Source organism: Petromyzon marinus, chromosome 6 (genome assembly GCF_048934315.1).
Source record: "Petromyzon marinus isolate PM22_M1 ecotype Great Lakes invasive population chromosome 6, UKy_Petmar_22M1.pri1.0, whole genome shotgun sequence".
NCBI classification, from domain to species: Eukaryota; Metazoa; Chordata; class Hyperoartia; order Petromyzontiformes; family Petromyzontidae; genus Petromyzon; species Petromyzon marinus.
Window position 1 is genome coordinate 7,781,540 of NC_133672.1, and position 112,478 is coordinate 7,894,017.

A 112,478-nucleotide genomic window follows, 5' to 3' on the forward strand; every position below is an offset into this window, starting at 1 on the left:
TAGTGGCCACGGGAAGTAATGACAGGGGAGTCAGTTGTGAGTGCGAAGGGACTAGTGGCTACGAGAACCATCGAGAAGGGAGCGCGGTCAGGTGACGGAAGAGGACGATGGAGTCTGCCGGTGGAGCAGGCGTCCAGAGTCAGCGAGAATGCTCGAGAAGGGGGCCGTGGCCTCGGTCCGTATATGAGGGAGATGCGCGGGAGACTCGGGGCTGTTGCGGTGGAGGGTCTCCGCCTGTCTGTCAAGTGTCAACGTGTCTTCAATAAAAGTGCCAACTCAAGACAAGTGTGCCAAGTCGCCATGACACCTGCAACGGTATGCGCACGCGCGAGGACAGCCAGCTCCGCCCTCTTTTTTTTAACAGCTCCTCCCCCCGCCCCCTCTCTCTTGGCCCCGCCCACGGCCCCGGGCAGCCCCGCCCTTCACCGGCACCTTGAGTCGAACACGTGGAGGCTCAAATCTTGACTTAAAGCTTTCGTGACTGCAGGAATTCATATTCTTTGGGTCTTTCGGTAAAGTCACGTAGATAGGTTCAAATATAATGACCAAAACATTTATTTGAACCTATCGACGTGACTTTACCGAAAGACCCAAAGAATACGTGAAGGCTCAGATAATAATCATTTTGTACCTGAGACAACCCCCCGCCCCCCCCCCCCATCTTTCCAAATGCTTTGGGGCACAGGGGGACTGCCGCCACTAAACCCTGCCAACCTTGAAGAGATCGGTGCTTCTTGCGTCTCAAGATGGCTGTAAAGTTGGTGATTGGCAATGGTTAATGGGTGAGTGGCTGATGCACCCCCGCGAATTTCGTTAATGAGTGAGCGATATGGCCGTGACGCTTGTTAATGGGTGAGTGTGGCTCACGCGCGCGCATGACCGGGCGGGGCGAAGTGGCGACGTTTATGGTCCTCGGTTCTGCTAAAGTGCAGCAGCAGCAGCAGGGCCACTGCGGCTCAAGAGAGAAGACCCCCAGGCGCAAGACCACGGGCCTTCTGGCCACGCCGAAGGAGCTACCACCAGCAGCAGAAGGCACCAGCAGCCACCAGCAGCCAGAAGGCACCAGGAGCCACCAGCAATCACCAGGAGCCACCAGCCGCCACCAGGAGCCACCAGCAATCACCAGGAGCCACCAGCCGCCACCAGGAGCCACCATCAATCACCAGGAGCCACCATCAATCACCAGGAGCCACCAGCAATCACCAGGAGCCACGAGATTCCCAGGAGCTGAGCCGGCACCAGCTCACTCCCGCCTTCGTTACCTGACCCGGAGTCATAATGCGACTCGCGTTGGTGCTCTGCGCTCTGCTGGGTAGGTTTGTTTGTGTTTTACACGCGTGCGCGTGTGTGTGTGTAGTGTGTGTGCGTGTGTGTAGTGTGTGTGTGCAGTGTGTGTGTAGTGTGTGTGTGTAGTGTGTGTGTGCGTGGATTGGGGAGCGATAGTGCAGCGGTTAGCACGCTGCGCTATGAACCTGGCGACCCGGGTTCGATTCCCGCTCACGGCCAACACAAGTGACGATTATCTGAACCGGTCATGGGCCTCCCCTAGATAGACTCAGCCTAAAATGAATATCTGGTGCGGTGTGTAAACATCGCCAATGGGGAGACAAAGGCGGTCCGGAGTGGTGTTGGCCACCCAACCCCTCGTGTGCCGTACCGGCCTTCATAGGTGCTCGCTAACAGCACTTGCCCCTACAGTTTGTCAAGTCTATAAGGGGGATCTTTGTCTTTGTGGATTGGAGAGCGGTGGCGCATCGGTTAGCACAAACGTACGCACCGGTCATCCCCGAGTTTGATCTCCGCACATGGCTAACGTCAGTGGGCGGCGCCGGTTATTTTTTGTTACTTTTAATTAAAATATTTAATCTGGATGGTCATCCTCCCCTTGGGTCGACGCCGCCTGAAGAGTGAGCGCCCGATGCGCTTGGGTAAACGTCAGCGCTGGGGAGACAAAGGCGGCCGGACGTGGAGTTAGCAAAACACGTCCCTCGCGTGTCCTGCCGGCCCTTCATGAGCTTGGCAGCACTTGGCCCACCAGCCGAAAAGAGGCCACGTGGGGCGTCGTCGTCTTCTACGTAATGACGCGTGCGTGTGTGTGTACTTGTGTGTGTGTACTTGTGTGTGTGTACTTGTGCACACACGCCAGGCGTGACTCACGGCTACTTCAGGCAATGGACACGTGACACCAACTTCGGGAACGGCTCCAACTGGGAGGGCGGTCGCCCCCCCTGTGCCGCAGAGCGAGCCATCTTCCCCGCGGACGAGGTGTCCTACATCGGTGGTTGGGCAGGGCTAGTGGGTGGTGGTAGTGGGTGGTGAGTCGTAGTGGGTGGTGGTAGTGGGTGGTGGGTGGTGGTGGTGAGTGGTGGTGGGTGGTGGTGGTGGGTGGTGGTGGTGAGTGACGGTGGTGGGTGGCGGTAGTGGGTGGTGGTGAGTGGTGGTAGTGGGTGGTGGTGGCGGTGGGTGGTATTGGGTGGTGGTGGGTGGTGGTGGTGGTGAGTGACGGTGGTGGGTGGTGGTGGGTGGTATTGGGTGGTGGTGGGTGGTGGTGGTGGTGGGACTACTGCCCCCCCCCCCCGACGGAGCGTGTTTGAGAGGCGCATTGCACAGCAGCCCACCGTGGGGTGCGTGGCCCCGGGGACAAATTCCACTGTGCCCCCCCCCAATCACGCCATCGCGCAACGCCTTAAAATTAAACTGCGAAGTACGGGGTGCTTCAAAAAAATGTTTTTTTTAACTTCTCTGAGAATTTGTAACAACACCACGAAGATAGTCACTCTCTGGGCTCTGGTGACCACCTAGAGAAGGTTCCAGAGGCGCGCGTTGACAACGATGGAGACTCTTTGACCTTTTTGAAGCTATTAACGTACAATTTGTTACCATGTTACGGTGCATTATCCGTTCGGTTTCCATTAACGATATACCCATGTAAGTGTTAACATTTTTTTGAAGCACCCTGTACTACATCAAACACCGTGACGTCGAAGCGCGCTCCCCCACCACCACCAAATCGCGGGGCCCGAGGCGGTCGCCACCGATTCGCCATGCACCTAGGGACACGGCTCTGGGGTTGTGGGTGGTGATGATGATGATGGTTGTTGGTTGGTCGGTAGAGCAGGGCGCGCGGCATGAGACATGTAAACCTGATGTTAACAACGCACACGCAATGTTAACCGTGCGAAATGCGTAGCATTGTCCATCATCACCATCATCAACGTTACTAACAATTGATCAATTATGTAATGCCCGGACGCGCGCGTTTACAACAGGAACGCGCCTGCGAGCGCGTCTCGGTTGACGGTGACGCCGTTGCGGTCTCGAGACCCCCCCCCCCCCACAAGTGGGGGAGCCGCCGAGAGGCGAAGCGCCAGGGGGTTCCGTGAGCGGCCCGCGTCCCTGTGATGAGCTTGGTCAACACGTGTGAATTAATCCGTTGGTATTCATTACAAGCTTAAAATGTCAGTTTAACACGTAGGTTTTCGCGACCAATATCCATAATAGGGGTGGGGTTTACGCGATCTAACCCCAATTACTAGTGCTCTGTTTGGTTATCAATAGTTGCCAATGTCCCCTTGGCTGCAGCGTCTGTTGTTCTAAGACACTGTGTCTGGTCACAAGGTCTATTTCCAGGGCAGTTGCTCATCCCGGAACGATTGTGTAAACCAAAGTATTGACATGTTTAAAGTGTTTAAAGCGACCTCAGCTCAAGACCCTGTAGAGAGACAGTGGGGCGCCGCAGTGGCGAGATGTTAACCACCTCGCCTGGTACGCAGGAGGTCGTGGGTTCGATCCTGACCATGACGCCTGCTGCTGTATATTTGGGGTTTGCGTGTCTCAATCTCCCCTTGGTCGTGTGGATTTTTCTCCGGGTCATCCGGGTTTTTCCCTCCACATTTAGAAACATGCGTTTTAGAGTATTTGGCTGCTATAAAATTTCGCGTGATAAGCCACTTCGTTCAGCTATTATTTGTGGCCAGGTCACTTCTGCAAAAGAGCTGTATAGCTCAGTGGGCCTTACCTGGAAAAATAAATCAATAATCGTGTTAGCCTCACCAGCTGGTACCCATCTTGCATGTTGATGATAATGAAGTTTCACGGTGGTGATGATTGATAGAGCTTAACGATAACGATGATTGGGGTTATAATCGTAACTGTTTTATTTACCAGGTAAAGCCCACTGAGCTATGAACTATTTTTCAGAGGTGACCTGGCCACACACGATGGTAGCTCACCGAAGTGGCTGATGAATTGATCGTCACAGCGAAATGATCTCAACGTGCGTCGATTCTAAACATGGAACCTGGAGAAAAATACACGCGACCACCACGAAGAGAGAGGAAACGTGCCGATTCCAAATATACAACCACAGGCATTGCCAGGGTCCCGGATCGAACCCGCGACCTACTGCGTATCAGGCGAGGGAGATCTGGCTGCGGTGGCGAGATGTGATGATGATCTATGCCGTTAGGTACACTTTATGGAATTGCCTCTGTTGTTGGGAGATGATTGGGTCCATCTCTGCCTCTAACCCACGTGTCATGCTCTATCCACAGTCGGTCTCGGTGTACGTGGATGGCAGCTTCTCCATACTAGACATGGTAACGCTGCCCACCTCCTCATCCTCCTCTTTTCCTACCCCACATACTCGCCGAACACACACAGACGCACGGAACAAAGACAAAGTCGCCATGTAAACGTGTATAGCCTACATAGACTGCTGGCGAGTAGCTATTAAATGCCAGCATGGCGCGTATGTTGAGGCCAGCCCTACTTCTGACTGCCTTATTTGAACCGGCCCAGGACCGGTTCAAATAATCGTCACCGGTGTTGGTGGCCGTGAATGGGAATCGAACTCAGGCTAGCCGGGTTTGTAGCACATGGCGCTAAGCTATAAAGGCCGGCACGGCACACGAGGGGGTGGGTGCCCAACACCACGCCCGGCCGCCTTTGTCTCCCCCAGTGGCGATGTTTACTACACATTGCACCACGAACTCATTTGAGGCTACGTCATCCTCGGGGAGGCCCAGGACCGATTCAGATCATCATCCCTGGTGTTGGTGGCCGTGAACGGGAATCGAACTCGGGTCGCCGGGTTCGTAGCGCAGTGCGCTAACTGCTGTGCTACTGTTCCCACGTCTGCATACACAACACACACACACAGCACACACTGCATACACAACACACGCACACAGCACACACTGCATACACAACGCACGCAGCACACACTGCATACACAACGCACGCACACAGCACACACTGCATACACAACAGACGCACACAGCACACACTGCATACACAACACACACACAGCACACACTGCATACACAACACACGCACACAGCACACACTGCATACACAACGCACGCACACACTGCATACACAGCACACGCACACAGCACACACTGCATACACAACGCACGCACACAGCACACACTGCATACACAACACACGCACACAGCACACACTGCATACACAACACACACAGCACGCAGAGGCACTGGCCCACCCACTCGTCGCGCTGCCCTGATTATTCTCTTTCAAATGTCAAGTGTCTGCCCCGTTTAGAAACGCTCGTCTCCGTTCAGTTCACGGACCCATCGAGGAGTTTCCACGTTACGACTCCGCGCGACCCCTGCCTGCTTCCCCCTCCCCCCGCCTGCTCCCGAAACCCGGTCAATGATTGAGCCTCATCGCGTGCCGCGCCACCACCACCACTGCCCCCCGTCACGTGCGTGCTTTAATGTGCACTCGCAAACACAGCGCGTGGCGCCACGGTGCCGATGAGTGAACCCTGCGAGCCACGGGAGGTGGAGGCGAGACCGCTGACGCGCGCATAACCGGAGCCAACGATCACCATTTTCAGCTGAGTCAACCTAGGGGAGGGCCCTAACACAAACGACAAAGATCCCCCCGAAAGCCTTAACAGACTGTAGGGGCAAGTGCCGTTAGCGAGCACCGATGAAGACCGGCGCGGCACACGACGGGGTGGGTGGCCAGCACCACGCCCGACCGCCTTTGTCTCCCCAGTGGCGATGTTTACTACACACCGCACCGGCTACCCGCTTGAGGCTGAGTCGACCTACAATACACACACAGAAACACATATGCAAGCCGACACACATCCTCACTCCAACCCGACCTTTACCCATTATGATGACCTCACCTGCCCCCCCCCACCACCAACAGTACCTGCCGCTGAACTCGGAGCTGATCCTGCAGGAGGGTGCCACCCTGAGTGCCAGTGACGGCCGCAGCGACCCGCAGACGGGATGCGTCGCGGGTACGGGACCTGAATCCCTCTCACAGCCGCCGCGGTCTCCTCCACAACCATCCTCACTGCCGAGTCCTTGGTCCATGTCGAATGGATCACTCACACGGCCTCCGCGTGCTGTCATCACGCTGTCTCTCTCTCTGAGTGCCACTGAGTCGTGCTGTCTCCGCGTTGCCTTCCACGTAGACCCGGCACCGCTGTTGTCTCATGAGTGCTGTCTCTCCATCGCCCATTTTCTCTCCACGCCGTCTCCGTGTCACAGCCGTGCTGCCCCCGAGCTGTCCCCGTGCTGTCGCCATGCCACACACTGCTCTCCCCGTGCTATTCCCATGCTGCCTCCGTGTCACAGCCCTGCTGTCTCCACGCTGTCCCCACGCTGTCTCCACGCTGTCCCCGTGCCACCCCCGTTCCGTCCAGGCGACGCGCACTTCGTGCCGCAGGCCGGGTGGTCGTGGCTGGACGCGCGCCTCTGGGCGACGGCGCGCTCTCGCGACGAGCTGCTGGCCGGGCGGCCGCTGCCCGCTGTGGACGTGGAGCGCGTCCCCTGCGCCGCCGACGACGTCGAATTCCGACCGCTCACCTCCTTCCGCGTGGGCCTCCAGGGGGGACCCTTCCACGCCCGCTCGCTCTCCGTCATGGGACAGGTGCTCGCGAAACGTCGCGCAGTTGGCGGCGGTGGCGGTTCGCGACGGTGAAACCACGACGGGGCTCACCGGTTCGGCGCTTAACTGTTTTCACTTGTTTTTTTTTTGTTTGCATTGTGGTTCATGCAGACATGATTCTTTGTAAAAGGTTTGAGTTTGGTGTTTTAACATCTTAACACAACTGTTTTGTTGCCAGAAAAAAAGGGGGAAAACCTATTGTTATATTTTCACTTAACTATTTTAACTTTTAATCTTGACTTAAAGCTTTCGTGACTGCAGGAGTTCATATTCGTTGGGTCTTTCGGTAAAAGTCACGTGGATGGGTAAAAATAAAAACGTACTGCGACGTTTTGATCGCAAACACAAGCGATGGTCATGTTTTTTTCTTTCTTTCTCCACCTGACGACGATCGCTTGCGTTGCGATCGAAACGTCGTTGTTTTCTTGTAAAGAAAATGTTGAACCCATCTACATGACTTCATTGAAAGACCCCACTTCATTGAAAGACCTCACCTCGTGGAGTTGCAATGATCATGAGAACGGTGACGAATCAGCCCAGAACTACATGGGAGGATCTTGTCAATGATCTCAAGGCAGCTGGGACCATAGTCACCAAGAACACAATTGGTAACAGGTAACGCCCACTGAGCTATATAGTTCTTTATTAGAAACCTGAACACAAATGACAGCTCAACGAAGTGGCTGATCGCACACTCCGACCCGCGCGGCCCCTCGCTCTCGCCGCAGAACTTCTCGACGGAGGCGTCTCTGCGGAGCTATTTGCAGAGCCGCTCGGGGAGGCTGCAGTTCCACGGCGGCTCTGTCTCCGTGCAGCCCGACGGGACGTGCCTGGATCCCAGCGGCTGCCTGTGCGGGAACGACCGGGTGAGGGAATCTTGACCTGGCCCGGCTCCCTCCCAACGTTGACACCGACCCCTGCGGGAGCGTTCACCTCCCTTCCCCGTCGACCACTTTACCTCCTCAACTCGGTCGCCTACCCAGCGGGTCCGCTGATCGTCGCAATTCCAGTTCACGGTTCGATTTGAAAATCGAACATTCTGTTTCGTCTCGATCCGTGACTCGTTTGTTCTGTGTTTCGATTGTTCTGTGTCTCGTTTGTCCCATGTCTCGTTTGTCCCATGTCTCGTTTGTCCCATGTCTTGTTTGTCCCGTGTCTCGTTTGTTCCATGTCTCGTTTTCCCCATATCTCGTTTTCCCCATGTCTAGTTTGTCCCATGTCTCGTTTGTCCCATGTCTCGTTTGTCCCATGTCTCGTTTGTCCCATGTCTCGTTTGTCCCATGTCTCGTTTGTCCTATATCTCGTTTGTCCCATGTCTCGTTTGTCCCATGTCTCGTTTGTCCCATGTCTCGTTTGTCCCATGTCTCGTTTGTTCCATGTCTCGTTTGTTCCATGTCTCGTTTGTCCCATGTCTCCTTTGTCCCATGTCTCGTTTGTCCCATGTCTCGTTTGTCCCATGTCTCGTTTGTCCCATGTCTCGTTTGTCCCATGTCTCGTTTGTCCCATGTCTCCTTTGTCCCATGTCTCGTTTGTTCCATGTCTCGTTTGTCCCATGTCTCGTTTGTCCTATATCTCGTTTGTCCCATATCATTGATGCAGTCTTGTCTGCTCCGTTAGCATTATCTGGACGGAGCTTTGAGCGTTATCCTACCTTAAGATTATCTGGGTTCCGCCCACACAAAGCCAAACACTTACTTGAAATTGGCCTAACAACACAATGTAGCAGGACCCTCCTGAAAGTCTGGAGATCCCTAACTATAACACCTATCTCCAGCACGTGTTGGGCATCCAGCCTCTTAAAATTCCTTGCACCACATCTCAGCTCAAATAATTTCAATGCCCAACTGTAGTTTCGAGCCGAAGGGACCCCTTAATCACAGCTGTCCCTGACTGCACAAGTTGACTCGGCACCGGTCTGCAAGTTGGCATTAGTCCGTCAGTATGGGGTGATCAAATCATTTCCGAGCAATTTTTCACTCTTGCCGAATTTGGACCACGACGTCGGCACGCAATGGCTCACCCTCCTTCGAATCACGTCACGGGATCTTGGAATGGCCACGGCGATGCAGACAGCGCATAGTATGTTACGTTTTATACACTCGCGGTGTTAACCAGGGCGGTCGCAGACCCGAACCTCACAAACACTTACAGGCGGCGGCAAACCCGGCCACCGCCCGGCCACCGCCCGGCCACCGCCCGGCCACCACCGCCGCCCCTCGTGCGCCGGAAACTGACCGGCGGCTCTGCCCCAATGTCCTCCCCTCCAGCACAGAGACCACATCTGCTCGCGGCTCTACGGCACAGTCGAGGGGGGAGGCTGGCCGTGCCCCGAGCTCACTTGCCCCACGGGGCTCCTGGCCGAAGGGAACTGCTGCCCTGAGTGCGGTACGTACTCGCGAGGGTCTCGCTCCAGGCCAAACTGTCGCAGAGCAACTCTGTGCTTTGCCCTGCATGGATGTATGACATCGGTTGATGTGTGCACGTGAATTAAATGTGCGTGCGTGCATGTACTTAAAATATATATATTTTACCAGGTAAGGCCCACTGAGCTATATAGCTGTTTTCAGAAGCGACCTGGCCACAAATGATAGCTCAACGAAGTGGCTTATCACGTGGAAATTTTATAGCAGCCAAATACTCTAAACGCGTTTCTAAATGTGGAAAAAAATTGGAGGACCCGGAGAAAAATCCACATGACCACGGGGAGAACATGCAAACTCGAAATATACAGGCGTCAGGATCGGAATCGAATCCACGACTTTCTATATACTGTACCAGGCGAGGTAGTTAACATCTCGCCACCGCAAGCCTATGTAATAATACTAATTAACAGCCATTCGTCGATCTACTGCCTGATTTAAGCCACATGCTGGCAATTATTACGAGGCCATAAGAGTGGTCCTTAAAGGCAAAGTCGACCGCGTAACATTGGCGAGGACCTCGCGCCAGCTGGTGCTGGTGGTGATGATACTGAGAGGCCTATGGAGGTTGTGTATTGATGATGATGCTGCTGCTACAGATGCGGGGTTTGAATCCTAGTGAAGGCTTGCCGATGGTGATGCGTTGGTGGCATCGCTGGTATCCGACCTCTTGACCTCGTGATCTCCTCTAAATCTCACAGGTGCATTGATGCGCTTGGAGTACAATGCCAAGTTCGACCTGGAGAATTATCGCAGCCGAATCATTCACAGCTTCCTGGGACTGGTGAGACGAGATCTGATGTTTCAGCTCCATCATCATCATCGTTATTGTCACCACCATCATGATCACCACCATCCTCAACAATAAAATTATTGATTGTTGAATCAAATCTCCATCCTGAATCGTAATAATCGAATCACTGCATGTAGTCATCGTTGTGTTTAACACACGGTCTGCTGTAGTTTCACAGTAAGGCAGACATCTTTGACGTCCAATGTGAAGCAAATTCGAGTTCCAAGTTTCAAATTTGTTTTTACTCAAGAGACCACAATAACCTCGCTTGCAAGAGTGATCTGAGTCACATGACAAAAGCAATACAAACAAAGGAAGCAGATGGCACCCAGTACTTAACGGTTTACGTTCCCGCAGTGTTAATCCGGGACGGCCTAACGGATTCGAACCTTCGCCCCGTGTCTTTTTTTCGATGCTGGCAGGACGAGTTCAGGTTTGTGTGGATGGCCATGTCCAAGGTGCGGGGGGGCGCCGCCGCCGCCGCCGCCGCGATGGCGTCCGGGGGCGGCGGCTGGGCGCGACTCCTGGGCCTGTTCGGCGAGGGCGCCGCGGCGGAGGAGCCGCACGTGCAGCTGCTGCTCACCGGCACAGACGGCGTGTCCGGCTCCACGGACGCCGCCTTCGCCCTCGCCAGGGCCATCGTGGCCGACGTCGACCGCTACGGCACGTGGCGCGCCAACGCGGAACCACACGGCATCGCCGTCGTTAAAACCGCCCCTCTTTGTCGACCGCCGCTGCTCGATGAAAGAGGGGCCTCTCCTCCTCCTTACGCCACCGCCTTGCGGGCCGTGGGGGTTGTTGTTCGGCCGTAACGCGGCCACGCGGGCTCAGTGCGGGGTTCGTGAAGGCGGGGAGCGTGGACGTGGAAGCGCACGGAACGTACAGAACAACAGCCGGATTTCGCCGCAACGCTCTGCTGCTGTGATGTCGATGAAGTCCTTGCCCGGTCATCCGATGGCTGCACAAAAACTTCCATAGAATATCGCGTTTGGTCAGCCCTTCAGAATCCAGCTTATTCCCGGAATGAGCGCTTATTTAAATGTTGGTTTGATTGCGATCACCGCGACAGCAGAGCGTGCGGTGCAAAGGTGCAGCACCTCCTGGAGACGCAATTTTCAGGACCTCCAGACGTAGTTCTGTGGGGTCAACTTTCGCTGGTACAGACGTTGATGGTCCTCGCATTACCCTCGACTCGTTTCACCGTTGTGACGGCGCGACGTGGGTACCGCGTGTTCGATGCCATCGAGAGAACCACGTGGTTCCCTTCCGCTACTCCACGTGAGAAGGGGTGAAGTCCCCCAGACGGTGACCGAGAAAGCCCCCGTTAGAGTGTACTTTGGCCTACTCTTCTCCACTGACGAGACGTCTTGGATAGAGGTGGGGAGTACCCACACTTATCTTACAACGATGGAAGAGTAGGCCAACGTGTTGTGGGTGTACAAAATACACGGCAAGATACAGCGGACGTTTTTCAATGAGGAGTTAGCCATTGTGTGCCAGGCATCATGGTCCAAATTTGCCAAATTTTAAAAGCACTTAACTGGGAAACACCGCAGTAATCGCACCTTACTACAAAAACTTGGCAGGGACCCTCCTGAAAAAAAAACCTTGGGTAAACGAGGCGAATAAAAAAATAACCAATAAGCTGGCAACAAAAAGCATTTGGAGAGAACAAAACAAAAACCTACTTGTCGCGTTTGGAGCTCGCCTCACGCGCGCCCTTCCTCCCTCCGTCCCCGCTCCCCCCCCCCCCCACCCCGTGCCGCAGGAGAGAGCTACGGCGTGACGCACGTCACCTTGCGCACCTCGGAGGCCGAGCCCGCTGAGCACGGGGGCTCCCCGGTGGTGCTGGGCATCGTGCTGGGCGCCCTGGCCCTCTTCATCGTCCTCGTGGGCCTCTCCTACGCCGCGTTCACCCGCCGCAAGCGCAGGTCCCGTGGCGCATTCCCACCGCTCTCGACGCCCCGTCGGTGCGCCGTGCTCGCCGGGTTTCTCGCGCTCGCAAGCCGCTCGAGCACCCAAGCCCACGGACGGCACGGAGCGAACGAGGAACGATGTTAGCGGGGAATGGAACGATATAAACGAGGCGGCGACATTTCCTAGGGAGCCACGCACTTTTAAATCTGGATTGAAAACTCATTTCTTTAGAACTGCTTTCCCTCGCACCTCCGATTAGCACAGTCGGCTAGGTATGGTGCGAAAGAAGCTCAACATACATCTCGTCAAACGGCACCCATGTGCGTGCCGACTGAGAGACACTGAACCCTCCCAGAGGTGCTGATTGCGCTATCGCTCTTATACCAACTTCTGTGATGCACCAAAGGTGGATCTCAATGGGCTCCACCGTGATCCACCACCAGAAAGTTGCTACTCAACAATTACCCGGGTGTATTGAGCCCCCTAATACAGTGTCCTTCATTGTGTGAAGAAGACCTGACGCACTTCTCTTGAGATATCTCTTTATTGAAGACACGTACACCCTCCACTGCAACAGCCCCGAGTCACCCGTGCATCTCCCTCATATACGGACCGAGGCCACGCCGCCCTTCTTGATCATTCTCGCTGACTCTGGACGCCTGCTCTACCGGCAGACTCCATCGTCCTCTTCCGTCACCTGACTGTGCTCCCTTCTCAATCATTCCCGTAGCCACCAGTCCCTTCGCACTCACAGGATGATACCCCTGTCATTACCTCCCGTGGCCACTACTGCATTCGCACTGTAGGCTGACACCCCTGTCATTACCTCCCGTGGCCACTAGTGCATTCGTACTGTAGGCTGACTCCCCTGTCATTACCTCCCGTGGCCACTAGTGCATTCGTACTGTAGGCTGACTCCCCTGTCATTACCTCCCGTGGCCACTAATGCATTCGCACTGTAGGCTGACACCCCTGTCATTACTTCCCGTGGCCACTAGTGCATTCGTACTGTAGGCTGACTCCCCTGTCATTACCTCCCATGGCCACTAGTCCATTCGCACTCTAGGCTGACTCCCCTGTAAATACCTCCCGTGGCCACTACTGCATTCACACTGTAGGCTGACTCCCCTGTCATTACCTCCCGTGGCCACTAGTCCATTCCCACTATAGGCTGACTCCCCTGTCATTACCTCCCGTTGCCACTAGTGCATTCGCACTGTAGGCTGACACCCCTGTCATTACCTCCCGTGGCCGCTAATGCATTCGTACTGTAGGCTGACTCCCCTGTCATTACCTCCCGTGGCCACTAGTCCATTCACACTGTAGGCTGACTCCCCTGTCATTACCTCCCGTAGCCACTAGTCCATTCGCACTGTAGGCTGACTCCCCTGTCATTACCTCCCGTGGCCACTACTGCATTCGCACTGTAGGCTGACTCCCCTGTCATTACCTCCCGTGGCCACTAGTCCATTCACACGGTAGGCTGACTCCCCTGTCATTACCTCCCGTGGCCACTAGTCCATTCGCACTGTAGGCTGACTCCCCTGTCATTACCTCCCGTGGCCACTAGTTCATTCCCACTATAGGCTGACTCCCCTGTCATTACCTCCCGTGGCCACTACTGCATTCGCACTGTAGGCTGACACCCCTGTCATACCTCCCGTGGCTACTAGTGCATTCGTACTGTAGGCTGACTCCCCTGTCATCACCTCCCATGGCCACTAGTCCATTCACACTGTAGGCTGACTCCCCTGTCATTACCTCCCGTGGCCACTAGTCCATTCGCACTGTAGGCTGACTCCCCTGTCATTACCTCCCGTGGCCACTAGTTCATTCCCACTATAGGCTGACTCCCCTGTCATTACCTCCCGTGGCCACTAGTCCATTCGCACTATAGGCTGACTCCCCTGTCATTACCTCCCGTGGCCGCTAGTCCACTCACACCGCATGGCGACTCTGCTGTCATTGCAATTGCAAGGCCCGTGGGCCACTGGCAGCCCCTGGTAGCCTTTCGTGCGGCACCCTGACGAGTGGCTCCCGACAATACACGAATGTGAAAACCCCCATCGTGCTGTCAAACCCAATTATTTCCAATGTGTGGCGGCCCTCTTATCGGTGAAAGTGCCCTGCCCCCCCCCCACCTCCTCTGAAAATGAGTACTAGCAACCACCTATTGGTAGAAGTTGTTACATTTTAGCATGATTTCTTGGGGATTTTTATTTGCCGTCAGCTCTGACGGAAAGTGTCGTGTGGTTATGATGCTAAGAGTTTGTCTTAATTTGTCGTGAGATGGATCCGAAAATATTTTGCGATCCACCCGTGGGTCACCTGTGGATCGCGATCCACGTTATGAGACGAAAGCATTTCCACTCGGAGCTATCGATGCTTCACCCTGTGTCGGGGAAGGGCCCTGGAAGATCACGTCGCGGAACTAATTCTGAGGCCGCTTCAACAGCAGTCCTCTTTACATTCACACGAGGGGCGCACCAATAACGCCCGACAGCGAGTGCGCGTTGCGTGGCTGTCGAGCCAAGAAGTTTGAACTCTCAAGTGCTGGAATTCCGACAAATTGAAATCCATTTGGCTGAGACCATCAGCTCACTAGGCTCGAGAACCCCGTTTAATCACGGGTAGTTGCCTGGATTTGAACTCTGGTTCTTGACCTTGCCAGCTCAGCGCTCTGACTGGGTTCAGGGGCTTCTACACCAGCCCCTGGACTCAATTTCCTCGCACGCATTCCTCTCGCTCTCTCACCCCCCTCTCTCACCCCCCCCTCTCCCACCCCAGGTCGCAGCAGGCGGAGCTGAGTGAGGGTGAGGTCAGCCAGGGGGCGGGTGAGGCCCCCGGGGGGCAGCTCGGGCTCTGGGCGAGACTCTCGGCCGCCCTGGGCAGGAGTCCACAGCCGGGGGCTGGGGACGGATTCGAAAACCCCATGTTTGATACCCCCATGCAGAAGGTACCATCCCTCCCACAACCCCCACACCACCCACACCCCCCCACACCTCCAAGACCCCCCACACACCCCCACACCCCACCACACTCCCCAAATCCCCCACACCCCCCACACACCCCCCATGCAGAAGAACAAATTCAGCTTCATCATTGCCTACATTATAATCAGTTCCATCATTATCATCAGCGCTGCCAGCGATGCAACATCAAGATCGTCATCACAAGCAGCGGCGGTAGCGTCTTGCCTGCAAGACTGGTAGAGTGTAATCGATGTCTGTCGTAACCGACTGCAATAGTCTGCCATGCTGTAGTCTTTGTCCGAGTTGTGGTTTAAATCACAGTGCTGCCCTCTGCAGTGTGAACACTCAAAGTGACTCCCATCATACAACGGTCTCCCATCTCCACGCGCTGCCAATGTCCCATGTTCTAGTTTCCCCGTGTCCCCATGTCCCATGTTCTAGTTTCCCCGTGTCCCTGTGTCCCCATGTTCTAGTTTCCCCGTGTCCCTGTGTCTCACGTCCCCACGTGCCATGTCCCCGCAGGGTCTGTACGGCCTCTACTCCGAAGAGAACGTGGAGCCCACGGCTCCCCGTGTCAGCGGGACGTGCTTCACCAACCCCGTGTACGCGGAGAGTGAGGCGCATTAGGCCGATCTGTCCCGACCCGACCTCACCCCACCGGACCTGACCATGCTCAGCTTTTTTGCCGATCAGTCCCAACCTGCACGACGCAACCCAATCTGACCCTGATCTGACCCCCTACCCAGTCCGAACTGACCCTACCCAGTCCAATCTGACCCTATCCAGTCCGAACTGACTCTACCCAGTCCGATCTGACCCCACCCAGTCCGAACTGACCCTACCCAGTCCGAACTGACCCTACCCAGTCCGAACTGACCCTATCCAGTCCGATCTGACCCTACCCAGTCCGAACTGACCCTACCCAGTCCGAACTGACCCCCTACCCAGTCTGAACTGACCCTACCCAGTCCGATCTGACCCTACCCAGTCCGATCTGACCCTACCCAGTCCGAACTGACCCCCTACCCAGTCCGAACTGACCCTACCCAGTCCGAACTGACCCCCTACCCAGTCTGATCTGACCCCCTACCCAGTCCGATCTGACCCCCTACCCAGTCCGATCTGACCCCCTACCCAGTCCGATCTGACCCTACCCAGTCCGAACTGACCCTACCCAGTCCGATCTGACCCTACCCAGTCCGAACTGACCCTACCCAGTCCGAATTGACCCTACCCAGTCCAAACTGACCCCCTACCCAGTCTGATCTGACCCCCTACCCAGTCCGATCTGACCCTACCCAGTCCGATCTGACCCTACCCAGTCCGATCTGACCCTACCCAGTCCGAACTGACCCTACCCAGTCCGATCTGACCCTACCCAGTCCGAACTGACCCCCTACCCAGTCCGAACTGACCCTACCCAGTCCGAACTGACCCTACCCAGTCCGAACTGACCCTACCCAGTCCGAACTGACCCTACCCAGTCCGAACTGACCCCCTACACAGTCCGAACTGACCCCCTACCCAGTCCGAACTGACCCCCTACCCAGTCCGAACTGACCCCCTACACAGTCCGAACTGACCCCCTACCCAGTCCGAACTGACCCTACCCAAGAAAAGCCGCAGTGTGGTCTCCGAGCCCAAACCATGGATCCTACCGTATGTACGACTCTGCCCATTTCCATCGTTCACCGGAGGACCTGGGATGTGTTCGCTACGTGGCTGCTCCTGGAGCCGTCCACTGGCTCACTCACCAAACCTCCGTATGAACATAGAGACACCGCCCATCAACGACCCCACACCGTGCGAGAGAAAAATTTCAACCCATCCCTTACCCGACCCTGTCCAGTGTGACCTGACCGGTGCCGTAGCCACGCGTTCGGCACGGGCCCTGGTGCAAGAGATGAATCTGCGCCTTCCCATTCAATTTCGCTCCCTCGTCGTAGCCCGGCGCCTGGGCTCCCTGCAGCCTGTGGGCTCTGACACCGGCACACTCGATGGCTCCGCTACTGGACCCGACCCAATCCAGCTCGACCCAGCTCGCGTGCGATTCAGCGCAAGGGACCGAAGAAGTTTACACGCCACGAGTGATGATTGCAGCACCAGTATTTACCTGATCGTGCTAGGGAGCACACCACACTTGTGCGCAGTAACACGTGATATATCCTTGATCCCGTGCGTGTGTCTTTCAAGAGATATTTTACCGACGCTCATTCATATTTTAATTTATCGGTGGGATTACCTCGATTGCAACGTTAGTCTCCAACACCGGTCTTTGATGAAGGAAACATTTGTTTGCAAAATGTATTTTTTTCTACACGTTTCATCTCCAAATGAGAAAGTGAAATCAAGTCCTAACTAAACCACTGAGATGGCTTGCTGTACCTTTCCAAGTGCCTCGTTGGTGTGGTTATATTTTTAAAGCCAGGAAATTTTGGTGATGGCTCATGCGATATCGAAGGCATATAGGATCCAGTGCCGGATTAAGCTAGTGCGGGGCCTGTAACACATGTTATAAAGGGGCCCTAAATTTATTTTTTTAAAACACACAAATATTAAAACACAAATGTTTTACCTGCATAGTAAAATAATTGTATTTTTTCATTTGCTATACAGCCAGATAATAAAACAAATGGCTAACCTTAAACACCCAGTCGTTCATAAAAGTTGAAGGTGGTATAGTACTATAGTAATAGAGCAAGTGCAGAATCACTGAACCGGAATTGATAGCTTGAAAGCATTTAGCGCGGGGCCCTTGAAAGTGCGGGGCCCGTAGCATTATGTAGCTACTTTTGCTATGAGGATAATCCGGCACTGATAGAATCTGGGTTATTTCCATGTAATGGCTGAGTGGGTGAGGCTTAGTCGGCCAAACTTAAATGGAGGGTTTGGCCTAGTGTAATTTAATTCAAGGATTGGGGTCAATGTTAAAGCGATTGACTATGAATGTCGTTAACCCAAGAAAGCCTCAAGATATCCCAGGAGGAGGCACTTGCACTGGGACGTTTGGCTCATTTCATTCTCAGGATTATTTGGCATCTCTGCTTACCCGGTATCCGTGCTGTCGAGATGAGGCCTGGAGCAGCGGTCACCCAACATTTTTTCTGAGACACGCGCACCGTCATTGTCACCTTCGCCCACCACCTTCCACCAAAATCACAGGTTCCAAAATGAAAACGACTGAAAAAGCGCTGCGGAAATGTCGATTAAAAAATCCCATTGAAAACAATGAACTTCCTTTTGTATTGCCGGAGCAGTGAAAATGTTTATTATTAAAATCTGGTGTCCTGTGATGATCATGGGGACTGCGACAGTTGCCACGGCCGTGCGGAGCACCCCCCGGTTACGTCCCCCTCGCGCCCAGGCCGCGTGCGGGCCTCGTGTCCAACCGAGAACGAAGATTTCCCGGCAGCGGCGGCGTCCTCTGTAATTTGCAGGACGGTTTGGGCGGCGGTGGCGGGGAGGGGGGCAAGTCTGGTTGTGTGGGGGAGGGGGCGGGGTGCACGGGGGAGGGAAATGGGGGGGGAAGAGGAAGTCACGCGAGCAGTGGCCGAGCCATTTCCTGATGTCAATCGGATCCCTGCCGGGCGCGTTCTGCGTTATAACGGGCGCGTTCTGTGTTATAACGGGCGCGTCGTGTGTTATAACGGGCGCGTCGTGCGTTATAACGGGCGCGTTCTGCGTTATAATGGGCGCGTTCTGCGTTATAACGGGCGCGTCGTGTGTTATAACGGGCGCGTTCTGCGTTATAACGGGCGCGTCGTGTGTTATAACGGGCGCGTCGTGTGTTATAACGGGCGCGTCGTGTGTTATAACGGGCGCGTCGTGTGTTATAACGGGCGCGTCGTGTGTTATAACGGGCGCGTCGTGTGTTATAACGGGCGCGTCGTGTGTTATAACGGGCGCGTTCTGCGTTATAACAGGCGCATCGTGTGTTATAACGGGCGCGTTCTGCGTTATAACGGGCGCGTCGTGTGTTATAACGGGCGCGTCGTGTGTTATAACGGGCGCGTTCTGCGTTATAACGGGCGCGTCGTGCGTTATGTGAAAGGTGTTCCCGAATGGAAGTACCGCGTTATAACACGTGTTAAGCGATGACTTACTGTGTTTGTGGCAACGAAATCTGGGTTTGTCTTTTAGCACTCGCCATAGGAATGTGGAATGTCCACCACTGGCTCACGTGCCTAGACAGGAGACGAATGCCGCACATACTCCTTGAATAGATCACATTCCTCCTGAGAACACATCATGAGTTAATCGTCAGCATGGACAAGTAAAACATTTTCAACCTCGTGTAAATCCACTGCTGGATGAAGGCCTCTCCGAGCCCTGACCATTTCCAATACCACTCGCCACTGATGGTAGCCGTGACCCCGGCATCAAACCCATGTTGCCAGGTTCATAGTGCAGTGCGCTAACCACTGCTCCACCGCTCCATCCCCAGCGTGGAACACGCTCGGCCCACCATGCCACGCACACATTTTTTTTTTACCCAACCTCGGTCTCTCCACGTGGGAATTCAACATCTTAAAGTCCATCAGCATCTGGGCTTTCCAGCTCAATGATACCCACGAGTATTTGTTTCAACAGCGAATGCTGGCGGTCGAGAAGTGGCCCCAAAGGGCCAAACAGCAACAATGTGGACTCCACCTGCTCCGTCTGTAATGGCTCAAGTGCGGCGGCAGCGGCGGCGGCGGGGCAATGTAACAAGTTGACATTGTTTTAGCGCAACAGTTGCTGGATCGGTTTCTATCTTTTGGGGACTCATCAGCATAGTTAGGCATGTTTAAATAAAAAAAAAGTGTTTACTTTCCGGATGGTAGTGGCGGGAGTGTTCCACACACGGTGAGACCTGTTTGGTATAACAACAACAAAAACATCACGGAGGCGATCTCTCTGCCTCTAAACAGATTAATCGAATCGCCTGGAATAGCGACAATTAGTATAGTTTACGCACATTGTTCACCTAAGAAAGGTAACGAGTGCAGGACGTTTGGTTATATAATTGCTGTCAAAGCGGAATTACGGAGTTTCCAACACGGGGCGGTGACGATGACGGACGCGCTTTGCTACGTCAATAGCTGCGCGATGATCGCAGAGGAAATGTGTTGAAATGGGCCATCATCCTTCAGAGGTCTCCACCAATCAGAAACAATCATTCTCGTGCCACGAAGAAGGGCCATCGCCTGAGAGGCAGTGTTGTTGATACGCGTGGGTCCGCTCCTCCAGATCAACAACACACAACAAACACCACGTGGCAGTGTGGAGGCGCTGCTGCTGTTCGTGTTGCTCAGCCGTGTTCTGCGCTCGATGTTTTTGCTTCTTGGGGTTTCTCAGTGCAACGAGAAAACCGAGTATCTCTCGTCGCGAATGAGCAACTTCCTCCTTGCCTCCACCGCTCCCTCCATCCCTTCCCTGCACCTTCCCCTACCTCCCTCCAGCATCCCCTCCCTCCCGAACAGCCGCCGCCGCCGCCAACACTAATCCGGCACAGCTCGCTGCTCCCGATCGTGGCTGGGGATTCCCCCATCATGACGGGTAGTGGCTGGGAATTCCCCCATCATGACGGGTCGTGGCTAGGGATTCCCCCATCATGACGGGTCGTGGCTGGGAATTCCCCCATCATGACGGGTCGTGGCTGGGGATTCCCCCATCATGACGGGTCGTGGCTAGGGATTCCCCCATCATGACGGGTCGTGGCTAGGGATTCCCCCATCATGACGGGTCGTGGCTGGGAATTCCCCCATCATGACGGGTCGTGGCTAGGGATTCTCCCATCATGACGGGTCGTGGCTGGGAATTCCCCCATCATGACGGGTCGTGGCTGGGAATTCCTCGATCATGACGGGTCGTGGCTGGGAATTTCCCCATCACGACACACCGCGCGCAACCGCGTGCTTTCCCGTTCCGCCGATTGACGATGCCCGGTCCCGCTATAAAACCGCGGCGTTCGCGCTCAGAGGGAACAGACAAACGCAAGCGAGACACTCGGCACGGGCGCGCAAGAGCCCCACGCCGCACCAGCCGCGCCACGCCCTCATCCCCGAGCTGCAGGGCGAAGCCATCGACGACCATGGGAACGCTGAACGGGAGGCGGCACCGTGGAGCCGACGCGTTCCTCATGGCGCTCATTGGGTGCCTGTTGGGGTTCGGGCTGAGCGAGGGACCGGGGGCCGCGCGTGTGCGTCCAAGTGCTGGCCCTGGCAATGGGCCGATTGTCGGTCCAGGCGATGGCCCGGATACCGACCTCTCAAGCGCGGCGCTCAACCTCATGGGTCGGGGCCTGACGCGCTTCCCTTCGGATCTGCCCTTGGGCACCGTCGACGTTCTGCTCTCCTTCAACAGCATCTCTCGCCTCTCCGCCGCATCCTCGCCACCGGCACCCGCGCCCCGCCTGCGCACGCTTCTGCTGGGCTCTCAGACGGGACCTCGGGGCCTCTCTGTGGAGCGCAGCGCGTTCCTCAACGCGCCCGGCCTGCGCGCCCTGGACCTGGGCGGTAACTCGGGCCTGCGTCTCGAGGAAGAAGCTCTCGAGGGGCTGACGGAGCTGCGCTCGCTCAGCCTCGACCACTGCAACCTCGGGGACGATGTCCTAGCGGGGCCTCTGCTCGGCCCAGCCGCGTCTCTGGAGAGACTCGACCTGAGCGGGAACCTCCTCCGCCACGTGCGCGTGGGCGCGTGGGCGCTGCGCCACTTCGCCTCCTCGCTGCGCCACCTCAACCTGAAGCGCAACCACCTCGAGCAGATCTGCGCGGGGGACCTGGACAACCTGAGCGGCGCCAGGCTCCAGGTCCTCGATCTCTCGTCCAACCGGCGTCTGTACGACGCGGCCGGCTTCGACTGGGCTTCCTGCGGGAACCCCCTGGCCAACGTGAGCGTGGAGACCCTGGACATCTCCTCCACGGGGATGGGCAGCGGCCGGGGGGATCAGCTCGGGGGCCTCGTCGCGTTCTTCGGCGCTGTGCGCGGCGCGGCGATCCGCGCGCTCGTCATGAGGAGGATGAGCGGATTCGGTCGCTCCCTGGGCTTCAGGAACTTCCACGACCCGGGCCCCGGATTCTTCAAGCCACTCGGCCAGTCGGGCCTCCTGAGTCTGGACGCGTCCCACAACCGCGTGGTCACACTGAGGGCCTCGCTCTTCGCGGGCCTCCGCGACCTCCGCGTGCTGGACCTGAGCTTCAACATGATCCAGGAGATCGAGGCGGGCGCTTTCACGGGCCTCCAGAGCCTACAGGAGCTGCGCCTGTCGCACAACGCCCTCGGCTTCCTCTCCACCGATGCCCTCTCCAGCCTGGAGGGCAGCCGTCACTCCTTGCGTTCACTCGACCTGAGCCGAAACTTCCTGGGCGCCGTGCAGGGCGGCGCGCTGTCCCTGTTGGGCGCGCTCACGGCGCTCAACCTCAGCGACAACGCCCTCTCCGAGGTGCCCGTCGCCTCCCTGCCGCGCCTCGCGTCGCTGGCGCTCGACAGGAACCGGCTGCGAAACGCGTGGGGAGTGGAGCGCATCTCGGCCGAGCTGGCGCTGCTGAACTTGTCCTCCAACAGGGTGGAGAACGTGGGCGAGCTGTGGAGGGTGGCGCGCCTACCCAGGCTGCGCGTGCTGTCGCTGGCGCGCAACCCGATGTCTCAATGTCATCCCCAGGGCAGCGCCGCCACCACCACCACCACCACGTCCGTCAGCAGCAGCAGCAACAGCAGCCTGCGTATCCTGGACCTGTCCCACACGCCGGGGCTGGGTGTCGCGCTCAGCAGCAGCCGCGGTGCCTGCGACTTCCCTTTCCGCGCGATGAGCTCCCTGCGCGTTTTGTTGCTGGGCCACAGCGGGCTCAGCTCCCTGCCAAATGGCTTCCTGGAGGGACTCGGCGCCCTGTCTCACCTGAATCTGGCCGGCAACCGACTCCAGCGCCTGTCCCCCGGCGCCCTGCAGCAACTGGGCTCTTTGGAGACGTTGGACGTGTCCGATAACCGGCTGAGCGCCATCGGAGTCGCCACGGAGCCGCAGGCGGCGTCTGCCCTGCCGGCGCGTACAAAGATACGGCTGGGAGATAACCCCTTCCACTGCGACTGCGAGCTCCTGCAGGATGCCCTGGGGGTAGGGGGCGACGCCCTGCAAGCGCTGCTGCAGGGACGCGGGGAGGGCGCCCCGCGCTGCGCCTCCCCGCGCCGATACGAGGGACAAACTGTGCGCACCGCTATGCGCCACGGGAATTGCACCGTGGCTCACCACGACGCCCTACAGTGATTCTTATAGACAGGGATCTCAGTGACACCACGAGGCCCTGCAGTGATTCTTAGAGACAGAGATCTCAGTGACACCACGACGCCCTGCAGTAATTCTTAGAGACAGGGATCTCAGTGGCACCACGACGCCCTGCAGTGATTCTTAGAGACAGGGATCTCAGTGGCACCACGACGCCCTGCAGTGATTCTTAGAGACAGGGATCTCAGTGGCAACACGACGCCCTGCAGTGATTCTTAGAGACAGAGATCTCAGTGGCACCACGACGCCCTGCAGTGATCCTTAGAGACAGGGATCTCAGTGGCACCACGACGTCCTGCAGTGATTCTTAGAGACAGGGATCTCAGTGGCACCACGACGCCCTGCAGTGATTCTTAGAGACAGGGATCTCAGTTGCACCAAGACGCCCTGCAGTGATTCTTAGAGACAGGGATCTCGCGTAGAGAAGGAGAGACGATGGTAACACAGTGAGAGCCCCTATCTGGGTTGTTTTTGTTGTATTTTAATGATTTGTAGAACGCATGCTGATTTCAGACGACCGCATGGGTGTGTGCTGCACAGCTCTCACGTGAATGCCGCGTGTTGTTTCTGAGGCAGCTTCCAGCACGGGCGAGAGTTAGGGCTAGAGTTAGTGTTAGAGCTAGGGCTAGAGTTAGTGTTAGGGCTAGGGCTAGAGTTAGTGTTAGGGCTAGGGCTAGAGTTAGTGTTAGGGCTAGAGTTAGTGTTAGGGCTAGAGTTAGTGTTAGGGCTAGGGCTATTGTTAGGGCTAGAGTTAGTGTTAGAGCTAGAGTTAGTGTTAGAGTTAGGGCTAGAGCTAGTGTTCGGGCTAGAGTTAGTGTTAGAGCTAGAGTTAGTGTTAGAGTTAGGGCTAGAGTTAGTGTTAGGGCTAGAGTTAGTGTTAGGGCTAGAGTTAGTGTTAGGGCTAGAGTTAATGTTAGGGCTAGAGTTAGTGTTAGGGCTCGAGCTAGTGTTAGGGCTAGAGTTAGTGTTAGAGCTAGAGTTAGTGTTAGAGTTAGGGCTAGAGCTAGTGTTAGGGCTAGAGTTAGTGTTAGAGCTAGAGTTAGTGTTAGAGTTAGGGCTAGAGTTAGTGTTAGAGCTAGGGCTAGAGTTAGTGTTAGGGCTAGGGCTAGAGTTAGTGTTAGGGCTAGGGCTAGAGTTAGTGTTAGGGCTAGAGTTAGTGTTAGGGCTAGGGCTAGAGTTAGTGTTAGGGCTAGAGTTAGTGTTAGGGCTAGGGCTATTGTTAGGGCTAGAGTTAGTGTTAGAGCTAGAGTTAGTGTTAGAGTTAGGGCTAGAGCTAGTGTTAGGGCTAGAGTTAGTGTTAGAGCTAGAGTTAGTGTTAGAGTTAGGGCTAGAGTTAGTGTTAGGGCTAGAGTTAGTGTTAGGGCTATAGTTAGTGTTAGGGCTAGAGTTAATGTTAGGGCTAGAGTTAGTGTTAGGGCTAGAGCTAGTGTTAGGGCTAGAGTTAGTGTTAGAGCTAGAGTTAGTGTTAGAGTTAGGGCTAGAGCTAGTGTTAGGGCTAGAGTTAGTGTTAGAGCTAGTGTTAGAGTTAGGGCTAGAGTTAGGGCTAGAGTTAGTGTTAGGGCTAGAGTTAGTGTTAGAGTTAGGGCTAGAGTTAGTGTTAGGGCTAGAGCTAGTGTTAGGGCTAGAGTTAGTGTTAGGGCTAGGGCTAGAGTTAGTGTTAGGCCTAGGGCTAGAGTTAGTGTTAGGGCTAGAGCTAGTGTTAGGGCTAGAGTTAGTGTTAGGGCTAGAATTCGTGTTAGGGCTAGAGTTCGTGTTAGGGCTAGAGTTAGTGTTAGGGCTAGAGTTAGTGTTAGGGCTAGAGTTAGTGTTACGGCTAGAGTTAGTGTTAGGGCTAGAGCTAGTGTTAGTGCTAGAGTTAGTGTTAGAGCTAGAGTTTGTGTTAGAGTTAGGGCTAGAGCTAGTGTTAGGGCTAGAGTTAGTGTTAGAGCTAGAGTTAGTGTTAGGGCTAGAGCTAGTGTTAGGGCTAGAGCTAGTGTTAGGGCTAGAGTTAGTGTTAGGGCTAGAGCTAGTGTTAGGGCTAGAGTTAGTGTTAGAGCTAGAGTTAGTGTTAGAGTTAGGGCTAGAGTTAGTGTTAGGGCTAGAGCTAGTGTTAGGGCTAGAGTTAGTGTTAGAGCTAGAGTCAGTGTTAGAGCTAGGGCTAGAGCTAGAGTTAGAGCTAGTGTTAGAGCTAGAGCTCGGGATAGAGTTAGTGTTAGAGCTAGGGATAGAGTTAGTGTTAGAGCTAGGGCTAGCGTTAGTGTTAGAGCTCGGGCTAGAGTTAGTGTTAGAGCTCGGGTTAGAGTTAGGGCTAGAGTTAGTGTTAGAGCTAGGGCTAGAGTTAGAGCTATGGCTAGAGTTAGTGTTAGAGCTAGGCTAGAGTTAGTGTTAGAGTTAGGGCTAGAGTTAGTGTTAGAGCTAGGGCTAGTGTTAGTGCTAGAGTTAGTGTTAGAGCTAGAGTTTGTGTTAGAGTTAGGGCTAGAGCTAGTGTTAGGGCTAGAGTTAGTGTTAGAGCTAGAGTTAGTGTTAGGGCTAGAGCTAGTGTTAGGGCTAGAGCTAGTGTTAGGGCTAGAGTTAGTGTTAGGGCTAGAGCTAGTGTTAGGGCTAGAGTTAGTGTTAGAGCTAGAGTTAGTGTTAGAGTTAGGGCTAGAGTTAGTGTTAGGGCTAGAGCTAGTGTTAGGGCTAGAGTTAGTGTTAGAGCTAGAGTCAGTGTTAGAGCTAGGGCTAGAGCTAGAGTTAGAGCTAGTGTTAGAGCTAGAGCTCGGGATAGAGTTAGTGTTAGAGCTAGGGATAGAGTTAGTGTTAGAGCTAGGGCTAGCGTTAGTGTTAGAGCTCGGGCTAGAGTTAGTGTTAGAGCTCGGGTTAGAGTTAGGGCTAGAGTTAGTGTTAGAGCTAGGGCTAGAGTTAGAGCTATGGCTAGAGTTAGTGTTAGAGCTAGGCTAGAGTTAGTGTTAGAGTTAGGGCTAGAGTTAGTGTTAGAGCTAGGGCTAGAGTTAGGGCTAGAGTTAGTGTTAGAGCTCGGGTTAGAGTTAGTGTTAGAATTAGGGCTAGAGTTAGGGCTAGAGTTAGTGTTAGAATTAGGGCTAGAGTTAGAGCTATGGCTAGAGTTAGTGTTAGGGCTAGGGCTAGAGTTAGTGTTAGGGCTAGAGTTAGTGTTAGGGCTAGAGTTAGTGTTAGGGCTAGAATTCGTGTTAGGGCTAGAGTTCGTGTTAGGGCTAGAGTTAGTGTTAGGGCTAGAGTTAGTGTTACGGCTAGAGTTAGTGTTAGGGCTAGATCTAGTGTTAGTGCTAGAGTTAGTGTTAGAGCTAGAGTTAGTGTTAGAGTTAGGGCTAGAGCTAGTGTTAGGGCTAGAGTTAGTGTTAGAGCTAGAGTTAGTGTTAGAGTTAGGGCTAGAGTTAGTGTTAGGGCTAGAGTTAGTGTTAGGGCTAGAGTTAGTGTTAGGGCTAGAGCTAGTGTTAGGGCTAGAGTTAGTGTTAGGGCTAGAGTTAGTGTTAGGGCTAGAGCTAGTGTTAGGGCTAGAGTTAGTGTTAGAGCTAGAGTTAGTGTTAGAGTTAGGGCTAGAGTTAGTGTTAGGGCTAGAGCTAGTGTTAGGGCTAGAGTTAGTGTTAGAGCTAGAGTCAGTGTTAGAGCTAGGGCTAGAGCTAGAGTTAGAGCTAGGGCTAGCGTTAGTATTAGAGCTCGGGCTAGAGTTAGTGTTAGAGCTCGGGTTAGAGTTAGGGCTAGAGTTAGTGTTAGAGATAGGGCTAGAGTTAGTGTTAGAGCTAGAGCTCGGGTTAGAGTTAGTGTTAGAGCTAGGGATAGAGTTAGTGTTAGAGCTAGGGCTAGCGTTAGTGTTAGAGCTCGGGCTAGAATTAGTGTTAGAGCTCGGGTTAGAGTTAGGGCTAGAGTTAGTGATAGAGATAGGGCTAGAGTTAGTGTTAGCGCTAGGGCTAGAGTTAGTGTTAGAGCTCGGGCTTAAGTTATAGGGCTAGGGCTAGAGTTAGGGCTAGAGTTAGTGTTAGAGCTAGGGCTAGAGTTAGAGCTATGGCTAGAGTTAGTGTTAGAGCTAGGCTAGAGTTAGTGTTAGAGTTAGGGCTAGAGTTAGTGTTAGAGCTAGGGCTAGAGTTAGGGCTAGAGTTAGTGTTAGAGCTCGGGTTAGAGTTAGTGTTAGAATTAGGGCTAGAGTTAGTGTTAGAGCTAGAGTTAGTGTTAGAATTAGGGCTAGAGTTAGTGTTAGAGCTAGGGCTAGAGTTAGTGTTATAATTAGGGCTAGAGTTAGTGTTAGAGCTAGGGCTAGAGTTAGTGTTAGAGCTAGGGCTAGAGTTAGAGCTAGGGCTAGAGTTAGTGTTAGATTTAGGGCTAGAGTTAGTGTTAGAGCTGGTGCTAGAGTTAGTGTTAGAGCTAGAGGTCTTCGACCTCTCCACCCCAGGTTTTTCTCCCCAGGCAGCAAAGTCAGACGTGCGGGTGGGAGGCGGAGGGGGTGTGCCCAGTCCCTTTGTTATACTTCGGGGTAAGCCAGTGCCGGATTATCCCAGTAGCAAAAGTATTATATGCTACGGGCCCCCCACTTTCAAGAGTCCCGCGCTAAATGCTTTCAAGCTATCAAATCCAGTTCAGTGATTATGCACTTGCTCTATTACTACAGTACTATACTGCCTTCAACTTGTATGAACGGCTGGGTGTTTAAGGTAAGCAATTTACTCGTAATATCTGGCTGTATAGCAAATGAAAAAATACAATTACTTTACTATGCAAGTAAAGACAATTACGTGTTTTAATATTGACGTTTTTTTTGTTATTGAGGGCCCCTTTATCAATTATCCTTCAGGCCCCGCACTAGCTTAATCCGACACTGGGGTGAGCCCATTGTGGGGCAATGCCCATGCCATCAGGGAAGCTGCATACGGTATAGGGCGTAATGCAGTGGCTTTAACCGGGGATGCACGCACCCCCTGGGAGTACGAGATACCCTTTCTGAGAACCAAAGGCGTGCAGGCTGCAGTAAATATTAAGAACCACGTGTGTTAATGCATGAGGGGAGAAGACGCCGGGAACAAGCAACGGTCTAAAGAGGCCCAGCCAATCCCAGATCGTGGGACAGCTGAAGTTGATTGCGTCTCCAAATGCGTACGGCTCTCCCAAATTAAAGGGTACATTAACGGACAGATGTTGGGGCGAAACAAAGGATGAGAAACCTGAATGCCCCCCCCTCCCTACCCCACGAGGGGAAATTCCCCCTCGTGCTTCCAGGGCTAAGTATGTTTCGTGTCTCCCCTTGTCCCCGCGGGGCCCCGTCGCGTCTGTGATGCGACGTTACGGCGTCCAGCAGGGAGACACTGGCGCGTCGAGGTTTCGAGTGAGCCAGCGCTAGGAGCAGAGGTCCGAGGGGTGGAGTTCACATCCCGACACCGCGACGCCGCCGTCTGTCTGGCTGTCTGTCCGTGGTCACGCGTTCCCTGGTGCAGGGAGATATGTGCCGAGTTCGAGTACATTGCCGCACTTTCCTGTCGACAAGTATATTTTTTTGCGTGGAAATAATTTCCCAAATCCCAGTCCCCCGTGTGCTCATTTTGCTGCCGAACCGTAACAAGGCGCCCACAGAGGCCCGGTGTGCTTTGTCCTCCAAGGCGCGAGTCCCGGTAAACGGCGAGAATTATACAATAAACGTCCTTTGTTGTTAACTTTGAGCGAATTGTGTGTGGTCTCTCCAGTGCCGGATTAAGCTAGTGCGGGGCCTGTAGCATATGCTAATAAAGGGGCCCTACATTTTTTAAAAAATGAATTTTTTTTTACACTTGTGCCGTGGCATCGAGTAGGAGCAGAGCGCTGGTTGCTGGCAGGATTGGGGATCTGCGGCGTGCGGCAGCCCTGGCGCCAGCAGGCCACGTGACACTCCAGAGGGGAGTCTGGGGGAAGGGGTACAGAAGGGGCACACCAAGAACCCGCTGGTAGGTTCCAGAACGGGTGGCTTTGGGGCCGTCCATAAATGACGTCACGCACGTACGTAGGGGGAGAGGGGGGGTCAAACATTTGTGATGATGTGTGACGATGGGGGGGGGGGGGAGGTTTGAGAAATGTGACGTCACATCAAAATGCGCAACTTTAAATAAATATAGACAACACGTTCTACTTAATTAAATAGACTTTTCAATAAATGTTTTCTCTTACAACATAAGAGTGCAGCGCCACATTAAATACGCACTACAATGACACTAGTTTAAAGCGATTTGAAGCATGTTTTATATATTGGGGGGGGGGGGGCAGAGCTTTGTGACGTCATATTTCCCTTTTTGTGACGCCGTGTGACGATGGGGGGGGGTCAAAAATCGTCCAAAATCGCGTGACGTCATTTATGGGCGGCCCCTTTGTCTGGGAAACCTGTGGGGTAATCGCACCCACGCGGCGCTCGACGCGTTCATGTGTGGCGGCGACGGTGCCCCGCGCAACCTCCGCGCGTTCGCGAGAAACAAACGGAAAATTCCGCGGCTGGATGCGGTCGACGCGACAGAAATGAATTGTCCTCGCTGCAGTTGTCACTCGCAATCATCGACACCACCAGCGTCCTCGGAATTGTAACGTCATTCGGCACCTCGCGCGTCATCGCGAGCGATCGCCGCGAAGATGATGATGATCATGATGATGGCGATGTTGGTGATGATGCGCGTCTTTAACATCATTAATCACCAACATCACCGTCGTCATCATCCAAATGATCACATCACCATTATCATCGACGCTATAAACACTGCCATCGCGATGAAAAAAAGAGCAATCGGCTTTACCCTTTCCGGCAATAATGCGGGAGATGTTAAGATGTTCAAGGACCAAATATTGCAAGGCGTCAAAGTCTACATTAACCATGCGCGCTTGTGGCAAAACGTGCAACAAAACAAGCATGCTTTGATAATTATAATTTACGCGTATATCTTTGAAACTGGCTGGCCTCCACCAGAGACGGCCTCCTTTAAGGCCCTGTCTCACCTGTGTTAGACCAGACGACGCCGAAAGACGACTGCGCAAAGGCCATGCAGATACTATATATATTTAAAAAAAACATTAAGAGCTCGGTTATATATCTATCGGACTCTTGTGGGGCCGTCCATAAATTACGTCACGCGATTTTGGACGATTTTTGACTCCACCCCCCCCTTCGTCACACGGCGTCACAAAAAGTCAGACCCCCCCCCCTCAAATATGACGTAACAAAGCTCTGCCCCCACCCCCAAAAAAATATATAACATTCTTCAAATCGCTTTAAGCTATTGTCATTGTATGGCGCTGCACTCTGATGTTGTAGGAGAAAACATTTATCAAAAAGTCTATTTAATTAAGTAGAACGTGCTGTCTGTATTTATTTAAAGTTGCGCATTTTGAGGTGACGTCACATTTCTCAAACCCCCCCCCCCCATCGTCACACATCGCCACAAATGTCTGCCCCTCCCCCCCTAGGTGCGTGACGTCATTTATGGACGGCCCCTGTCGGACAAAAAACGGGGTCCCATAGACACTCCACAATACTTATTAGACAATTGGGACTACACGGCGATCATCGCCCTCTACTGCCAACACGTGGCAGGGCCTTGATGTAGGGGAAGCCGTGAGGCTCCGTGAGGCTCTCCTGGGTATACGAGCGGAATAATAAGTATGACCAATAACCACCGTCACCGTGATCACAACAACATGCGTATGGTTAAATAAATTACTTCCTTATCTGTCAAGGAAAGCCACAGAGACCAACGGGCTCTCTTTCAGCAGGGTCCCTGCATTTGTCTATAATGTGTTTTCAGCCAATTATTGAGTATTTATGCAAGTGGGAGGCAACCGGAGAAAATCCCACGCGTGCGAGGGGGTAACACGCTATCCCCGTACATGGAGATTGATCCACACTTGCTGTACCGCTTTCTCCTACTAAACCAGGGTGATGCCACCTCGACGTCCACGGGAAGGGCGTTTCGCAACATTGGTGCGGCGATCCACTAACACGCGGCCTCCACATTGATGGATCACAGGCTACGCGCATAGCCATCACAGCGTTGCAACCTCATCACTATCACCACCAACCACCACCACGATAATTTAGATTATCATCGTCGACGTCACGAACACCACACCACCATCAACAGCCACAGCGCTGCTGAAAATAATACTGATATGATCCTGATTATGGTCATCATTGAAGCCATTCATTGTCACACGTGGTACGTACACGGCCTTCTTGCTAATCCACTGCTGGATGAGAACCTTCCCATCATCGGCACCATAATTAAGATGCCATCATCATAAGATCACCGTAATCTTCATGGCCATAATTAACGTCGACGTCATTAAAAACCCACAGCCATTACCACGACCATCATGACGAAAACATCATCATCAATCGTAAATAGCATCAGCATTGCCCATGTGACTCACTCTTAAACATCACCACGAACAAAATTATGACTTCATAATCATTCAAATATGACATCACAATGAGTGATGTCATTATAACTGTAATGCGATGATAGTGATGATGATGATGACAATGATCATCAGCCCAGCCATCAAGCCCAGCCATCTCCTAAGCTGGGTGATACCAACCCATTATTCGCAAACACCCCCCCCCACACCCCCTTCGTTGTAAATGAATGGTACAGTCCTGGCCAGTCCAAGTCAGGGGGTCAGCTCCACAACGAGATAGACTATGGGAGGGGGGGGGTGCGAGGGGAGGGGGGATTTAACGATCGGGGATGGTTGGAGGAGGAGGAGGGGGGGGGGCGGAGCTTTTCGACTGTCTGGTTCCCATAGAAACCGCCGCCCGTCTCCGATGCGAGTGGCGTCACGTCGCAATGACGTCATGTCGCGTTTAACATGTAGCGGTGACGTCACGCGCGAGCGTGTGATGCACGCGGGCGGTGGTGGCTTGCCGCAAATTTGCAAGCGACGACAAACAGCTCGGCCCTCCCCCACCCCGTGTGGCCTTGAACAGACTGTTGGGGCAAGTGCTCTGTAGCGAGCAACCTGTATGACAGCCCAGGCGGCACACGAGAGGGTGAGTCCCGCAAACACGCCCGGCCGCCTTTGTCTCTCCCAGCGCTGACGTTTGCACGACCGCACCGGGTTAATGGTTTCATGCTGAGTCGACCTAGGGGAGACCCAGGACCGGGCAAATTTCCACGACACGCGAACGCATCATGAGGCAGTTTCTGACCTTAAATTTATAAATAAAAAAAGACATTGTATTGAGTTTCTTTATATTTTTATTCAAAACAAAAATGAGTGATTAAACACAGTCCAATTTCGTGATGATTGCGATGATAGTAAGCCGAATGGTTCTGTCTCTTCGTAGAAGATGATGATGATGATAATAATGGGGGTAAGGATGATTATGGTGAGGATAATAGCAACGATGATATTTATGATGAAGATGATGGTGATGATGATTATGGTGATAACGGTGGTGGTGATAAGTGGTGAAGCTGTGGGTGGTGCAGTAGGCACTGCACAACTTTTGGCTCCCCCAAAGTTTCCTTGAGGACCCGCAAATTGCGTGTGTTTTTATTGTCATTTTAACCGGACAAATGTAATTGAATGCTTTATTCATTTAAAGAGCTTCACGTGTTGGGGGAAACTGGACATCTCCTACCGGTGACGGGAGGACTGAAGTTTGGTAACATTGCCGGAATAAGTTTTGTATTCAAATTGGACGCAGTGAATATTCGAATTGATCATTAAGAGTCAGCATTGGCATAGTGGCGTCGGGATTGTACATGCATCGGCGTAACTATTTTATGAATTGTCACCATTCAGGGTGGCGATGCGATTCAACGGTCTATTTTTTGGTGGGTTTAGCAATTGTTGAGACTGTAGCGGAATTTCGTGACTGTAAGCGTCACGTGAACCCATTGCATACAACAACACAGTAGAGTTTACCAAGTGTCAATGATCGAAGTCTAAACACGCGTGATTCGGTTGCACGTGTTGCGAGTTTGTTCTCGATTTTAGTCGAATGAGCGATGTCGAAAATGCTGGCCAAGTGGCTCAGCGGTAAAGCGAGCGGTTCACATCCTGGTTAGGGGTTGACTCAGCCCATCACCACCCCTCCGGGGTCGATACAAAACAAATATACAAGTACCAAGTTGTGGGGAAGTCAACAGTGCGTGTCTTATGGAGAGGCTTACCCCCTGTCAAAGGAACGTGGAATTCCCACCGCTGACTCAGTGTTTGTAAACGGCAGATGATCACCGACACAGGATCGGTTCAGACATCAATCTCGGCTGTCAGCCTTGGCCGGGAATCCAACTCAGGTTGGTCAAGTCCACGTAGCGCATTGCGCTAACCACTGCGCCACCGCTCCCCGCATGTGACCTATGCTCGTGATGGTTGGATCTCCGGCTAGGGGGCGCTGTCTGTGGGCTTAGCACGCGGGGGCTCACAAACATCAGCGGACGGCTTCAATTCCCGGTCGGGCTCAGGTCAATGTTACATTCACATGGCCGGAACAAGTCGGTCCATAGGAAAGCCACTTCTGATTTGATACAAATAAGTGCGGTCCCACAGGCTGGTGCCAACTTTAGCGGTCCTGGAGAGATAATGCTGGTGATGATGATTACGGTGGTCGTGATGATTTTAATGGTGATTATGGTGGTTGGTAATGCTGGTCATATTGGTTATAATTATGAATGTCGTCATGATTATTGGTGGTGATAATCGCGTTGATGGTGGTGGTAGTGAAGATGCTTCTAGTGGTGACTAGCAGCACTGCCCACTCATTTGCACTGAGATGTAACATGGATTGCACGCTCTGTGGATTTACCGATATTCGTTTCCCAATAACACTCCCTGGCCTAACTTTTAATATCAAAATGTACAAAATAACATATCAACACCAACAATTTTACATATCAGCAACACATTTATAAATATTACTTAGTTGTACAATTATTTTACAAATGAGGCAATATAATAACAAGTATAACCACAATTAAAACGGCATTATAACCACTAACCATAACAGCCACATCACCACAACTAAAACTACATGCTTAACCATAATAGCTGGAACGTAACCACAGCAATTGCATTATAACTACAACCATAACCGCGTTGTCATCACAATACCCAGAACGATGACCACTTTATAAGGGGCCGTCCATAAATGACGTCACGCACCTAGGGGGGGGTCAGACATTTGTGACGATGTGTGACAAGGGGGGGGGTGGGGTTGAGAAATGTGACGTCACATCAAAATGCGCAACTTTAAATAAATACAGACAACACGTTCTACTTAATTAAATATACTTTTTAAATAAATGTTTTCTCTTACAACATCAGCGCAGCGGCACATTAAATACGCACTACAATGACAATAGATTAACGCGATTTGAAGCATGTTTTATATATTTGGGGGGGGGGGGGGGGGCAGAGCTTTGTGACGTCATATTTGAGGGGGGGTCTGACTTTTTGTGACGGGGGGGGGTCAAAAATCGTCCAAAATCGCGTGACGTCATTTATGGACGGCCCCTAACTACAACCACATAACCACAATAGCACCACAACAGCCACATTATAACCACAACCATGGGCACTAAATTACAACCACCACCGTAACCACAACGGCCACGCAACCAAATTAAAACCACAACCCCATTATAATCGCATTATCACCACACCTCAGCAAGAGCGTTTGTAGGTGTTGTGCGCGTGTTTCCCTCCCCCAGAGCCGTTTGCGAGATCCAGAGCGTGAGTGACGGACGGAAGGGACATTTGTGAATGCCGTGCAGACAGATGGGGCAGATTTGACCGTGCCGCATTAAGTTTTTTTTTCTACACAACGGAGTCCATCCCAGAATCTGATATCAGAAATGGCTGGGTCGACAGCGACGGGAGTGGGGGGGTGGAGAGGTTCGGGGGGTGAGGGCAGAGGGGGGAGGGGGCGTGCTGGGACCGCGGGGCGGATGTTGGCAAGAGTTGGCGGAACATGATGCACATCCGGAGCCTCGGGCTCCAGGGGGAGAAGCTGGGGGGATGGGGGATGGGCGTTGAGTTGGGGTCGTGGGGTGGTCCTGGGTGGGGGTTGAGTTGGGGTAGTGGGGTGGTCCGGGATGAAGGGGGGGGGGTTAAGGGGCGGGAGACAGAGATGGATAGGGGTGTAGGGGACTACAAAAAGGGAGGCTGAGAAAGGCGGAGTTATTGGTGGCTGATGTGAAGATTGTGAGCGGCTGGGAGAGGATGAGGTTTTCTTCAAGGGGGGCAAGAGATGTGGTGTGGGGGGCTGCCAAGGGGGAGTTGGTGCTCGTGGTAACCGTAATGTCCGAGAACCCCATGCCCCCACGCGTTATCCTCACCTTGCCACCCCCCAATGCGTGCTGTTTTGTGTACCTGAGCGAAACAGTTCCGTTGTCTTTACTTTTGGTATATAATCCACAAAGCTCCGTTCCATCGCAAGGGTGACTGTCCTTCATCGCGGGTTTTGTAACGCACCAAGCGTGCTCTTAGGAGCAGCAGTATCATCATCATCATCACATTTGCTCTGTTTATGATGATTGACGTCCACGCTTTTAGAATAATTGTGTGTCATGCATGGTTTTACCCCGGAAAGCCTGACTTGAGTATCAAGACGATTAAGGAGGATCCTGCTGCATTCGGATGTTTGGCCAATTCCTTGAATCACTGCCGGCTTCATGTGACATAGAAGCCGGAGAAAACCGGCGCACTCAAGGGGATAACAGCACTGCCAATCTCTTGGCCACACCTCGCCGCTCCCGCTGACAACACCTGGCAAGCTCTGGTGGTCACATATCTAAACACTTTCCAGAATAAACCCTGCTTCGCTTCAGATATCTGACTATCGGACACATTTGGGGTAATTTTTGTCGGAGTGTGATGTGACATTTTTCAGTCTCATGATCGATTGCAATTTGTGGCCAACACACTTTCTTTTCTCCATGAGTACTTTCCCAGTTGTATCCCGCGTGTGCTATCAACATCATGTCATGGGTGTGTTCAGAGAAAGGTCCACCGAAGGATGTATAACAACATTAGTGACATCTCAAGCGGAATCTTATCCACATTTCGCGATCGGGCTGAGACTCTTGCGAACTGGGTTTCATCCCAGGTGGTGGAAAATCTCAGGGGTGCCAGCTGAGAGCCCTGACATCTGAGCCAGATGACCATCTCAAAGGGATTTATTGCTCAAATGAGCATTGAGGCGATCCTCATCTCCATTTGACAGTCCTGAGCCAATGGTTGGGATTTATAGAATGTCATGGTGAGGGCAAGTATCTCCATATGTCGATCCCTGTAAAGTATTCATTATATTACCATGTACAATTTATGGGACACAGGGGTGATTCGATAAATTTTCGCAATTTAAGGTAAATATTCAATTGCAGAATAACAAAGAAACTCAATACATTCGTCAAGAACGGTATGTGGCTTTATGATGAAAAGATATAATAGGCGATGTTTTGTATTGTTTTTGTTTTGTATTTTTAGTTTAAACAGTTTTAGACAGAAATAAAAACACAATTAGAGCAGATAACGTAGTGCTGTGAAAATGTTAATAATTTGGGAACACATTTGAAGAGCTGACAAGTGAAGCAGTCACTGCTCTCGATTATGCATGTCTAGTGACTGACTTGAAGACGCAACTTATTGGGCGCAATTCTTTAATTAAACACCGAGCACGCTTTGTACACTTTATACAATACACACCCTACACTGTTACACACTCTGCTGTCGCTCGCTTATACACAACTCTACACTGGTTGCTAGCCTACACACAATGCTAACCGTCTGACACTGACGGCGCTGACCTAAGACAGCCAACTGCGTTTAGCAGCGCAATTATCAAGTGGAGACGACAGCGACGAAGGCACGAGACGACAGCGATGAGGGCGACGATCTTCAGCAGCAACGACGACAGGGATGCCACTCCAAACGACAACCTCGAGCTCCCGCTCGGGGTCCCTTTTTATCCTGTTAGCGTGGCCTCGCTCCGCCCCGGCCATGCCCCCTTTCTGGAACTTACGAGCGGGTTCCCAGGCTCCCCTCACGTGCACCTTCTGTAGAGGCCGACCGAAACTGAATTTCTGGTTTCGACCGAAACCGAAACCAGACCGAAAGTCAAAAATTTACTTTCGGCCGAAACTGAAGCCGAAACCGAAAGTTGAACTACACTTTCGACCGAGACCGAAACAGAAAGGTTTATAACCGAAGTTACCGAACACAAGATTTATGAAATATGTCATGATGCAATGCTACTTTAATAAAAAAGATATCTAGAACTAATCATTCAGAGCCTGCAGTAAGAGTCGCTAAATATAAAATCTTTGTGTTACTTACTTAGTAATTATAGCCAAACAAACGAATGTTGTAGTTAAGAAAAAACAGTTTTTCCGCATTCAGCCAGACAAGCGGCCATCTATTGACCGGTCGTATATACATTAGCGGACCATGGTTGCGGCTGTAACCTCGCTCCCAAGCTGCTGCTGCTGACGTGTGTGTGTTTGTGTGTGTTTGTGTGTACATATATGTGGGTGTGTTTGCAGCTTATCGCATAGGATTGCCTAGCGCCGATTGACCGGCCGATAGGCAGAGTGATAGACATAGCACTAGCGTTATATTCTAAAAATAGATCTTCGGTTGACGAATGACGACCGAAAGCCAATATCAGTTTCGGCCGAAACCGAAACCAGACCGAAAGTTAAAAATTTACTTTCGCCCGAAACCGAAAGTATGCCGAAAGAGGCCATTTTCCAACTTTCGGCACCGAAACCGAATTTCGGTCAGCATCTAACCTTCTGTAACCTTTCCCCTCGATCCCTCTCGGGTCTATCACGTGGCCTGCTGTCAGTCAGGGCTGCTTCTAGCCGCAGATCCCCTTCCCTGCCAGCAGCCAGCGCTATGCTATGTAGTGACCAATTCTATGTTACTACACACGGATGAGAGACGTCAGTGAATCCACTTTTGGATTAAACCATCATTACACTCCAGTCACTCGGTCACCGGAGGTCAGTTACCTCCTTATCACTCTTCTATCGCTACTACCATGGTTGCTGTTCCCGTGGACTTCACCCCAGTAAACATGCAATGTTCCATGTTTACTGGGACTCTGTGATGCATCTTCCCCTCGCCACACCACACGTATGCCTACGACCCCGAGCATTAGCCCCCGGCATCAGATCTCCCCACCTGAGGTTTTTCACTTCTCCCGAGGCACCTATAGAGAGCGAACTGGCCCAGAGTTTCCGCATAGTGGGAATGATCGTCAAAGTCTGATGTGCAGGAGGGGGAAGCGGCCAGCCCCTGGGATATATAGAGTATTGTGCAATGCAGTGGAGCAACAGCATCAGGGATGAGCGATCGCACAGAGAGGAGTTGGGACCTGGTCGCGTGGCAAAGGGCGCCGTCTAACCTGGGGAGTAGGGAAGCCTTTAGTTTAAAGGGATTGAGGTGGGTCTCACTTAACGAGTGAGATATGTTCCGCGAAAATTTTTCGGTAAGCAAAGATTCCTGAAACGATCATCTTTTACCTATTGACTCCCATGTTACAAGCAGGTGCCTATTCTCGGCGTCTGCAAATTAATTATCGCCCCCCCACCCCAACCCACCCGTCCCCCCCAACTACCCCCCCACCTCCCCGTTCCCCCCAACCACTCCTCCTCCCAACCACCCATTATAGTGACACCACGAGGCCCCCCTCCTCCACACTTCGAAACACGCACGCACGCAGCACGGGACAGCTGGTATGCAAATAACTGATGGCCGACGTGCACCCCTTTGCCACCATGGAAGGCATTTGATCGATCTGTCTCCACTCGCTATGTGAACATTTTTGGTCGTTTTGCGAACAAATTGGTCTTAATTAAAATTGCTCATAATAGCAAATTCTCGTAGAAAGAACGCTTCGTTAGGCGAAAAACAAGCGCTAAAGTTGTAAGAATCACAAAAAGGTGGATGCAGAGCTAGGAGTAACAGGGAGGTCGCTAATTTGAAGGGATAGGGTCTTCTCGTTGAGGTGTAAATTAACAGACAGGTGGGGCAGAGCTAAGGATAGGGGTAAAAGGGCCCTCGGGAGGGAAACACTCTCTTGCTTCAAAGGCCACACAAGGGTCATCGTTGAGACTTGATGCGTGTGCTCCCATCGTCTCTTTTCCTTAGCTTTAAATTCAAGGATGAGTTTACTGCTGTACAGATATAAACCTCAATTTTACGAACGACTGGTTTACGAAATTTCACGTTAACGCAATTGACAAATATTGGACCTTTTTCGATTAACGAAATCTAATTTCCATGTTAACGAAATTTCACGCGGCACGCGCCTTGAGATCAAACGAGAAGTACCTGGGAGGCTGCGTAATCCATCCGCTACAGCATCACGGTATCCCTGCATTGCAACAATAACGCATCCACATCACCTTTACAGTCATTCTAACATGCAGATGTTTTGGTGAGTTCCCTGCAACGTAATTTTTTTTGTTTGAATGAATTATTATTCAATCTTCGATTTAAAGCTTTCGTGACTGCAAGGATTAATCTTCTTTGGTTCTTTCGGTAAAGTCACGTAGAATGAGAAAATAATAAATTGATAAAATAAAATAACACAATAAAATTCTCACGACGTTTCGGCCACAACACAAGCGGCCTTCAGGTGAAGGGACGAGACTGTCTAGAGAATGTTATTGTGTTATTTTATTTTATCAATTTATTATTTTATTCTCATTCTACGTGACTTTACTGACAGTCTCGTCCCTTCAGTCTCGTCCCTTCACCTGATGAAGGCCGCTTGTGTTGTAGCCGAAACGTCGTGAGAATTTTATTGTGTTATTTTATTTTATCAATTTATTATTTTATTCTCATTCTACGTGACTTTACCGAAAGAACCAAAGAAGATATTATTCAATCGTTTTCATATTTATGTTCTTTTATTATTTTTGCATCGCCAAAAGTGATATCGGTGTATATATTCCCAAATGTTTGTGTTACATTCATAAGAAAATCCAATCAGATTTATGAAATTTCGTGTTACGCCTGTTTTTTTTTAAAGAACCCAACCCTTTCGTAAAGAGAGGAAAAACTATACTGTATTATCTATTAAGAGCGCTATTTGTTGCTGGGCGATTGGTGTTTTGAGCCATTGGGCCTGCTGTGCTCAGCAGCCATGATTGGAAACCTGCACGGGAGTAGCTGTAAAGGGAAGAAATTAACTGGCGACATATGTGGGGAAATGCATAATAATGTGAAGGTGTTTCATTGACAAACAAGGCTTGCCTGGGCAGGAGCTTGCTCATATTTGGAGGTACGGAGCAGGAATATAAACTAAAAACGGAGATTCCGAGCGCAGAAAGCGATTCCAACCGAAACGTAGGTCGAACCCACGCTCGAACACGTTCACGGGCCATGTGCTTAAACCCATCCTTTGTACCCGTGCTTAAAACCCACGCTCCTTACCCTAGCCCTGACCCTAACTAGAGCCCTAACTCGAACAGGGGTTTGAGCACGCGTTCGACCAAGAGTTTGGGTTGTCGTGCTTCGAATTGCTGAATGCAGCCATTAGGGTATCGCTGCCTCTCCACCGGTTTATAGTAATAGGTTTTACCCTTTTAACTGGCACAAAAACTGACACCTTTATTCAAGGAATCATATTTACAATAACCACAACACAAGCAGTCAAAATGCAAACAAAAGAGACAACTCTGATAATAATATGCACTGTCCTTGAAATTGATTGGTCCACACCCGAGACAGCTTTTCTTAGAGCCTAGTCTAGTCTCCACTGGTGTTGTTACTGGCAAAGGAGGTCTCATAATGTAAAAAATCTCCACCGGTTGTTGATTTCCCGCCGTTGGTTGCCATTGGATGGTAGACTTGCGTCGTGTGTGTGTAACACGTGCACGGAACAATGGCCTCTATCGCGTCACGACGCACGTGACGAATGCAGCAGCAACGGCGAGTGGGTTGCTGACCCCCACCGCGAGCAGCATGAGTTCGTTGTGGTTTTCATAAACTTTGGGAATTTCCTCCACGGCGCTTACAACATGTGCAAATATGTTAGCAACCTTTTTGCTGGACTTGCTCACCCCACGCACACTTTGTACGTGCCACTAACCTCGCTGCAACCGCGGACAGTATGGGTGTGTACAGCTGTACGTACACAAGTGTTTTTGTTGTGTGGTTGTGTCAGTGTGTAAACATCGCAGCCTAAATGACCAAACAAACCACGAACGCGCTGGTGCACTTTGAGGCCACAACAAACGAAGATCCTCCGTATCGCTTTGACAGACTGTTGGGGCAAATGTGCTGAGAGCGAGCACCGATGAAGGCGATGTTTACACACCGCGACAAGTGCTCATTTGAGGCTTAGTCAAATCGGGGGAGGCCCAGGACCGATTCAGATTCGTATCACCGGTGTTGGCCCTGAGAGGGAATCGGAACTTGCCGGGTTAGTAGCGTGGCGCACTTAACTGCTGCACCACCGCTCCCAGCACTTTGAGGCCACACGCACGCACACACGGACCCAGGGAGGCTAAGCAAGCTTTGGGCCTGGATACTAATCCAAGCAATACCCAGTAAACATGCAACGTTGGGCCAAACGTGCACTGGCGAGCAGAGGACATTGCAGCAAAATCGGTTGTTATACTGCACCTTCGATGCCCTCGTGTCTGTGCTCCGTCCCTGACGAACTTGTGTTCTCTTCAAGGGCACGGTTACATCAACAGCATATGAAATCTGTACCTTGTAACTGGTTGTTCTCTTAAAGGCTTTTTTTTCCAGCCTTAAATCAGTAATGTTGGTACGGCGCGTAAACATCAGTACTGGGGATACAAAGGCGTGCAGGCACTGGCTCTGACCACTACCCCCCCCCCCCCCTTCGGTCTCACCAACAGCACTCGCTGGGCCCAGCAGTTTGTTTCAATGCTACGCGGGGGATCTCGTTTTGGCAGGGCGGTGCGTGACATTGTTGAACTGTGGCAGGATTGACGATATTAGAGTGTGTGTTGGGGTGTGTGTGTGTATGTTGGGGTGTGTATGTTGGGGTGTGTGTGTGTGTTGAGGTGTGTGTGTTGGGGTGTGTGTATGTTGGGGTGTGTGTGTTGGGGTGTGTGTGTGTTTGGGGTATGTGTGTTGGGGTGTGTGTGTTGGGGTATGTGTTGGGTGTGTGTGTTGGGGTATGTGTGTTGGGGTGTCTGTGTGTGTTGGGGTGTGTGTGTTGGTGTGTGTTGGGGTATGTGTGTTGGGGTGTGTGTGTTGGGGTGTGTGTGTGTTGGTGTGTGTTGGGGTGTGTGTGTGTGTGTGTTGGTGTGTGTTGGGGTGTGTGTGTGGCCTCATCGTTGGGAGCGGTGGGGTAACGGTTAACGCACTGCGCTACTAACCTGGCGAACCGAGTTAGATTCCCGCTCACGGACAATTGCAAGGGCGGATATATATTTGCTGGGCCTCTCGGAGGTCGATTCGTCCTTAAAACGAGTGCCCAGTGTGCGACAACATCAGCGCTGGGGAGACAAAGGCGGTCGGGAGTGGTGCTGGCCACCCACCCCCTCGTGTGCCGTGTCAGCCATCATAAGTGTTCGCAAACAGCCCTTGCCCCAAGAGTCCGTTGAGGCTATACGGGGGATCTTTGTAGTTGTAAGCGGGAGAGGGGATGTTGTTCATGTGTGCGCGTGTGTGTTGGTTTGCAAATGTTACGTCCGTGTGCGTGCGTGCGTGCGTTTGTGTGTGGGGGAGGGGTGCGGGTATGTATGCGTGTGTGTGTGCGCATGCTGGTGGTGTGAGTGTTGAAAGGTGCCCGTGTGTTGATGTGAGGGTGTGTGTTTGCACGCGTGAGTGTGTGAGTGTGTGCGTCCTTTGTACATGTTTGTACACATGCCTGTTGGTTGGTGTGTGAGTCTGTATGTTGGTGTGTGTACATGGGTGTTGGCATGTATACATATATGTGCGTGTGTGTGTGTGTACACGTGTGTGTGTGTGTACACGTGTGTATGCATGTGTTGGTGTGTGTTCACGCGTGTGTGAATGTGTTATAGTGTGTTCACGCGTGTGTGAATGCATGTTGGAGTGTACATGTAGGGAGCGGTGATCCGAGTTCGATTTCCCGCTCACGACCAACTCCTGGGTCTCCCCTAGGTCGACTCAGCCTCAAATGAATACCTGGTGTGTAAACATCGCCACGAGGGAGGCTGGGTGCTGGCTACCCACCGCCTCGTGTGCGTTCCGGCCTTCATAGGTGCTCGCTAACAGCACCTTGCCACAACAACCTTAACCTCTCGGGAGTTCATGGGGAGCGGTAAGTGTCGCGGTTAGCGCGCTGCGCTACAATTCGCGGAGTTTGATTCCCGATCACAGATGTTAACAGCAGTGACGATCATCTCAATATATCTTGGACCTCCCACTAGGTTGACTCAGCCTCAAATGAGAACCTCATGCGGACCAAGCGTGGGTCAGGCCACCCCAACCCTCGTGTGCCGTGCCCGGCCTTCATAGATGCTCACTAACAGCACCAAGTCCACGCTATACGGGGAGATCTGTGTCTTAGCCCTATGCATGCGTGTTATTGTAAGAGTAGTTCACGTGTGGATTGTGTGTTGGTGTGTGAGTGTGTTAAGGCTCATCGGGGGTGGGGGGGGGTGATCTCTGTCTTTGTGTGTGCTGCGAACTAAGCTGAATGCATCGTCGCACACACGCAGACCCGTATCGCTACAGTATACGTTTACTGTAGCTTTACCCACACAGCACGGGGTGTGAATCCGCTTGCTGAAGGTCTCCCCACAATGTGCCAGTTGTGAGGATTGCTTGACCATCATACGCCACCACGCACGTGCATTGTACTTTAGTCCACTTGTCGATTGACAACGGCGGAAGCGTGCCCCTGTCTCCATCACGAAGCGTGGGACAGATCGCCACATCCACGTCTCTTTCACTCGTTCCATTATTTTGTGAATCTGTCCCAACGTGTCTTGCGAGAAGGCTCGCCGATCGGGCCTTGCGTGTGGACAGGAGGCCACGGAGTTCACTTCAGAAGTAGTTTTGTGACATCCCGCGTTCTAAGAGGCCCTTCGCTGGCACACGGTGGTGCACTGCTTAATGCGAGTTTTTTTTTCCAAACGAATTGACACTCTTATCTACTAACGCCCGTTAAGAACGAATTTTTTTAGTAAATTTTGTGTGCCGGAGGGGAGAGTGGGGGGGGAAGAAAAATGACACAAAACCATACAAAAAAATCACCACCCCAGTAAGCATTCAACGTTAGGCCAACGTTGGTCCAAAGCTGCAATGTTTTAGGGGACACGAGCTGGGGAATTGACCTCGTGTTTAGGTCGAGCAGGTGCTGGTGGGGGCTGTTGCATCACGGGGTCGTCAGAGATGGCGACCGTGTGGAAGAAGCCTTCATCCAGCAGTGGATTGATCATTGGCTGCCTGCTGGTGGTAATTCAGACTTATCGCAATCAGCCATGCTCTCTCAACTGATGGGAGATGATCACCATGGCCACTATCATCAGCCACGATTGCGATGATGGTTATCTTTCTCACTCACCTGCTGGATGATGGAAGATGATGATCATCATGACCACCGTCAGTCACGACGACGATGATGATGATGGTGACGATGGTTATCAATCATCCGTGGTCAATCCACTGCTGGATGGTGGTTGGAGGCAGATTAGTAGTTGGTGATGATGGTGGTGGTGGTGGCGTGCCACGAGGGGGCGTGCGCGTGGCGTGGCCCGGTCGCGGTGGTGGTTGGGGGTGTGGGTGCACGGCGCTGCTCACCCCCAACCCCCTGCGCCGCGTGATTACGCGACGATGTGCGTCACGGCGCCGCGCACAGCCCCGCTCCATCCCCTTGCTCGATTCCTCCTCATCCTTTCCCCCCTCCGCATCCTCTCCATCCCCATAGCTCGCTCCCCTCCCACTCCATCCATCTCTCCTCTCTCTCGGCGCACCGCGCGTGCCTTGCGTTGGGCACGCATCTGTCCGTTCGCTGCTGCTGCTTGCTAGTGCTGCTCTTGGAAGGGCAGCAGCTCGCCTTGAAGACCCTGGAGTGACCACGGAGCTCCGTGCAAAAGCACAGAAGAGGTAAAATGTTCGCGAAAGAAATGCATTTAGTGTAGATATGCGCGTGTGCATGTGTCGGTGTGCGTTCGTGTTGGAACTCGAGCAAAGGCCCTTGCAGGGAAAATAAGAGGGTGTGCGTGGGAAGAAGGAAGGCATGGCCATTGGGGGTCGAGGCGAGGGGAAGGATTTTACGAGAGTGGGTGGGTTCAGGGGAGAGGTGTGTGTATGTGTGTGTGTGTGCTGGCCATGCGAGCCAAGCTGTGCGTGGGGAGGAGGAGGGGGGTGATAACAGCGCCCCTGCTGTCAGGATGGCTAGCCCACTGCTGACTGAACTGCCTGCCTGTACCACGTGTCTACTGTCTCCCCAAACCACGTGTCTTTAGTGTCTACTGTCTTCCTAAACCACGTGGCTACTCTGTGCCTGAACCACGTGTGTGTGTGTTTTACTCTTTTGCCTGTGTCTGAGTTTCTGTTGTCTCCAAGAACCACGTGCCTGCTGTCATTCTAAACCAGGCATCTGCGTGTCTTAACATTTACCTGAACCACGTGTCTGACTGCCTACCTATTGCCTATCTTAATCACGTGCTTACCGCCTAGATGGATTTATGTCTGAATAGCTGTCTGTGAGCGAGCCTTCATGAATGTGAGTGAAAATGTTAACTTATCCAGGAAAGTGTCAATGAGTTGCGATCCTTTTTTTGGGGGGGGGGGGGAGGATCCTGCATTGAGCTATTTGGCCAATTCGTTGAAAAATAAATAAATATATCCTTGTGTTCTTTAATGTGGGTAGGAAACAGATATAATCCACCATGCATACGAGGGTATAACAGTCGGGTCCACAACCACCGCCGCGTCTCACTAAGTGGTGACATCACGGCGCTTGTGCCAGGTGCGGTGCACTTTCAGGTGCGCTTCTGCGGACGTCTGGAACGCTCTTCCGATATGGGGAAGCCACTGGGAGCTATGCACTTTTACATCTGGATTGAAAACTTCTTTCTCTAGAACCGCTTTGTGTGTATAGTTTGTTATCCTTCCCCGTACCTCCGATGAGCACGGTTGGCTACGTACGGTGCGAAATAAGTTCAGCATGCATACTTTAAGGCCACGTGAAGTTTCGAAGGCTTACTGACCGGAGGTTACGTGGCAGACCCAAGATGCCATGGTTTGACTGACATACGGGTTCATAATTCATAAACCCATTCGCAGTGCTGACATCACTGGACCACCACCATCACTGGGTTTGGGTGTTTCACAAATCTCTGTGATCCTCCAACCCCTTGCCTCCTAGGATCACAGACAGGTGTGTGTCGCCACATCCAGCCGAGGTCAATCATCTTCATCGCTGCACCAAACTCTTGGTCCTGTCACCGGAGTGGGATGAGTAGTGACTCTCAGTGTTGAGGATGGTTGTGTTTGATTAATTATTAACCATGTACCGTGGACATGGGAACACAACAATGATAATAGTGACAATTATTTGTCCGGGAATTACTGAATCTCAAGACTCGTTTAAGAGCGTCCTTCCTTGGGAATGCATACCTGTCAACCCATACGGTTTACCCGTATGGGTTGACAGGGAGTTTTCAGGTCCATACCGCGTACAGTCGTTTCAATACGGGCAACAATAAAAAAATTCAACACGAGTGTGTGCATCCACATATCAAGCAAGCAGCAGCATCAGCATGCAAGAACACAGACAATAGCATGATGAGTAGCATCATTAACGCCAATTATCAAAATTAATACATAAAACAGTGTTTAGTTACATAATTTCGTCTTTATTTGTGTTATCCCTTGTCATGGGACTCTGTAGGATGAACGTTGAGATTTATAAGGGCACGGGGTGACCAATAAGGTCTAAATTGGTCTGTAATAAGGTAGGCACTGATAAGGGGTTGACAGGTATGGGAATGTTTTGACCATTTTTAGGAACGAGTGTTTGGCTACATGTGGGGAGGAAGCCGGAGAATCTGGCGAAACCAAGCGTGTATAACATAAAGGGAGTTTCACTCTAGCACTGCCTGGCCACCAGGTTGCCCCATGCTACACCTGGAAAACCAGGTGTTGGGCCATTCAATACTAACCAGGATCGATCTTTCTTAGCACTGAGATCTGACGAGATCAGCTATATTTTTGGTGATATTTTTTTACGTCGGCATCGGGGCAACGTAAGTTTGGCAACTGCTTCAACCACAGCTTTCATTGCAGGGTATTAGCTGTCTGTAATCCCTTCAATTAGTGGCGTTTATGGACCTCCTCTGCCTACCAAACATTGCCCCCCATGGCTACTGTCCCTCTCAAAATCAGAATTGTCCTTTAGAAATGTGGTTAGGACTGGATATGACAAACTACATCCGGTGATGCTGTCACCTTAAACATACTGTACTGAGGAAGGCGAAAGCCACCACAACTGGCCTAGGCCCAGTCACGGTTCACGAACCCGAGTGCAGAGCGGTGTGTGTGGTGATGTGAAGAGAGTGGGATCGGATGGAGGGAGACTGAGCCACGGCCCTGCCCTTGGGCAGATAATTTGCAATCAAGGGAGATGCAGTGTTAATGTAGACGAGTTAATTGATTACTGTAAAAAAGAACAACATGCCTTTCACGCCGCGTGGTGCTAACTTCAGTCGGCTAGAATAATTGATCAATTTTCTAGAAAGGGGTTTGATTGGTCGAATGGCGCCTTAAATAGAGAAGGGCTTTATCGGTCAAGTTAGCTTGGAGTTCAATTATCCCACCATTTACAAAAGTCAGTGTGTGTCCCACTTCTTAAGAGACTATAGCAAGGGGCTCATCTCCTTTGGCGGGTCTAAACCAATGGTGGAAATTCCACATTCCCATGGCATCGACTCATTCTTGGAAGACCATCATCTGTGTTGAATTCCCACACAATGACACTGATTGTATCTTCCCTGAAGGAATGATTGGCATGGTTGATCCAATAATGGAATTTGAACTCGGCCTATAAATGCTGTACAGTAACAGTAAACGGAATAAAGTAAACATATTTCCTCCGTGGCCCTGGCCTCAATGGCCCGCAGTGGTGACTATTGGTGTAGCTGTTAGTGGTGTGCGTGGCAGTGTGGAGGGGTTAAGGGTAAGTGACTTTGCGTGCATGTGGGGGTGTGATGATGGATGCATCGGTGATGGGTACTTTGGCTAATAGGTGATGGGTATTGGATTGATGGGTGGTGGTTGTTGGGGTTCATGGGTGTTGAGGTGAAGGGTGATGGGCTGATCGGCGGCGGGTGTTGGCCTCATGACCCACAAGTGTAATGTTGGTCTTAGTAGGTGCCCAGTACTCTCCACCAACAACACGTGTGCGGTACTGCATACATTTATTTATATAGCGCGAGGCAGTTGTTTATACAGCAAATGTAGTCAAAATGGGAACGTCTCTCTCCTCATTGTGGCTGTCCTCTCCTGCATTACTGGGCCCTAAGCAAGCTTCTAAAAAAATCCACATTAGTATGGTCGGTTCTAGTCCTGTACATTGATAAGACTTCAATACATAATGTGGCGTTGCCTCATTATACCGAGCCTTAAAGAACTGATGATAATGATGCTGACAATGAGTTGACTGACCAGGGTATGTTGTAAGAGCATGGCGTGTCCATCATTGAGAATACATTTTGATACGAGCAGCAAGTAAAACGTATGCATGCAAGTAACAGTACATATGGATTTTATTGCAATACTAAAAATCGCCTTATTCATATTACGAAGTTCATTGTGTTCTGCAGCTCAGCTATTAAATTTGCAAACAAACTCAACATAATTCGTCATTAATACAGTGGGGGGGGTTCCTTAAAAGGAAAATAACAGGTGACGGTTCGGGCAAAGGTCCTATGCGCCACTGCCAACGCAGTATCACTAAATAATGTATTAAATAAGCAGTTAAATAGGTATCCACACACACATCTGGCACACATCTACATCAGCACATTGGCACATCTGCAAACACGCTCACACAATGCAAAGATCCCCCGTATAGCCTGAACAGACTGTTGGGGAAAGTGCTATTAGCAAGCACCGATGAAGATCGGGACGGGACACGAGGGGGTGGGCGGCCAGCACCACGCCCGGCCTCCTTTGTCTCCCCCAGCGCCTATGTTTACTACATGTCGCACCACAAACTCATTTGAGGCCGAGTGGACCTAGGGGAGGAGACCCAAGACCGGTTCGGAAAATCGTCACTGATGTTGGCCGTGAACAGGAATCGAACCTGGGTGGCCAAGTTCGCAGCGCAGCGCGCTATCCGCTACACTGCCGCTCCCCACAAGACACGCTCACACAAAGATCCCAAAGTTTTAACAGACTGTCGGGGCAAGTGCTGTTAGCGAGCACCAGTGAAGGCCGGCACGGCACACGTGTGTAATGTCCAGGTCAAATGTTAACGTGTTTGGAAATGACACACGTGCACAATGTGGACATTACACACACACGTGTGTGTGTAATTTCCACACGTGTGTAATGTCCAGGTAAAATGTGCACGTGTGTAATGTCCAGGTAAAATGTGCACTTGTGTGTGAAATTACACACACACATGTGTGTGTGTAATTTCCACACACACACGTGTGTAATGTCCAGGTAAAATGTGCACGTGTATGGACATTACACACGTGTGTGTGTAATTTCCACACACACACACGTGTGTATTGTCCAGGTAAAATGTGCACGTGTATGGACATTACAAACACGCGTGTGTGTGTAATTTCCACACACACACACACGTGTGTATTGTCCAGGTAAAATGTGCACGTGTATGGACATTACAAACACGCGTGTGTGTGTAATTTCCACACACACACGCGTGTGTGTAATGTCCAGGTAAAATGTGCACGTGTATGGACATTACAAACACGTGCGTGTGTGTGTGGCCATCACTGGCCCCGGCCAAAAAAATGCGAGAGGGCATCTTTAAAAAAAAAATGCGCGGCGCGCGCTCGGGATTAGCCAATCGGAGCGCGCGCCGGGCACCACGTGACGCGGGAATCCCGCACCACCCCTTCGTGTTGAAGGAGCCGCCCCCCCCGCCCCGGGCTGCCCCGCCTTGGTTAAAAGAGAAATCCGCGGAAGTTCCTCCCCCCCACCCACACACCAACCCCATGGGCGCACGCTTCGTAGTAACACGGCGAAACACAACAGCAGTTCTGAGTCTCTTTTCTCAGCGATGCGTGTCATGTCCTCGCTCCGGCGAGCATTGAGGCGTCGGGTGGGCGCCCGTCTGTTGTATTCCACGTTCCTCTGGCGGGGGCAGTTTCTTCGCAGAGGAAAACGCCCGAAAATTTTCGCTGGGAATCGCTGCTCAATGTTCCCTCGAGGTGGTGACTCATTTTTGTTGTATCGACCCTGTTAGGGAGTGATGGTGATGATGATGGGCTGAGTTAACCCCCAAAACCAGGATGTGAACTCGGAGCTTTCCGCTTTGGGAGCCGCTCGCTGTGCCTCTGAGCCAACGCACGTGCCAACAACGCACGTGCCAACAACGCACGTTATCGAGTTTTGTAATCTAATCGTTACTGTACATCGCGTAATCTCTAACCTGAGCCTATCAGCAAAGCAACTGGGAATGCGGCCGCTCGTTGGAGCTCTTAAAGCTCAGCCCAGGTCGGGCCTGGATAGTGGTGGGAAAAGTCGATCGGCACGCATAGCCAAGAGACTCGGGGCAGCGTTGTGGCTAGGAGATGTTAACTCCCTCGCCATGTATGCAGGAGGTTCGTGGGTTAGATCCCGACCCTGACGGCTGCTGTACATTTGGGGTTTGCGGTGTCCCTCACGGTGGTCGCGTGGATTTTTTTATCTCTCTCTCTCCGGGTTTCCCCTCGACATTTAGAAGCATGCGTTGAGATTATTTTGCTGCGAAAAAATCAACACATGCGAAGCCCATTTTCGTCGTGCTGTCATTTCAAGCCAGGTCGCTTCTGAAGCGAATAGATCAGTGGGGCTTTACCTGGTAAGATTAAACAAAGTTTAGTTTTTGTATATATTTTTTTAAGTGATTTGTTTACCTTTCCTATACTTTGCACGCCTTTCGTGTTTTTGTATTTATTGTAGCGTTTTAGACCAGCCCCTTACTGGACATCTGTGAAAAAGAGCTTCTAAGGTCATCCACCAGTAACAAATATTGTGAGCCCAGAGTGACACCAATCGACCTCCACGCCGTTACCTCTTGTGGGCCACAAATTTGAACACATTTACCTTTTCTGATGTTTCTATTTACAAGCAGTAAAGAAACTGAACACATTTGTCAATAACACTGTGTAGCCTTATAAGGAAAATGCATAATAGGTGAGATTTTGGGCAATAACCAAAATCTCACCGATTATGTAGCACATGAAGAAGAGTCATTACCTGAAATGTCCCTTTTTGTATCGTTTAAGGCCATAGTGTTATTTTAAAACGTGTCTAGGTTTATAATACAGGTTTTTTTGGGGGTTAGATCGTATACATATAAATGTGTTGTTAAATCTGCTACCACCCAACACAGTAAGGTTTGTCACATAATCATAACATGCCAATTCGTTACTAATACAGCACACCGGTGTGTTGTAGATTAAATCCACAACATTTACTATTCGTGTAGGTTTACTCTCCAACACACCGGTGTGCTGCACTAGTAACGAATTGGCATGTTCTGTTTACGTGACAAACCATACTAATTGGCTGTTTCGGGTGGTGGCGGATTTCACGACACCTTTATATTTACACGATCTAACCCAAAAAGCCTGTACTATGGATGATAATGGCCGCGAAAGCCTACGTGTTAAAGTGTTTTTTTTTATTATTGTGATTGTGCACAACTGCCAATACAGCAGCAAGCAGCATCACCAGATAATTTGTTCAAGTGTGAGCATAGAGGTTGCCGATATTTGTGCCACATTTCAGCTCCCAATCCCTTCTGGAACATCGTTCGAATGTGCAGCTCTTTTGCATTTTTTACATATTTCTATTTTGGCTCCGTAATCTTGACCAATGTTGAGTAATTACACACAAACACCGACGCTGTGACTCAGAGTGACTTCCTGAATTAGCACTCACATGCGCGTGGAGACTGTACGCGTATGTGTTCACGAGATGTATATGTGCAAGTGCAGCCCTTTTGACAATCCACTGCTGAATGAGGATCTGCCCACGCCATGCGGGTTACGGGGGGGGGGGGGGTTATATGACCATACTTCACCTTGCTTGTCTGCGGCTAAACTGTATAGCTCTTTTTCAGAAGCTACCTGGTCACATATGATAGCCGAATGAAGTGGCTTATCATGTGGATATTTATAACAGCCAAATTCTCTCAACGCATGTTTCTTAATGTGGAGGGAAAAACCAGCGGACCCGGAGAAAAATCCACGCAACCACAGGGAGAACATGCAAACTCCAAATAAACAGGCGTCAGGATCAGGATCGAACCCATGACCTGTATGCAAGGCGAGGTAGTTAACATCTCTCCACCGTGGCGAGCACAGACCCTGAAGTATAGAAGTATACAACAACGGATTTTTCTGCACTACCATCCGCTGCACATAACATAGCCACACTGCAACCCATAACACCTGTTATGCATGGTGGTGGTCACCCATCCACGCACTGTCCAGGCTCAACCCTGCTTAGTTTCCAAGATCTGATGTCATTGGGCACATTTCAGGTGATTTAATCAAAGGCTTACTGGCCATTATATGATTTAGCAAATAAAAATGTTGATCTTCAACTCAATGGGGTATTTTACAGGAATGGTGAGTTAGCAGCGTTGAGAACCTGGGTTTTATCTCTGGCAGTAATTGGGGATGAACTCGGGCTCTTCTTTTGAAGGGTGATGGTCACACACCATGAGCACTGCATGTGCCAGAAGAAGAGAACACGAACGCAGTGGGAATTGTTTTCTCCTTTATTTTGTAGATAATAATATGCTCTCAGCCACTGTTTGCATGAGCCATGGGTCACCATGAGCAGACAAGCCGAATTACATCTTTAGGAATCTTAGGATTCTTTGGGAAAAATCCGGAACTTTAGAGAGCCATATTAAACCCGAAGATTCGTAGGGTTGTGAGAAAATATATTTGGAGCGAAGCTGGCATGTGAATAATTATCTGATTTCATTGCAAATCTAGAGACTAAAAGGGCCATACTAATGTAGTGGGTTCTACGGAGGCACACACTTGAATTTGGAGGCAACACATATATTACACGACCCCAACAGGGTAACTACATGAACGTATACTGGTTAACTAGACCACAACGGGTAACTAGACCACAACGGAGTAGCTACATAACGGGGTCGGTCAGTAACACACTGCCTGACCCACGATGCCGAGCGTAAAGACCGAAGACTGAAGACCAAGGATCGAAGAAACGTTGCACCGACGGGTTCCATTCCAACAGACAGCCGCGATTGCTCTCGGGACCTCCCCTTTATGCTCCCGAGCGTGGCTTTCGCTCTGCCTTCGGCCACGCCCCCTTCTGGATCTCACTAGAATGTTCTCGACCGAGCATCACGTGTCCCTTAAGCCACCCTTTGGGCCCCCTCGCTACCCTGTCCCGGTCACGTGCCCTCTCGGGTTCACCCAGACTGTCACGTCCTTACTTACACTCTCTCTGACTGTCACCAGAACCATGCCCCCTAAGGCCCGCTTCCACGCCATACCTACTCTGGTGCCAGAGAGAGGCTCAAGATGCACAGTTCCACTCTTGTGACAGTAGCAGGCGCTAAACGCCATAGTGACTCCATTTACGTCACTACACTCAGGCATATTCAAAATATATGAGTTAGGCTTTTATGGTATTTGCCTAGTCACTTTCTGGTTATGTTGCCCTGCGAATGTCCACTCAATCAATTTTAAATCACGACTCATCCACAGTCTCCTGCAGGAGGGCACCACTGACACCCTCTCTATCACGGGAGACTTGGCACATACCCTCTGAGTTGTCCTCTCTGAAGCCGTCCCATATTGCCTACAACCTTTACGAGTAGACAGCTCACTCCTCTAGCAGGCCTGGTGGATTTTCTCTCATCTCAAATTACAATTTTAAAATTTCAAGCATACATTTCTAAAATGTCACCTCTTTTGAGCATTTTTTCCTTCATCTCCCACCCTCCTCCAACCTCACGCTCTCGACTGTCTACAGTCTACCAACACCAAACCAACACCTCATGCCTGTAATCTTTGGTTCTTTCGGTAAAGTCACGTAGATCCCACCTCGGTCTAAAGTCTCTCCACCTCTCTGCTCAATGTTGGTGATTTCAAAATCCATGTATGATCCATCTAATGCTTTCTCAGCTACCTTCCATTCAATTGATCTCTCCCAACTTAATCTCATCTCCCACTCATCGCCACACTCTCAATCAGCCTCGTTATCCGCAACACCAAGTTCATCGCTCTCACCGCTATTTCGTCCGTTAGTGTTCTTGACCAACACTTCTCAAATGTCTCCTTTTTTTCTCCCTAGGCCACCGCCTTCCAGGTCCAACGTCTTTTTTTAGCACCAACAGACATCTATCTCCTTCACTTATTTGCTCCCACATTCTGTCTGATCTCGCTCCTCTGAAAACTCGTGCCGCTTCTAGAACATGCTTGGCCACCTGGTACACAAACACCCAGTGTCCACTGTTCACTCACATCCGGCCTTGACGTGATCTCATTACGGAATGGTTTTAGATTGTTTTTTTCAGCTCATTGTTGCAATCTCTAATTCGTACAGTTGGCTATGTAAGGTGCGAAAGAAGTCCATTTTACATACATACACAAACTGGAATAATCCTACATCGGCAAACATTCCACTCTCAAATCAATATTCCGGTTTTATTGTGCATCCCCCTATATACCTCCTCAAAAAGCCACATTTATAAACCTTGGATCAGAGCAGTGAGTCTTCAGCACTGAGGTCCTGCGTCCAAATCTAAGTTCCAGCCACCCATAATTCACGCACGGTCGTAATTATAGTGAGTTGATGATCTTATTCCGGTAATCAATTACTGTAACAAAAAAATCATAAGTTTGGTCATTTTTAGGTTTACTTTTTCCGCGGGACGTTCTCTGACATGGGGTGATACAATGCCCTGCAACACTTCCTAATTGGCATTGTGGTCTGTTGATGACGTGACACCAACAACACCAACGAAATAAATAAATATTAGAGGTCAGTGGAAGCGTTTGAGACAAAGAGCCAGACTATGGCACAACCTCTATAACGTTCCAGGGGTGACTAAGATACTTTTATATTGAGCCCTCACTGTCTGCTGTTTAATTTGCGCTTTGGCTATACCAGCTCTTCAAAAACCTGACCCTTTAGCTTCTTCTAAAAATACCACCCTTATACGCAAGCTGAACGTACATGCACGCTGATTCGTTGTACGTTACCTTGCATGCCGTGTGCGTGCGGTTGAAGCAAGTGCAGTCCGATGTCTTTGGTTTAAAGTAGTGGCTCTTTATTGTTACTGCGGCCTTGCACCCCTTTGGTTCTCAATCGTAAAAAAATTATAGTGTTTATAAATACATATGTTTGATGAAACAAAGTAGTTGTACTTGCGTGCCCGTGCTTACCTTCAAAGAAAAATCATGCTACGTCTCGCATCCCCAGAAAGGGCATCTCGCACCCCCAGGGGATGCGTGCACCCCCAGGGGATGCGTGCACCCCCAGGGGATGCGTGCACCCCCAGGGGATGCGTGCACCCCCAGGGGATGCGTGCACCCCCAGGGGATGCGTGCACCCCCAGGGGATGCGTGCACCCCCAGGTTAAGATCCACTGGTTTAAAGGAAGGTGCAGTCAAAACAATGATCAACTCAAAGATGGTGTACAGTGAGGGAAAAAAAGTATTTGATCCCCTGCTGATTTTGTACGTTTGCCCACTGACAAAGAAATGATCAGTCTATAATTTTAATGGTAGGTTTATTTGAACAGTGAGAGACAGAATAACAACAACAAAAAATGTCAAAAATGTAATAAATTGATTTGTATTTTAATGAGGGAAATAAGTATTTGACCCGCTCTCAATCAGAAAGATTTCTGGCTCCCAGGTGTCTTTTATACGGGTAACGAGCTGAGATTAGGAGCACACTCTTAAAGGGAGTGCTCCTAATCTCAGCTTGTTACCTGTATAAAAGACACCTGTCCACAGAAGCAATCAATCAATCAGATTCCAAACTCTCCACCATGGCCAAGACCAAAGAGCTCTCCAAGGATGTCAGGGACAAGATTGTAGACCTACACAAGGCTGGAATGGGCTACAAGACCATTGCCCAGCAGCTTGGTGAGAAGGTGACAACAGTTGGTGCGATTATTCGCAAATGGAAGAAACACAAAAGAACTGTCATTCTCCCTCGGCCTAGGGCTCCATGCAAGATCTCACCTCGTGGAGTTGTAATGATCATGAGAACGGTGAGGAATCAGCCCAGAACTACACGGGAGGATCTTGTCAATGATCTCAAGGCAGCTGGGACCATAGTCACCAAGAAAACAATTGGTAACACACTACGCCGTGAAGGACTGAAATCCTGCAGCGCCCGCAAGGTCCCCCTGCTCAAGAAAGCACATATACATGCCCGTCTGAAGTTTGCCAATGAACATCTGAATGATTCAGAGGACAACTGGGTGAAAGTGTTGTGGTCAGATGAGACCAAAATGGAGCTCTTTGGCATCAACTCAACTCGCCGTGTTTGGAGGAGGAAGAATGCTGCCATGACCCCAAGAACACCATCCCCACCGTCAAACATGGAGGTGGAAACATGCTTTGGGGGTGTTTTCTGCTAAGGGGACAGGACAACTTCACCGCATCAAAGGGACGATGGACGGGGCCATGTACCGTCAAATCTTGGGTAAGAACCTCTTTCCCTCAGCCAGGGCATTGAAAATGGGTCGTGGATGGGTATTCCAGCATGACAATGACCCAAAACACACGGCCAAGGCAACAAATGAGTAGCTCAAGAAGAAACACATTAACGTCCTGGAGTGGCCTAGCCAGTCTCCATACCTTAATCCCATAGAAAATCTGTGGAGGGAGCTGAAGGTTCGAGTTGCCAAACGTCAGCCTCGAAACCTTAATGACTTGGAGAAGATCTGCAAAGAGGAGTGGGACAAAATCCCTCCTGAGATGTGTGCAAACCTGGTGGCCAACTACAAGAAACGTCTGACCTCTGTGATTGCCAACAAGGGTTTTGCCACCAAGTACTAAGTCATGTTTTGCAGAGGGGTCAAATACTTATTTCTCTCATTAAAATGCAAATCAATTTATAACATTTTTGACATGCGTTCTTCTGGATTTTTTTTGTTGTTATTCTGTCTCTCACTGTTCAAATAAACCTACCATTAAAATTATAAACTGATCATTTCTTTGTCAGTGGGCAAACGTACAAAATCAGCAGGGGATCAAATACTTTTTTCTCTCACTGTAGATGTGTACATGCACAGGATGTTCAGGGAAGTTCTGACAAGCGTTAGAAGCTCCGTAAATAGCGAAGAAAAATAAAAAAAGTGTTAGAGTCACGGGCATGAGCATGACAGTAACACCACTGGTGAAGTCGATGTAGTGCTCCTGACCATAACTTTAAAGTAGTTTTTTGTACATACATTTATATTTAAACTCGTGTTTGACAGCCTGGGGTGCACAGCATCGCATGATTATGTTGAAATAATAGTAAACCAGTTTCACAATTTTGAACACATTTCCAGCACTTTAAAGTTGCGGGTAATCATCGGTCCAGTCACGACGCGGCTTTTTTACTTCAGGCATAACTCGCCAACCAAATGGGCCTGTAATTCAGATTGAAATAATATGTCCACCTTTCTTAATAAATGGATAAATGCTCGTGAAATACCACAGCATTGGACATACTCAGACAAACGGACTTGTCATCCACGCTGGGATGGGGATGGTGCATTCATTTTCGTGCTTGTGTCAAGCCGTTATTCTTCCATAAATCAGCCTTATTTTTCGTAATATATGTACACAGCTAACTTGAAAATGACACCCCAGGGCAGGGTGGCAATGCATTCAGAAAGACCCGGTTTGGATTCATGACTCGGATGCCTTTCCGTTTGAAACTTTTGTGTTCTCCCTCTTTACTGCATGTGTTTCCTACAGGTTCTCTGGTTTTCTCCTATAGCCAAAAGCTTTCATTTTAACTGGTATTAGCCAAACCTCAAGATGAGCACGGTTGGCTACGTACGGTGGTAAAAGAAGTTCCACGTGCATCCATACAAATATTCCATTTCGTGATCCTCCTGAAAATGAGTCTTTAGACTCTAGTGTAGCTCAACTGGGTTGTGAGTCACTTCTTGTTGTTTTGATTATTAGGATGAGCTTCACATTTTGTCCAAGAGGTTGCCCAATGAATGGAACTGCCCATGAGATGCAGTAGTTTGTTTTTGTGTCTCATCCTCCTTGTCGCAGGTAACAACGTCCATTGAGGTTGATTGCCTCATTCAAGGGAGACCTCGGAAACCCGAAAAAGGAATTTCTTTAAATACATGTTTAGATGAGTGGACCTTGGATAGGACTAAGCACGGGTGGTGAAACAAAGTTTAATTTTGACGATTTACAGCAGATGAGACTGTTACTTTAATGTCATCAACAGCAGCCATGATCAATCCACCGCTGGATGAAGGCCTCCCAATGCCATCGCCTTCTCTGACAGCCCTACGGTGTAACGATCCACCCCGAGTATTAATGCGCAACAGTACGTCGACACATCCCACTCCCACCACAGGTCAAGGAGTCATGATGGCCAATGCTGCCAATTTCTATTCTTCACTCCCGTCCTTCTGCTCAATCCAGCGGTTGTTTGAAAATTGACATGTGACCTCTAACGTCTCTCCTTGCAGCCACATTACCACCATTACCACAGTCTGGCTTGAGCTCTTTACCTTGTCACACTCGTGACACGTTCATCAAGGACCATTCTTAGAATCTCAGCATCACCGCCACGTGGGTTTTGGTCTTCCCCTTGGTCGCCAACCTCTGCGTGCCATTCCAATGCCTGTATCATTCACCTGCTCCCCACCACCCTGCAGACGGTAGCCCACATCATCCTCCTCTTCCTAGTCACATCCACAACGCTTTCCTGCCACATTTCGTCCCAAACCTCCCAGTTGCTTATCCCATCCTTGAGTGAAATTTCCTGCATCCTCAGCTTGCACCTGTACTGTATTAGACACATGCAGTATGAGTGTCACACATATATACAGTTGCCATATATCCAGTAATGTTTGCCATATATGTTGATTCTGAAGTTTGCCATCAAATTACATTGACGTGTTTAATATATTCCCGAGGGGCCACTAATTGTGGGTCAAGTTTTAATGAGAACAGGTCGCGTCGCTTTAGCGTTAATTGTCGCTTGTGGGCAGAAATGCACGCACACTCAGGCAGGGAGGTAGGTGGACAGGGCCAGAGTAAAACAACCGCACATTCACAGCTAGAGAGACAAAGAAAGCAACCCCATCCTCATCATTATCATCATCATCGCGCCATTATCCCTTTATAGTAAAAAAAGGACTGTACAATGAATGATGATGATGATTATTCTTGTGTGCGGTAGGGTTTTGATAAGCAGTGGTGAATATCTGAAATGCCGCGGCTGGCGAATGATCAAAGTGGGCAGTAGCGTTACAAAAATGGTCCACAGTTTGAGATCGGTGACTGCCGTCTCTCTTGTGGGTTTTCGTAATTGTCCTGCGGTGTAGGAGGAGATGGTGCAATCAGCCGTGCGATGAATGATGATGATAATTTACAGACTTTTGTCAATCCATGCCGTCTCAATTGATTGGATTGTCTGTCCATATTTCACCACGTTGGCCAGTGTGGGTTTGGCAATTACGGGGTGCGTTGACGTTGAAGCATAGTCCAGTACAACGATGGATATTTCTGCACTGATCTGATGAGACCCGTTGCACTCAAGATGAGTTGTGCTCCCTGCCATTGGAATGTCACATTTCCACCACTGACTCAGCACTGCCGTTGTAGATGATGATCGCCAATACTTTGATAGAAAAGGAGATAATCTGACTGTTGTGGACCACAATATAACGAAAAAAACGCAGGCACTGACAAAAAATTGCATTGTCATTTGCTCGCCTTTGACCATCTTATCAGATGCGTGATGGCAGCTAATGATGTCAATATTGACAATTCAATACTTAATCATTAAAAAAAATGTTTTCATGTTTTATTCCGATTGTGCTATCTTGTTTATGTCATAGGATCAATTGTCCATTTGCACACACCTTGTGTGCTTTATAGAATGGCCCATAAAAGCAGATGTCTCAGAACTACTTCTGGGATCCCTTCCAAATATGCTCTTTCAAGGCTATTTTGTTAACCGGATGAAAACTAAATAGGGGGTAATGATTGCTCTATATATAATCACAATTGAGTAATTTGCAGCAAACTTTCGAATTTGGAAAATTTGGACCCTCAACCATACTCCTGGGGCTACACCTTTCCATGCACCCTGCTACAGAGACATATTAGTCACTTGGGAAATATATTATAATTTTTTAATTCATACATTTTGTCAAATTAGGTGAGAAACCAATGTTTACATGATTGTTATTATTTAACATGATTGTTACTGGACTGACACCATGAATTCACTCGATTAAATAGACAGTAGACTCCCGATCATACGCGCGCGGTTTATCCGATTTACGGATTATCTGCGCACCCGAGATTTGGACGTAAATTAATAACTCATGGATTTTCCCTGAAGCCCAAATTCATAATAATAACACAGTTATACCATGTTATTCTTGGAAATGTTTATTACAAGTCACGTGCTTAAACCGAACAAATATGTGCTCCGGTTTACCCGAAATTCACGTGATCGCCTCAACAGTACAGTAGTTGGATATCTTTACAACAGTGGGCGGAGTTTGATTTTGATTGACGTGGCTCTGCAATCCGCTTCTTTGGCAGAGTCTTCTGCGCGGGAGCAGGAAAAGCGTTCTCACTGAGCACCAGGGGCGGAGCCAGGGGGGTGACAGGGTAGACAATTGTCACCCCCGAAAAAATAAAAAATCGAAAATCTGAAACATTCTGCGAATAAGTGTACGACACTCGGTCTGGCGGACTCTGTGCAACTGCATTGTCAGAGTGTGTCGCCAACCGATGGTGTGGGGTATAGCCGATTTCTTATTCAATCATTCTTGAAATTAAAATTTGTTGAATGTCACCCCGGGCTGAAAATCCCGGCTCCGCCCCTGCTGAGCACGCGCATCATCGAACTGTCGATACAAAACAAACACAATTTTCTTAACTGAAAATAATTTATACCTATATTAGTCATTTAATTTTTGGAATATCCACAATTTTGAAATCTTTGCGGCCGTCCTCACCGTCATTAGCGTGGATAATCGAGAGTCTGCCGTGTATATATCCAAGTGTCTCTGTGCTGTTTGGAGGACTGGTAAGTGGTCGGCTGTTTTGATGAGTCTCAGCGCGTGGAAGAAATTCCACATCACTATGACAGTGACCAGTCTGTCGAAAAATAACCCCGCTATATTAGCCTGCCAATGAAACTGGTGCAGCCGCACCAGGTTGTGCGAATTTAGTGACTCCTGGGGGATGATGACTAATGAAAATAATAAATCATTTTTTATATATATCGTCATTCATGTAATTGTATCTCGAAACGACATAGAAATTGTAATAATCACAGTTTTCTCACAGAGATGTGGGAAGCCCAAGACAATGGGAAGGCAGCCAGATCTTTGCCAAAAATTGTCCAAGCTCTATGGTCCTGTATTGGGATGTTTAGTCAACGCCATTAATGAGTGTTTATACATGATGAGTAATTATGATGATGGTAGTAATGGCACTCGTGATGATTGCGGCACTCAGTGAACCCCTGGCTGGGATTTAAATTCGTGTGCTCGCACACGGGAGCTCTACCGCTGAACAAACTGAACCTCCGGCACAACGTTGCCTCCGGAGCGGTGGTCGTGAGATTAAGACTGCAGCAGAGCGAGCAGAGGGTTTGTCTTGTGGGCGTTGAACAATGGCAAGCAAGGAATTGTGTGATTTTTTTTTAGCTGTTGTACAACATTTTATGATTTATATTCTTAATACAGTGGTCGCCGACATACTGCGCCTCTGTACATGTGAACTCCATTCGTTGCTGAACACCCAGAAACCGAAGGAATTATTTATTTATATTACAGTGCCTGTGCGGCTGTGTCCCCCACCGCCCCTCTCTCTCCTGCACAAAGCACCGAATCGATTGCAGTGCTGTTTGTATACCCTCCATGCGGAAGGGCACCTGGATTTTTAACGGGGATTTTTTGAACGTCCGGATCTAGGCCCCCGGTGCTCGCACCTAGCCCTTTCAATGTGGAGGCCCGTCAAGTTCAGAGCTGCGAGCCCCTGGTGCCACACTCCCCTCTGACCGAGGAGATTCAGTTTTTTCGTGGTGAGCTGCCAAGCCTCCTCCGGGGCCGTGGCCGGGAGTTCCGAGTACCATGACCTCCTGGGCCAATTGGGGGCTGTGAAGGGAAACGGCGGGAACACATATTTTGTGGTGGTGAGATGTTAACTCCCTCGCCTGGTATACAGGAGGTCGTGGGTTTGATCCCGGCCCTGACACTTCTATATTTGGATTTTGCATGTTCTCCCCATGGTTGTGTGGATTTTTCTTCGGGTCCTCCGGTTTTTCCCTCCACATTTATAAATTTGCATTCATAAAAAAGAGCTATGTAGCTCAAGTGGGCCTTACCTGGTACAATAAAAATAGTGAAGTAGTTTTAGTTTTAACACCCTATCCCTTTGACATGACAGTGCGCCCGGCACACATGTTTAGAGTCCGGGTGCCTGCCACGGAACGGAGTTCACATGTACGGAGTCGGAGTGTATTGGTGACCGCCATATAAAAACTTGGCTGAAGGTGAATACGGAGCTCTGCTTTCTGTTTCTGTAGCATTTCATGGCATAAATACAGGACCCCCGTAGAGGTGGTTTATTTATGTTGCTATAGATACATGTGTGGGCGGTTCCACCATTGCTAATGTACATTTCATACACTTTAAACATGTGGATAATCATCACTATAATTATGAAGTTGCTTTTTAGTTGGGCTGTTGTATGGCAATCAATTAGTACATATGCATAATCTGTCCTTTCTTGATAAATGCTAATACCTTTACCATCATGTAGAATGTACTCAGCAGAAGTGGCGTTTTCATGACCCATTCAGTTTTGTGTCTTGTCAGAGCATTCAAGTATTTGGCTGCTATAAATTTCCACATGAGCCACTTCGTTAAGATATAATTTGTGGCCAGGTCGCTTTTGAAAGAGAGATATACGGCTCAGTGGGCCTTACCGTGGTAAAATAAATGGCTTCGTTTTAATTTATCCAAAAAATAATCCATATTTTCTACATTATAGATAAACACCTTCAAATGGTGCCCCATATGTAAGGTCTAATTTGTGGAACTGCTCTGGCTAAGGGAAATTTCAGGCTTTTTGTCATCAATCAACACTTCGAAGCAGTTCCACCCCACATCACCATCATCGCCGTCATTATCGTCATCATTGTCATCATTGTCATGTCACGTCTGCAATATGAGCTACACCTGCAAATGGCTGCATAACCTTGCCGGGAAGTTGGCAGGAATTGTCACGTGAATATGCTTGTTCCTGCCGTAAGAGCATGGGATTCATCACAACTCGATCAGGAGCACAAAGGCAGAGGACCACCACCCAAGGCTGCTTCGGGCCTGATTTTCGCCATAACTGGCAGTCGAACTCAAGCGCGGTTTGCCAACTACTCCATCCGCTTTACCCTGATATTGATATCGGCGGAGGTGGCGCACGGCTGTACTCCAGCACTCTGGAGGAAGTGAAAGTTGTTGGACCATACAAATGTCGTGAAACTCCCTACCCGTGGGCGTCGAGGAGCTGTACCCTGGCTCGCCAGGCGAAGGCGGTACAGCAGGTGTGGGCTTATCTCTGTAAGTCCCATCTGTATTGTATAGAGTGTCACCCTCATTTATTGGCTGAAAACATATTCACGTGTACAGTATGTGCCTCTGTGTTGCAGTTCGCAGCTCGTTGTGTGATGCAGTTGCATTAACTAAATATGAAAATATGGATTTTGTTATGGGAGAGGCCCAGAACCTGTTCGGATTTACACCAGTGATGTTATTCTGGTCGTCAAATTAAAAGTGCGGTATGCTAACCACTACGCCACGCACACACTGCGCTCCACCGTAACCCACGCGCCGTCCGCAGGCTCCGCGCACCGCCATGGACTACGCCACCATGGACTACCAGCAGGGCTATGCCGAGGGCCGCAGCCCACTGCTGCACGACAAGGACCCGCGGCTCCCCACGGGGGACGACCCGGGACCCCGAGCCGACCCCGACGACCTGGACGAGTCGCTGTGCCGCTTGCCGCTGGCCGACGGCGCGTGCGGCGGCGTACGCACCGAGCTGCTGCGCCTGCCTGTGCACCACGACCACCACCGCCACGACCACCACCGCCACGACCACCACCACCAGCAGCAGCAGCAGCAGCAGCACCGGCAGCACCCGGACGACCCGGATGGCCCCGGCGACCCCACCGTGCCCTCGTCCTCCTCGTCCTCCTCATCATCCGTCGCGGCCGAGGACATGAAGGACCCGCTGTTGTCGGCGGCGGCCGAGCCGGGCGAGTTGGAGATGGGGGCCGCAGTGGAGGGCTGCAGCCGGCTGTTCGACGCGACGAGGATCTGGCGCCTGTCGCTATACCCGGCGGACGGCGCGGCGGGGTCGGCTGCATTCTACACGGGGTCGCCGCACGCGGACAGCGTCGACTCGGCCTCCTCGCCCGCGCCGCGCACAGGTGCGAGCGCTCGCGCGTGTTGCTTGCGTGGGGGGGGGGGGAAACGGGAGCGTAGCGGTTCGCGCGCTGCACTACGAAGCTGGCGACACGAGTTTGATTCCCGCTCACGGCTAAAACCAGTCACGATTATCTAAAGCGGTCCTGGGCCTCCCCTAGGTCGACTCAGCCTCAAATGAGCACCTGGCGCGGTGTATAAACATCGCCACTGGGGAGAAAAGGCCGTCAGGCGTGGTGCTGGCCACATCACCCGCTGATGTGCCGTGCCGGCCTTCATAGAAGCTAGCTAATAGCACTGGCCTCAACAATATATTAAGGTGATACAGGGGATCTTTGTCTTTTGCAGCGAGGACATACACATACACATGCACACACGTAAACGCATAAACGCACGCGCTTGTGCAATACACGGACCAAAAGATTTGGTCTGGATCAGTCCGAAAATATGACGGCCAGAAAGTAACATGACTAACGTGGCGTCACGCCTGCGGTTTTTCCATCAAACGTGGTGTTGTGATGGGTGATGGTCCCTTTTGTAAGCATGAAGCCTTCTTAAATCATCGGGGAATATAAATAATCCAAAAAAATTATGTCGTTAAAAATCCAAAACGTTTTACTTGAGAAGTCATAGTATTGCCACACGCAGTGCATACGAGGGGAGATCGCCAACTCTGGGTCCATTTTTCCGGAGGAGCTTTGCAGCCTCCTATTGAAGCGAGACATGGACATTGCGATCGCCCCTCCCGTATGCAATTACATTTTAACTTATTAACATATTTCACCTGGATAATTCCGTTGCGATGGAACACTTGATTCGTAAAGGGTGTCCAGCGTGTCAGTTTGGTCGAAAATGGCAAACATGTAGTGGCACATGTACACGCAGTGTTAATCTATAACTTACACGTGTCTGCACAATGCGATACAATGTATGCACTGTGTATGAAACCGAAAGTTCAGCGTTAACCTGCATCAGACCACGCTTACGTTCGGATGCATAATTTGGACGTTTCGAATGTGCAGGATTTAATTTTACGACGTGATATTAAGGAGTATTTTTTTTTTTTTACTAATGTGCGTGTTGTGTGGTATTTGAGGAGGTGAGTGTGTGCTGGATTCATTCGTGAGACTGCTCCAAATGAGATTGGATGCTGATGGGTGGGGCGGGCGAGGGGGTGCGGTGCGATTGATTGTGGCCCCCGTGCCGCTCGGCACGTTCACCGCCTGCGCCCATGCGCGCTAACGCAGCCGCTGCGGACACCTGCATGCTCGTGTTCACCATCGTGAGCCGTGGTCTATCCGCTGCTGCATGAGGCCGCCCCGCGCCGATCCAATCTGTGACGGGTCTGCGGTGGCACGAACAGTCGCGCTTATCTGTGTGGATTGATCTCAATGCCCCATCGTTACCGTGACCGAGGCAGGTAACGGTGAATCTATTTGTACGCTCACCGTGCAAGCGTGGACTTGTGGGTGTGAGAATGGATTATTTATAGTTTGCGCAAAAACACGTGCGATACACAAACCGTTACCTTTAGACTAGGTGAGCGAATGTTAGCTGGGAGCTGGTGCCCATGCACGTGGCCTGTAATCCAGCACTGTGGAGGCAGTGAGTGTTGGTGGACAACGCAAATTCGTCAAACTCCTAAACACGCTGGGCTGTGAGGTCGCCATCTCCTGGCTTGTCAGGGTATAACAGTACATCAAGTAGATTCATTTCCATCGGTATTCCATCTGCACGGTTTCCTCCCACGTGTATAAACACTCAGTAGAGTTGACCAAACATCCCAATATAGGGCCACAGAGCTTGGGCAATAGAAACATTCAAATCCGAACGGTAAACATAAGAAAAAAGTTGCATTCCTTCATTCGAACTATGACCCAGAATTGGGTAAAGCTCGATCATCTCGCGTTGGTTCATTCACTCGCACGCTCCGTCATGATTAAGTTATTCAATTTCAAACTTTAGCCGCTTGCAAACTAAAGTGTGTGTGTCTTTGTTTTTTATGGCAGTGAAGGGTGGGAGCGGTGCGGGGAGACGACAAGTAATTTTAATGTACAGCACGTGCGTTGTTTAATGATAATTTGAGCCACATCAAATGGTTAAACGGTAGCAAAAAAAAAATCCTTCGTGCCTCTGGTGGTGTTTAATTAGAGCCAATTAATGAGTTTTCAAAGGGTTGAGTACTAGTGGCTGCCTAACGAGGTTTACTCCCATCCCATCACGGCCACTGCTGGTCAGGAAAAGCTCAAAAGGGCAACTTGGCTTCCCACACATTCATGCAAAACAAGCGGGACTCTTAGGCGTCGTTCAAAATTGTTAGCAGTATTAATAACGAATAATAATTTGTCAGCACTTTTTGCAATCCACTGCTGGATGAAGGTTCACCCATTCTATGGCCATCATGGGGGTTGTTTGACCATACAGGTTGGTGAAGGTGGGATGGTTAAGGAAGGTCCAGTACCGATCGTGATATCACGCAACACTGATGTAAGCCGTGGCCAGGAAACAAACTCAGGTCACCGGGTTCATAGTGCAGCGCGCTGTCCACTCTCACCCACTCCATTCCCCCCTGATCTATCTATATATATTGACATCTACTATAGATTCGTGAAAAAAAAGCTTTTTGGCTCATCGGATTCCTCCGGTCTAAATGAAGATTGTAACATATGTATAATTCGCAAGTGTCCATCCGTCATGCTGTAGATCCCCCAAACGATTAATTCCCTGGACATATGAAGGCAACCAGCATTTTTTCTCTTGCCAAGGAGATTCCTGGAAAATCGTCGCCTTTCTGAATTTCTAACGTTTTGATGCCAACAATTCAAGAAAACTCCTGGGAACATCTAATAGGGTGCCATTTGTAAATGATCGTGTAATTGGAAGGTGCCTTGCACTGCATCGCTAAAACCAGGACCTGAATAGTAGAGGAGAGTGGAAGATCGAGGGCTATCGTGGCAAGTCTTAGAAATCACTTTAAAGCATATGGCTATTTCGACACTAATAATATTATTTATAGACATTGCAGGGGGTGCATACGAAATCCAAATTGCTTGCTTTTCACATATTTTATATCCCACGCAAATGCGAAGGTAGTGCTTTAATTAATAATGTCTTTTATTCACTCAGGAAATCCTGAATGGGTCCTCAATACTCTTTTTCAGGAGGGTCCTGCATCTATATATCTAAGCCAGTTCAAGCCTCCTGTAAATCACGTGACTTCTGTGTGACCACCTCCACTCTGAAACCCTCCCCTCTCCCCACCCCCTGTGAAAACAGACACTGCTACTCCTTGCAGCTCATGCCTGCTCGCTGCTTTCTTCTGTCTCCCTCTCCTTCCTCCCCTCTCATCATCGTCATCACCCTCTCATCCCCGACATCTTTGCCCGGCCATTCCTTCTCCCCCTTCTCCTCTTCTTGCCCGGCCGCTCCTCCTCCTCTCTCCTTGCTGCTCACCTTGAGTCGTCCCCTCTATATCCGTCTTGGGACTTCCATCCTGGCATCCCTTTCCTTTCCCAATCCTTTCTGTTTTTTTCCATGCATTATATCCTTAACTTTGCTCCCCATCCCGTGGTGTGCCACGGGTACAAAGCTTTATTGGGATGACAGGTTGGTTTTATTTTGTATTTGTGGTGGGAAGCGGAATTCCCACCATGCATACACATGAGTCAAAAGTGAGCAGCTCCTACGGGACGACGAGCCCCACGGCCTAAGTGAAGGGGGCCGCGTTCCCCGCTTGCTGTCCCTCTTTGCAAACTGGGCCCTCTTGCTTCAAGGTGGCCATGGACACATGGTATGGCCTTCGTATGAAATACAGCACAACGTCACACATCCAACCATCTTTTATTCTCCCTGACCAATTAACCGGCCAGACCCAGTACAAGTACTTATTGCGTAGCTGATGAAAAGATAAAGTCACTCGACTGATTCGGAGTGAGACCTCTGCTGCCACATCGGAGCTGGCAATAAGAACACTACCTAGGTACGGGAACTTTTCTACTCTCTCCACATCTGCCCCATCACTCCTGGGGGGAGTGGAGTATTTGATGACAGTTGAGGGGGTGGAGTGTTTTCCCCACCTCCGATATCCCGGAAAGAAGTTCAACATACATATGACTCAAAAGACCCTGGTAGATCCTTAGCTTTTGTGGGCCCTATTCTAAGGCCTCACTTCTTAGTGGCATGCTCTAGGTTCAGCAAGAGAGCCTCCAACTCCTTCTCAGAGTGAGCGATATTACCAGATCAGCATATAGAATAACATGGTTGACCAATGGGGAGCCATCCCTTGACTGCACCCGGGCATTGATCAGCCTCCTATTGTATCTATACCAGATGTAAATTCATTTAGTACATCCATGGAAAGCTTCTCAAACTATCTGGTCGAAAAAGATGTTAAATAATGTCGGAGTCGGATGACATCCCTGTCACACCCCAAGGTGAACAGGGAATGGCTCTTGACTCCTGGGCTTTCTCACCATATTGAAGGCACTTAATGATTGTGAGCAGAGAGTCAGGGACTCTGAAAGCACGAAGAACAGCCCAGAGTCAATAAAGCAAAAATGTAGGTCTTGTTGGAATTCCCTACACCTCTGCTGTAGCAGACGGACAGAGAATATGGCATCCTTGCCGGACGGTCCAAGCCTGAAACCACTTTGGGGCCCTACAAGCCTCACCTCAGCGTGCCTGGCAAGGCGATATTGATTAATCCTTGCAATAACCTTTCCCGGCACACTGAGGAGGAAGATACCCCAGTAGTTGTAGTAGTTGTTAAAATCAGTACAGAGAGGGACCACCGGGGCATCATTCCAATCCTGCAGAACCTGTCCTGTGGTCCAGACAGTTGTATTGATGTCACATAGGGCAGTCTGCAGACAAATGCTACCCTCCCTCAGCAGTTGGCTTGGGCGATATTCTCTGCCTGGTGCTTTTCCTAGTCTCAGGCTTTGAATCGCACTCCACACTTCCTCAACAGTATTTACACATCAGCCAGCCACTTACAGGGGTTGGCTGCTTCCTCAAATATTTGAGGCATCGCAGGCCCATTCGGGTCCACTCCAGATTACCCCATGATGTTATCTAAGCTGAAGGGTTTCCCCTAGCCCAAGGCCTGACAGAATTGCGCAGAAAACCTGCAAACTCGTTCCTGGGGGTCAGAGGTCAGATAACCATTCTTTCTCCTAAGGATGGTGATAGGTGTGGCAGTGCAAGTAACTTTTCTGATGGAGTTAAAGAGTGCTTTGTGATCGCATGCTACTGAGGCATCTCCTCAGCAACCCGTGATCACCACTCATCTTTTCAGCATTGCACGGCGGCTCTCCAAACCTCCAAGCGAAGGCTGTGGTAAACCTCATTCTCGGACATGGGATGTTGTAAATGGTCGGAGTGGACCTCCTGCTTTCAGCTAGCTGGAACACCTCGGTTTGCCAGCATCTCTGGGGAGGTCTGGACTGCGTAACCAATGCTGCCATTGCAGCTGCATGAACCGCAGTTATGGACCTCACCCGTTTGGCACATACACAATAAAGAGCCCCCCTATAACCTTAACAGACTGTTGTGGCCAGTGCTATAAGTGGGCGCCTATGAAGATCGACACGGCACACAGTGAGCAGCGCCGTGCTTCATGGACGCACCACCCCGGGTGGGCTGTGCTCACAGCAGCATCGCACACACATCTCAGGTCCTGTCGCCTCCTCCATCGCAATATTGAGTCAAAAGCATAGGCCAGCCTCTCTCCAGGTGGCCCTGTCTCCCTGCACGCACAGACCCTGTTTCTCTACACTGTGTCCCAAAGCCCATGCCAGGGGTGGACCACCATTTGACCACTCGACCGCATGCCTCTGCAAGCCCAGGGCATTGCACAGCTCTCTTGCACAGCTATGGCGAATGTCCCTTGTGAGCCACATACAGACCCATACCCTAGGCCTGTTCGCATGACCCCTCCGATTCCACTGTGTCCCCGTAGTTACCCATGGATTGGGGACTATCGATCTCCGGTCAGGTCTTGCATGTGATGTACACCTCAGGCTTCTGTCATGGATGGTACCGTCCGGTCCTCAAGAACAGTGGTTGTCAGCCTGTTTCTTCGGGCTACTGCAAGGCCGTGGGAGGTGGTCCGTGGAACTTTGACAGATCCCGCGATTTGGAGGCGTTTTAGTTTTGAAAAATGTGTCACCGAGACGCGGTGGTCCACGAAAGTGTTTCGAGGGTTGACACTGACAGACCGTGGATCCAGAAAGATGAGGAACCACGGATCTATACGACGATGCCCCTATGTACAATTGTTTCCCGCACAACCACCTCCCTCGGATTCCCCACGTGATGAACCTCAAAGTAGTCTCTGCAATCTTGCTACCTACAAGTCTTCTTCAGGCAAAGGCAATGATCCCCCGTATAGCCTTCAACAGGCTGTTGTGGGCAAGTACCGTTAGCGAGCACACACGCCGCGCGTGTAAACAGTGCACATCGACACATACGCAAGTGGGCACTCGGACACGTGCGTGTGTGCACAGCCCCCATGCACACACGCGCCGCGGCTGCCTTGATTGGTCACTAGGCCAGCACAACACCCTATCCCCACAGCCCCCTCAAACACGACTATAGCCCCCATCTCACTGATGCATCTGTAACTCTCCCCCTCTGTGTCTCCCCCCTTCTCTGTGTTCCGCCCCCCTCCCCCCACTCTCCCTTCTCTCTCTGTATCTCCCCCTCTCTTTCCCTGTCTCTCTCCATAGCCCCCCCCCCCCTCCTTGCTTCTCTTCCTTTGTCTATCCCATTCTCTCTCCCTTCTGTTTATGTGTCTCTCTCCCCCTCTTTCCCCCTCTTCCCCTGTCTCTCCCGCTGCGCATCTCCGTCCTCGCTCTTTGTCCTCTCTGCGTTCTTCTGTCCCTGTCTCCCTCTCAGCGTCTTTCCTCTCTCTCCAATTTAGCGTCTCCTGGTCGCTCTGCGTCTCACATACACCCACCCTCCTCTGTCCCCTCTGTGTGTTGCGCGCGTGTCTCTCTCTCTGTCATCCTGTCTCTGTCCCCCCCGTTTCTCCACTCTCTCTCCCACCCACTCCTCTCGTGGTGCCTCCTTCCCATCTCTCTCTCGCTCTCCCTCCCTCCCTGTCTCCCTCCCCTGGCACTTTGCCAGTTGTAAGCCTGCACACTGAACCCCAGCTATTTATAGCCTGCTCAGGGTAAACACTCTGCCTGGCTGTTGAACAACGCGCGCTGTGGCAACACGCGTACACACGTACGGAGTCGCGCACACGCACGCGCGCGCATACGCACGCAGCGATGCACACGCCACATACGTGAACACAACACACGTACGCGTATGCAGTCCCAAAGCCACACACACTCACATTTCACTCACAGCTCATGCACCCAGTAATGTACACACTCATATATATACACGCAGGCACTCACACACAGTCACTAAGCGCACAACCTCACGCACGCGCACCGAGTCACACACGCGCAAAGGCGCCTGCAGTGTCACACACATACATGCACAACCGTGCACGACATCCATACACATCTCCACATACACATATTCACATACACATCGTCACGCATACATATATGCACCCAGACTGTCATATACACAGGCACAAAGATCCCGTCTTTATCTTTTAACAGACTGCTGGGGCAGTTGCTGTTAGCAAGCACCAAATGCAAAGACGAATAGCCCCCGTATAGCTTTTGTTGGACTGCTGGGGCAAGTGCTGTAAGGGAGCACCTATTAAGGCCGGCACGGCACACAAAGAAGTTGTATTACCAACACCATCGGTGCTGACGATAATAATACACCGCATCATGTACTCATTTATGGCTGAGTGAACCTAGGGGATGGCCAGGATTACTCATGTTAGCCATGACAGAGAGTTGAACCCAGATCACCAGGTTCATAGCACAGTGTGCTTAACCACGACATCACGACTCCCCACACAACTAATGCACACGCAGTCTCACGCACGCGCACACGTATTTTGACACATTATACACACAGACTCTCTTGCACAGTATCGCCGACATGAAGATACACCCACGCACACAGCCACGCACACACAGCCACACATCCTTAGCGTCACAGTCACACACACGCACACATACACCCACGCACTGTCATACGCATGCAGCCGCCCCCACATAGCCACATACATACACAGCCATGCACACCATCACACACACAGCCATGCACACAAAGACAAAGATCCCCCATATAGCCTTAACCGACTGTTGGGGCAAATACTATTAACGAGCACCTATGAAGGCCGGCACGGTACATGGGTGGGTGGCCAGCACCACGCTCGACTGCCTTTGTCTCCCCAACGGCGATGTTTTTACACAACGCACCAGGTACTCATTTGAGGCTGAGTCGATCGAGGGGAGGCAAAGGACCGGTTCCGATAATCGTCACTGGTGATGGCCGTGAGCCGGAATTGAACTCGGGTCGCCGGATTCGTAGCGCAGTGCGCTAACGACGACGCCACCGCTCCCCACGCACGCGCAGCATTTATACGCACTGCTGTTCACGGTACGTCTCAAACAAAGGAAACCGCTGTGATGCTGTAGACATTGGGTAAACGAAAATAAGGAAATTGTTGTGTTATTCATACCTCGTAAGTAACATGTTGCATTTTCCTCCCATGGGATTTTATGAATTACGTCACACACCGTATTAATAGTAATACACGACTGTAATAATTTACCCTGCATCGGTACTAATGTTACGGTACATATGGAATGTATGAAATTGTTTCTAATTTCCGGGCACGACTTGCCCTCGTCACGGTGATGATAATAGTGATATTATTATTATTATTGGGCTTGTCTTGGCATTGCATAAGTAATGCAAGTGTTTGTGATTTTCTAATAGTCCTGTTTGTCCATGTGCTATACCACATGTATACGTGTGTGTGAAGACGCCATCTCAGTGTCGTTTTTGTAAAATATTTGGCTTTTGTATTGAACAATGCGTCGTCCCTGACCAGTCTGAATTTGGCATTGATTTTTTTTCCCTCTCCCCCTGTGTTTGCCTTACGGAGCCCTTTAGGAGAAATGCTTAAATGCCAGATGCACTGGTTGGGTGGCTGGGCTGCGTTGGGAAGATGGGTTGGGGTGGTTGGGCTCTATTGGGTAGATGGGCTGGGTGGCTGGGCTGTGTTGGGTAGATGGGTTGAGTGACTGGGTTTGGTGACTGCATTTGGTGACTGGGTTGAGCGATTATGTGTGGTGACTCGCTTGAGTGGCGGGGTTTTCTGACCAGGTTTAGGTGGCCAGGTGTGGTGACTGGGTTAGGCGAGTTTTATGGCTGATTTTCGTGGATGGGCTGAGTAGCTGAAATGAATGGCTGCGTTTGGTGGGTGGATGTGGTGGAATGGGTTTGGTGGCTGGGTTTGGTGGCTTAGTTTGGAGGCTGGATTTGGTGGCTGAGTTTGGAGGCTGGGTTCGGTGACTGGGTTCGGTGGCTGGGTTTGATGGCTGGGTTTGGTGGTTGGGTTTGGAGCCTGGGTTTGGAGGCTGGGTTTGGTGGCTGGGTTTGGTGGCTGGATTTGGTGGCTGGGTTTGGATGCTGGGTTTGGTGACAGGGTTTGGAGGCTGGGTTTGGTGGCTGGATTTGGTGGCTGGTTTTGGAGGCTGGGTTCAGTGACTGGGTTTGGTGGCTGGGTTTGGTGGCTGGGGTTGGTGGCTGGGTTTGGTGGCTGGGTTTGGTGGCTGGGTTTGGAGGCTGGGTTTGGAGGCTGGGTTTGGTGGCTGGGTTTGGTGGCTGGGTTTGGTGGCTGGGTTTGGAGGCTGGGTTTGGTGGCTGAGTTTGGTGGCTGGGTTTGGTGACTGGGTTTGGGGACTGGATTTGGTGGCCGAGTTTGGTGGCTGGGTTTGGAGACTGGGTTTGGTGGTTGGGTTTCGTGGCTTGGTTTGAATGGCTGTGTTTGATTGGCTGGGTTTGGTGACTGGGTTTCTTGGACGGGTTGAGTGACTGGATTTGCTGACTGTGCTAAGTGACTTGATTTGGTAGATGGGTTTGGCGGCCAGATTTGGTGGCTGGGTTTGAATGGCTTGGTTTAGCGGCAGGGTTTGGTGGCTGTATTTGGCAGCTGATTTTCCTGCCTGGTTTGGTCAGGCGGTGGGAAGGCCCCCTCCGGTGCTAAGGGTGCTAAAATTGTCATTATTTAATTGATTTAAAAGTTCCTGGAGTGCCTGCCACAGGATGGATTTCAATGGTTGCTAGTCGGAGTTTGTTGGTGACCAACTTTTGAAACGAATTTTAACATAAGTACTAAGTGAATCCCAGTATTTAGAGGCTCAGGGGATTTCACAGGTAAACCGCTCATTATGACACGGCTATCATTACCATTGCGAGCCTGGCAGCGGGCAGTGCCGCCATGCTCTCGACTCGCTGGATTCACACGTGACCTCGTGTCCTCTGTGCTGATTAATTAGCTGTGTGTGTGCACCTGACCACTCGATCACATCGATGTGCCACTGTGTGTGTGTACGCATTTATGCTCACTTGTGGATATGTATATGTACGCACATGTATTTATATACAGGCAGAGCCCCGGGTTACAGAAGGGTTATGTTCCCGAGAACTATCCGTAACCAGAATATTCCGTTTGTCGGAAACTGAATAATTTTCCCCCCAAGATCAAGATAAAATCCCATAGCCGGAATTAGCTATGAGTGACAAAGGACGTAATTGTTAGACGAGGAAGAAGGAGAGGAGACAGGCATTCCATTATCGGGGTCAACATCAGCAGTCGGAGGTTCCAAAGGCAGGGCTGCGTCTCCCTCTGCAGCCCTGCAGAGGGAGCTGCAGCCCTGCCCTCACGCCTCGCTCCCGCGGTATTCATCCGCAACCTCACCGCGCTGCACTATTTACGCTTTCGTAACTAACGCCAACATTTCCGCATATCGATGTTTTTGGTAAGTCGAGTCTTCCGTAACCCGGGGACTGCCTGTGGTGTCCGTAGAATTATGCACATTGAGTGATTTACCTATGACCAAATAATTGGCAATGCGCCTGATCTCATGAGATCTTAGAAACTAAGCAGGATTGAGCCTCGATATTACTGGCATGGGTAACCACTGTGCATCACAGGTACTATAGGCTGTGGGGCTGCGTGGCAGGTAGCAGAGGGCCAATGTAGCAAAATCCACTGTTGTACTGCACTCCAATGCTCCCACATCTATGCTGCCCGTCTTCATCAACCGGCACTGATCAGTGTGGTGAAGTATGGTCAAATAACCCCCACACTTAGTATGGCTTGGGGAGGCCTTCATCCAGCAGTGGATTGACAAAGGGCTGTACTTATGCATTGAGTGATTATTAGGTTTGAGTTTCCTATGCAACAAAAAGACCTGAGTTTGACTCCTGGCCTCTGGCCCTGTGGATCACGCTTACTCACCTGGCCAAGCCTCACTGAGACTCTTTTTCAGGAGGGCCTTTTAATTGGGAATTGTATACCTTGTTATGCAACGATATACACTGGACATAAAAGAGCACGTTGCATTGTAATTGTGCGCATTGGATGTAAGAGACAAAATGCGTAACTCATTTGTGTGTGTGGGGAGCGGTTGCGTAGCGGTTAGTGCACTTCGCTACGAACCCGGCGACCCGAGTTCGATTTCCGCTCACGGCCAACACCAGTGACGATTATCAGAGTTGCTCCTGGAGCTCCCCTAGGTTGACTCAGCCTCAAATGAGTACCTGTTGTCGTGTGTAAAAATTGCCACTGGGGAGACAAAGGCGGCCGGGTGTGGTGCTGGCCATTCACCCCCTCGTGTGCCGTGCCGGCCTTCGTAGGTTGTCACTAACAGCGCTTGCCCCAAAAGTCTGTTGAGGCTACAGGGGGAATGTTTGTCTGTGTGCGTGCATTGCTTGCGCCGCAGAGGAGAGCGTTTCTCCGTCTCCGCACGGAGGAGCGCGTGACGGCAGCGGCGACGAGCACACGGACCCCGGAGGCGTTGGTGGCGCGGCCCCCCAGGACAAGAGCCGGCGCGGACGGACCCCCCGAGACTCGCCCGGGCAGCAGGCGCAGCATGCGCAGCACACTCAGGCACGCACCAGCAGCAGCAGCACACCAGCAGCAGCAGCACACCAGTGTTTGTGAACGTGCGCACACATGTGTGTCGGTGCGTGCAAGCATCGGTGTGCGTATGTGTGTGTAGTCGTGCAATCATTGCTGTGTGTGTACTGTGTGTACATACACACACAGTGCGGAGCGGTAGTGTAGTAGTTAGCGTGCTGCACTACGAACCCGTGCGACCCAAGTTCAATTCCCGCTCACAATCAACAGCAGTGATGATCATCTGAGCCGGTCCTGGGCCCTGGTACGATGTGTAAACATCGGCACTTGGGAGACAAAGGCCGGGTGTGGTGCTGCCCGTGCCGGCCTTCGTCGGCGCTCGCTAACAACACTTGCCCCAAACAATCTGTTCAATGCTTTACGGGATTTCGTTGTCTGTGCGTGTGTGCGTGCGTCGTTCCAGGCGTGCAGCCAGTGCGGGAAGGCATTCCGTAGCGGCAGTGCCTTGAACAAGCACTACCTGTCGCACAGCCAGGAGCGCAAGCACGTGTGCGAGGTGTGCCACAAGGCCTTCAAGCGGCAGGATCACCTGTGAGTGCCATGCTGGTCTCGCACTCACTTAGGCCTCCGCCGGCATTATCGTCATCATCGTCATCACCAATCTCCATGACTGTTATCATCGCCGTCACACATCGCCCCCTACTGGCAGGCTGATACCACTTACAAACCAGCCCGCCGTACAAATTGTGCCGCACAGGGACAGCCGCCGCCGGCGGTGCTCTTCGCGTGCACGTATTTGCGCGTGCGTACGTACGTGCCCGCGCGTGTGACACCAGTCTGCCGTGCCACCGACAGGGCGAGCCACATGGTGACGCACCAGAAGAGCAAGCCCTTCTCCTGCTGCGCCCAGGGCTGCCTCAAGAGCTACTGCGACCTGCGCTCGCTCAAGCGCCACTACGAGTCCCACCACAAGCTGCCCTACCCGCCCGAGGGAGGGCAGCCCTTCCCCGCCACCTCCCCCGCCGTCGCGCGCTCCGAGCCCCACCAGCCGCCTCCCGACGGGTGCCCCACCGACGCCAAGGCTCCGCTTAACGGCCTCGACCCTCCGTCGCACTGCCCCGACGACGATCCCACGACACGGCTGTCGCCGCCGCCGCCGCAGCAGCAGCAGCGCCAGCACCGGCCGACGGGCGACGCGGCACAGACCCTGGACTCCGCCGGCCCGCCGGACGACCCCGGGGCGTTCCAGCTGCGCGTCGTGAGCGTGACGGTCAGCGCCGAGTACACGGAGGGGGTTGCGGCGGCCCAGCCGGACGCCGGTTTCCCGCCGCTGCCGGGGAGCGGCCACGGCTTGCACCTCGCGCCGGCCATGCCGCCTGCGCCGCTGGCGCCGCACGATTCCCAGAACCACGCTCCGCCGATGCTGCGGCAGCAGCAGCAGCAGCAGCAGCCGGACGGCGTGGGCTCTGCGCGCACGCCGGAGCTGCTCTCCGTGCCCAAGCTCCTGGAGCCGGCGCGCCCCGCCAGCTGGCCCCACCCGGCCGCCAGCCAGCTCCTGCTGGCGCCCCCGGGCGAGCCCCCGCCTCCGCCTCCACCGCCCCTCCCCCCGCCCTCGCAGCACGGCCCGTGGGCGGCGGCGTCGTTGACCCAGGGGGCCGGGGTCGGCGACCGCCTCCTGCCCTCGCTGCCCGCGGGCGCCGATGGGGCGGCTCCCTCCCGCAGCGGCCAGAAACTGGACTCGTTTGTGCAGGCGTTCGCCAAGAGGAAGCCGGCCGTGCCGGGCGCAGTGCCGAGCAGCGCGCCGGGCCCGCCGCTCCTCCTGTCGGCGTTCGGGGAGGGCGACCTCGGCGACCTCGGCGGTGGCGGCGCCGTTGCGCGGCGGGCGGCAGCCATGGAGCAGCTGTCGCCCGTCGGGGCGCAGCAGTTCACGCTGGCTCCCGCGCACGGCTGTCATCAGGCGCAGCAGCAGCAGCCGCCGCCGCCGTACGCGCTGCAGGTGCAGGGTAGTCTCCCTGCACCGTTCCACAACCAGCAGCAGCAACAGCAGCAGCCACACGATGCGTACAGGACACACGAGTTCCAGCAGATCCAACAGCAGCTCCTTCATCAGCATCATCATCACCCTCACCATCATCACTCGCACCATCAGCTGCAACAACAGCAGCAGCAGCAGCAACAAACTATGCAGACTTTGGAACAATCCTGGCAGCAGCAGCAGCAGCAGGTGCAGCCAGCAATGGCGCAACACAAGATAGAAGCCATACAGCAGCAGCAGCAGCACTTTCCGGCAATGTCCCTCCATCAGCAACCTCAGCACGGTTACCTCCGGCTGGCGCCGCAGGCGACGCAGGCGTTTGCGCCGGCGCCCGCAGAGCGTCCGCCGGCCTCCGAGTCTGGCGAGCCCCCGAGGCTCGGGAAGCCGGGCGAGGCGCGCCGCACGTACGGCGCCCACTTCCTGCAGCCGCCGGTGCTGGGGCAGCACGCGCTGCGCCCACCCCACGGCGGCGCCAAGCAGGTGCAGCAGCACACGGCTAACACGCAGGTACGTGTCAGTGTCTCGCCGGGGAATGAGAAGGGGATGAGCGAGTGAGGCGGGCAATGTATGTGCGTATGTTGAACTTCTGTGGCGCCGTGCGTAGCCGACCATGCTAATCGGAGTTCCGGAGGAAGGGCAACAAACTTAACACATAAAATAAATAGTGACAATTTTGAAGATTTGACAATGACCAAAATATGCTTAACACTAATGACCTGCTTACTAACCATCAAAACATGATCTGGTTTACAAATGGAAATGTCTCTGTCTCGAGACATTGGCATAATTCGAACGTAGCTTTAACAACCCCCATTACCCCCTACCCACCAAAATGGAAAAAAATGTTGGAAGATAGTGAGGGCATATGTATGTATGTTGAACTTTTTTCGCACTGTGCATAACTGACCATGCTAATTGGAGGTGCAGGGGAAGGACACCCATCTGAAAGTGTGCGATGCTGTGACCGTCTATGTTTGATGGATAACCAAAAGCCGCTGCGAGGATGACCGGAGTTCGCATGATGGTGTATGCTCCTTGACAAGAATGAGTGAGTTAGTGAGCGAATTTTGTGGGAGTTAGTGACTTGTGTACGTGGACAGGCAGGCGGGCTGGCGAGCCAGTAGGCGAGTAAGCGACGGAGCAAGTGACCCAGCGAATAATTGAGAGACTTAGTGATTAATTGAATGAGTGGGGTGAAATGGTCAGTGAATATGGGAGTTGATGAAGTGGTAAGGTGAATGAGTGAGTATGTGAATGATGGTGAAAATTAGTCAATGAATGGGTGAATCGGTGAGTTGAGTTAATGGGAGAGAGAATGAGTTGAGCGCCATCGGGCGCTCACTAACGACGTTGAGAAGCCCACCCCTACTGGACTGACCCACCCCAATTGGACATCTGTGAAAAATAGCTTCATAGCTCGTTAAACTTCTGCAGGATAAATAGGGCCCCACGGTGGCGAGATGTTATCTCCCTCGCCTGGTATACAGGAGGTCGTGGATTCGATCCCGACCCTGACTCCTGCTGTATATTTGGAGTTTGCGTGTTCTACTTGTGGTCGTATGTATTTCCCCCCCCATTTTTCCCTCCATATTTAGAAACATGCTTAGAGTATTTGCCTGCTAGAAATGTCCACATAATAAGCCACTTCGAGCTATGGTCCTTTACCTAATACAAAGAATAATACAGTAGATCATCGATTGTCTGGCAGCTTTAGGAGGAAGGGGGCGCCGGAGTTTCAAAAATGCCGGATAATCACATCATTATTTAGAATAGCTTATTTTTGCACATTATTGCATAACATTATGTTTTTTAGGTGTATGTGTATTAGTGTTTTAAATGTTTTACTATATGAAATTGATATAAACAAATAGACAAAAATAAATATCCTACTGTTAAAAGTTACTGTATTTACCGTACTTACCACTCCATTCCACGAACACTCTGCATGAGGTGATGTACCTCATGCTCTTGTTCCAACTTCCATGTGTTCGGCCAGCGACGGACGAGTACAGCCTTTGGAGCGGTTTTGCCGGTTTCGCCGGATCGGCCCCGAACCGCCAGATAATGTTGGAAGCCGGATAATCACGCACCGGATAATCTATGATCAACTGTTGTCGAGTTTATAGTTTTACGTACCTTCTATCACGGTCACCCATTTCTCATCCCTTGCACGCCTCTTGACATCTAAATAATTTCATGCTTCAAAAAATGTTTTGTTTGATTCTGATTCTGGCTTTGCTCGTGCGGCTTGTGCAGTTCCAGCCAGTGGCGGGCACGGCGGGGCCCGGCCCCATCTCCGTGCGCCACCTCCTGTCGTCGCGCCTCCTTGCCCTCTCCGCTCACCGTCCATCGGCGCCGCCCGACGGCTCCGCGCACGGCCACACCTGGGCGCAGGTGAGTGTGGGGCCCGAGGCTTGGCACGTCCGGTATGGTTCCCTCTACAACCAGCCAGATGGAAGTGCCGTGTGGTTAAAGAACACCGGAGCGCGTGTGAGTGTGGCGTCTGCGACTGGGGCGTGTGTGAGTGTGGCGTCTGCGACTGGGGCGTGTGTGAGTCTGGCGTCTGCGACTGGGGCGCGTGTGAGTGGTGTGCGTGACTGAAAGCTGCGGTTTGGCATGAAGGCCTCGCTCTGAATCGGTCGAGTGGCATTAGTTGCGTAACGTTGTGTGGAAGATACCTGGCCTATCACTTCATCCAAAGCTCTGGGTCTTCTCAGCCACAGTTATGCCCTCCCCTTTTTATGCTTGCAAAACGTGGAGCCCTTTAAAGGAACATCAGCACTGGTTTGAAACATTCAGGCTGCCCTGCCTACAATCAATCCTGGGTTTCACCAAACTGGGTTGTGTGAGGAGTTCACAGACCCTTTAAATATCTGGACACAAATCCCATGAGTATGCTCCTCCGGCAGATGAGACTGCATTGGCTTTGGCTGGGTCATGTAGCCCGCATGCCCAGCTACCGCATGCCCAAGCAGCTTCTGTGTGGCCGCATAGAGGGGGATAAACAGGTGCGGCACGATCTAGAGAAGAGATGGACTGATGCGGTACAGGAGGATGTGGAGCTGAGTGGACTTGCCTAATGCCAGTACCAGCGGTGTCAAGATTGGCCTCTGTAGAGGAGGCTCGTGAAGGACGCTCCTGGGCAGTTGGAGGCAGTCGCCCTCCAACAACAGCAGAGGGTGGAGGGAGGAGCAACATTCACAACAATGAGTGTCGGGTGGATAAAAGACAGCAAGTTGGCACAGTGGGGAAGGTGGTGCATCTGCCACCAGTCATCTCAGTCCGTCAACCCATAATGCCTGTGTCTGTCTCGTGAAAGGCACAGCGAACCTTCCTCACTTAATGTAACAACCTTAAAGTGCACCTAGCCTGGCACAAACTCTGTGGTGACATCACTTAGTGGCAAATGTGAGGGTTGTTGTTTTGTGACTGCAGAGCGTGCGTGTGACTGTTGCACTTATCTGCAAATGCGCTGACAAAGTTGCAAGTGACCGCGTCCTGCGACCTCATCACGTGACTGTGTGACTGCGTCACGTGACTGCGCCGTGTGCAGGGCCAGCAGAACTCGGTGCCCCCGCTGCCGCCGCACCACAAGCCGACGTCTCCCGACAGGTGGAGTGAGGCGCCCTCTGCACCCTCGCATCGCCCCCCGTCCGGCAACCACTCGGCATCTTAGCATTCAGTGCCTGCAGCCGCCCTTTCACGACCAAACTCCCTCGCACAACGGGGATTAGCAGAGCGTCCGTGTGTCTGGATTGGTGATTAATACCTTACGATATAAAATAAAACTGTTTTACCAGGTTGGGCCAATCTGAGCTATGTAGGTCTTTTTCAGAAGCGACTTGGCCGCAAATGACAGCTCAACAAAGTGGCGTATGTGGACGTTTAGAGCAGCCAACGACTCTAAACGCACGTTGATTATAATTGTGGAGGAAAAACTGGAGGATCCGGAGAAAAATCCACGCGACCACGGGGAGAGAACATGCAAATTCCAAATATACAGGCGTCAGGGTGGAATTTGAATCCATGCGAAGTAGTTAACACCTTGCCACCATGACGCCACGGTGGAGAGATGTCGATATGAACCCCGCACCCTGGGTTTGATTACTGGCTGTGGATAATGTCAGCTGATAATGGTTCTGGGCTTCTCCTAGATGGACTCCGCTTTAAATGGGTGCCTGGTGTGGTCTGTCAATGTTAGCACAGGGGAGACAAAGGGGAGTGAGCTCCACGTTTGAATTTGGAAGCGTCTGTCTGTGTGTATGTGGGGAGCAGTAGTGTAGCGGCTAGGGAGCTGCGCTACGAACCCAGCGACACAGCCAACAACAGTGACGATTATCTGAACCCTCTCCTAGGCCTCCTCTCGGTCGACGTGGCCTCAAATGAGTACCTTGTGCGGCGTGTCATAATATCGCCACTAGGTAGACAGAGGTGATGGCCACCCACCCCTTCGTGTGCCATGCCGGACTTAATAGGTGCTCGCTAGCAGCACTTGCCCCAACAGTCCATTGAGACTATACCGGGGGGGTCTTTGTCTGCGTGCAGCGTGTGGGTGGCTGGCGACGGCATGGAACGTGCGGCCCTGGCGTGCGCGTTGTGCGGCCGTGCCTTCCGCAGCCTCCCTGCGCTCAACGGTCACATGAGGCTGCACAGCGCGCGGCCACCCGCCCACGCCGCCAGGGTGAGAGATCGGACGCCGCCACCGCCTCCATTCCCATCGCCCGCTGTTCCCCCCGTCGCCGTTGCTCGTGCTCACGGTCGTCGCCGTCTCGTCCTTGGCAGGATACGGACGGCGCGAGAGCCCCCGCCGCCGTGGACGCGCGGCCCCGCGGCCTCGAGCCGGCGCCGCCGGCGTCCGCGCCCGTCCTGGCCGCCCCCCTCCCGCTTTCCCAGCATGCCTTGCGCACAGGCGGAGAGGGCGACGGGAACGGAGCGGTCGCCGTGAAGGCCGAGCCCGAGACGCCGCCCGTGTCGCCGCCCGCCGGAGCCGAGAAGGTGGCGGCGCCGCCCAACGGGGACCCCTGCGCGGTGAGGTTTACGCATCGCACCCACCGCACTGCGCCCCGCGCCACACCGCGTCCCACCACATATCGCGGGGCTGCACCTTTGCTTCTTAATATTTAATTTAAATTGCCATCCACTAGGGGACCCTCGGCCTCAAGAGCCACCCGGGAATGATTCCGGGCCTCGCGATCGGCAACGGGGGTGGCGCTCCCGGCTCCACCGTGACCCCCACCGCCCGCACCACCGACACGCAGCAGCAGCAGCGCAAGCAGCGGCCGCGGCCCCAGCCGCTCATCCTCCCTCCGGCGGCGGCGGCGGCGTGCGGGGCGCCCCTGCCGGGCCTCGGGGGGCTGCCCCCCCAGCAGCAGCCGCCCCCCTCGGGGGGGCTTCCCCAGCCGCCGGTGCTCTACCAGAGCCAGCTGCGTTCGCCGCGCCTCGCCGAGCTCATGGAGCGCTCCCCGCTGGAGCCGCCGCCCTACACGCCGCCGCCCATGCTGAGCCCCGTGCGGCAGGGCTCGGGCCTCTACTTCTCCACGCTGCTGTCGGCCTGTGCCGGCGGGGGCGGCGGCCCGGGGCCTCCGCCCTCGCTACTCACGCCCAAGGCGCCGGCGACGTCGCGAATCCTGCTCAGCCGCTCCAGTGAGTGGCTCTTTGCCCCACGTCGTCATTCCATTGCCAAGGATGGAGGCCGTGTGGAGAAATGAAGACCGCAAAATGTCACCGCAACGCTGACGCTCGCTGCATGTGTACTTGCCGTGTGATGGCCGTGCGTGCAGGCAGCTTGGAGAGCTCTGGACCTTTTTCCTACTATGGAGACGACTCCTCCATCAGCATCGAGCCGTGAGTTGCTCCACCCATGTGTCCATTGTGCCTTGTGTGCATGTGTGTGCATGGGTGCATCAGTGTAGCAGTTAGCGCCCTGCGCTACGAACCCGGCTACACGTGTTCGATTCTCGCTCACGGCCAACACCAGTGACGATTATCTGAACCGATCCTGGGCCTCCCCTAGGTCGACTCAGCCTCAAATGAGTAGTTGGTGTGGTGTGTAAACATCGCCGCTGGAGAGACAAAGGCGGCCGGGCGTGGTGTTGGCCTCCACCCCCTTGTCTTCCGTGCCAACCTTCATAGGTGCTCATTAACAGCGCTTACCCCTAAAGTTTGTTCAGGCTATACAGGGGACCTTTTTCTTTGTCTTTGTGTCTCTAGGTGGGGAGCGGTGGTGCAGTGGCGAATATTTGAACCGATCATGGGCCTCCCCTAGGTCGACTCAGCCTCAAATGAGTGCCTGTTGCAGTGTGTGAATATTGCCACTGGGGAGACAAAGGCGCCCGGGCGTGGTGCTGGTCACCCACCCCCTCGTGTGACTTGCCCACCTTCATAGGTGCTCGCTAACAGTGCTTGCTCCAACTGTCTATTAAGGCTATAAGGGCGATCTTTGTCTTTGTATGACTGTGTAACGCTTACGAGTTCATTGTCAGTGTGGATGCCTGTGTGTCAGCTGATTGCCTAAACTTCTCGCCCCAAACAGCCTGTAAGACTACGCGCGTTGGGGGGGGGGGGGGGGCGGAAATCTTCTTTGCCTTTGTTTAGGCGCATCAACATCGGCACGCGGTTCCAGGCGGAGGTGCCGGGGCTGTGTGACCGCGGTGCGCCGGGCGGCACGCACGGCGCCGACTTGCTGTGGCAGCCGTGGCCTTCGCTGGAGGACGACCCGGCTACGCAGCGCCAAGGTGCCGCTCCCACTGCCGCAGCCCTCTCACCGAGACCACCGGGACGACTCGCCGCAGCGGCGCGTGCGGCCAGCGCGCCCGCAGTCCCTTTCCGTTGTCATCGTCGTCATTATTATTTTTCCGTTTTTTGTGTTGTTGTACAACGCGTCACTGGTTTCTGCGGGAGGGTGACAGAGAAACCGCTGCGGTGGGTGGGGAGGGGGGTGAGGGGAAAAGGGTCGGGGGAGGCAGTGAGCAGCATTCCATGGGGAGATCGGGTGTGGGGAGAGGGGTGGAAAAGAAACAGGCTCTAGATCGTCCAACATACACGTGTCTTTATGTGTCGGGGTGACAACCGATTTTTCAGTTTTTTTTATTTACGCAGGAGAGCCTCAACTCTTTTTCAAGAGCGTCCCGCTAAGTTATCGCGATTGGCTCGTGTTTCACGATTAAGCAATTAGCCGGTAATATTTTCAAAACTTGGCCTACTCTTTCATGTCCACCTTAAATCAAACGTGGTGCACTTGATGGTCAATACACCCGCAGCATCAATCAAGGCGGTCTGCTGCATCGGAACTTCGAACCTCTGCAACAAGTGGTGAACGCTCTACCACTGGGCTACGTCACCGCTCTCACCAACAATCAGGTTCCGTTAAAAACTTTAGTTTATACGGAGCCTCGGAGACCCTCGCGCTAACAAGTATAAACATTCACAAATTGTCGGTTGGATTGGGCCCTCTGACGAATGTTGGGAGTGTAATTCTTCTTCCGTATGGCTGATGATGTAAATACAGAGCAACAACTACAATTTCACGTTCAGGTGGTCAAACCAGACAACCGCGTCAGGAGCAGCGGAGCGTATCACCACCGCGATGTCTTCTTCGTATTTGTGGATCGGGCATTGCGTCATTATGCGTTGTAATAATTGTGTAATAATTATGCCACTTTGGCCTCCGGGGCTGTGACAAGTCGATTCGCAGCAGGGCAGCTCCACAAATGAGGCAACCTCCGTCAGCATTTAAAAAAGTTTTCCTTGTGAAACACGTGGTAGTTTTAGAAATTTGGCTGAATTTCGGAATGGCTTGGCGTGTGCACACAGATAAAAACAAGTGTGTTTGTCTGAGTACGCCCGTCACAATGGTGGTTGAAGCGTTTTATCTTTCTTTTTAAGAAAGGTGGACAGTCAAAATGGATGGTTAACATGACATTCGCAAGGACACCAGGTGGTTTAGGGAGGCCTTCATCCAGCATTAATTGTTCATGGCTGATTATGGTGATGATGATGACCGCTCAATTGATTTGTCTGTATTGCTTTACGTCGATATTGATTTCCTGCATCGTCAAAGTGTGTAAAATGGAACTGCCCTGCTGAGCAGCAACATTCAGCGATTGCCACTGATAAAGCCTTTTGCTAAGGTCAGGTTCACGCCATGCGTGTTTTAATATATACCGAATAAAAAAATATGTTGCATGTTTTTTTTTTACATGAGTGTAGGCAAGCCCTATTTAAACAGCTTGGAATTTTGGGACCTTCCCCCTCCCATGGGAAGTTTCGCCTCTCACGTGCCGTGTAAATGATTGCCATGTGAATGCCGTGCAATTGCCGTGTGATTCCGAATCCGAATATTTATTTATATCCGTTTAACTTCTTTCGTGCCGTACGTAGCCAACGGTGCTAATCGGAGGTGCGTGGAAGGACGACAAACTAAACACAAAAAGCAGTTCTAGAGATATGAGTTTTCCAAAGAAATCAGTTTTCATCCCATGAGCTTCATAGGAGGAATCCGATGAGCCACGAAGCTCTTTTTTCACAGATGCACGGTAGGATCGCCATGTAAATGCCGTGCGGTTGCCGTGTTAATTGCGCGCGCGGTCCTCCCACTTGACCCCCTCCCCCCCCCCACCCCCCAGTGGAGCAGCTTCTGGCACTGGCTTCGTCGAGTGCCGTGCCGGGCGGCGGCACGAACCGCGAGCTGGCGCTGCACGTGCTGCACCAGGCGCGCGGCGACGTGCTGGTGCGTACGGGCGTGGGAAGACAGACAGCTATTTTTAGCTATCTATTTTTATTTACTAGGTAAGGCCCACTGGGCTATATAGCTCGTTTTTTTTTTTCAGAAGCGACCTGGCCACAAATCATAGCTCAACAAAGTGGCTTAACATGTGGAAATGTATAGCAGCCAAATACTATAGATACATAGTGAACGTGGAGGGAAAACCCAGAGGAACTGGAGAAAAATACACACGACCACGGGGAGAGAGAGACACGCAAACTCCAAATACACAGGTGTCAGGGTTGGGACCGAACCTACAACCTCCTATAAAACAGGCGAGGGAGATAACATATCGCCACCGCAGCGTGCTATCTAGCAGTGGCTTGGCAATGGGCTGCAACGTGTGCCTCCAGCATTGTGTGTGTCCTCCCGCAGGCCGCCTTGAAGACACTGCTGTCTGGAGAGGTGACGCCTTGGCAGGGCCCTCACCTGCGCGGGTACCACTATGCAGGTGCGTGCACGCGAGCGGCAAGCCACGGCCACACGCGGGGGGGCGGAGCGGCACGCATGACCACTCTGCACATGTAACCAGACCTGGCTGTGGTGTGGCAACCACTCAGATTTAGTTTGGTGGGGACCACAATGCACTTCTTCAGGAAATGCTATTGGTGTTTTTTGCATAACCACAGAGGCCGTGTGCTCTGTACTGCACAGCGTACACACCCGGTGCAGCACATGTAATCACACAGCGTGTAAACGCAACCGCAACACACATGCACAACCACAGAGCACAACCACGGGATCCAACCACAACCATCCGCACGGCCGTGCACACGACACGGCACACAACAACATCTTGCACAGTCGTACAGTGCACACAGTACCAACACACACAATCACACAACACAAGCACACACAGCTGCACAGCATATGCAACTATAGAGCATGCAAACACTGCCACACAACACACAGACAAACACAACCACAAAAAGACAAAGATACCTCGTATATCCTTGACAGAATGTTGTTAGCGAGCACCTATGACGGCCGGCACGGCACGTGAGGGGGTGGGTAGCCAGCACGATACCCGGCCGCCTTTGTCTCCTTATTGGCGATGTTTACACAATGCACCAGATACTCATTTGAGGCTGAGTCGACCTACGTCGAGGCCCAGGACCGGTTCAGATAATCGTCACTGGTGTTGGCCGTAAGCAGGAGTCGAACTCGGTTCGCTGTTTTTGGCGCGCAGCGTGCTAACCGTGACACTACTGCACACACAACCACATGCACAATCATTGACGGATATTATCTTACGAACAGTACACGGGGTAAATTCGATTGGTCTTCAACATTAAACTGTCCCAGAAGCCCTACCGACACCGCAAACAGAGATTCTACCAAGTGATCAGCTGTCATTTTAACCATATTCAAAGTTCAAAGCTGATTCCCAACCCTGTCATTCTTCATTTTGGACTCAAAGCCCCCCGACCGACAAAAAAAACCTCAACATTTCAAACTTTTAATGCAAGCGCCCGAGAAAGCCATCATTTACCTGGTAAAATTAAAAATAGTTGATAGTTTAATCTCCACGAGACACCTTGAGACGCCATGTCCATTGAGGTGTTGTTGTGTCTGCGTGCGTGCGTGTGAATATGCGCGCACAGGCTCAGACAGCTGGAGCAAGCAGGAGAAGAAGCAGTTTGTTCGCGCGATGATGGCGCATGACAAGGACTTCCTGCTGGTGCAGAAAGTGGTACGGAGTGGCCCGGTGGGGGAGGGGCACAGGGAGGTTGGGGGGGGTGGGAGCACGGGGGAGGGGGGGTGGGAGCATGCGACAGGAGGGGGGTGATGTGAAGAGACAGGAGGAGAGACTCGTAATGTTGCAGCGGGACATCGCTGTGCTTGGTCTCCGCTTTGCTTCCATTCGTTTTATTTGAAAATTAATTAAATTGGTTCACCAGGAAAAGGCCAGTGAGATTCAAGATCTCTTAAGAAGCAGGCGGCCTCCCAAAACGTCTGAACCACTCGGTCACTTTTGAAAAATGGGACTCTCCTTGTCTCTCGAGTTCTCACCTGGTTATGAGCAAAATCAACTTTAAAAAAACTAGAACAGACAAAAGGAGGTGACAAGGAGAGCACTACAAACAGCGGCGCGGTGGAGACCGCGCCGAGTCCAGCTGCCCTCTTCCACCCTGCGAGCCACAAGCAGCCCCTTTGATCAGGACCTCGTCTACCCCGTGTCTAGAGGACGTGAAGGTGGGCACGTTGAAAAGAGAGCTCCCCTGAATATTGGGGAGCTCTCTGTTGTTTGCAAGCACCTATTAAGGCCTGTACGGAGCACGAGGGAGTGGTGTGGCCAAGCTACATGCTGTATTTGTCTGCCCAGTCAGTGGTGATGTTTACAAAGCAAGTGCCACTGATGCTAGCACCGCATGCAAATGGAGATAAGATAAAGATCCCCCATATAGCCTTAACAGACTGTAGGGGCAAGTGCTGTTAGCGAGCACCTATGAAGGCCGGAACGGTACACAAGGGGGTGGGTGGCCAGCACCACGCCCGATCACCTTTGTCTCCCTAGTGGCGATGTTTACACACCGCACCAGGTACTCATTTGAGGCTGAGTCGACCTAGGGGAGGCCCGGGACCGGTTCAGATAATCGTTACTGGTGTTGGCCGTAAGCGGGAATCGAACCCGTGTCGCCGGGTTCATAGCGCAGCGCGCTAACCGCTACACTATCGCTCCCCATATGGAGATAAGACAAAGACAAAGATCCCCCATATAGCCTTAACAGACTGTAGGGGCAAGTGCTGTTAGCGAGCACCTATGAAGGCCGGAACGGTACACAAGGGGGTGGGTGGCCAGCACCACGCCCGATCACCTTTGTCTCCCTAGTGGCGATGTTTACACACCGCACCAGGTACTCATTTGAGGCTGAGTCGACCTAGGGGAGGCCCGGGACCGGTTCAGATAATCGTTACTGGTGTTGGCCGTAAGCGGGAATCGAACCCGTGTCGCCGGGTTCATAGCGCAGCGCGCTAACCGCTACACTATCGCTCCCCATATGGAGATATGCACTCACTCACATGCACGCCTATTTGCACACATACACACACGAGTTCTCACATGCACATGTGGGTATACTAAAAGAAAAAATATATATTTTACAAAGATAAGGCTCACTGAGCATATATAGCTCTTGTTTCAGAAGCGACCTGGCCACAAATGATAGCTCAATGAAGTAGCTTTTCACGTGGAAATTTATAGCAGCTAAATAATCTTAATGTACGTTTCTAAATGTGGAGGGACAACTCGGAGAGAAATCCAAGCAACACACGGGGAGAACACGCAAACTCCAAATATACAGGCGTCTGGGTCGGGATCGAACCCAGGAACTCGTTCATACCAAGCAAGGTAGTTAACATCTCGCCACCGTGGCGCCCATACACATGCATGAGCGCGCACACGCCCCTAAACATACGTACACGTACGCACAAACACAAATTAACGTGCACGCACGAGCGTACACGACCAACGCAGAGAGACACTAAGAGGGAATGCAACGTGGGGTTCATTCTATTTATATTTTACCATTGTTAATTAATCAATAATGAATACACTTCAAACACTTTGCTAATTCATGCTCATTATTTATTCAACAATCAATATGGCTTGAGCCCATAGCTGGTGCGATGTGAAATGAAGGGGACCAGGGCCCTCCCTTAATTTGAAACTCTCACAGCAATTACCGCCTGCACTCCCGATCCAGCTGCCACTCCTCTTTAGCAAACTCACAGAGGGGCCCGAGCAAACCACAACAAATCAGAAAAAAAAACACTCAACACATTCGTCAATAATACCCTGGCCTTTAGGATATAAACATGTAACAGGCGACATTTTGGGCAATGGTCCTTCATCGTAGGACAGAGAGGGCATTTGAGAGATAGGGCAGGGATACTAAGGGTGGGAGACTGCACTTCACTCCATGAGGCCAGATGAGGATCACATTTTAAAAAAATGTTTCGCAGCAAATCAGGTTGCCTTTTAGAAAGCTCAATAGAAAAATAATGAGCGTGGTTGAAGGGATGGTGATTAATCCGCATAAGAACCTTACGGCAGCAGAGGCGACGGTGGCACCAAGATGATGGCAATGGAATTGTTCTGCCGTGAGCCCCCCGCCGTGCGAGAGAGCCCCTCAGTATCAGAACGTTTATTTACATTTTTTTAATTGAGGCAATGCGCGGGCCCCTTACATCACGTTGTGCCGCACGTACACACCGTCAACATAAACTAAACCGGTTATGAAAAGCAGGCGATAGAAAGATGGGGTGCGGACTCGCTGCCCCAAACCGAGAGGGGTAACGGTGTTTTTTTTATTAAGGGGGAGGACGATTACGAGGGGAGGGAAGGATATAACCGAAACGCGCCTGAAATAAAGAAAATAAAAACATAAGAGGCGACCTGGACGAGCGTGTTTACCTTTCACCCCTCCGAGTCCGGCTCCCGTCTAATCTGTCGGGGTTATACCCCTGTCTCCCGACCCTCATTCCAGCTAACTTATTTCAGATGTATAAGAGGGGATTATCTGCCCTCGAATTCCCCCTCCTTTCCCTTGAGCTTATACCAAACTGTGCTAGAAGCGTACTGTACCACTGTTTCCAGGAAGGTGGTTCGTGGTTCTTCCAATTAACCAAAATAACCTTCCTGGCTATAAAATTGAAGGTTTGGAGGAGAGCGTGTTGATGCCTTGAGCCCGCGGGAGGCTTTGGTATCCTCTATTGATGGGGCTTGATCTGTGCCACATAAGTCATAAAAAAACCACGCGCAATCTTGCCGTAAAGCTTCGCCACATCCGGGCAATACACAGAAGGCGTGGAGATAATTCTGCACTGAACCTGGAGGGCATCTAGGGCAGTGTGGTGAAATCTTTAAAAAAAACCTCCCTGCTCTCATTACTTAAGTGTACCCCATGCACAAACTTCAATTGAGTTTGAGGGAAGGAGTTCTTGGGCCTGTTTTAGGGGCTCAACTTATCCTATTCCGAGTCTGCGGTGTGATCTCGTGGGGCACAGACCTATCACAACTTCTTAGTGACCGGTCTCAAGACAGGGTTTCCCTGGAGCTAATAAGCCTCGGATAGGCTATCTTTATCTTTAGGAGTCTCTAACCAATTGATAATTGGGTAAATTTAAATCCCTAAGTCCTTGTCCAGGGGTTTCACTATTGCATCCCTAATTTGGCGGTATCCGAAGACTTTAAAGTGTGGGATATATTTAATTCACACCTCTTCAAAGGGAAACACCCCATCCGTCCAAAGATAATATAGGTCCTTTATCCTATCCAGGTCGAGGACTTTCCGGCAGTCCCAGCGTTATGACCTTTCCCCCCTATCATGAGTAAAGGATTCTCCATATTGTTGACCCCCCTATGGAGACGGGGTTCGCGGGTAGGTTTCTCATTCCCTACAGCTTGCTCGAGTCGAGGTGACCGCCCAGAGTGTTTGTGTCCCTCGCGGTCTGGTCTTGATACTTGCCAGCGCAGATCCTTCGAGGGAGCATTGTCTAGCAGCCTCTTGCTTCCAGCACTTAGCGATTACTTGCTCCTGTGTGTCGAACCAGCTTTTCGTGTTGTGGAGGCCTTCCGCCCTGTGATATTGTCGAGAATCTATGAGGGCCAGGCCGCCCTAATCTAATGGCTACGTGAGGTGGGAGTAACCAATGCGCGTAGGTTTGTAGTTCCGTATCAGTGAAGTGATCGTTGAGTGTAACGTCGCAAAGAAGATCTTCGGTTATCTGAGTGGGGACCATCCTCATGAAGTAAAATAATTTGGGAAGGATCATCATCTTCATTAGATGTCCTCTGTTATATAGAGAAAGGGGGGTGTCTGCCCAAGCAGCTAGCAGTGCAGTTGTTTTCTGAAGCGCCTGGAGTGAAGTTCATCGAAACAAGCGAATTCAGGGAAGAGGGCACCATGATGCCGAGGTCTCTGATATGGAATGGAGAACATTTAAATGGGACCAGGTCTTCCGGAGGTTTAGGAGATACTGCTGATAGGGGCATTAATTGCGATTTTGTTACATTTAGCAGAATCTTTATTCAGACTGGAGGAGGAATCCGTTGAGCTATGAAGCTCTTTTTCACAGATGTCCAGTGTTGGGACGGGTCAGCAGTGCACAATGGAGAAAAAGGTAAACAAGTCACTAAATGTAATAATAATAATAGGGTTTTTCCCCTTTTCTTTTTTCTGGCAACAAAACTTAAACCTTTTTACAAGGATTCATGTCTGCATTAACCACAATACCTGCAGTCAAAATGCAAACAAACAACATACTATGCAGGTATTGTGGTTAATGCAGACATGAATCCTTGTGAAAAGGTTTCAGTTTTGTTGCCAGAAAAAAGGGGGAAAACGCTATTATTACATTTTGGTACTGGCAAAGGAGGTCTAATGATGTAGAAGTCACTAAATGTAAACAAAAAATGAATAATTCGATTTATCACGCTTGGGATTTATCACGCTTGGGAAAGTCAGCAAATACAACAACAAAACAGTCCCAGACCACACCCAGATAACACACGTTCAAGAGCCCCCCGGGTTTTCGCGGAAGGTGGCGGAAATTGCTGTGAGTTTCCCAACTAAGCAATTGGCCAGTCATTTTTCATATTTGGAATACGACATCGGCAACACAACGGGCTGCTCTTCTTCAAGTGACGCCACAGTGGACATTTAACGTTCACTGTGAAGCAGACGCGCAGAGTGTCGTGCGGTTAATCGAGAAAACACCTCCCATCTCACGGCTTTCGCGATTGACGTTTTGCGGCTTGGCATCAAATTTTTTGAGTGGTCAGCCAAACGTGTCCCCGTGGGCTCAACCATTGGGTGACTGACCGTGCGATTCCCCGCCACGTCGTAACTGCACTGCTCGTGATGATGCTGCTGCCGTAGAAGAACACACACGGGGTCATCTTGTCTCCCAAGTGGCCCATCGCGGGTCTTAGCTGACTCGGTATTTCCAGCACAGTAGGGTGGGGGCACAGGTGGTGCATCGGCCCAGTCATCTCAGTCGACCCATCGCACCTGCTGGGTCTGCCCCGTGACCTCCTGCCAGCGGGCGTTCGACACTGGCCTCCAAGTGCACCTAGCCTGGCACAAGCGCCGTGGTGATGTCACCGCCGTCATATTACAAACCGTGAAACAAATCCTATATTCCCATTTGCCTTTGAGTTTGCAGATCGCGTATTTGCCGATTGAGGCTATTTTCAAGAACGTAACCCATGCTGTGGTGGGCAAGGGTTTTGTGTACACCCGCAGTATTAACCTTGGCGGTGGGCTCAGCGTGAATCTTGCGGCTGAAATCTGCCAGGCCACGAGCAGCAGCGAATTGAAGCTGGGAGTGCCAGGACGATCCTGGGAGACTGCAGGCTGATGATTAACGCTTAACAGAGTTGGTACTTACGCTAATAGCAAAAACACCACCGCTCGGTCACACGCGTGAAGCAAGACGAATTTCCAACACCTCACACCAGACAACCTTAAATGTCCTCCCCTGAGATATTCCTGTGATACCCCTCTGTTAAAATAGAGAAATCGTGGGAACTAGCACCGCATTAAAAGTCCGTGGCAGCTCCACCAGTGGGGTCCGCTCTCTCAGCCTTTTAACCGTCGCATTCGCAACACTCTTGTAGCCGCTGTCAGCATGAGTGGAAAGCAGTCGAGCAGGCTTGTTGTTTTCTATTCATAAAAAATGTTACACCAGACAATCCCTCGAGATGGAACGTATCATTTGCAAGGGCGTCCAGGGCTGTCAACTGCCATTTATAGAGACTCCATAATGTCACTTGTATGTACATTGTAAATCTATGACTTTTACAGTTTGTATTTATACACATATCGCACCCAATTAAACACAAAACCAAACACATAAATCCAAAAAATATAATGGTGAACACCACAGTTTCAAACAGAATGCTTTTATAGCTGGCTGTAACAGTTGCACATGTCGTGCCGGTGTTTTGTGACTAAAGATTTTGATGAGTTGAGCTGAAACGCCTTCACGAAGCAGTGGCTGGATGGAAAGATGGTGGCTCGGAGTGGCAGGCCCAGGTGGTAGATGGTGGCACCAGCGACCGGCACAGCACGCAGCAAACAGCTGGCAGCAGCTGGCAGCAGCAGCAGCTGGCAGCACCAGCAGCTGGAAGGCAGGCAAGCAGCAGGCAGGCAGGCTGGCAGGCAGCATCGCCGTTATTTGACATTACATTGAGCAAGCATTGGTAAATTTTGATGTAAAGCTTTCGTGACTGCAGTAATTCATATTCTTAGCTCTTTCGGTAAAGTCACGTTGAAGGGAAACAATAAAATAATTATATATAAAACAATAAAAATTCTCACGACGTTTCGACCATAACACACGATCGTCATCAGGTGTGAAAGAAGTTCACCTGATGACGACCGTTTGTGTTATGGTCGAAACGTCGTGAGAATTTTTATTGTTTTATATATATTATTTTATTGTTTCCCTTCAACGTGACTTTACCGAAAGAGCTAAGAATACAAGCATTGGTACTCATGTTAATGTACAATTATTGTGAGTACAGTAAGATTTTTTCCTTTATATCTTCAGGATCGACCAGAGGGTGACACAAGCAGTGAGGTGCCTGGGTGGCTCAGAGATCAGAGCGCTGAGCTGCTACCGCTGAGATCCTGGGTTATCCAGGCACCTGCCTTTGGTTAAACTGGGTTCTCAATTTCTGCACAAAAAAAACCCACCACCTTCAATTTAGCTCTGTGCTTAATTTGACTAAATTCCACCTCTGATAATGAAAATATCGATTTTATTGTCTTGCGGTGAACATTGCTCTTGGTGGGGAAGTGTTGCCTCCTAATGTGCAAATCAAGTCACGTGACGGCATCTCAGGAGGTGGCTCTATTATATCCACTTACGTGGGCCGTTCTCTAACACGAAAGCTCTGCAAGATTTGGCTACTTTGACCCAACGATATGACGCTGATGGTGCAATCGGGGATAGATTTACTAAAAAACAGGAGTGGGCGAACCCCTGCTCCCCCACGCTGGGGGGCGGTGCCCCCCAGCGTGGGGGAGCGGATTGGTTGCCTTGCACCGTGACAGACACTCGGGGTGGGAAGTAACTGCCTGGGGTCACGTGCTCGCCTGTTCCGGCGACACGGACTTGGAGTCACCGTCGGACTCACTTCCTCCGTGCCTTCCAGCGGCCAAAAGCAGCCAACAGTAGCTCCGTGCCTGGCGTGATGACGCGGCGCGGCACGACCGCAACGCACACGCGCGTACGTTCACGTGTGTGTGTGTCAAGCGACGGGGTAGCGGTGTGCGCTGCCACCCCGGCAATGATTTTTTTATCCTCGGTATTGGGTGATACTTTTTGTGTTTAGCTTGTTGTCCCCCCGCACCTCCGATTAGCACGGTTGGCTACTTACGGTGCGAAAGAAGTTCAACATACTCACTTACAATTCCTATCCTAAACATTCGTGACGACCGATTATGATGCATGAACGTCAGTGCCGGGGAGACGGCAAAGTGGTCGGGCATGGGTTGCGCTACACCACGATTCTCGTGTGCCATTCTAACCCTTAATGGCTTTTGGTGAGTAGCACTTGCCATCCACAGTCTACAAAGATAAACAAGGCAGCACGACGTCTGTGTGTGTGTGCGCACGCGTGCACATGGTGTGGAGCGGTAGCGCAGTGGTTTGTATGCCGTGCTCCTCTGCAGCCTGAGTTCGATTCCCATTCATCGGTGACATAAAATCTGATCCGGTCCTGAATCTCCCCTTTGTGGATTCGACCTTCAAATAGCAACCTGGTGTGGTGTGTGTGCACAAAGGCAGCAGGGCGTGTTGCTGGAAACCCACCCCCTCAAGTTCTGCGTTGAATAAAAAATACTTCTGCTCGCTAACAGCCCCAACAGTCTGTTAAAGGCTACAATGGGGGATCGTTGTGTGTGTGTGCGTGCGTGCAGGTGAAGACGAAGACCATGGCGCAGTGTGTGGAGTACTATTACAGCTGGAAGAAGCTGCTGAGACTCGACCGCAAACACAGCGCCCGGCACAACGAAGGGGGGCACCAAGGGAACGCGGTAACAGCCACGCGCCCCCTTCCCCAAAGCACACACACAGTAAACATACAACGTTGGGCCAACGTTGGCCTGTGGTTGGAAGTTCTAGACCAAAGTTGGCCCCAGGATTCCATGTTTACCAGGCACACACACAAAGATCCCTTCGTATAGCTTTTACAGACTGTTGGGGTAAGTGCTGTTAGCGAGCACCTATAAAGGCTGGTACGGCACACGAGAGGGTGGGTGGCCAGCACCACGCCCGACTGCCTTTTCCCTAGTGGCGATGCTGACATACCGCACCAGGTACTAATTTGAGTATGGTCAACCATGGTCAGACACGCGCACTCACAAACGTACGCACGCTGAGCACATAAAGATTCACGTCCCCACAACCACAGAGATGAGATGAATTGTCACAATTTCGATTCAAGAATATTTAATTTTTCGTCCAATTATCACCGTCTCATTTGTATTGTACGTATGTAAGTTGCCTGTTTTGTACAGTTTTGTTAGCTGCATTAAAATAATTTTGACATGAGTTTATTGTCCACGTATAATTTGTAGAAACCCCTACTAATTAATTCCCACACCCATGACTCGATGCACGTAAGAATGAATTTCAGTTTTAATCACTGCATCGTTATGTGTTTAATATATAAACACACACACTCGCGTAGCCTTGCGCGTGCTACTCGCGAGCACGAGCGTGGCCTTGTGAGTGCTATTCGTGAGCACCTATTAAGGCTGCGACGGTGCACAGGGGGCTGCGGTGGCCACCCTGCATCCTCCCGAGCGATGACAGCCACCACCATCATCGTCTTCCTCCTCCTCCTCTAGCTGCAGCCGGTGCTCAGCGGCGGCGGCGGATGCGGTGCCAGCGAGGGCGCCTCGGAGGAGGTGGTGAGCAGGAGCGGGGAGGAACGCCCGGAGAATGAGGCGACGGCGGCGGACGCGCTGGGAGGCAGCCCGGGGGGCGCCCCCCCGGTGACGGCGGCGCAACACGCCGCCGTCACGCGCCTCGCCCCCTCCTTCCCGTGCGACGTCGTGGGCTGCCGGGCTGTGAGTGACCGCACGCCAACCCCTTCCTTTCCCTCTCCGTCCACCGGGGCGTTGCCCGTCTCTCCCTCCCGGGGCCGCCGCGAACGGCCCGCGGCTTCGCGTCACGTGGGCTCCACGGCTGCGTGCGACCCACCGCTCCCCGTGTTTGTTCGTCGCTCAGGGCACCTTGGCTGAACTAATTGGGGGAAAAAAACTGTCCTGGAGGGTGGCAATGCCGCGTTTTTAGTTGATGCCCACTCGGTCGCTTGTCAATGCAAGGGCCATTTTCAGTGACAAGTGACTGATTTGTGAACGTGTCACAGGGAGCGGTGGCACAGTGGTTAGCACACTCGGATTAGCACGGTTGGCTACGTACGGTGCGAAAGAAGTTCAACGTACGTGCATACGCTACGTTACGAGCCCAGCGACGCGAATTCTATTCCGGCTCACGACCGATAACAGTGGAGAATATTTGAACCTTCATGGGCCTCCCCTAGGTGGATTTAGACTTAAGTGAGTACCTGGTGCATTGTGTAAACATCAGCATGAGGTAAACAAAGGCGGCTGGGCGTGGTGTTGGCCACCCACCCCATCGTGTGCCATGCTGGCCTTCATAGGTGCTCGCTAGCAGTACATTCCCCAACCGTCTGTTAAAGGCTATACGGGAGGATCTGTCATGGTCTTTTGATGGCCCGCCAAAGGTCTCTTGAGAGACCCATTTGGTCCCATCCCTGCTGTAAAGCTTTCTGCTGTTCTATTGCCCTCTCTCATTGTCTCTAAGAGCTGTTACTCATTGCCCTCATTTTAGGAAAAAATGCAATGTGGTCCAAGATTGCATGTCTAGGGGCACGATTAGCTGTAGGATGGCCAAGACCACAAAGCCTTCTTTTCTGTAGGTTCAGCATACGACAACCATTGATTTCTTGAAAGACGTTCGTCATTCCGCTTATAACTTGAGAACGAACAGCAGATTAAACTATTTGTCAAAACGTAGAAAAAAATCTGCCTGACAAAATTGCGAGTTCGTTTTTTATTTTGTTGCCAGGATCGTGACCTGGAGAGTGGCCACAAAGCGTTTAATCGGTGGTGCGAGTGCTCTCCGGACACATCTATGACATTACAGTGCCCTCTGTTGGTGCGTTGCCAGAGGTCTGTCCGTCGCTCCGCTTCTAACTCGAGAACCAAAAGTAGCACGAGGGCGAGCCTCGTGCTTCCGCGGTCGCCCTCCTGCGTGCACGGCCGTGGTGGCAAGATGGCACTGAAGCTGCCACCGAAGTTCGTGTTTTTGCAAAGTTTTTGGTAATGCAAATGACACGGCTTTGCTTTGCTTTGCTGCTCACCATCAGTGGCGGGGAAATAGCATCGTGCGGTCGTTCGTTGGCATTTTTTTTCGGGTTTTAAGGAACATGCGACCGAAAAGGAAATCATTGCGTTGCCACCTTAGCGCCCTAGCGCAGTGTAATTTACGTAACTTTCAGGATGGCACCCAAGCACGACAGAGTGGTGCAGGCAAACTCCTGCCTTGTAGTTTAACGCTTTTTAAACAAAGCTTCACACCTTTTCCAGACAGCCCGAAACTCACAGCCGAAGTACGTAGCTGCAAGGTGAGAGTCCTTCGTTGCTTGCGCCACTTGCTCATTCGCAACACGGCGATCACGCGATACGTTGATCGAGTCAAGATGCCGCTGCTGCTGCCGCACCTCTCTCACGCCGCGCGCCGCTGTCTGTCTTTGCTCCGCCCGCACGGCCCCTAACCACGGCAGAGCTTCGCCTCGAAGCAGGCCCTCAACGGGCATGCCCGAGTGCACCTGGGCCTCGTGCAGCCGCCCCCGCGCGCCATGGCTCGCCCCCGCGGCCGCCCACTTGGCTCCGGCGCCGCCAAAACCGGCGCCGTCGCCGGCGTCGGATCGGGCGGGGGAGTCGGAGGGAGCGGCAGCAGCGGCAGCCGGGGCGGCTCCCCCACCGCGTCGTCGACGCACAGCGGCGACGCCGAGCTCCTCGCCGTGTTCCCGTGCCGCGAGTGCGGAAAGTACGTGTGTGCACGCACACACACAGATAAAACACACACACAGATAAAACACACACACAGATTCCTCCGTATAGCCTTTCACAGACTGTTAGGTCAAGTGATGTTCGCGAGCAGGTATTACAGACAGCATGGCACACAAAGGGGAGGTATGGCCAACAGCACGCCTTGTCGCACAGTGCACTAACCAGTTTGCTACTGCTCCCCACACATGCGTACACATACATATAAAGAGAAAGATCCACCGAGTAGCCGACTTTTGGGGCAAGTGCTATTAGCGAGAAACTATGAAGGCTGGCACGGCACACGAAGGGGTGGGTGGTCAGCACCACACCCAGCTGCTTTTTTATCCCCAGTGGCAATGTTTACACATCACACCAGGTACTCATTTGAGGCCGAGTCGAACGCACGTCGCCGGGTTCGTAGCGCAGCGTGCTAACACGTGCACACACACACGCATGTACCCTGAGGCAACATTGCCTTAGACTTTACAGGGAGTCCTAAACCAAGACATTACGCGTGCAGCATAATAATGGGTTCAAATCTCATTCATTTATTGATGAAGCATTCTATAAATACAAAGAGAGAAACATGGAATTATATATTTGTGTTCAATTTGAGTGATAAATTCAATAACTGACTGAAGAAGCTGTGATGTTTTGACTCAAATAGGGGAAATAATTTATTTTGGTCTCTTGCTAAAATATGCAAATATTCCACATGCTGCTGATGCTGCTGAAAAAAAACATTAAATGTTCATTAAAATTAAACGTGACACAAATTGAGTAAATGGTACCTGGGTGTGAGCTCAAAAGTGCCACTTTTACAATAAGTTCTGGTAATTAGACCATATTTTTTATGTCTGTTTATAAAAGTTGCACCTGTTGAAAAGCTATCACAATATATTGCAATTGATAATTGGGCCAAAAGTGTAAATAATTACTCATTTGGCAAATCTTTAGTATAAAAAACTAATAATTATGCTGATGTAATTGCATGTACAATATTAAGGGCAAGACGAATATTGAAAGTAAAGTAATATTGCTTTTGTAAAACAATAGCATGCTGCCCTCTTATTAGGGTGAAAATTTGGCTAAACGATTTATTCTTTGCATATTTTACGTTAAAAAAATGAAAGTAAAGTATGTACATTTTATTATACACTTTGTAAAAATATTGAAGATAAGAGAAATGAATATTTATTTACATATTTTGACCAATTTTTTTATGAAACAGAATGCAAACCAATGTTGTTTTTAACCAAATTTGGCCAAATGTTCATCGAAATGTTTTATAACATCTGAAAATAATGCACGTATATATTTTTTAAATGTATGGAATAATTGGACTAACATTCGCAAATTTTTGGCCACAACTTGACCAACAGTTTTATTTAGTTTTGGATATAAATTGGAACAAAGCATTCACGTATTATAATTATTGCAAATATCAGAGATACATCAGTGAAATGTCGTATTTTGATACTTGGGCCAAAATTGGGAGAGAGAAATATGATTGTCATTCTTGGAAGAAATTGGGCAAAACATGTTTTTAAATATGTAAAAAATAATAATTATGTTTTTGGGCAAAACCTAATAAATCATAAATCACGTCATAACAATGATACATTCTGAAGTAAGTCAATAAACATTGAATTGCATATTTGGGCCTAACCCATTCTTGTCAAATATTTTACCATTTTGTTTTCATAAACAAACAAAAAATGTCTTATTAAAAACATGTAATATTGGACATGAGACACTCATTGCATTTAACGTGTCAATATAATGGGTACAATGCCCAGCTACTGATAATTTTTGTCCAAATGTCATTGAAAATTATGTCTTGTGTGTAGACAAAATTTACATTTATGCATACACGGTTTATAAAAGTTGTAACTTTTAAAAATATGCCCTGAGCAGAGCGCTGCGCATGTGCGTGGTGCGCGTTCCTCGTCATCTGCCCTCGGACACGAGACTCACCCACCCTCGCTTCCCACCAGGGTGTTCTACAAGGTGAAGAGCCGCAACGCGCACATGAAGTCACATCGGCAGCAAGAGAAGCCAGACAAGCAGAGTCAACAGAAGCAGCACGAGCAGCAAGAGATGCAGCAGAAACAGCAGCTGCAGCAACAGCAGCAGCTGCAGCATCAGTTTCTGGAGCAAATGCTGGATGGTTCGAATCATACTCCTCGGCCCCCATCACTCCTGTGTCCCGCCGCCCCAGACCTTTTCCTCCCATCCATGTGACCTCACCAGGCTTGGCAGATCAGCTGGGAGCTTGGAGAAGAGACGGAGCGATCCCTGGAGGGAGCTCCGTGAAGGGTGGGGGGAGGGGGGGATGGAGGAGAGAAGGAGCTCACCTGTGTGGAGAGGCAGTTAGCAACGCAAGGGCAGTTGGGAGGCAGGGGGGGCAGTGGGGGCGGTGACGAGGGGCTGCACCAGCAAGAGAAAACGAGGGGCAGTGGCGGGGGGGTGGGGCAGTGATACAGGCTCCCCCAGGTGGGATCACACCTGGAACACCAACTCAACCTCGGCCGCATCTCGATCCGCAGGACTCGCGTACCCTAGCTTCCCGTGTGCGAGTTTCCCTCCGCCCGAAATGTAAATTCGGCATCGTGCGCATGTTGTCCTGCTGCTACTGCTGCTGCTGCCAATTGGCAACGTCCGTAACGGTGGAAGACGCCAGGCTGCGGCAGTGAGGGCCGCCTGCCGTTGGGAGGTCTGTGGTCAGCATGAGTGCTTTTACACGATTAGGTATTGAGTTGTTACTTTCATTGTGTTGGGTTTTGTCCCTCGAAGGAGAACGATATCACACAGCGCTGTACATTGCTGTTTTTGGCCGTGGCTGTTTTTGCCGCTCGTGCGTGCGTTTCTATGCTTAGGTTAGGGTGGGTGGTAGTTTGTACGTAGGTGGAGTTTATATGGAGTTGAGTTTCTTTTGTAGCTATGGAATCCATGCACTTTGGTACTTTTGAACAGACTTAACTGTGGCAGTTTCTGTACCCCCCGACTGTGATTTCATGCAGTTTTTATTTGAGTATTTTTTAAGAAAAAGATTTTAAAAAGTGAATATGTTGAGCACCGACAGTGTGCCTCTGCTCAAAGGCGGCGACAACTCTGAATGAGACTCTAATTACATCTCTCAATCCTGCGCCTCCCACTAACACCTCTCTGTCTCTTTTAGAAACTCTCTCTCCCAGCAAATATTTTTTGTAAATTCTCCTTTATTTTCTCTCTCTGTTCAGTACCTTCTCCCTTTCTCTCTCCTACCCTCTTTCAGGCTCTCTCTGCTGGGTGTTCGTGCCAAACGTCCTCTGCTGCTGTGCTATGCTTGAGTACGTGTGTCGTGTTTGTGTATTACCTGCCTGTGTGCCGGTACAGCATGAGGGAAGTGTGGTTGTTGGGCAAGGGATATTTTTAGGATGTGGGGAACGTTTCTGGGCACCGGCTGAAATGCAGGGTGAGATTGGCCATTGTTGGGTAGGGGTAAAAAAGATGACATGGCGTGGGGTGGTCTAGTGTCCAGGCACCTCATGAGGGTCAGGGCGGCCTGGGAATGGATGCCTCAACCCAGCTGTCCCCCTTGAGTGTGGCCTCGTCACAGTTCGAGACGTGGCACGGTGCTATGTGCGGCAGCTGGAACAAGAAAAAACAAATTCAATTATCACAACCCAGCAAGCTCGGTGTGCCAGCCCTCCAGAATAAGCGTCCCCTTTCTACTGAACTTGCCTGGTGCTCTCGGTGAACGCTGCGTCGCAACTGTTCATTGTAATGGCTTTTGGGGACTTTTATTTTGATAGGGTGGTGTGCCGCAGTGCCCAGCTGGATAGGTCAATGTCAGCACCAACTTTTGTGCTGCGTAGCCAGAAGATCAAAAAACGGAAAATTACGTTTTTTTAAATCTAAGAACATCTTTTTTAAAATCTTGAATATATACAGTATTGGCCCTACGCAACTGTTATTTATGAAGAGAAACAGCAAAATCATGTGCCTGAGTGGTGAGCGTGTCCCAATACTGAGTGCCACTAGTTGGTATTAGGGTAAGAAATGCAAACAATGACTTCTCGAGTGTTCATACAAAATTACCCAAAATATCAACAGATAAGCACAACGATCACGTATGTCAGTATTTCTACCATAAGGCGTAACGTTAACAGTTACCATTTCAGGAACTAAGCAACGTAAAATGTTTTGTAGAAAATAAATAAACATTGAACCAAAAATTGGTTGACATTTTGGCCAAGGGGCCTTACGGATGGGGAAACTTTACTACCAATCAAATGCACACACAAGCTGTATATACAATGCAGTAACAAACATATACTTCATGTAGTACGGTGTATTATAAATTATGCGCACAAAACAGTACGTCCCATGAAAAGCTACAATGCATGACACGTTGAAATGCATTGTAAATTATTCATTTTATAACGTTAAGCCATTCGATGAAGTACTGTATATAAAATGTACAGGCACTCAATGGACTCTACGCTAGGTGAAACAAAAGTAAGATTTTTTTTTTTAAAGACTGCTAAAACGATGAGCATTCTCACAGCCAATTTAGGCGGTCGTACAAACAAAACTGATTACTAATAAACGCAAAATTAATTTGAAAACACCCGAGTATTTTCAACATTAAATGGTTTCCAGTTACCGTACGAAGGACTGCCCTTGAGTTTAGCACCGGACTTGGTGCTCCACGATTGTGTCTCTTGTGGGGGGGGGGGGCACAGCACTGGGCATGACCCCATGAGTGCGGTGGGTGCTGGGCCACAGGTTAACGGGGTTGTTGGGGGGGCATAGGGGGGCCGCAATCGGGCAGGGAGGGGATCAGGAAAAAAAACCTTCGGGCACGCGGGTTCTTTCTCGTGGTTTTTGTACGTTTTAAAATTTACAAAAAAATAAAAAAAATCGTTTTGCCTGTGACACGATGACAAAACAGATCTAAGAGTATAGTTGTACATCTTTTGTACGTGATACTTGAATGTAACAACTGATTTCGATCTGGTTGCACTTAAAACTGAAACACGGCGCCTTTCAATTGTGTACTTCGGCCTGGCACTATTCTAACAGTTTCCATTTTTACGGCTTTTCATAGATGTGTGAGCACGCATGTTCTGTTTGGAAAAAAATTAAAGAATGTGACATTGTGGCCTGCGCGTGGGTTCCTGCGTGCACATATGCAAACAACCGCGGTAGGATTTGGTTGGAAATTAAATATTCATCACTTGCACCTCTCAAACCAACTGTTTGGTGAAGCTGGCCAACTGCGAATTTTTATTAAATGAAATTCTGAAAATTAAAAGTCCATAAACGTGTGTCACACCAATTGCTTATTCCCATCAGTGTGACGCATGTGTACTGTATATCGCTATTTCTATTCATTTTCATAAAACAAATTAAAGTAGGATTCACAGCAAAATTTAAGGTTGCGTACAACGCCACACAACCGGCCACCTTTAAATGCCAGTGGTTTGAGAAGTGTAGGCGATGCTGTTGTGAATTATAAGTTTAATATTAAACTTTAATATTAAACTTACAACCAATTCTGCTGCTGTGTGCAAGCCTGCAAATGCAGCTGGGGCTTGCGGTTAAAGCCATCGGCTCTGAGACGCAACATTTTCGTTGCCCCTCAATACGGTCCAATCAACGTTTCATCGTCGTTGGTGGTGCCATCGGAGCCGTTAATAGAACATCTTTGATGGTGGAGCTCAAAGGACGGTGAGAATGGAATGAGATTTTAGAGCAGCCGTCCAGCAGGCCATTTTTCTCCCGTGCACGTGCGGTGACGACTTCCCGCTACGATGTATTGTCATCAACGCCACACCGAGCCTCCACGAGACACCAAAGTAGGTTGATTACCCAAACATCCATATGCTCATAGGATTTGAATTGTTATAGCTTTTGTTTACAATTAGAATTGAGCGTCTAGAATTGTGTACTAATAGTTTTAAAGAAAACAAACAAAAGTTATAAACCACGAATAATTATAAACTTCCAGGCTTCAAATATTACACCACCGAGATGAATTTCAACCAAATCACAAAACAAAGCTCAAGGGTGACTGGACCCTTTAGATGAACGTTAATTGCAAGTGCAGTCTGCATGTCCCGTTCCAAGTGGAGCATTTTGTGCGGCAATGAAACCACATTGCGGTTTCCCATTCTGGCTCTTGGCACTTATATTGTGGCTCTTGGGATAATTCTTAATTAGGACTGCCAATGGAGTCCGAGGAGCCCCAATGCTGATAAGTTGAGATGTAAGTCATAAGTTCCCCCCATGAAATACACGAACCTGCCAGGCTTATTCTCGCCATTCATCGCTGTTGACACACTAAGCAAACAACTTGGATGTCTACTCGTAAATATTACATGGGTGGATAAGTCGCTCAGTGGTTCACGTTTTGAGCAAACTTACCGTCGCGGCTAAAATAAGTGACCAGTGATACCCGAACATGTCCTGGGACTGCCTTCGATGACAAAGATCCCTCCCCCCATAGCCTTAAAGAGACTTGGGGCAAGTGCTGTCAGCGAGCACCTATGAAGGCCGGCATGGCACACAAGGCGGAGAGTGGCGAGCACCACACCCGAACGCCTTAGTCTTCCCAGTGGCGATGTTTACACTCTACACCAGGTGCGAGCCGACCTAGGGGATTCCCAGTACCGGTTCAGATAATTGTCAATGTGGTGATGGCCGTAAACAGGACAGAAAAACTTGGATCGCCGGGTTCGTAGCGCAGCGCGATAACCACTGCACTACCGTTCCCCAACCACCTTCACCCACCTGCTTCAAGTGGCTTTACACGGGGATGTACTACAATTACAAATGAGGTGGCCTTTGTGAAAGATACAACCTCAATGGATCACTTAGGTAAATAATGATTTTACATTTTTTTCAGAATGCTGCTGATAGGGCATTCATCTAAACCCATAAATAGTGAAATACAAGAGTGCACGTGCAGTACATTTTTCCCACAATGTTTTGCATATAACACTTTACATGAAGAGGGGTAATTTTACCAAATGTGAAAATACAATAAAGGAATTCAAAGATGATCACTGGATAATCCACACTTCACAACTGATGTAATTTTACAAAAGAAATTCCACAAATGAATAGGTAAAATAGTTTATTTAAATATAATACATTAGCTATGTTATTAAGCAAAATGTGCAAATTTGCATATTTTAATGTAAAATATATATTAGACCATAAACTACCCATTCTCTTTCATTGGGAAAAACATTCTACTGAAATCTGATGAAAGTTATAGCACTGCAATTACAATCAATACAAGGAAAAAATCTTATTTTTTTTTAAATACTGTGGTGTAGGAAAGTCAAATTTTCGTACCAATTCACTGCCAAAGCAGTTTGCACTAATGAACAATTGGTATCAAACTCTGAAATGACCGATTGAAAAAATAAACATCACACGTACAACTTTACATCACAAGGAGGTTCAAAACACAAAAATTTTACATTGCAAAACGGTCGTAAACTTTAAACTATGTAAGACTTCATCTGTTTATGGAAACGTTACACAAGTAAATGGTTATACAGCAATCGAAAGGAAGACAATTTTTAAATGATTGTCTTGGAACCCATCACACACAATGCAGGCGCACACCCTTCTGAGGACGCGAGAATGAGTAAAAAAATATCCTCACCACCTGCACTACAACTGTTCTTTTTATTTATTGGCGCATTTTCCTTTTTAAAAATATTTACATGTGAATACGCATGGATACCTTGCCAGAATTACAATCAGAGACAAATGGTCATTGCACATGTTAGATAATTTAGTGTTTATGCTTTTTTTATGCTATTTACTTTTGCTTCAGGAGAAGTAGCCCTACCCAGGGGTAACAACTATGAAACTGAATGCAAACATCTAAAAACAAGTTTTTTTCTTTCTTACAATAACCCTACAGAGTTCTCAACCACAACCTTTTGTTCAGAGGGCATGGGGTACACATTTGCCAGGCACCACTCAAAACTTTGTGAACCATGATCTCGCTAGCTCTGGATTAGCATTTTTAAAAAAACAGCTCTCTTATGACACGGCCACTTGGGCCTCTCTCCACTCACTCTCTCCGCCATGGAAACAATTCACATTCGGCTCATCTCTGGAATGTTAGGTACAGCGCTGCATGCACGAACAATACGCCAAAGCTACCAAGTGCTTTATTTACGTCGCCAAAAGAGAAGCATCGCCACACTTAAAATGTTTCTCGTTGAATAATCAGGTAGTGCCTCTTCATCTTAAAACTTCATATTGCCCACGCCGAGTGTTATCGCTGGAAGGCAGGTGGGCCGTCAGGGCGAGCCTAGGAGCTCCTTCAGGGTTTTAGCGATGGCTGCGGGCTGCATGGACGCGAGCGTGATAAGGCCGGGTCCCATGGCGGTGTGCAGGCTCCTTGCCAACCTCACCGTGGAGGCACGGATGTTACCGGTCCCGCCGGACATCATACCCGTGCCCGTCATGTTACCGAGCAGGTGCCAAAAAACCGGCAGCACGTTCCGCTCGACGGCCTGTGGCTTCTTCGTGTACAGGGTCTCCACTAAATCTGGGGTCACAAAAACGACATCGCGACCTCTCTTCAATGCTTTGAGACCCGCTGGCTCACCGTAACAATTAATAAACATACACTGATGTAATAAAGTGCACGACAATCATACCATCAATGATCATCGTACTGGCTTAACGGGATTTTCCATGGAACAAACATGCAGTGACATCGAAGAGGTGGGAGTAACAGAACACTGAAATGGTATGGTTTTTTAAAAATTTCTTAACTTATCATTTTATGCTCCTATTAATGTAGTTATCCAGAACGTTTTTAAAAGCCTAAACAATATTTTTAAAATATCACAATGATTATTGTGAGAAGAATATGAAAACGATAGCCGTCTCTTATTTTCTGTTACACAGCAAAGGGTTCTCTACTCGTATACTTATCATCTATTACTTATCATTCCTACTGATGGCACAGCTACCAATGGAACAGCCGATGAGAATTTAAAGGTGTGGTTTACGCCTGATAAAATGAAATATTTGACTGAAGTCTAGAATAATAAAAGGAGTTTCTAACAGTCCCATAGGGCTGAACTCAGAAACACCTATCAAAAATACACTTTTAGGTGGACTGCCACCAAATGTACTTAATTATCCACTTTGCATTATATTTCTCTTCCACCAAACTAGATTAACCCAACCTTACAAGGACATAACTTGGAAGTGATCATTCAGTTCCGCTGTCATGTGTGGATGCTGGAGTAATATTGAAAGGCCACGTGTTAGATGCTCATTATTTTACAATTCATGAAACCACCATGAGATGAGCTGTTTGGAATTCTAATGTTCAATGCAGCAGTCAGAAAGAGGAACCATACCTGCTAGACGTTCCGTCATATCCAGTTTGACTCTTCCACTTCCAAAATGAGCTTTATTGGAGAACAACTGCAGCAGGTGTATATTGTCTGTAAAAGATCAAAAGAAATACGAAAACTGATTTGAGGGCCATGTGATGTAATCGAGACAAGTGGAGAGTAAGCGAAGACAACGCATTTCATGATTATCTGTATGGCTTTGTATTGAGTGGGATGATGGTTGAACGGTATGTGTGGCGCAGTTACTCGTAAATGCGTAACCTGAACTACACCATGATTACCCAATCATGGTATGTAATGATTAGCAAGGAAATGGAACAGTTTCTACACATTTAGCCGTTTCATTAACAGGAAAAGGTTGACAACTTGTAATCCAAACTGTATTTCGACACACTGAAGAAAATAACTTTTTATTAATGCAGATAGTCTTCTTCAATTGCTCAAAATCAACTCACAAATTCTCATGTTAAACACCACACACTGTTCACACTTGTGTCCTGTGCACAATTCAATATGAATGTGGCACCCACAACTATCAAAATATGAGGTGCATCAAAACACTGAATGTACTACTACGAGCATGGAAGCTGCCATGCTGTAATGGTTAGCACACTTGACTTGCAATCCAGAGGTCGCCGATTCCATCTTCTGGCACCAGCAGTTAAAACCAATGGGTCAAGTTTCTCACATTCCCCCCCGCCACTGCCTCTGTCCACCCAGAAGTATGAACGGGTGAACGAGTCGTTGATCGGCAGCTCGTGTATGATGGGATAAAGTGTGTGTATTCCCACATTTTACAACATAACTGACCAATGTGGAAGAGTAGATAACATGCCCTCTTGTAGAGGCCATTCTGCGAGCAATGTCGTGAGCGAGCAATTTCCTGGCTTTACCTTCGTGTTAGCATACTGCACTCATTTTGTTTTACTGCTGCAACATTAAACATAATGAATGGTCAATTACTCCACTCCCCCCACCCCTTTAGTTTATTGGATAAATTTTTGTTCACACTGCACGGCACTGTGCCCAGCCACCTTTTTTACCATCAATGCTGATGCCAACACATAAAAAGGCTGAAAAACTTAGGAAGGGGCATCAGGCGAGTTTTTTAGCCACCAATTGCGAATGTTGTTTATCCATGGGTCGGGATCAAATCTGATTTTCTTTAGGTTTGTAGTAAAGCGCACTGACCACACAGCGACTGCTCCCCAAAGTCCACAAATGTAGCCCAAAACCAAATTGTGCCCAAAACCAAATTGTGCACACAACGAATCTCAGATTTGAATATGGAATGGCAGTGGTGCTGACTCGATGTTCTGGCCACCCGAGACACCCAACCCACTGCTCACTCTGACCTTCTGACACACACGACCAGCAGCTGCCACATAAGCTGGGAGCTGTCGGTCGCCTTCTTGATGTGGCCGTCTCTCACCGATATGTTGCATGAGTGTGTCGATGACGCTGGTGGCAGCGGTGTAGATCCCGCTTAGCTTGGAGTTGAGGTTGTTGTCCACCACGGCTGGCACCACCGACTGCACCACCTGCACCAAGTTGTCCTTGAGCGCTGGGATAATGAGCAGCAGTGACTCCAGTGCTGCCTGGTTCACTTTGCTGTTTGACTCCTGGAGTCGCGGCGTGAACACGTCAAAGAACTGCATTCATTCAAACAAAAGGAAAAACAAATTGGCATAATTCACGTCGAGGAATGGCGCAAGGGTTTGGTAGAGAACACAAATTTGTGTCACTCCCAAAGCCACTAGCCTGCATGGTAGCCAGACGGTGGCAGTACATAAAATGTGCTTGTAAATTGTCTGGGAAAACAGTTTTTGAGTTGTATCCCATCATACACATGTCTGGGTCTTCTCCTGATACTGTGGTTTCCTCTCACATATCCCAATGCAAGCCCCTCCTGCAAGAGTCCTGAGACTCGGCGAGGCTTTTCAGGATAAACATGATATATAAAACATCAAACATATGATAACGTTCATCTAAACAGGGGGCGACAGCTGTCTAAAGGACTGTCTGTACACCAATCACCACATGTAAGTATTACATTTGTAAACAATTTTTAGCAAATGATCACTTGTCACTATT

The 112,478-nt window shown here is 50.6% G+C and overlaps 4 protein-coding genes across 8 annotated transcripts in view; 3 read left to right on the forward strand and 1 right to left on the reverse strand.

The window, feature by feature from the left end:
• The first annotated feature begins 409 nt into the window (after window positions 1–409).
• On the forward strand, window positions 410–18,268 carry AMN (amnion associated transmembrane protein). Its single transcript, XM_076063201.1, has 12 exons — window positions 410–1,312; window positions 2,147–2,265; window positions 4,554–4,598; window positions 6,187–6,280; window positions 6,689–6,915; window positions 7,662–7,799; window positions 9,201–9,318; window positions 10,055–10,137; window positions 10,569–10,809; window positions 11,915–12,077; window positions 14,851–15,019; window positions 15,558–18,268. The coding sequence occupies exons 1-12, from the start codon at window positions 1,279–1,281 to the stop codon at window positions 15,660–15,662; spliced, it is 1,536 nt and encodes a 511-aa protein (XP_075919316.1). The 5' UTR covers window positions 410–1,278; the 3' UTR covers window positions 15,663–18,268.
• Window positions 18,269–21,004: 2,736 nt separating this feature from the next.
• Window positions 21,005–28,937, forward strand: LOC116939587 (toll-like receptor 5). The gene has a single exon (XM_032948165.2). The coding sequence runs from the start codon at window positions 21,109–21,111 to the stop codon at window positions 23,275–23,277; it is 2,169 nt and encodes a 722-aa protein (XP_032804056.2). The 5' UTR covers window positions 21,005–21,108; the 3' UTR covers window positions 23,278–28,937.
• A 3,111-nt stretch (window positions 28,938–32,048) lies between these two features.
• Window positions 32,049–103,379, forward strand: LOC116939585 (uncharacterized). Of its 2 annotated transcripts, none has more exons than XM_032948161.2 (19): window positions 32,049–32,281; window positions 64,503–65,094; window positions 76,963–77,129; window positions 77,563–77,690; window positions 77,955–79,641; window positions 81,391–81,528; window positions 82,688–82,746; window positions 83,680–83,815; window positions 83,917–84,162; window positions 84,279–84,777; window positions 84,915–84,978; window positions 85,729–85,868; window positions 87,759–87,862; window positions 88,274–88,349; window positions 89,503–89,591; window positions 97,831–97,947; window positions 98,764–98,985; window positions 100,728–100,993; window positions 102,993–103,379. In XM_032948161.2, the coding sequence occupies exons 1-19, from the start codon at window positions 32,255–32,257 to the stop codon at window positions 103,237–103,239; spliced, it is 5,004 nt and encodes a 1,667-aa protein (XP_032804052.2). In that variant the 5' UTR covers window positions 32,049–32,254; the 3' UTR covers window positions 103,240–103,379. The 2 variants fall into 2 exon arrangements, with proteins under 2 accessions (XP_032804052.2, XP_032804053.2); XM_032948162.2 differs by lacking the exon at window positions 32,049–32,281 and adding an exon at window positions 44,875–45,306.
• Window positions 103,380–108,108: 4,729 nt separating this feature from the next.
• Window positions 108,109–112,478, reverse strand: part of LOC116939584 (TOG array regulator of axonemal microtubules protein 1-like) — a 26,202-nt gene continuing 21,832 nt past the window's right edge. For all 4 annotated transcript variants that reach the window (XM_032948157.1, XM_032948158.1, XM_032948156.1 and 1 more), the window contains 3 exons: window positions 111,817–112,036; window positions 110,388–110,474; window positions 108,109–109,561 (listed from right to left, as the gene is read on the reverse strand). In XM_032948157.1, the coding sequence (XP_032804048.1) occupies window positions 109,311–109,561; window positions 110,388–110,474; window positions 111,817–112,036 (558 nt within the window). In that variant the 3' untranslated portion in view covers window positions 108,109–109,310. The remainder of the gene's footprint in view (window positions 109,562–110,387; window positions 110,475–111,816; window positions 112,037–112,478) is intronic.

Bases quoted from the DNA above. Each gene is read 5' to 3' on its own strand.
- AMN (XM_076063201.1), top strand. From the start codon at position 1,279: ATGCGACTCGCGTTGGTGCTCTGCGCTCTGCTGG. The intron at 4,599-6,186 runs GTAACGCTGCCC...CACCACCAACAG, and splicing joins GCTTCTCCATACTAGACATG to TACCTGCCGCTGAACTCGGA. The intron at 6,916-7,661 runs GTGCTCGCGAAA...CTCTCGCCGCAG, and splicing joins CGCTCTCCGTCATGGGACAG to AACTTCTCGACGGAGGCGTC.
- LOC116939587 (XM_032948165.2), top strand. From the start codon at position 21,109: ATGGGAACGCTGAACGGGAGGCGGCACCGTGGAGCCGACGCGTTCCTC.
- LOC116939585 (XM_032948161.2), top strand. From the start codon at position 32,255: ATGACAGCCCAGGCGGCACACGAGAGG. The intron at 83,816-83,916 runs GTGAGAGATCGG...CGTCCTTGGCAG, and splicing joins CACCCGCCCACGCCGCCAGG to GATACGGACGGCGCGAGAGC. The intron at 84,163-84,278 runs GTGAGGTTTACG...GCCATCCACTAG, and splicing joins CCAACGGGGACCCCTGCGCG to GGGACCCTCGGCCTCAAGAG.